Here is a 140272-nt window from a genome sequence, read left to right as displayed (position 1 = left end):
TGGGGCACGCAGTGGGCAGCAGGCAGAGGGCAGCAGGCAGGGGACAGGCAGCAGGCAGGGGAAAGCAGTCAGAGGGCAGCAGCAGGCAGGGAGCAGGCACCAGCAGGCAGCAGTAGGCAGAGGGCAGCAGTAGGCGGAGGGCAGCAGAGGGCAGCAGAGGGCAGCAGAGGGCAGCAGCAGGCAGCGCAGTCAGCGCAGGCAGCGCGGCCCCCCCCAGCGGCGGAGCGCAGCCGGGCCGGCCGCGGGCGGGGAAGGGCGGAGGAGGAGCCGCCCCTGGCACGGGTAGAGCTGCCGCGGCCCCGCCCCCCGGCCCTGCCCCCGCCCCCCGGCCCCGCCCAGCAGGGGGCGCCCCGTTATCCCCCGCCGCGGCGCAGCGCGCGGGAGCCGCCCCGCCCCCGGTGCCGGGGCAGCGCCTCCGCCAGCGCCCCCGGGGTCCCGGGCCGTGGCTGGCGAGCGCGCAGGGCAGGCTGGCAGCCGCGGCGGGGGGGCAGCCCGCCTGGCGTTTCTGCCGGCCGGAGGGTCCTTTGGTGGGCAGAGCCGGGCTGTGCCAGCCGACCCCCAAGGGGCTGGGGGCGCCGATGGGGGCTGGGGGAGCCCCCGGCAGGGAGGGAGGGAGGGCAGCACCGGGGGCCCCTCGGAGGAGAACGGCAGCTCTGCAGCCCGCTGGGATGTTCTTCAACCATCCCTTCAGGAAACGGCTGGAACGTTACCAGCCTCTGTCGCCCAGCGGCACGGCCCGCGCCCGGGCAGCGCAGGGGTTCCCGCGGGGTCCGGCCCTGAGTGCCGGCAGCCGGGCCGGGCCGGGCCGCTCCGCACCAGCCCCCTCGTCCCGTCTGCCGCGGGTGCAGAAGCTGCAGGCAGACGTTAAAGGATCCTTCAGGAAACGAGGGGGGAATTCCCGGTTCTCTGCTAGCGGTACCCAGGCGAGCCATCTCACTCGGGCCCCTTGGAGCATCTCGGAAAGAGGAAGACTGTACCGACAAGGTGAAGACGTTAACTTCAGTTGCTGCCTTGCACTAAGTGTTAAGGTGTCAGCTTCTCATTTCTGCCATCATAACATTTTCTCTAATCGTATAGATTAATCTCTTTAAAGCTAGTTTATGTACAACAGCAATGCAATTATCTTCTGCTAAGCACAGCAGCACCCTACCTGTGAACTCCTGCCCCTCGCACAGTGGGGGTGACCCCCCAGGGAGAGGTGCTTTCCACCCGTCCCACCAGCACAGCACCATCCGGACCCTGGGTGCAGGCGGCGGTTTTAAATGGAGCTGAGCTCACGGTCCAGTTTGCTAATGCTGGCATGGCCTGGGCCCAAGCAGGTGCTGCATTGCAGGGGACGGGTCGGAGGCAGGTGGCATCTCAGCTCTTGTGGTTCCCCTCCACCTCCTTCTTGGAGGGTGACGGCCAAAGCCCCTGTGCCTGCTGCCGTGCTTTGTATGCCTCGCACCACCACCATGGTGCACGTTTGCAGTGAGACGGGAAGGAGGGGAGCTAACTTTACTGTCACAAGTCAGAGGAACAATGTGGGACGCAACCTCACACTGCTAAGGTTTCCCCACACAAACTGCATGTTGACTTGGTAAGAAAAAAAAAAATACACTGGGAGTTATCACTGCAATTGCTCTGGCAGATAAGTACCCATCTCCCCTTGACCCTGCTCCAAAAGCTGCATACACAGCACCCTGGCAAAAGAAACAAGGTACAGGAGGATGCAATCCTCAGCTGGAGGAACTCTGTAAGGTCATGCCTCTTACAAAAATGTCCCCTTGCAGCACCGGGTGGAGCAACAGGCTGTCCTTCCCCAGGCATGCATGCTCCTGGGCTCCCCAGCACCACATTTTCAGGGTGCCAGCCCAAGGCTACAAAAAGCCCCTCCGGGCCAGTCCCTCCCGATACGCACCATGGCGGTGAGGCACTGCGACTCCCGCACCGTGGCGGCTGAGCTCAGCAGGGCGGCGAGGATCAGGGTCATGCTGAGGCAGATCCCAACGTAGAAAGCTGGAAGGAAGTTGGACATGGGAGCTGTGGTCAGACACCAAGACTTCAGGGCTAACAGAGGCCTGGTCTGATGTTTTCACCCAGACTGGGACCAAAAAGTGCATTTTGGGGAGCTGGTCCAAGAAGGCCAGGTTGCAGAACTGAAGTTGGTTTATAATTTATTCATTACTCCCCCTCTGTGTATGCTTGGCTGTAAGCCTCTGAGTGGTTCCCACGGCTCCAGCAGAGCAAAGCACTCAAAAAGGGTGACAGTCCACCTGGCAGACTGTAAGCTGTCAATTATTGCAGCAGTCTGATAAGGATCTCCCAGCGCTGGGGTGGGGGGAGCTGATGCACCGCAGCTGTCCCACGGCCCCTATCGCGACTTTGTGCGCTGCTAATCTGGTGCAACACTTGCCCTCTGGTTTCCTCCTGGCTGAGGCAGGGCCACAGCCAGCACCCTGGGGCAGGGCTCAGGGACCACAGCACTGCCAAGGGCCTTGCAGCCCTCGCTCGGGGCCAGCTGTGCAGGGTAAACGCTGGCGAACAAACAAAGTGGGAGCATCGCTGGAGGGGCAGCTGCCACCGGAGAGCCTGCAGGGCTTCGCAAAGGGCCAGTCTATAGAACCCCTGGGGTGTGCAGGAAAGGGGCAGGGCTGCACCCCAGCTTTGGACTAACGTGGCTTTTACATCTGCCTTGTTCAATTGAAATTCAGAACCAGGATTTAGACAGGGGTATGAGAGTGTTTAAGTCCAGAGAATACTCAGGAGAAGCAGCAGGGGCATGTGCAGCAGAGGCAAGCAGAGTATTTTAGTACCTGGGCTGTTCTCATCTCTTTGCTCTAGCTTTGTACCTGAAACTCAGTTTATATTTCTTCCTTGTGTAGGGAAAAAACCCCCACATTTCCTCCAGACCCAGGTATTTCCACACATTTTTCCCCCCAGCCTCAATTTTTGTGCTCTTCTTCAACTCCTGTAAATGTCCCTCTCCCCACGCTCCCAGGGCCCAGCCAGCCCCACGGTACTGTTAGGTCTGTCTGCGGCTGCGCCCCCCTGAGCTGTCACCACAGCGCAGGGAAAGGATGGAGAGACAGTGAACAGAGGGACAGGAATGAACACAGCAGTGCCTGAGCACCCAGTGCTCCCACAGCACCCTTCGGTGCCAGGCGCGTGGATCTGATAAAGAAATAAAGTGCCCGTGGGACTGTTAGTCCTAATCCATCCTCCAAAAACCAGACCCTGCCTCCTCCTGCATTACCTCTGCATTTTTTTCAGTTGCTTTAGGGGATTGTGCAGCTCCTGGGTTCACCAAAGGTCTCACTGGGCTGTGCCCATGACGTACCTGCATGGTGGATGGCCCTGTAGGAGTTACTGTCCAGGGAGATGTCGCTGATGATGGTGAAATGGAGCCCGTAGTGGGTGACTGTGCTCAGCGTGGCAACGGACAACCCCAGCAGCTGGAAAAGAAGCGTTTTAGGAAGGGATTTACCAGGCAGCAGCTCCTGCAGAGCACACACAGAGCTTTGAGGTGTGTGTGGGTATTCCTGAGCCCCACACACATGCACAGAGCATGATCATCTGAAGACCACTGCATGCACCCCAAAACACAAATGAAGGGACAAACCCCATACACTTAACCATACTAAGGATCTTTTTCTCCCTTCCATAATGAGCGCACGTGACACCACGCAGCCCATGGTCTCTTGGCCGATGTCCGTGGATGAAATTCCTACCATGTGAAGGAAACACGATGCAGCACACCCATGCAGCCCCACCCCCACTCTGCAGAGTACACACGTGCAGTTACGAGTGCAGCCCACTTCAGTAGTGGTTTTGGGCAGGGATGATGTTGTCTGCTTTGCTCTTTGCAAGGCTAGTCCCATTGCCGGCTGTTGGCTGTGTTTCCTATCGTGGAGTGCAAAGAGCTGAGTCTTGTACTACCCTTAAGTAATCCGTGCTGGCTTCTGTCTCTGCAACATGCTGCTGGGCCACCCGTGTTTCTGCCCCATCCCTGAGAGCACTGGTATGCCTAAGGCATGGGATGACTACCGACACGCTACCCTCCGTGCTGCCCAGAGCTAGTCCAGGCAGTGGAGTGGGAACATTCCCAAGGGCACCTGGCTCTAGGGCAGGGCTCCCTGCAGCATGGCCGGTGGCAGAGCTGGGATGGAGGCACCAACAGCGAGCGGGACAGTTAAAAACAGCTGCAGCTCCAGTGTAATGAACCTAGAAAATACAAGATGTGAGGCCAGTCCTAGCTCCTAAGGTAAGGTTTCATTATTTTATGCCGTTACAATATAGAAACACAAGGCAGTTATCCCTGTGTTAAATGTGACAGTCTGGTGTCAACATAATCCCCACTTCATGACATTTTCTAATAACTTTTGCTGGAGACTTACAGTTTTGGAGGCTAAATACATCCAAACTGGAGCATTTTCTCCTTATAAGTAACCTAATTCGTGGCAACTACTGATCCTTCATGCTGCCCATTACTGCGTATCTCGACCCACGCCCAGCAAAATGCCGTGTAACACCAGTTAGCTCTGATTTCTGAGAAACACCAGTCTAAAATCCTCCCAACAGCAATAACGTGATTCTAGCCACCCACAGCAGCTGTGCCTTAACACCTCCTCTAAAGATATTTGGTACCAATCCTCCTTTGATTTCCTCCAAACAATGTATATTTTTATTTGGAAGAGAGAACAACCGACAGCCACTACAGCCAATGGTCTTGAAATGTTGAAATTTGGACAAACTAAGTTTCACCTGCAGCTCAGAATAAGGGGTTACCTTTTAATTACACTCTTTCCAAGCCACCAACCCTCTTTGAACTAAATACAGATTATTATTATTTTTTAAGCTTGCAAGTTTTGGTAAAGTCAAAAGGCAACAGGCGCGTACAACTTGAAACCATCCAGGAGAAGCATTCCCCAGTTTCCACCATTTCACACTGTCTCTACCATCAGGTGCCAAGAAGCTCCCCTTGAATTTGCTTCAAAAGCCAGCACAAAGGATCCCTAGCATTGCTTTCACTTTGCAGTGCAGATCCACAGGCTCTGCTGTATGCTTCTGTCGAAGCCGTGTGGTTTCACGTCCTCACTGATCCCACCTGCCGCCGACCACCCCCGCAGCAACAAGCGTGGCTGCAGCAGGTCCCTCCTCTCTCTTTTGCTCCCGTAGATGGGAGCAACCATCTTTTTGCTGAAAACCACCCGCTCTGCCGCCGCAGCCTTTCTTTTCTCCTTCCAGGCGGCCACTGGGTTGTGAAAGAGCTGCATCAGCGTGAGAGCCCTGAGAAACCAGAAGTCTATCAGCAGCAGGGGGGCGATGCTGGCAGCCAGCGATAACCGCCCAGCATGCAATGATATCTCGGGCAGTTGGCTTTGCTTGCCCTCCACCCGCGAAAAACAACGTGGGAAAACCCGACCCTCTGCAAGCGGGGCCGGGAAAGGCAGCAGTTCACCACGATTCTGCAGAGATCCCCCCCCAAACCTGCCTGCTCACCATGACGCAGAGGCTGGTCACCAGCAGCTGGCACTTGGTGCTCCTCATCCCGCACCTCAGTCCCATGGCTGCTTGTCCCCAGAGAGAGCCGGCAGCTGGTCCTTCCAGCTCTTGATAAAGCCTGGGTTCCCACCAAAGGGAGGCATGGCCACAGCGGGGCCTCTCGGGAAGCCGAGTTCCCACCACGTGCCGTTGTACCTCCTCCTGCCCCGTTATTAAATCCTGTTTAGAGCAGCCGCCTTCTGCCCTGGTTCTTGGTGCGCTGCTGTCGGCTCCGACACACAGCCGGCTGGGGAAGGGGGAAACGCAGACAGAAAAAACAGCCTGTCACGGAGTTTGGAGCAAAGTTTTTTTTTTAAAAAAAAATTCAAACTATTCAGTCAAGAGTCAGTATCAAAATACTCTGGTTTTCGCTTTCACTGGGATGCAGTTTTGCTTGATGAACATTGTCACTAACCATTTTTTTTTTTAAGAACTGCATAAATAGTATCTTGGGGAAAAGTTTAGGAAAATGTGATTTAGAAAAAAATAACTTGTTGTTTAAAAGAGAGACCAACCCCCCCAAAAAACTCTGCATATGAGTCTTCCCTCCCCATTTAAAAACCACCCCATGGCAATAACCTTTGGCTGAGACTCTATAAAAACTTTCATTTTCAGAACAGGGAAAAAAAATCCCTTTGGCAATATTTTATTCAGGGAAAAGGTTATATGTAAATATAACCCCCTGCTCAGGAGACCCTCACTGTCCATGGACATTTTGACTCCATCCTTTCCCCTCCCCTAGCACTGAAGACCCCACAGACCCAAGGCTACAGAAGACTCAGGTGACTTCTGGTCTTCAAAACCAGCTGCCTGCTGGATGCATATTTCCCCAAAGTAAATCGCAAAGAAGCCTCAAGAAAAACCTGGCCAAAGGGAGACTGAGCGAGTGCCTTAATCATCCTTAGTTTCGGAGCTAGAGCAGTGGAAAAGAGGTGAAACAGAAGAATGGAAAATGGTTGCACTCCCCCCAGGTGGCAAAGAAAGGAGGGAAAAGTTGACACCATCCCATGCCAGTAACCAGCTACAGGAAAATGACAAAGGAGGAGGAGGAGGGGAGTGAAAAAAGGAAGGAAGATGCATTTTACAGAGCAAAGAGAAGCAAGAGAAAGTGAGTTGCACAAAGCCATGTGCATGTGAAAAAGCATGTCATGATTTTCTGGCTACATCGCTAGCTGTCTTGCAAGCTTTCTTGCAAAACGACTTGGTTGCAATCTCCGGAGGCACTAGTGGGAGCTGCCACAGCCATTTCTGGGAACAGGCATCCCCTGTGGCTGGTGGGTCCCTGATGCCCAGTGGGAGACACTGGTGTACCCACGGGCACACAGAGACCTTCCTGCTCCAGCCGCCAGCTGGAAACCACCCAAGGAAAACCAACGAGTGGGCAGCAGGGGAGGAGAGCCGTGAGGACTGCGCAGAGGGCAGCAGGCTGGCCAGACCACTGATGCCCAGCCCCCCCAGTCCAGCAGCTGGGCACCTGGGGACGGGCCAGGAGGGGAGAGTGCCCTGTAGACACGGCGCTGGGGCTCGGACGGCCCCAGGACGCGGAGCTGTTGGCTCCCATCGTTTCTTCTGGTGCTGTGGGACGGACGGACAGTTGTGTCCACTCCACTCCTGCGGGTTCAAGGTGGGTGCCCGCTGGTGTAAGGGCTGCAGGGCTGGTGCACAGGCGGAGTTACGGGCCACCTCTGCAAGGGTTGCAGGAGGGTCCGGGGCACGGCTCAGTGTGTAAACCGGCGGGGGGAGCCCGGCCGAGAGCGGCGGAGCGTTAGCAGCCGGGACACAGCCGTGTCACCTGCCCGGGGCACAGCCGTGTCACCTGCCCGGGGCACGCCTGGAGCCCGTTTCACAGCGGGGGCAAGAGAAGAGCCACGCAGCCCTTTCCCCTAGACCCCAGGTCGCCCCCAGCCCTACAGACGTGCCACCGAAGCGACCTGTGCGAAGGCAGAGCTCACGCTAGGGGTCCCCACAGGCCAGCGGAACCCCTTCCCCACGGGCCGCCCGGCGCCAGGGGCTTTCCGAAGGGAAGAGCTGGGCAGTGCCCTCCCAGCTCCACAAAGGTCTCCTCGGTCCCCGCAGGAGTCTCGCACCTTCCCACAGGACCACCTGAGAGGTCATCAGATCATCAGCTACACCCCTTGAAAGGCTTCCGAGCCGCTCCACAAAAGATGCTCTACCTCCTGGTGTCTCCTGCCCTAGAGAAGGGCACCTTCGCCGCCCCGCCGAGCCCCCACAGCAGCTCCGTAGCTTTGAACACCTGCACTTAATCCCGGGATTCCCCTGTCTGGCTGCGGGACGCCTGTTCCTGGGTAGTTTGCCCACGTCCTCTGATGCTTCTCCCGCCTCCAGTGCTCAGCACCCTGCGTCTGCACCAGCTCCCTCTGTGCTCGGCACTGCGCCGGGTTTGCAGGTGGAAGGGGTTTTTGCTGTTTCCCTTTCCTCTGTCTTACTCTTTATCCCACACAGGTATGGCTTGAAAGATTTCTGTCTGGGGCAGAACATACGTGAATTTCTAACATCAAAAAATAAGAGCAAAAGAAGTTACTCCACCCCCCCAAAAAGAGTCAATAGTAGGAGCATTGGTAGAATTTCTGATGTCAAAAAGTAATAAGAGCAAAATAAGTTACTCCACCCCGCAAAAAAAGTCTCTACTAGGAGTGTTAGTAGAGCTGGGACATGAAGAGGTTGGGCTTTGTTCGAGGGAGGCACATCTGGCACATCCAAGGGCGCTACGGAAGCGAGCGCAGGGGGAGCACGCACACCCATCTCACCTGTGGCCATCAGAAGGGTGGCTTCACAGCACCTCACCTCCTACGGGATTCAACCTCCTCTGGGCGCCCTGTCGCTGGCACACACCCGCCTCGGCAGCTCTCTGCCCAGGGAGCCCTGGCGAGCAGTAGGGTGTCTCCCCAGCCCCATCCCAGCGGGAAGAGAGGCAAGGCTGGCGGTGGGCTGGGCAGCAGCATGGCATTTCTGGTGTGACTCGGCCTCCTGCCCGCCCTGCCAGGTTTTATCAGTTGGTCCCCTTTGCAAGAGCACAACTTATCGCTCGCAAACGTGGTGCAAAAACCACAGGTGACCACAGCTGCTGCCTGTGGCTTCCTCCCTTATCTCTGGTTATCAGCCAGAGCATGGAAAGAGGGTAGGGAGGCTGAAAATAACCCGGGGAGCCCGGGTGCCCTCTTCCTCTAGCCTTGTGGCAGCTTGCAGCTTTCTATTAGGCTGTGAAAATACATACCAGCATCCCCAGCTGCATGGGTGTCGGAAGGATGTGCCACCTCATCCAGAAGGAAAAGATTGGTTTGAAAAAGGGAACAAAGCCAGATCATGTGTTTTTGCAGAGCTAAAAACCTCCAGCCCTCTTCCGATCTGGAGGGAAATGCTGCCCATACTGCCAGATGGATGTCCTAAAAGCTGGGGGATTTGATGTGTTAATGCAGCATGGGGGGAACTTGGGAGGCTAAATATAAATGGAGGAGAAGATGCTGAATTCATGCAAGTGTTTTCTTGCTGACCACTTTTCTGGCTCTTGCTCCATCGGTGCAGCTTCCAACGATGCCACAGCAGCACCGCAGCCCCAGCGGCTTCAGCTCTGGCCAGGCAGCAGGTAAGAGAGACCTCCTCCTCAGCTTTGCTGCGCTGCTACTCACACTCCCCCGAAAGGATGGGCTGGAGGCCAGGAAAGATGACATTGCCCTGGGAGGCAAAACTACACCCACCATCCAGGCAGGACACATCCGTGCCAGGTGCCTGCCACCTCTCGGGAGCCTCCTCCTTTGCCAGCCCACACCATGGTTAGGGAAAATACCTCTCCTCCACGGTAGAAAATAGCTCCAAATGTGTCAGATTTACAAGTGTCACTGGCTGAGCCCACTCGGTCCCTCAGCCCGTAACACGGCTATATTCCCTCCAGAGCTTGCTCGTAAATAAAACATGCCCGTATCAAACTGCACTGAAGCTGTAGGAATGACGGGAAGCCAGGGAAACCTCACAGCCTGCGCCTGCCTTCCGGGGCGCATCACTAGGATGCATTGTAAAGGCTGCTTAGCATTCATATAGCACATACGCACCATCAAAGCTAAAAATCAACTTTTAAACCCAGGGCTGTCTCTTTTCAAGAAGGGAAGGAGAGGAGAAAAGGGGGAGGTGCTGGGCTTTGCCAGGCTTCAGATGCTCCATACAGCTCCACTGTGAATGGAAACAAGGCTGGCCGGAGGCTGCCTTGGAAGAAACAAAACTGGAGAGAAATCATAAGGTCTCCAAAGGACTCTGTTATTCACTATTATTTCCAAAGTGTGTCTCAGAAATCCTCCAGTGATTCCCACACATTTTGAAATTAATTATAGGTGAGCAAATAAAAGTCAGAACTGAGTCATTAAAAAAGGTTCATCAAGCTCAAGGAAGACTACATTTGAAAAGAGTGTAAGCTGAAGACAGGGAGTTTCCTTCAAAGAATAAACTCAAATAAACATCTTTCCCCCCAGAAAGCGAAACAACTGTACTCCTAGCTCTAAAGCATGCGCGCACACACACACCCACCCTTAAATTCTTTTTTCTTTTCCCCATGGTATCTAATGGCAAACCATAACTCGCTGGGTGCTAGCTGTGCAAGCAAGGGACCTAAGACACAGCTCCAGCCCTGCTCCCTCTTGCCTGCTCCACACAAAAGCTGTGCAAGCAGAGCCCAGCCCGGCAAACGGGGATTCACAAGCTCGCCAGGAACAGGGCTGCTCAACTGCCCATCGCTGTTTATTTCTGCATTCGCCCTCCCGAGCCTTATTGCAACGGGACCTCTATTGCTTTCCACTGAGCTCCAGAAAGTTTTGGCAAAAGATTTTAAAGAGCTCCCGTCGGCCCCCTGTGACACATGGGTGATGGTGGGACTGACCCAGCACCTCGCCTGCCACGTTCCCGCTGACACACGTGCCGGAGCAGGTGGCACCGTTTTGCTCTCACCTTTGGCAGATGCAAGAAATAACGTATAGCGTCGGGGCTGGGGGCCCTTCAGCGTAGAGCTCCCCTCTCTCCAAGCAGAGTTCGCCCACCTTGCACCACACTGGCCAAAGCCAGGCAGGGCTGCGAGGTGCCCATGCCAACCACGCACTTACCGCTTTTGCCTTACCTGTGCCAGGAGAGAAGAATTTCTTCTCCCCACCCCCTGGGGACGGGTAGCACATCGCTGGATGCTCACTCTCCCCAGATTACGATCAGGAAGTTGGTTGTGAACACAGAATGTGTTTAATGATGTCTTGTTCTACTGGATCTTACATAGGCATGAACTTTACAAAGAGATTTCAAATAAGATTACATTTCTCAGAGTACGAGGTATACCTGCCTTCCTTCAGACCATCGGGAAGCCAGCTGCGTGGTTAAGGAAGCGTAAGTAGTTGCTTTGTGCCGTGCTCAGGCCTGGCCTGGACGGTCACATCTGGCTGGAAACACGCGTCGCGACCAGCAGCCCGGCAGCCAACCTGGACAAGTCAAGCTGGTCCCTGAGCTGAGTGTGCAACCACTGGGTCTGGAGGCTGCACGCTCTCCCTCGAGACTGGATTTACTGGTGTTTGAACTGTGGGTTACTAATGACAAAAAAATCCCTGTCGTTATTTTTGTACAATAAGAATCCAGTTATTACTCTTGAGCATGGCTCTTCGATATGGGAGGTTTTCTCTTGAAAAGCTTCAAAGACGGCAGCTTCCTCTTTCCTGTGAGAAAGGCTTGCACCAGAAATTAAAGATGGGGTAATAAAAGAACATCGGTATTACTCTGTTGCAGTCATGCCCTTTCTGCCTAAGCCACTGTGAGGGTGACGATGAGGGAAGCCCCCCGTGCCAGCCTCGCCGGTGCTGGACAGGTGCCAGCATTGCATGGCTTGTGCCGAGCGAGCCGCCTGTGCCGGCCGGCACACGCCAGTGTGTGGTACGTGCCAGCAGCTCCCTGCACTTCCCAGGAACCCACCGGGAACGCCACGCGCCTCGAGCCGCTCCTCTTGGGCCCAGCCCTTCAGGGGCTACTCACTGTTTTCACCCCAGGCCTACGCCACAGTCAAGAGAGTCTCCAAACTGCTGAATTTGGGCACTGAGCCTGATGCATGCCTGAGTGGGATTGCCAGACCTGCAGAGTGCTCGCAGGCTCCTTCCCATCACTTCCAGGAATTCCAGCCTGGCTGCCTGTGATGTTGCGGTGGTCTTGCTCTTTCAACCTGCTGCTGTTGCAACCCATTGCTGGGAAAAACATTTCTCTTCTGAAGCCTTGCTGCTCCCTAAAAGACCCTGTGCGAGTAGAAAAAAACCTCTGCCATGTCACATCTAGAACTTGCAGACGGCTCTTTGTGTCATTACTTTTGGCTTAGGTAACACCCTGGGAGCAGCACCAGAGCAGCTCAGGGGAGCCAAGGGGATGCAGATCCTTACTCAGAGACCCAAACCGTGCCGCAGAGCCTTGCTGGCACCCGTGCGGTGCCGGCTCTGCCGAACCTGTCCCTGCCATTGAGTTGCTGCCAGAGGCACCAGCTTTGAGCATCCTCCTAAGAAGGGGTTGTGTTCCCTGCCCACAAATGGGGCTCCGTAACTGAGCTGCCTCAAACCCCTCTGCCCGCGCACCTCTGGGTGAGGGCAGAGCCCGCAGAAGGCAATTAGCACTTCTGTAATTAACAGCTGCTGCAAACCTTCAGGTGGGCAAGCGGCCTCCACCACCTTCTGACAGTGACACCGAGGGGCCACAGGGGCACCAGCTGGGAAGGTGGCACGGGGGGGCAAGGCGGCAAGGACCTGAGCCGACCGAGGCAGTGAAAGGGCCTGGCAGAGATGTTTTAGTATCACACTGGGGTTTTGGAGGGGTTGTTGTTTTGCTGGGGTTTTTATTGGCTGGGCAGGAGCAAAGCCCCAGGGACAGCACACCTTGCAAGCCGTGCTGAAGCCAAGAGGGCACCACAGCCCTGGGCGGTGGGTGTATGTCGCACCCCCCCGCATCCCCCCTGTTTAATTAGCAAAACACAGCGGGAGCTGTTTCTCATCCCAAGCGCCCGAGGTACCGAGCAGCAGCTCCTGAAAGCACCTTCCCGCGCCGCTGCCCCCGCCCAACGGGATGCCAGGCCTGCCGAGGGGACCCCGAGAGGCACGGCTGGGACCCCCGAGAGGCACGGCTGGCGACGGCGCAGGCGACCCCGGGTGCAGCCCGCAGCCACACACATTTTGCGTTCTCCTTCTCTCGGCGCCGTTACCCTCGGCACTCGCCTTTATACCCGCAGCCGCCCTGACAGCGTGGACCCCGCTGCCGTGCACTTTGGGTACCAGGGGGTTTGCGCACCCCGCCCCGCACCGCTTCGCTCAGGTCCGCCCCGCACCCCGCTCCGCGCCCCGCACCGCGCCTCGCACCACTCCGGCCCGCACCGCACCGCACCGCAGCGCCCCGCCACGGGCCGGGGCTGCCCCCCCGCCGGCAAAGCCCGCGGGCCCGCGCCGCTCCTGCCGGCCGCCCCCACGGGGTGCCCGGGCCGGGCCGGGGGCTGGCACAGCGCCGCTGGGCGGGGGCGGGGCCGGAGGGCGGCCCCTCCCCCCGCTAATAATGAAAATTAAATTAAAATTAAAAATTAAGCCCAGAGAAGGAGAAGCGGGGGTTTCAGGACAAAAGTTGCGAGGGGCGGCCGGGCAGCGGGGCCGCTCCCGGGGAGGAGGGGGGGGGGGGGGGGGCTGGAAAAGGGGGGCGCGAGGGGGGGTTGTTTGGCTGCGCCACGCGCCGGGCGCGCGCGGGGGCGGGGGCGCGCGCGGGGGCGGGGGGGGTTTGCGCGCGTGGCGCGGCGTGCGCGGCGCGTGCTGCCGGCGGGGGCTCGCGCGCGGCGCGTTGATAAGGGCCGGGCGGCGGCGGCGGCGGGCGCAGAGCGGCGGCGGGCGGCGGGCGGGAGGGCGAGCGACCGGCTGACTGAGCGCCCCCGCGCTGCTCGCCCCCCTCCCCCCCCCCCCTTTTTTTTTTACTCTCCCCGCGTTAAGTTCAGTTTTCCTAAAATTGTTTTAAATTCTTTTTGGTTTTAGAAAAGCCTTACTGTTTTTGCGCGCGCTCTCCACCCGCCGCCGTGGCCGCCCGGCGATGAACGGCGGGGCCCTGCCGCCGCTGCCCCCCGCCGCCCCCCGCGGCCGCCGGCGGCCCGCCTCCCCCGAGCTGCTGCGCTGCAAGCGCCGCCTGGCCCTGGCCGCCCTGCCCGGCACCGGCGCGGCGGCGGCGGCCGTGGCCCGGCGGAACGAGCGGGAGCGCAACCGCGTGCGGCTGGTGAACCTGGGCTTCGCGGCGCTGCGGCAGCACGTCCCGCACGGCGCCGCCAGCAAGAAGCTGAGCAAGGTGGAGACCCTCCGCTCCGCCGTCGAGTACATCCGCGCCCTGCAACGGCTCCTCGACGAGCACGACGCCGCCTTCCCCGACGGCCGCGGGCGGGCTGCCGGCGGGGAAGGCGGCGGCGGCGGCGGCTACTCCTCGGCGTCGCCCTCCTTCGCCTCCTCCGTGCCCGGCTCGCCGTGCTCCTCCGAGGAGAGCGGCTACGACGCGGCGCTCAGCCCCGAGGAGCGGGAGCTGCTGGACTTCACCAGCTGGCTCGGGAGCATCTGACCCGGCGGGAGGTGAGGGGGCTGCGGGGGTGGGGGCGGGGGGTGGGCACCGCTCCCCCCGTGCCCCTGCGCTGGGGGAGCGGGCACGGACCCACCGGCGCTCTCCGCATCTCTCCGCAGCCGTCACCATCCCCCCGCAAAAAAAAACCCGAACACCCTCCTGCCCCCCCGCTGGCCACTTGGCTCGCCGGGCTCGCCCGCCGGCGGGGAAGCGATGGGTGCCCGGTGGGTGATGGGTGCCCGAGCGGAGGGGACCCGGCCCGGGCGCCTGGGGGAAGAAGAGAGAGTCCAACCACCTGATGCTTCCTTGTTTCTGGAGGGGGAGGGGCTTTTTTATCGTGCCGGATTCTATTTTATATGTAACTTGAACTGACTACAGGAACACTGGTGTATGAAGACTTATTTTTGTACAAGAAACCTTAGAGAAAGGGGTGAGGAGACGGTTCTATTTTTAGCAAGCCCGGTTCCCCCGCTCCCCGACGCTGCCAGCACGTTTGGGGAACATACTCTGTTTAGATAAACAGGTGGGGTTTTATCCTCTCCAAACACTTTAGTAAAAGACTGTAAAGTTCTGTTGTGTCTTAACGTGGTGTCTGAGTTTGCCTGGTGTGAAGGTCCACTTCTCTGAAAACTGAAGTTTTCTTTTTTAAAAAAAATGTATTGAAGGCATTTTTGTATGCACTTGCTAGGATTTCTTAAGTTGTACATATGCAGTTTTTAAAAGAGTATCATATTTTATGTAAATTGACTTTATAAATAAAAATCTATTTATAAATGGCTTCAGAGCTGTAAGATGCATGTGTTTGCCAGAAGCGCCCAAGGTAACTTCTGCCTGAGGGAGTGGGAAAGGGGAGCAAGGAGTGAAATGAGCCGAGAGGCAGCTCTCCTGGAGCAGGTTTTATATGTGGAAGGGAATAAGGAACAGCACGGCGTAACCTCCAGGCTTGCTTTTTCTTCTCCCCATTCAAGTTCTGTGAACTCAAGCACTTGGTACAAAGACTGCAGAGATGATGTATGGAGGGGTGCAGATGTGTATAGGAGAGGAGGCAGGTTCAGTGCCGATAACTCCTTTCCTGGCCATGCAGAAGGTGCTGCAGGCTGTGCCACCTCTGCCTGCAGCGATGGGAGAGCCATGGAAAGGTAAGGAGGGAGTGGGTATCTGAAGTTTGTTTGTCCTGGCAGCTACTCTCAGGAGTTAGGTTGGGGTGCCTTTATTCAGCGGAGCAGCATCTCTGAGAACAGTGTTGTCATTCAAAAACCACACGTGACCAACAGCATCCCACTCTGACCTACTCTAACTTCAGCTGCACATACATACACTTTACCTAAAGGCAATAAGCAAAGGTGAGTTGCACCTTAGAAACTGTTGCCACTGCTACAGACTCTTAAGCTCCGTCCGTTACCTTTGGGCTCACGCTGAAAGACCTGCTTCAGTGGAGGTGAGCCAGAGGTAAGCAGATCACTGTGAAACAAAACACAGTGATGATGGCCTGGGGAGAGTACAGCAGAGGCTGTTAGCTTCCCTTACACAGCGCTAGTGACTGTTAGCAGTTAACAGAGCAAAATGGGCTGGCCTATAGAATATGCTGAGTGAACACAAAGCAGAAAGGGTTATTAAAATTGACCTACTTTACAAGGGCTGTGTGTATAATCTCTCTGCCGCGTTAGTACAGGAGATGTAGAAGTCTTCAGGAGTATGATCACTCGGCAGTCCCAAATTCAGTAACTGCAGTTGGTGCTCTGTCATCCAGATCTATACGAGTATTCCACATAGGTGGCTCCGTGTGAAGAGCAAAAAAATTGACCCATGGGAAAATGCAAGCTCTAACAGCAAGCAGCAATGAGGAGCCTGCAAGAAAGAACAATAGTTACTGTGCTTCAAGTTCATTCCCTAAACAAAGTTGCTCTAATAAACAGTCCCTTTGAGAGGCCCTGGAAATTCAAGTGCTTAATAAATTGTTTGCAAAGGTTTTGTCCTGTATGGCTCTTCAGCAGCCCCACAGGTATGAGTGTGAGTTGTGGGCTGACCTGGCTGTCAAGTGACCTGCTTGGCAGCAGCAGACAGGGCTGGGGTGTGTGTGTGCATGTATGACACGGTACTTTTCCCCAGTGGGGGTTTAGGGTCTTCATCCTCACAGATGACCTCCAAAAATTTAGTCGGGCATAAACCCGTGCTGACTCCCACATACTTATCCTCAGCCTGAAACAGCGTGCCACCTTTTCCAAGCAATTTAGAAATCAGGACTGCCACGTTTATCTGTGCAAGTGTCCATTATGGCAGAATGCATTTGTTTAGAGAGTTTTACTACTGCTTGGCAGGGTGTTTGTTTTCCTTCCTTAGCAGTGCTGATCATTTTTGTATTTCCAAAAACAGTATCTGGCTCTCAGTCAAGTAACTCCCAGTATTGTTACTAGGTTCATCAGATCACCCAAGATACTGTTGCAGCAACATCAAAGCAGCATCAACTGTAACTGTATTGGCAAGAAGTGAGCTGTGAACAGTTTTCACTTAAGCAATATTAATATTAGGAAGAAAAAAAAAGAGCTTAGCATCACAAGTTATATTAGTGCTGTCAGCTAGTGTTCCAGGAGAAACTAAAAAGGGGGAAATCAGGAATGTACAATTTACTTAACCCCCCCCCCCCCCAAGGTGGTCATGACCCTTGCAAACACCTGAGGGGAAAAAAGGTGCAGGGAGAAGGAAATATGCTTGGTTTAGAAACACAAGATGGACAGAGGGACTTCTTTCCCCAACCATGATGACCACAAGTCATTAGCAGATTCTCAGATCAAGATGCTAAAGAGGCTACACCAGCGAGAAGGGTATTGAATCGTTCTGCTCTTTTAAGCAAGCGTTAAGAAGGACGCAAGGTAGGTTCTTTGGCAGTTGTAGAGGCAGCAGGTACCTTCAGGCAGCCACTTTGGAGATTGGACTGTGTTGAGAAGACTCCCAACTCTCAGTGCTCACACCTAGACCTCTTTGCTCCATTTGTGCAAAATAGTGCCAGGGCAAAGACTTGGAGATGAAAGCCCTGAGACCGTGAGTGTCACTTGTAAGCAGCAGGAGTAACAACAGCTCTGCCTTCTCACCCACATGCTTACCCTGCCTGGAGGGGGTACCTCCACGTGATGGTGAGACTGTGAATGTCTGGGTTAGCTATCACCAGCCAAGGGCTACCACAGGGGCTTCCAGGAAGCCCAGGTACCTGCCTAAACTGCTGCCCAAAATACTTGTGGCAGGGCTGGGGAAAGTCTGACGAGCCCATCGTTTCTCTTTAGATGTGTAAGTGGAAATGCAGTGCCAAAAATGGAAACCCCGGCTCTCCAGGAGGACACAAACCCAGCCCCAAGGTACAGGGCTGCAGGGCAGTCAGATTCAGGCAGAAGAAATATGCCAAGGAATTCTGAGAATTAAGGACAAAAAAAGAAAAAGAAAAGAAGAAAAAAAGAGGCAGTAGCGAGCTGAGGGTACCAGGAGGCACAGGCCTGTCAACATGCTGCTATGAAACACACTTCTGTAAACCTCTCATATCTGCATCCACCGACAGGTTCCCGTTTTCCTGAGCAGCATTTTAGAGGTCACAGACATCTCTAATGAAGCAGAAACAAGTTGCAGGGTGGCGTCAGGATTAGCTGACCCCCTCCGTGGGCTGAAAGAACCCAAGAGTTTTCAACTGTGGTCCCTTTCTTTGGCGTGTTGAATGGCTCAGGCTGAAACTTTTCTTGTTACCCAAAGCACACAAAGCCCAGCACATGGTAAAAATAGTTCCTTGCAATGAACCACGTGTTATTGCACTGGAGTGTCTACATGATGCTGTCACCCCTCATGGGCAACCTCAGGTTCAGCTCCATGGCTACACTCATTCCAAATTTCTTCACGTTATTATTAAAACAGAGTAATTTTGTAGGAAGGGGCTACGCAGCCTGCCTCAAGGCTTACACACCGTGAGAAGCGCTAGGAAGCGGGCACACGGGTGCCCTGCAGCATCTCCAGGGCAGGACAGCATCGCTGGTCCTCCTTGCAGGGTCAGCGGCTGCAGCAGAGCCCCAGCACTGCAGGGATCCCCAGGAGAGCACTGCCTCGGAGCACAGCAAGAGTCCGAGGGAAGAGGGCTTTCTTCCGTTCCTACCGCCACACGGTATCACCAGCAAACATCAGCTTTACCACAGATCCTCCTGCAGAGAACAGCCAGCGGTTGGTTTTAATTTATAACAACTCACTTTTACGTTAACACCTCGTAAAAGATCTTGTTACAGACTGAGCGCAGCAGGCAGCAAGGTGAGTGTCTGCGTATCAGCTTCCTGCTGCCTGCCCTCCCATCCCTGGGGAGCAGCCGCCAGGAAGATGCTTGTCCTGCCAGGCTTTGCTGGGCGTACCAAGGCTCTGCACTGCCACGGGTTGTGGGCAGACGGCTGTGTGCTAAGACTAGTCCTGAGGTCATTTCGCTCTTCTCATGCAGGGCGCAGAAGAGCCGGCTAACAGTAACAATTTTCAGTCATTTCTTATCTGGATTGGATGTGGGCCAGGAGCCCAGGAGCGTGCGTAGTTCAGAGAGAGGCAGCCCTTGTGCCGTCAGCGGCAGCAGAGCTGGCCTGGCTTTGCCCAGCTTGGGCATCGGCCAGCCAGGGTTCGGCTTTCGTCCCAGAAACTACCATCAACAGGGCGTTACCTGTGATATATACCTGGGAGTAGTGGGGCTAGCAGTATTAAAGCAGCACCAGCCGTAATGACGAGTTAGTGTTGCACCCTTAAGAGGTTATCAGGCAGCCTAGTGAATGACTTAAAAACCTGGGGACACCATGAAGCCCTGGCTCCTTCTGAGCTCTGTGCGTGCCCTGGCAGACACGAGCAGAGGGAGCTCTGCCAGGTGCTTTCAGAGCATCCCTTGGAGCCTCACCACAGGTCTTCTCAAGCCGGTCCCTGGGGCTTGCTCTTTGGAGAAAGGAGCAGATGCTCCTGTAGCTGAGTGAGGACACGGAGAGGTTTTACACTTACTAGTACTTGGTCTTTTTACTATATCCAAGTAATTTCTTTCATCTGTTTTTTTCCCGTAATAAAATCAACCAAGAAGGAGGCTAAAGCTAGCACAGGAATGGGAGAAGTAGCGTAGCCAAGGCACTTGCCAGGGAGAGTGGCTGTTTTGCACCTCTGCCATCACCGTCATCAAGAGGGGAATATCAGCACCTTCAGCTTAGGGAAAGCATGGCAAAACCATCAGAGACTGGGATTTCTGCTGTATTTTAAATGGAGATTCTCCCCTGTTCTTGAGAGCCTACAATTGGACAGACATCACTGTTCAGATTGATTAAGTTCTCGTTTTCTGCAGAGTGCTGCCTGCCCCCTCACTCCTGCTGACACCTTTTTTTTTTTTTTTTGTCCCAGGGCACAACAAGGTGGCAAAAGAATAAGTGAAGTGACCCACAGAAGTCCTAACGTGGCTGTGCTACATACAGGTGAGGCCAGAGAGATGCTCCGAGAAATCCCAGCCAGCCAGCAGACTCCAACACCAGCAGCCACACACGATGAGCAGGAAAAACCCAAGACAAGACGGACGTTTAGTATCTGCCCAAGCTATCGGTGTTGTTTTACAATAGAGGAGAAATAAACAGTCATGTAGGGCAACATGGAAATGAAAAGTGCAAGAAAGTGGTCAGCAGTGGAAGGCATAGTGCATTAACTCAGAGCAAGCAGCACAGACAAATGACTTCAACTATTGGGCTGTGACACCCTCCCTCACCTCAACTGTATACATGGTTCCCTTTATGGGTAGATGTTAGTGAGATCAGAGGTATAAACAGCAGAAGGGGAGAAACTTCTGGTAAGGGAGACTGTTTGGCTGCAGGAACTAGGGCGGCTCTTCAAGCTTTGACCTACGAGCATCCACCTTGCTCCTGGAGAAGACTCAGTTCTCTTGCCTCTTGATCTTCTTTCATCTCCTGGCCTCAGCCCCACCATTTAAAGCCTGCAGTACACTCACAATCGAGTCACCAGACCCAGTAAATTGTGCTTGCTTTTTAAGTTGTTTGTTTTTGGTTTTTTTAAAAGGGGAAGAAAAGCCAACAGAGAGAGGCATGGTAGCCCCAAGGGGATTTTTCTGTTAAAGTCACTGCCAAAAGAATGACCAATTTGTAAGTGAAATGTTGACACTTCTATAACATAGCAAATATCTTTCCCTTGAGTGAAGCACTTCAAGATATATAAAGAAAAGATGGATTTTGACAGGATATTAAATACTAGGAGGAAGTGTTGCAATACTGTAACACATTTCCCTTTCTCTGTGTTTCCCACTTTCACACACACAATTCCTTCAAGGCTCCACAAGAGCCACAGTCCCTCAAGCAGAACCATACAGAGAGAGAAAGCAGGTGAAACCCACTGGGTAAACTAAAATCTAGTTTAGAATATTAGTAAATACCATCACCCTCTTACCAGAGCAGTACCTGCAAAAAAAAACCCCAAACCCTCACAGGCTGCCAGCCAGCCCTCAGCACGGGTTTACTTATAGCGAGGGGGAGCCAGTTGGTGTCAGTGGAAGCAGCTGCTCGCCTTGGTGAAGCACGTGCACGCAATTCCCTGCCCAGGGGACTCTGTGCCAGCCGGCCCCCACCACTGCTTCTCCTAACCCAGGAGGCACCTGGCACTAGAGCAAACTGGGCAACAAAGAGGGTGAAACGTGCTTTAAGCAGCTTGAAGTCGCGGTGCGCACTGTATTGGGTCTGGTTTAACGGCAGTGAGGATGGGGAGCAGGGCTGGGTGCACCCCGGCACAGCTCGGCACCGTCTCCTTGCCTGACTCCCCCCAGTCCCCCTCCAGCAGCACGTGTGACTGTCCCACAGGCTGTGTCCCGTGGGCTGCACAGACCTGGGATGCTGCTGAGATAGTTTATACCCTTCAGTCTTTGGTCAGTAAAGAGGGGTGAGAGCAGAGAGGCTTTTGAAGTGGGGAGACCACAGAGCTCATTTAGGATGCACACACCACCAAAAAAACCCCAACCACCAGACAGTAATGACTTCAAACCAGTGATGACTAGAGTTGAAAACAGTGATGTACTGGCAGAAGCACTAGTGCCTAAGCCAAGTTCAAATGTGGTGTGAGCTGAATTTAACTCTGTTTATGACGCTGAAGAGAGCTAATAGTTGCCAGCAGGCAAGTCTTGCCATTAAAGAGAAGCACACAAGTTGTTCAAGGGACCTCTGAGCACTCTGTCAGGCCCAGCAGAAATCTTAAACAAGGCCCTCCCTGCCGTGAAACCTGCTGGAGAAAGCAAAGGCAGTGTCCGTGTCTTGCACATGCCATGGCAGGCTGGGCCTGAGCTACATGGACAGGACCCTTGGTGGGAGCTGTTGTTTAGGACAGGGGCTGTGCTTGGCGTGTGCGTGGCAGAAATCCCCCAGGGAAGGAGCAGAGCGCTGGACGGGGAGCTGCAGAAGGGGGCTTGTCGGGCTGCTGGGGACACAGACTGGGGCGGGAGGTGTCTGCAAGCTGTTTGCTTCTGCTGCGTTTGGAGGGACAGGACTGGACACCACTCCTTGTGGGTGAACCGAACAGCCACCTACATTGTGCTGCCGCCTCCCCATCCCAGCTTCTCACCAGCGTCAGCCTTGGCATCACCATCGCATCGGTGCGCCATGCACCACTGCATCCCTGTACAGGCTACCGTAACCCGGCCTGGCGGCTGCTCTCTCCAGCCACCGCGGAGGGCACTCGGTACGGAGGCAGCGAGGAGCAGCTCAGGTGTCACGTAGCCTACTTCATCCTGCTAGAAAGCCACATGGCACGGCTGGATTAGCCCTGGCCCCAGAGCGAGCTTCCCTGCAGCTGAGCAGGGGTCACAATGCACGCCTGCTTGAACGCAAGCAATCTGAACAGCTGTGTAGCTCCTTTCTAGCAAATTGTCCTAAGCCAGAAGAGTTGAGATAAGGGCAAAGTAAATTTCTTGTGCTAATTTATTTGCACCCGTTTGGATTTGTTTTGTTCGATTTTAATAAGTGAGTTGAGACTTCCGTTAGAGAGTTAAAATAATTCACTTCAAGCATTGCTTGTTAGCGTGCAACAAAGCAAGTAATGAACTTCCAACTAAGTTCTGAGCTGAGCATTATGGAAGCTGTTATTTTGCCACAGCGAGGATATTCGTTGAAAATAAACTAAGTGGAGAATTTGTTGCTGCTTTCTTTCCCCTGATAATGTATTGTCTGAATGGAGACTTTTTCCATATAGCTTTTTTTCTTCAGTAAAAAAGCAGATGCAGTGAGTAAGAAGGATTTTAGAAGTGCAGCAGTTGGGTTACAAAATGGTTCATTTCAGGAGCTGTTTAACGGGATGACTTTAAATTCCAAGATGTTAAATGCTTGATTGAAATCCCCAAAGTTCTGCATGGTCAAAATGTGCAACAGATCATTTACTGAAGCAAGGACTTTGCTTTGGGTCATGTCAAAATGTCAAAATTTCAGTTTTCTGGAGATTGTGAAGCACCTCTGTGTTACAGCATCAAAGTACAGCAATGACACTTGAGCTATCTCAAAAATCCTGGGCTGTGTCTCGGTCTTAAAGTGCCAGCAAAAGTGTTAGAAAAAGTCAGGTGGCCAGCTGAAAAATAGCACATGATGGGGTTTTGATTTTGTTTGCTCCCCTTGTGTCTTGACTTGAGGCAGTAGGACTTTGGATCTCCTTCCTTGCTGAGGGGCTGGAAACACAGAGGAGATTCAAGCGAGGCGTGAGCCCAGGCAGGTGGGGGGCAATGCCCAGGCTGCAGCCACCCCAGTGGCAAGAAATTATCCCCAGCAAACCCTGTAAGAGCAGCTGGGGGCATTTGTAGAGGTGTGGATGTGTGGGACAGCTTGTCCCCAGACTCCTCCAGCCATGGGGGAAGAATTGATGCTCCAGCTTTATGCTCCTAAAGCACCTCAGAGGGCAGGGGTCTGCATGGCGTAACAGCCCCCAGCGCTCTCTGCCCAGGAGTCAGCCCTCCATAGGATTTGCAGCGCACAGCTTGCCCTGGGGACAAAAAACCCCACCCCATGCTGAAACGCAGACGTCATGGCTTGTGTGTATGGAGGGGATGTCCCCGAGCCCGTTTTTCTCCACCTCTACTTAAAATTAACTTTGCGTCGTATATCACCCCTCTTTCTCAGCACCTTCACTGCAGGAGAAAGCTGGAAGCGGGAGGTGGAGTAGGGAGAGTGAAAGAAAAGAAGAAAATGGGAAAAATGGAAGAAAGTGAGAGGCTGAGGATGGAGGGGAGGAGGGGGAAGGAAGGGCTTGAAAGGGCTGGTGGGGGACAGTGTCAGGCTGGCCTGGCCGCCCTGCATTGTGCCCAGCTCTATCCATCTAAATAAAGGGACCATCCTGACTTGTGTCCCAGCTGGGAGAGGTTTTGTTGCCTTTCAGGTCTTGGTGTCATCCCCTCCCACTATTTACTCCCCCTCACCATGCTTTCATCCAGACTGCATCAAAGTGCCCCTGTCTCCACGGGCCTTTCCGTCCCCTCCCTGGAGGCACAATGTCCCCTTTTGTGGCCACCACCCAGGTGACCTTTTCTACCTCCTTACTCCCATTTATTCCTGCACCCCCAGTAAATAAACCCTGGAGCAAGGGGAGGATGGAAGCTGGGAAGGAGAGTGCTGGCCCTGGGGCAGATCCTCCCTTTTGCACCCCCACTGACCCCCAGAGGCAGGGCCAGGAGCATGGGCTGGGTACTGGGGGGTGGCATGTGCCCAGGGGTGGATCGACCTGCCCAGCACCCCGCGGTAAGTGCTGCAGAGAGCTTTTGCAGATTTACCCCCACAGGACGTCCCCTTTTCCACCTTACACAAATGCCCATGGGAGGGGGTGGCTGAGGGGACTCACTCGTGGGCATTTTGGCATTTGAGGAGCGAATATCCAGCTACAGCCTGCACCAGGGGTGTTGGCTGGGGGAGGAAAAAATTTGTCCAGCCCATTTGCTGGACTGGGCATAGCAAAAGCCTGCCCACAGCTCAGCCTGTTGTGCCTGTGGGCTGCACGTTTCCCTCCTGGCTTTTCTCCCCCTGGCATTTGTTTCCCTTTGGTTCCTGGTGGTTTATCAATCTTTATTAGCCTCTGCTTGCTTTGGGAGAGCTCAGACACGTCCCAGGGCTGTGGCCCTGTGTGGGGTCTTCGCTATTGCTGGTGCGATGGGGGTCCCTTCAGCAAGCACCACAAACAGCCCCACCACTCCTCTTTTTCTTCCTCAGGTCACCTGAGAAGAACCTCCATGTCCTTCCAGCCCCTTGCTTCCCCACGGGCAGGCAGGCAGTGAGGCACTGCGGGGCACCTTGCCCTCCCACTTACCAGGCTGGGATGCATCTGCCCACGGGAGGCTGAACCCACTGGTGGGACCGGTGGCATGGCATTGGACGTGGTGAGGAAGGTGGTCTTGTTCACGAGTGTTTGCCATGTTTGCTTATTTTTCTCCCTGAAAGCAAGCATCTCTCATGCTGCGCTCTCCTTGCATGTCATTTTTAACGCTGGTGAAGGTATTTAGGAATGATGCCCTGTGCCTGGTGTAGCTGTGCTGGAGGAGCGAGGCACATGGCTCTGATCAGCCAGAGGCAGGGCCGTGCCAAAGCTCTGCCTTAAATGCAGTCAGCCTTCTTCTCCAGGGTACGTAGCAGACACCAGGTCCTCTAAGAGATGGATAAACACCTGTACCCTGAAATTTTTACACTGAGTATTTTCTCTTAGAAAACCATGAGCAGCTTTCTGCTGTGAATCCTGTATTTCCCAGCCCCCCCTGCCCCACGCCTGGCGTGTGTCCCTGAGCAATCACAAACAGGCGGAGGCATGACACAGTGCTCCAGCTATGAGATCCCAGTCACAGCCCTTATTCTGCATATTTGATGCTTTCAGGCCTTGACATTCGAGTAGCTGCACCTCTGCTGAGCTCTGCTCCAGCTCTGCACACGGGCTGCCTTGGAGAGGCAGGGCTGGGGTGGGCGCAAGGACACCCCCCGTAGATGAGGACACCAGAGTGGGCTCGGGGCAGCTCACTCCAGCTACACATCTGGCCCGTGTTCCTTCACTGTCTTTATTTGTAAAAGGCAGAGCTCAGACCCTCACGGTGCTCCAGGTTGTCCGAAACAGAGAACTCTCCACCCCAAAGTCCTTGTCTCTGTGTGTTTCAGATCCTATTTTGGCTGCCCAAGGTGATACAGTCAGATCCTAAATTAGCCTCTTATAATCTAAATTGAATTTAGACCCAGAAAATCCCCAGCTTTCAGATGTTTCTGGTTACACAATAACCCTGGCTCTCCTTCTCAGAGGAGTGAAATGGCAGGATTTTGAAATTCCTTGTTGGTTCATGTTTGCATATAAATGCTGATTTTATCTTTTCTGTACACAAAGTAAACACAAAGCTGTTTTACAATAATGTTGCCGTTGAAACATGCACCCAGGATGGCAAAACAACCCTGACTTAGAGACGTTTCCAGGCCCAAGGACCATGCCTCCCTTCACACAAAGAAGCCGCCCGCCCCAAGATGCCCAGCCCACCTTCATCCCTGTTGATGCAGTTCAACAGGCAGATTTCTTAAGGCAGGAGTAAGATCCAGAAGCAAAAGTGAGGGGGTGATGGTATATCGATTCACCCAGGCTGCCCAAGCCAGTGAGCAAGCCTAAGCGCAGGTTCCCAATGAAGCTGAATTTTCCCGTAGACCCCCAAGAGCCGTGGAGCACGCTGGAAGTGCCCAGGCCCCCCATTACCCAACTGGGCAATGATGGCACTCACTTCAACAAGGACTTGTAGCTCTTGCCCCTTTTTAATGCTGGTCTACACAGGGAATGTAATTCAGTTTAAAACAGGGGGTTAAGGTAAGGTAGCTATTGATGATTAACTCTCTGGGGGAAAAGTGTTACGCTAAAAGATGCTCTTTGTGGAAGAACTAAATGCAGTTATGGCCAGGAGCCAACAGAAAGGAAGAAGTACTGCTGGGAGGAGATAACTGATGTAAAGTAAGTTAATTCAGCATAATTCCTGAATTACAGAGCCTTACCTGGGGATCAGAGATGGCTATACTTAAAAAAGACTATGTCCACAAGCCTGACAGCCTTAGTTGTGGAAAGAGTATCGTAAAATCAAAGAAAACCACATATTCTGACGATTTCTTCTCTGTCAATGGATGTTGCAGAAACTCCATTTGAAAGTCAACAGCCTCTAGTGCAAGAGGTGCTCTTGGGTGCTGCAATGGGAGAGGATAAAAATCCAGCCTAAATATCTCCCTTCGGCCATCTCAGAGCGTGGTGTCTAAGTTAGTCATTTGACTAGTCATCTACTTTAATAGCTGACGAAGACAGAGGCATTTTCTGAGAGCAATTAATTCTGCTCGCTGTAGGATGACTATTTGACATGGGACCAACCGCCCCTGGGGGATGCCTGTCCCTCCTGATGCCTGTAGGTGGGTTCTACAGCTGGTGAGTGGATGCATCAGTCGCGTGGTCATGGGTAGATGAGTTGCCTCCTGCCCTATGTGCCTGAGTGCTCATGGAGGCTGAAGAACTTCCCCCATCCAAATAGTCATCTTTAAAATAACACGTCTTTACCGCAAAGTTCACTGAAGTCCAGGTTCTGGAGCTTCAGTCCCGCAGCTTCCAGCGGCCTTTCCATCACGTCTGTACTATCTGAGGCAGTATCAGAAACGGACCCTGCTTTATTGCTGGTGGTCTCCATACACAATCTACAACACGGGTCTGATTGAAAAAGCCCCCAGCCTCATCCGCTGGCCATCAAGCCTTCATCTTTAAATGACACTAAATGCATCCAGCAGAAGCTGGGTAATATGTTTTTCATGTCCTAGCAGGCACCTGGGATTCAAATGCTACTGCCTTTGACATTGCAAGAACAAAATCTGAAAATGTCACACAGCTGTTTAATGCGAAACAATTTTAAAAAGTGAACGTGCAAGATGTTTTGATTAGAAACCACACTTTCCTTCTTGTTGCTTTGGACAAGAGGCTTAGAAGAAGGCCGGGTGTGCCCATACGTTCCTGAGGCACCAACTCCTGTGGCCAGCACAAGGGACATCAAGGGGTGGGATGAAGAAGACAACTGCGAAATGTCAGATCATTTAGCAACATGAGTTGCTCTGCAGCCTCTGTCAGAAGCAATTGCAGGAGGGCAAGCAGATCATCCCAAGTCCCCCGGCACAGCTGCCTGAGCGCGGCTTATACCTCTGCAGTGGAAAGCACGGCTCGCTTCCATGGGGCAGCAGGTTCCGCTGCAGCGTGGTGAGCCCTGCTGCAAGTATCATCTGCAGCAAGTAGTGAACACTGATGCAGATTTCATTAGAGGCAGAGCCTCGGCGTGACTAGAAACATGAGCATCAGCTAGGACCAGTATGAAAGAAAAAGTATATTAAATTGTCAGGAGTGGTAGAATACGCACATGCTGCTACCCTGTTTCTAAATGGAGTCATTTGCCCACATGAGCTCCTCATCCAACCTCACTTGGGTGGCTTTTACTGCCTTCATTTTTCCTATGAAAACTTCACATGGATTTCAGTCCATAAAGAAGATGGAAACTCTATTAATTGTCTTAGGGCTGCGAGACAAGCCCACCCCTGCCTTGCCCTGAGCCAGATCCTTGCCAGAATCTCAAATCCTTACGCCCCACTGGAAGCCACAGGCAATTTCAAAGGGCTGGAGAGACCTTCTGTGCTCTGCCTCCACTTCTGCCCTTTGCATTGCAGGAGGGCACACATGCGCAACGCAGCAAGCGAAGGGACAGATACACTTCTCTGCCTTTAAGGAAGCCCTGTCGTATATATTTTCTGTAGGTGAGCAGATGTGGCAGCTGTATGTCCCCTAACCTACAGGAGCTGGGTGTCTCTGCTCCCGGCCTGGCACCCTTCCCCTGTCCTCGCAGCCCCCCTGGTGCTCCTGCCTTACCTCCAGCCTCTCCGGGCAGTGATTAATGGTGCCCATCAATCAGGCACCACTGCGATGAATGCGGCAGGCAGTTTGCGATTAACCTTGGGGAACCTTGTCCCCTGCTCCCCCTGGCCATCCCCCCTCTGGAGCCCCCCGCTGAGGTTATCGGGTGAAATGAGGCGGGATGTGTATGTAGGGGCAGCTCTGTGTGTGTGTGCTGGAGAACAGGTCTCCTCGTCTTTTCGTATTGAAATGGCAAGGTCTCAGTCGCTCCTTTGAATTTTTTTCTGCAGGGGTGACAAAACCCCCAAACCCCAGTGTTTTCCTTCAATAATGCAGGAGGGAACCAGGATCGGGACAGCTGGGGTTAGCAGCATCAGCGGTGCTGACAGGAGTTGGCTTGCCTGCCTTGTGCAAGAAGAGGAAGTGTAAAACCATGGGGTGATTGTCTCAGGCACGGAGTGTCACTTGGCCTCTCCCTCCTGTCTGGGTAGCACCAGGCAGCCCCGGCTCTGCTAGTGTGGTACCAACACTGCATGAAATACAGCCCTCGCTCTCAAGAAGCGATAGCCATGAGTTCATAGTGTATTACAACATCATTTCATGGCTTCAGCCGGAGTTGTTCAGCCCTGCCACCGGAGCGGTATGGAAAGGGAAGGTGTTCCTATTTCTGCCTATGCCAAGTGCTTATATCCAGGGTTTCTCAGCTGAACCCAGACCGATGTCCTTGCCGGCATCAGCGCAGCTTGCCCCGATGGGGCACGGTGCACTGTGCGTGCCACTGGGAAAGAAGTGCCGTACCTATATGAAACCAAGTCTCCTGTGATGTTTTTCGGGTTTCTGGTTAACATGGAGCCGCTGCCCTGCGCCCGGCCCAGCCTCGGCAGGGTGCGTGGGGCTCCCAGGCGCTGCGGTTTGGCACGCTGAGGCAGGCTGAGGAGGAAAAGCCGACGAGACCGTTTGAACTACACCGGCACTTCACACCCGGCATTTTGCTGCCACGCTCTGTGTTAATGCAGGGTATTTTCTACTTGAAGGTGTTCAAGGCCAAAGTTTATACCCCTGGGTGAGAGGGCTTGCTCGCCTGCCTGCCTGCGTGGCGGTGGCTCATTGCTGGGGTTGGCGTTTCTCAGGCAGGCAAGGCTGTTGGTCTGGGCGAGCATCCGATGGGTCACACACCGGCTGTGGCACCAGGGGAGCGTGTGAGACAGCCAGCACCCTCGGTAGGGACCAGCCCAGGGCTTGTCACCCCAGAAGGGAAGCTCTGGTGGGACAGGTTATGCTCCAGCAGGTGGGATGCGCTTGTCCTTTCCCTCCTCCAACAGTCCTTAAGCACTGCCTCATTTGCTTATAATCACTAAGAGGCTTTGTTGGTAAGAAATAAAGCTGCACATGCTCCCATTAGAGGCCCATGGAGCCCTTTTTGGTCTTGTCCTTTGCTGATAAGTATGCAAATTAACAAACGAACTGCAATTAATAGCCAAATCCCTTTCAAGAAACAGCCTTACACTCGAGCATTTCTGAACGGGGTTTTACCCAATATTTGTCTCTTATTTGAATGGGCATTATGAACATTTTGAGCTGTGTTGTTCATACGTGTATATACACACGCAGACACGTGCAGTCCTGCGTGCATGCAAATGTTTGTGTGTCCAGTCGGTGTTTTCAAGCTCAGGAGGAGGAAAGCTCGCTTTGCTCATCGATTTTGGGGTAGCCCCTTGGCTTAGCATCAGTTCGGGGGTCGGCCTCCAGCGTTAGCCTGTTTCATCATCTTCTCTGGCTACCCCATCCCTCCTCACCCTGGATGGTGGGTGGGTGCTTGAAGGGTGCACGGGGCACCCCCTTACAGGTGAGTGCTGGGGGGGAGTGGGCTGACTTGCCGCCCAAGGAGCCTGCCAAAGAGGCTGCAAAAACGAGGCCGAGCTTTGCCAAGGCACCCGGGGAGGTGGGGCGAGGCGGGGAGGGTGCACGGCTATTAAGATCTCTCTTCAAATGTTATTAAATAATATTTTGCTGCTGCAGCACGACAGGTGTGGAGGCGCAGGCAGGTAAACACAGCCTGGAGCAGGGCAGCTCGCCAAGTCTGTTTCCTTACATAAATCTCTCCACTTCAAGGTATGCAATTAATCCCGGCTCCAGCCTCCGTTCGCCACAGACCTTCTTTGTACACATGATGTATTAATCACCAGAAAGGACTTTTGCACCTCTGCGATCATTCCCGCTTTGCAGGCTGCTGCAAGGAACTTTGAGGACTCGCAGAGACCTAGGGATGTGGTGGCAGAGGTGGGCTGGTGATGGCATGTCACCCCAGACAGCCAGAGGACAAACGTGTGCGTGGGTACACACACGTGTGGGTGTGTGTACTTCTCTGCCATACTATGGTGTGCTGCAGCCCATATGACACTGATTTTGCTAGCAGATCCCCTGTTCCACTTTCCCTGGAGACAAGAGACGTTAATAAGTAACAGCTCCCCACCCTGAGTTTTACAGGGGCGATTACAAGAAGTTCTCATTAAAAAACCCAGGAGGACAGCAGATCCCCATCAGGAAGCCTGAGCCTGCAAGAGCCTGCATGTACATCTGCATCCCTGGTGTACCCAGGCAGCCGGGCAAGCCACAGCCCTATCGGCTGCATCTCAGTGGAGTGAGACGGCACGGCTGGCGGACCGGTGGAGCCTGCCCACACCACACTGGTCCGCAGCACCCCCAGCATGGGCCCATTTTGGCAAGCCCAAACCCTTCATGTTGCCCAGGGTGAGCTCTGGAGCCAATACAGTGTCCAGCTTGGACTGAGAGCCCATCGCAGCCAGGCAGCTCAGCTGTCAAGACCCCTCTGTTTTCCCTTACATTCCCCATGTTGCCCTCTACAACGCAAACAACTGCCCATGTTTTACAGCCCTTTTTGAACAGGCAGCAGCACGACCCTGAGAGCTGCACCCTGGTCCAGAGCCTGGTGCCAGCTCTGATGGTCCCTCCGGTCCCTGCTTCCCCAACAGCCCCACGGCAGAGCAGGGCATTTCTTGGAGGTGCAGAGCACCAGGGTGATGGCAGACTGAGGCCAAGCAGGAGACACCCGAGCGATGGCCTCCTCACCCGTTTCTCCTGCCACCCTTTCAGCCGTGGATGCTGCCTGGGCTCCCAGCACGGCTGTCCCTCTGCTCTCCTCCCCTTTGTTGCTTCCTTCCTAATTGCCTTTGGAAGGAGCCTGGGACCTTGAATTTACCTGGCTCTCTGTCGGCAGGTACAGCCCTATAAATCTTCACTGTGACGGTGATGGCTGCAGCTTGGATTGGGTCAGCGGGGAGGGATTTGGGGGGAAAGCAGAGGGAGAGGGGAGCAGATGGCTGGCGAGGTTTTGCATGTACCCAGACTGCTCCTATCTCCAAGGCCTCGTAAAGATTACAGATGCACTTCTTCAAAGCGGCAGAGACTGGAGCACGGGGCAGGCGAATGCCTGGCTTGCTCATGCCGGGGCCATGCAAGCCCACGGGAATGCCTTCCCACCCCATCTGCCTGTGAGGGGTCAAGGGCTGAGCCTTCAGCCCCCCGATAAGTGGGGTGGGAGGGAGCCACGAGCAAGGCTGGAGCTCGCTGCCTGCTTCCAGCTGCCTTAGCTTGGCGCTCAGTGTGGCCAGCGCCATGTCCCTGGCTGGGAACACATTTGCACAGGGTGACAGGGTGGCAGGTCTTGCTCCAGGGACTTTAGCTAAGCGCTGCTCAGCACCCCTCAGAAAACGGGCTGCCGCCTCAGGGTGAGGGGTGAGGACTCAACACCTATTGCCTGTGGCTCCCCACCTACACCTGAAGTTTTTTTGGACTCCCTGGTTTATGCTGGGGACATTCTGCAGCCCACAGGTAACCACCCCAGTTCCTGAACCTGCAGTGCCCCCCTGCAGCAGCCCCCCACAGCGCCGTGCTCCTTAGGGGAATTACATTTGGCACAGAAACATGTCCCTTGCTCCAGGGGACTGCCAGCTTCTGACTTTAAAACATGCGTTAGTCTACGACCCTCTTTTGAAGCCTGCTCACCCAAAAGCTTTCCACTTCTTGTTTTTCTTTGGCTCTAATGTTTGTCCCTGGATGTACTCAGCCTCTATTCCCAGCAAGGGCAAGATAGCTACCAGGTTGCTATTTCCCTTGCTGCAGCCTTTCTCCCAGGTGGGAGGCAGCCTGCAAAATGCTGGTTTAAAGTCATTCGGTAGGAGCTGGAGCGCAAAGGACCCATTCCCGTTTGCATGGTGAAGCCTTGCCCGCCCCAGCCACAGAGGGCAAGGCAGGGCGCGAAGGCAGAGCACCAACAAAGTAGCCACTCATCCCAAGATAAAGCTGCTGAAGAATGATGTTAATTAAACGAGGAGAATGTTTTTGTTTCGGCATGCTTATTAATTATTATTATGACTTTTCACAGTTTATATTGCAGTAATGCCTCCAGGGCTGAATCGGCAGCGTGGAGTCACTGCGCTGCCCGGTGAGCAAGCACCCAGGCAGGCAGGGTCCCTGCCCCGAGGAGCTTACCCACAAAAACACTGTGAGCTCGGCTCAGCTTCTCAGCCCAGATCCTGACAAAAAACTTCTTTGAACGTTGGGGTGCACCCAAACCGCCCTGATTTAAGCAGCGGGAACAGAAGTATGTCGGTGGATCTCATCCTGAGGACCACACTGGACCACTTCTGCCACGGGCCACCAGTGGGGACCCAGGGCGGGGGAGACCTGCAGAGCTCATGGAGTGGCTGGGAACCAGGTCCAGAAAGGACACTGAGTTACCACTTTGCCTATTTTTGCCAGAGTAATTCGTAGCGAAGGTTGGTCTCCTCAATGCAATGTTTTCTCCCCTTAGGCGATTTTTCACTGAGTTGTGATGCAGAGGCCATAGAGAGGGAGAAGCAGGAAGAAAACAAAAGAAGAAAAAGGAAAAACTAAAGAGGCATAACCTTCTAGGTCCTGCAAGCACTGCAAAGTTTGGGACCCATTTCTCTCACACCAAGGGAGCCTTTTCTCTTTCCAAACAGGATCGAGATGGGAGCAGAAAGTGGGAGCAAGATGCGAGCGCATCATGGCAGTGTGGGCACGGTCCTCTGCAGCACCCCAGCACCGCTGGTCCCCATGCAGTCGGGGTGACAGGGGCACCTTATGGCTGAGGGAGTGGCAACGTGTCTCCCTTGCAGGGCAGGAGGCAGAGCAGCCCCACAGCCTCTGGCTTGTAGCCCTGGGCAGTGGCAATGAGTGATGGCTCCTGCAGCCTCTGGGGCTTGAAATAGTGATCCCAGAGCTTGGGAGATGGCAGAGGCCACAGAGCGCCTGCTGCCCTCTGATTTTCTGGGCATCACTAATTAAATAGGGGGTGCTTCCTCCAGCTACCGCCCATCACCGCTGCAGAGGAAGGCAAGCCCTTGCCTGGCACCCTTGAGCAGTGATGGAGCATTGCTGCTGGATTGCAAAGCTGCATTTCTGACCACCTCTTCCCCTGACTCCCAGCTTTCCAGTGAGCTGCCACTACTTAAACAGCAGGCGACAGCCTTTGAGGTGTGCCCAGGACGGCAGAGGGACCCGGAGGGTGCCGGCCATTCTCAGCACTGGGGCTGTGCAGGCACCTGCAAGTCCTGCCACTGCCCTCCCCGGGGGGGTGCCCGGATGCTCCCCACCTTCTCCCTCTCTCCCAGGGCGAGCCCTCCTGTCTCAGGACCTCTCTGTCCCATAAAGTCCCTCCACTCACTTCGGCTGACTCTTCAAATCAGAGCAGGGAGGAGAATGTTACCAGCCTGTACCTTGAGTTCCTCCAGAAAAAATAGCCAGCAAGCCTCAAGCAACTGTCTAGTGAGGCTATCTTGAAAAAAAAGCTTGAAAATGGGAATTTTCCTGGGTTTTGGTGTTTTTTATTCCATTTAAGACTAGGAAGGAGAACACAGCCATCCCTGTGCCCTGGCTTTTGGACGACATCCTTGCAACTGGGGCACTGCTGAGGAAGGATGGGGAGCGGATGCTGTGGAGGATGAGGTCAAGGGAGGACCCCCCCAGGTCCCCTGGGCACAGAGCTGCCAGGCAGCTCTGTCCTCATTCATCACACATCTCTGCATCCCCAGGTGCTCCAGGGGGACAGAACTGATCTCAGCGAGGGGGGCACCCACCGGGTCCTAGGCGATAGCTAGGGACCTCAGCAGCAAGTGGAGGAGAAGTATGCCTGCCCTCTCATCTGCCTCCCTTTGTCATGCTAATGAAGAATTTCGATTTTTCTTTTGAAGTCTCTCTCCTCCAGCCTCAAACAATCTGCCTCCTCATCTTGTCCCCCCTCTCCCACCACCTGAGCTTTTCAAGCTTGGCTTCTTGAACCATGCCCAGCTCTGCACCACCAGCCGGGAGCTGGCAGATCCCTCCTGCTGCCTCCTTTGCACTGCTATCAGGATCAACCTGTTCAATTAGTGGTGCCCCAGGCACTGCGGGTTCCAGCTTTCTCTTTCTGCTTCATTTAATTTGAACACACGCACCTCTCCTCCCTCCTCCTCCCTGCTCGCTCTGAGGCCCCGGGCTCTGCACTGTGAAAGGTGCAAGGCAGGGCATCACTTACACACCTGGAATATGTTACAACAAGCCCAACAGCCTTTTACAAGGAAGTCTCAGGCCCAGCCGATGAGTTAGAAAGTCCTTTGCAAAGCCGCCTTTCTTGGGTAAAGAAAATGCGCAGCTACAACCCAACCACTGCTTTCCATTGCTCCTTGGGGGATTGGTTTTCTGCCCTGCTTTCTTCTTTTTTTGGTGGGGTTTAACATTCCCCCGTGCACACGTGGCGAGCCAGCCAGCCATGCATGTACACAAACAACATACGCGCCGAAGGACGGATTAACTGAAACTGCTCACTGGCTTTTTTCCTGGTTTCCAAAGGAAGCTGCTATTGAAACACCAGTTGCTTGCCTGGTTGTGGAGAACCTTCTAGTGGGCACCTCTCTTGCCCCATCCTGGCACTGGCATGGAGATGCCTGAAGAAGATGCAGGATGGCTACTCAAAAGTGTGAGTCCAGCTTGGCCAACTGTCCTACCGCAGGGTTAAAGCCTCTGCCTGTGGGGTGCAGCCCGGGGGAGGCCTATGGTCCTGCTGAAGGTGGAGGGAGCTCCCTGAAAAGCTGCACAACATCAACAGCTTCTCCTCACAGAAAACACCTGCCCCTGACAGCCGTGCAAAGACGCAAACAGGCAGATACACGCACTGTGTATATGTAATGTACCTCCCCTGGCATCGCTGGGCAGAGCAGCAGACCCCATGCTGTAGGCATGGTCCCTGTCCCCGTCGCACAAGGCTACAGCAGCGGCTGGGTCTCGCCGTTTCCCCCTGTGTGTTTGCATGGGCAGCACTACCAGGGCTGACACAGCTTCTCCTCTGCCCTGCTGTGACCAGCCGAGGATGTGGGAGCTGTGACATGGCAGCTGCCTGCCTTGTTGCTCTCTCCTCCAGCTGTTACAGCTGCCTTCCTCAATGAGAACCAACATCTTGGTCTGAAAATGAACCTATCTGCTGAGCAGAAAATATTTCTGCATTGCAACTGGCCTGTTTCGAAGCTCAGCTCTCTGCAAAAAGAGGGTGAGGATTGCAGGAGTAAGGCTACATAAATGACGGGCAGGCACCGCTAGTTCTGGCGCGAGGAGGGATGCTGTGGCTACGCGCAGTGTGCTGGAGCCGTGCTGCTCTCACTGGGGGCGATCTGGTGGTAGCGGGGGAAGCACCGTGTGCTTTGCAGGAGCAACGCAACCTGACAAGCAGCACGCTGCTGCCAGGGGCTCCGCTCTGCCATGGGGTGTTCAGAGGCACCGGGCTGAAGCGGGTGACTGAGCATCTGAGCCGGGCGGTAATTCCCCAGAAAGGCACAGCCCGTGGTGCTTTGGGACGAGTACGAAATGAAACTCAGAGCTAAAAATAAAAACAGTCCGATCCATGAAATTGCACGTCCAGGCGCTGCCCGGTGTTGGCAGGCGGAACGGCGGCTCCAGGGAGCTGCTGGTGGCCGGGGAGCCCCTTCCCTGCCTGCGAGCCCAGCCAGCGCCTCGGCCGAGCGGAGCAGCCTCTCGCAGCTTGCCGGGGCTCTGCCGCCTGCCTTACCTGCTGGCCGGCTGCCCAGGGGCTCGTGGGCGTTTGCCCTCATGGCCTGGCTGGTTGGAATATTTCTGCCATGATAAACCTGCCAGAGATGTTGAACCCAGTTCAGCCGGGTAAATGGGACAAAACACTACCAAAATCAACACGGCTAGACCTATTTTCACGTCAGCTGCTGGGCCAGGACCAACAGCAGCAGCGACAACAACGTGACCATAACAAAGTGACAGAAAGTCACTGGGCCTGTCATTTCCAGGTGAAGATTTAAACATCTCTCTTGCTAAAGACCTGGCTGGAAATACTATACCAGTCTGTGTAAATCTCTTCTCTTCACTGCTGCTACACCCAGCTATTCTGCTCACGTGAGGGCTGTACGTTGCAAAGCATAAAAGCTTGCGTGTCTCATTTTGTGCTGGCCAGTTTCTCCCCATGGTTTCTTAATGCCTTGGGATTTTATTCTGTGATGTGCCATATTTTCCTACCAATCAACCCAAATGGTTGTTTACTTATTTTACAGGCAGAGACATACTTAGCTGAGCTATACTGCTGCAGCAGTTTATCCAGAGCATCCTTCTTTTTTTTACCAGAATTCAGCGACTGAGTGGAACCAGAGTTCAACCCGGTGATGGCTGCTTCGGAGCCCAAAGGAGGAGCTGAGTGGATGCATATGCTGTTCAAGGTCACCTTCTCCCTCTGAGGGGGTGTTAGGGATGCTTGCTCAGCATTTTGCGACAGACTCCCTCAGACTGGGAGCTGCTGGGAGCCCCCCTCTGCACTGTAGGGAGGAGCACGGGCTGCTGCTGAGCAGAGTCATAGCCAGCATGTCAGGTAAAAATTTGGTGGGGATGAAGTCAATGGGAATTTTTACGACAGATTTCAGTGCCGCCAACAACTTCTTTCCTTTTCTTTTTTTTTTTTAAAAAAAGTAAATGCACTGTTGCCTTTTGTCTCAATCTTTTGCAACCTTCAAATGCCGCCTCAAACCTGTTTCGGCTGCTTTCTGTTTTGAAATGGCGAGAAGACAACCATAAAGCTCCCTATAATCTGTCTGTCTCACCTGAGTGACTCACTCCGAAATGCCACGGGCCCGCGACGTCCCCGAGGGGCTCAGAGCGAGGGCCAGGAGGGGTGCTCCCAAAACCTCACCCTATCTGCCTGGCACCTGGTGGGACCATGGGTAGAAATGTGAATCCGAGTGAGAGGATTTGAAAGGTAATAAAAGATTTTAATGCATGGACTTGGGTGATACTTTTATTTTATTTTATTTTATTTTTTTAATCCCTGGTTTTGCTATACATACCTCTCAGGAAGGTGACACAGTAAAATGACACTTTTCATGCATTTTACCATTAAAAGACATGCTTTTAAGAGAGTTTGAAGAAAAGAGGCTGTGCTTATTCCATTGACCCCGTGCTACGTCTTTATAAACACTGCTGAAAGATTTCTGTGGCCAAGGTGGGTAACAAAGGCAAGCACAGGGCTGTGCAGAGCCATAGCTGGGATTTTTCATGCTCCAGGGAGACATGAGCACCTCGCATCCCCCCCAAGAGCTTTGCTTGGAGCTGCCCCCCTTGTTCTCATCTCCTTCCCCCCTCTTTCACCCAGGACAACCTGCACTGATGCTCCCCGAGCTGGAGGAGGAAGGGGAGAGGAGGGAGGGCAGAGGGATGAGGAGCAGGCAGGCAGCCTGAATGCAGAGAGAGGGAGAGGAGAAGGGCAAGGAGGGGGTCCAGCGGGCGAGGAGGGGGTCTTGGCAGGGCTAGGGGGCTGCCCCTTTCACATGAAAGCACCTTTTCAGATGGAAATGGTGGGGTCAGCAGCAGCCCTTGGACAATGGCCCCTTTGGCTTCGCTCCCCACGGCCACAAAGAACCAGGGGGATGCTGCTGGCGGAGCCCCTCTCTGCTCTGCCCCGGGCTGGGGTAGGCCAAGGGGCCAAGCCCCAGCAGGGCTGCCCACCACTCCGCAGGCTGGAGCTGGGCTTGTTGCCCAGGGCCTGCGGGGCACGAAAACGGGCTGGAAGAATGCTAACAAGACAGGGGGAGGGAAACGGGAGGGGAAGAAAAAGAGGGAGAGAAAAGCCGAAAGATTTCAACACAAATAATCTTCAAGGAGTGTACTGTAAACAAAACAGAGGGCATTGCGCCAGGAGCACCTGCCTCTCCGCATTGACATTAATTGTTTGGGGAAGGAGAAGAAAAAAGAAAAATCCCTCTGGCCGCGTGTGCGGCTGTGTGCCTGTGCCCCGGCAGTCGGGGCAGGAGGGGATGCGCTTGTGCGAGCCAGGCCAGGGTGCTGCGGCAAAGCCAGCCCTTGCACCCCAACCTGCCGGGTGCCAGCCCCGTGTCCGCTCTGCCTTCCTTCTACCGCTTCGTTCCTGGGTGACGCATGAGGACCTGCATGCTTTCTAAAGCTCTTGGCGGTTTAAACCTCTTAGTGTCTTGTATCACTCTTGGTTCCTGCTATTGTTTTCTCTCCGTGTACCATGTGTAATCCCTTGCTGGGTGCTGCCAGGCTCCTGACCTTGCGGTTCTCCTGCATCGCCGAGTTCCTCAGGCGCAAGTTTTGTCCTGTTCTGGGGCTGGGTATAAAGGAGCTGGAAGGCTCCTGCACCCACACAAGCCGTGGAAAAGGATTAGACTGTGCATGAACAAGTCCCTAATCATATGGTTTGGCAACCTCCTGGCAAGCCACCTCACCCCTCCTGGCGCAGAGCTGCTCTTTGCATCTCAAGTGCATGGCAGCTCTGGTGAGCAGCACCAGCGCTTGCAGGGGCTCAGGGGCAGATGATGCTGTGGCAGGTCTGGTGCCATTCCCCTCCCTGCTTTCCAGCCTGGCATCTGTGCCAGCCTCAGCCAAAGAGCTCCCTGCCTCTCGTGAGTGTGGCCTCAAGGACACAAAGCATCGACACACCAGTGCACACATTTTAGGTTGAGACCCTAAGGGCACCAGTTACGCACAGCATCTCCAAGCAACAATAACCCAGGAGCTGCATCTTCCTTTTTAGCCATGAGGGATGTCAAGGCACACAGGGTTATGTGACAGCAGCAGGGATGCGGGTGGGCTGGGCACCATGCAAATGCAGATGGAACATGAGGCTGAATCCTCCACTGGTACTTGCAGTGTAACCAAGGCTGCCAGAGCCGCCCCCGGGGCACCTCCTGTCTCCCTGCTTAAACAAATAGCTCTTGCCTGAGGCACACAGCAGGCCCAAGCAAAGCAATCAAGAAATCATCCGCTGGTGCTGATGGATTTGTTAGCTGGTGTAAAGGCTATACTGGTTTCATCTGAACACTGTGGGGCTCATTACAGCTTGCTAAAGAGCTTTCCTGGCTGTTATATTCAAAGATCTTCCTACAGATGCAGCTCATACCAGTGAAGGGCTGGCTGCTAACTCTTGTTTGCTGCTCTACCTTGGAGCTGGACTGCACGACCAAATGTTGTGGGCATTGCTCAATTGCCACGAAACAGCACATCACAGCCACTGCATTTGCTCGCCTTATGCAATGTAGAAGTCTGGGTGGCCGCTGTTGCTGGAGGTGGCTAACTGTCCAAAAAGTCTGGTTTGGCAACACAAGCTGAAAACTGACCAGCCAAGGCCCTGCGGTGCGGAGCAGTCCTTGTAGTGCTTCCTCAGTGGAGGGAAATCTGCAGCAAAATTTATTCATGGTGGCATCACCCACCTTCAGCTAGGGTTATGTGGGTGCAGCAGAGGGCAGGGAACAGCGCAGTGCTCTGCTGGTGTTGCCTTAGTCCGAGGTTTTGGCATTGATGAGGTCTCCAAAGCTGCATGAAAGCACTGCTGAAGTCAAATGTCTCCTGTCCTTTGCTTCAAATGAAGGTTTTGTTATTTTATGCCCAAACTTTTGGTTTTCTACCTCCAACTTTCTCCTCCTGATTGTCACCCATCCTTACTTGGGACACTCAGACCTCACTTTCTTGGCCTGCTCCTCGGTCTGCCTGGACTTTTTCGCCTCCTGCCTAATGTCCTCTGCACATCCTAAAAGCACCTCCCCCTGTGCAATCGCTCCTCTTTCACTAGAAGCTCCCCAAAGACTTGCACATCCCCAAGCAGTCACAAACCACTCTTGGGGCCCAGACCAACAGCGGGATCCATGAAAGTTAGGGAAACCTGCAGATTTGCGGGAGGGGGAAAAAAAAAAAAAGGCTGCCTGTGGCCAATGCCTCTTTCCCCCATCCTGCCCGCTCCCAGTTTAACCATTAACAGGCTGGCTGGCCCCGCCGAGACAATGGTCTGTTTGTTTAGCACCGAGGGAGCTCGTATGGGGGGGGGGGGGGGCTGGCAGATTTATCAAAGCGGAGTGATTAGCTCTATTAGAGAAGGGATTTGTGTAAACAAAAAGACAGGTGCAAAGAGACGATTCCAGCTGGCAAAGGCTTCACAGAGCATGAAGCATTTCAGTGGCAATAAAACTTCTTCCAGGAAACCCGAGTCAGACCTGGGAGATCGTGTGGGTTTTTAACTTATTTGGCTGGCCCTCCTGACCACTCGTCCTCCCTGGCCCAGGCAAGGGGGACATGGCCTTTGGTGGCCCCACATCCCTCAGCACATCCCCGAGATGGCAGGTGTCTCCAGGCTTCATAGGTCCCCTCCATCACGGGTGGGAGGAGGGTGGGTTGCAATGTTGCTGCATGGTAGCTTAAGCTTTCCCTTGGGGGCATGCCACTTGTCACCCCTGAGCCATGTGACGGACTCCATTCTGTAGTGGGAGGGCTAAACCCCATCCCAGTGGTCTTCCTTCCTTCAGCTGTGCCCTGCCAGGCTGATACTGGACCACCACGGTCCCATCAATCCTCAGCAAAGATGTCTTTTCATTCGCTTCACCTGTGCAATGTGGCTTGTTGCAATCCTGGTGCCAGCCTCTGTGAGAAGGGATGAAGGCTGAACCCCCAAAATGCCTGAACCCCCAAAATGCCCAGACCTTAGCCTACCTACCTTGCAAGATTTCTTTGGAAACAAGGGGAAAGCCCTACTGACAACACGAACACTGTAAGCCACTCATTCAAAACACCTCCTTCCACTGCATTTACAAATCTACCATAATAGCTGCTCTGTGAAATTATTATTCAGTTTAGAGTACACCGAGCCCAGAACAAGCATGCTTTTCATCCCTGTTGCCAAAGTGGATAAAGCTTACTCATGAGAAGCACTTCAAAGCAGAGCACGCAGCTCTCGCAGGCCAGCTCGTCAGAGCATTGCTGAGCAGCAGCTGAAGTTTGGGTTGTGGAAAGCTGTGTGAGCCAAGTGAATTGAAGAAACAGGAGAAACTTCACCATAGGCTGAGCTTCTGCTTCTCGGATTTGAGATCTCGGCAAACGTGGCCCAGGAATGACTCAGAGAAGAGAAATTTGTCACCCCGGCTGCAGCTCATTGTCAAGGCATAATCTTTCCTGTATTAACAGATACGTTTTCTGCTTCCCATGTTACCTGTGTCCTTAAAGGATCTATTCAAAGGAGCTATACTGATGCTGTAACGTTTTACTGAGTGTAACATGGATGGAAATGTTATATTGGCTAAATCCATATTAGCAATGCTGACCAAGGGCTGGGGTAACTACCTGATTCAGGCCACACAGCAGCTGAGCAGCTACAGAGCTTTTTAGAAGCCTGCTGGGTTATAATCTACCTGTAGGTATTGACTTGTCTGTGTCTTCAGGCACCCAAATCAACACTTCAGCCCTTAAACCTCTTTTGAATGCTCCAAAGGCTTCTAGAAGCTTTGTTGTGTGTGTGTGCATATGTATAAAGTTTCTTATATGACTCAGTTTTATAATTTTAAGAAGTCCTTTAAAACAATCTCCCTCCAATTAACCCCCCAGCCCAGGCAATTTCCCATTGCACGTGCATCCTGCTGGGCTCAGAGAGGCGGGTGCATCCTGCCTGGGCGCAGCTCCAGTCCCGCTCCTTCCCTGCAGGGACCTGAGGCACCTGAGGAAAGGGCTCAGCAGCTTGGTGGGGCTGGTGCCCTTCGGTGGGTGAAACCTCGGCCGCAGGGATGGGGAGGAGCTGGTTAGAGCCCTGCTCAAGCCCTCCCAGTGGGAGAGTTTCAGAAAGATCCCTGTACTTGCTCTGGTGCTGCACTGGTTTTGGCTGGGGTAGAGTTTCTTCACAGTAGCTATTATGGGGCTGTGCCTGGGATTTGGGCTGGAGACAGCGTTGATGATACAGGGATGTTTTGGTTATCGCTGAGCAGCGCTTACACAGAGCCAAGGGCTTTTCTGCTGCTCATCCCACCCCACCAGTGAGCAGGCTGTGGGGCACGAGGAGCTGGGATGCAGCCGGGACAGCTGATCCAATGGATATCCCATACTATAGGGATACTAGGGGGAAGGTCGGCAGGGGGGCCACTGCTTGGGGACCAGCTGGGCATCGGTCAGGCAGTTGTGAGCAATTATTTTCATTTGCATGATTTGTCTTTATTGTGTTTTATTTCTCTCTCTTTGTAATTTTCATTACTATTATTATTATTTTATTTCCATTATTAGAATATTCTTATCTCAACCCATGAATTTTCTCACTTTCGTCCTTCTAATTCTCTCCCCCCACAGTCCTGCTGGTAGGGGGAGTGCGCAGGTGGCTGTGCAGAGTGCAGTTGCCAGCTAAGGTTAAACCACGCCAGGTACCCAGTGAAAACCCCAGCCCTAACGCCTGGCTCCTGAGACCGCTTTGGCGCACGGGTCGCTGGCGTACCAAAGGTCTGCAGCCAAGGTGCCACACTGCACACAGATTTACTGCATGACCTCTGGGATTTCACCTCACCTTCCCCTGCCTTGGCTTTTTTTTATACCAACAGAGATGATGGGGTTGATCTCTGTTTGCAAAGTATGAAAGACTTCATGAGCTATCGCTCCGCTCGCAGCTGGCCACGCTTGTAGCTGCATTCTTCGGCTGGTTGGAGGTAGTGTTTATCACTGAAGGCAGCTATAAAATAAAGCCCTGGGGCTACGTTTTCAAAAACAGGTGCCCCAAATGCCGGCACAAAGTATGCACATCCCAAAAGAGAGCTGTGCAGCAGGCCCTGGGCCCTGCGCACACACTACCCACGTTGCCCAAACAGTCCAGGTTTCAACTGCCCGAGGTCTGGTGCCACTTGAAGTCACCCCTCGAAGTCCAGCTTCGTACAGTTTGGCTGCATGTTACTTCAATAAGCCATCCAATGACACTCTCACTGCTTCTGTGTCTCTGTGGCACTTGCTGTGCGTTTGGGTCCCTGGATGAGGATGATCATCATGTCCTGCTGCATTTCCCCCCCGCAGTGGTGCCCTGCTAACATCCTGCTCCACGCTGTCTCTCTGTTTACGGGACACGGGGGGCTAATAATGGCACGGATGCTAAAGACAACTCTCTAAGCCTAAACAGGTCCCAGCATGTGATTTCCCTCCACCAGGTCTGAAGTGGTGCCTTTTGTACCTTCCTTCATGCTAATACTGGTTCACCACCCACGAGTGTGTATGTCCTCTCTTCTTCTCCCTTCCTTTCTTGCTGCTTTATGACCATTTGTTGTTTTTCATCTCAGCTGAAAACAAAACAGAGAGAAAAGATGTGTGCGTGGGAAATCAGAGGTTTAGGCAGAGAGAGCAGAGCTGGTGTCAAGCCAAAGCAGGACCTAAGCAGAGCCATGATGCTCAAACACTGCACCCTATTTCTCATATTCATGTTTTCCACCCAGCCAAGAAGCCTCTTTCCCGCTTGTAGCTAAAAACATTCTCGTGGAAGTGTTTCTGTTTTACCAGCATTGCACCATTTTCATCGAGGGTCAGTTCCACTTTGTCTTGGCATTGTGTAGCTGTTGAAAGCAGAAAGCTCAGGGGCTCTGCTCTCGCATCAGTCTTCAAGGAACAGAGCATATTTCACCCCATTAAGGTGAAAGCATCAGTCCTCTTCTGCATTCAAATGGCAAAATAGATCCGTCAGCATGACAGAACTAGCTGAGGGATCCTCATTTATGCCTTTCCCCCAAGATTCATATAGTGCGAGAATGGAAAGAAAGCTGGGCTCATCAAAATGTATGCAATTATTTCTTGGCAAGTTGTCGCTACCATTTTACTTTTGAGTCAGGAGATTTTGAGTCTGCCCAAATGCTGGTGGCTGGGCAGAGACCCTGCGAACCTGGGCTGCCAGCTGCCTTGCACACCCCTCCGAGGAGTCTGAGTACAACACACGGCGATGCAGAAATGGCCTGGATGGTAAACCTGTGATTTCCCCTGGTCTGCACTCCTTCTGGGCTGTGCTTTGCCAAAGGGATCTTGCGTTGCACCACCAGACAACCCTTACTTTGCACAAAGGCAGGAAGTAAACGGAAGGAGAAGGCAAATGAGATGTTCTCTCAATGGTTCCTCAACAGAAAGGCTCGAGTCTGCTCTGCCACATAGTCAAATCCATGCAAATGCTGGGCGTCAGCTATGTCTAATGGTGGCTGGCTCATAGGCCAAGTGCTGTTTGCTGAAACGTGCAACCACACCTGTATGTTATAACCTATGGATGACCCACTAGCAACCCCAAGAATCGCAAGGCATGTGCAGGAGGTGCACTTTGCATTGCTTGGATGTCCCAGATGAGAGCGCTTTGAGGCAAGGACAGTGGGAATCCTGCGTGCAGCCCTGGAGGTCAGCCATGGCCGACATCACTCTGGGTGGACCTGGGCTAGCTGAGAAGATGCCAGCAGCCCCATGCAGCCTGGGCTTGACACCCAGTAATTTAACATACAGCTTGGTCATGTCTTATTCCCAATGCAGCTCACAATGCTGCTTTCATCTTCCTGTTCCCTCAGGAGATACATTTTTGGCAGCCTGTGGGTGCAAGCGAGCTGCCAGCCTGCACTCACACAGGGTGAGAGATGGGACTAGGGCACACGCTGGTCTCTCACTGCACTCAGAGGGCTGCCAGCCTAGGATTCCCCTTGATCTAGGGCATCCCTGCTGCAATGCATTACACATTTCACCCTCCCCATGCCAGGCACCGACAAAGCAGGGATTTACACTGTTTCTAAGAACGGAGCAGTGCGAACCTGCAGACGCCTTATTTCTGGGCACCCTATTTGTATTTTCTCCCTCCTTAGGCAAGAGCAAACAACAAAGCGGAGGCTGAGCCTGGTGCAGCCTGTCTCCTTGAAAGCCATCCCAGTGCTTTCCGGCAGCACAGGAAGGCAGTGAGGCTCCCAGAGCCCTGCACACCTCTCGTCAGGAATATATACTTGTGTGGAGAGGTACAAGTGCTTCCTGTCTGGTAAGTGCTCTTAAGGGCTCATTAGAGCAGCAGAAATCCCTGGGAGGATGGAAACGGAGCCACCACCCAAACCCCTGCTTCCTGGGATTAATTCGTGCTCTGTGGCATGTTTCCCTGCCGGAGCAGCAGCAGCCCTGGGGATCCATCCTGCGCTCCTTCACCCGGTGGCTGAGCCCAGCCACACTCCTCCTGCAGGCAGGGCAGCAGAAGGACCTGCCCTTGGTGGCTCCATGGCCCCCAGTCCTGGGTTTCCATCAGAAAGGATCAGCTGTGATGTGTGGGCTGCAGGGGCAACACAGCTAATTAATACCCTTCTCTTCACTGGCTTGGAGGGGTGAGTGTTTCCCAGCATCCTAGTGGTGCCATCAGGATTTGCTGTAAGAAAACAGACCTAACAATACCAACAGCAACAAGACCCAGTGCATGCCTAAGGGAGAACTGACAACATGATTCATGTGCCATAGCAGGCTGTGAGAGCCCTTCAAAGACACCCCTAGACCTCAGCCACCCCTGGGGACATACGTGGTCCTCCTCCTGGGAGGATGGCCTGGGTCCCAAAGGGTACCAGCACCGCAGCTGTGTGATAGAGGGGGGTTGGGCTGCTCTGGGACCCTCTTGCCAGGCACTTGGCACGTTGAGGGGCCATGTGAAGACCTGCTCAAGCCATGATGATTGGGAAGAAGGGCTTTAAAAATAATATTTGAGTATGTGGGAAGACACAGAAGGTATAAAAGCAAGAAAGGGTTCCCTAACTATCTTTTGTGAGCTAGCTTATGAGTCTGAGTTGGCTGTCCGGATGGTTTGTGGGGGTAAGATCCATGATGCAATGGCCTCTGCTGGTCTAGATAAAACACTGGCTTTAGATCATGAATCTCTAGCCTTGCCAAGGCTTTCCTTTCCTTTTCTTTGTCTTGCTTATTAGGGATACTCAAGCAGCTTTGCTTTACTCTGACATACCTGCAGCCAACCTACAGAGAAAGATGTAAGATGGGAGGTTGCAGCCTGGTGAAGCAAGCTGCGATGAAGGGGTAATACTCCTCATGCCAGAGCGCAGCAGCAAGCCTGCTGGTGCTGCAGAGCACGGCTTCTATTCAGAGACGGGACGTTCCTGAGTTCCTCTTCTGTGCTGCAAGATCACACTCACACTCATTGCTCGGTGCAGATGTTGGACTGGAGAGCCAAAGCTACTACATGGAGGCAGCAGCTCTGAGGCTGAAGGCCACCAGGGAAGAGGATGGCAGGGTCCTGCCGTGCAACAGTGATGGGGACAGTGGCAACACAGCTCTGCCTCCATGGATGTAAAGGTGTCTGGGTGAAGTGGTGGCTCATGCCAAGGCAGCAGCCAGCCTCTCCTTGCTGCAGCATGAGTGCTTGGCCAGCTTCCTCATCCTCAGCAACCCAGAAGCCCCCGCAGACCCTTCCACCTTCATCCCTCCACGAGCGGCTGCGAGCCCTTCCCATATACACCTGCTATTGGATTACTGGCCTTTTTTGGTTTATTATTTTATCGTATTCCAGGCAGCTCCCCCTATGGTTTGGCAGCATCTGAAGTGAACCCTGGTCCATTCCAGGGCTAGGGGGTCCCATCTGGTGAGGACTTTGCCAGGGACCAGCTCCACCCTGCCGGTGGAGCATTCTTCATCCACCCTTTCCACAGAGGCGTGCATGCCTTTTGTTACCTGCCAGGGAAGCGGAGGAACAGGATTGCTCAATTAACATATATGTACCTTGGCAGGGCACCAGCCCGAATCGATGGCTCCACCCTGCCTTCCCTCCCCTGTAGCCATATCACTTCCCCCCTCCTTCTTTGACATACCATTCCTCCTTGCTATCTAGGCTAATCTTCATCAGTCATTGCCCTGATGCTCTCCTGCTCTGACACGCTCTGAGTTTCAGTACAATTCCTGCAGCAGGTTGTGTCACGTCCTCTCACGCCGGCTGCCTTACATGGATCCCCGCCGAGGCACCGCACAGCCTTGAGCAAGACTTCTTCTGCTCGCAGTAATTTAGGGCGTCTTTCTTTATTGCTGGCTGTTCAGCTCCCTGGGAGGAGGAGCTGGAGCTTTCAGTTTGCTTTGGAGAGCTGGCTAAAACGCAGCGCAGGGCAGAAACCATCCAGCGTGTTCCAGCTTGAGCTCCTGCCTGTGTGATTTAGACACTGAGGGATGCAGATTTGTTATTTCTGGAATGTCAGAGAGTTTCACTTGGGGTGGTTTTTTGTTTGTTTTCTAGAAGGGCCCAAGTGATACCCAGTTTATGGCTAGCACACTGTGCTTTTTTGAGGGGTCTGATTCTGCAGTGCTCTCTGCCACATCTCCGCTGCTGCAGGAGGTGCAGCACTTCCCTCACCAGCCCATGTATGCAGAAGCAGCGATCGAGGGTCTAGCAAGGGAAGGAGTGGGTCTGCACCATTCATTCCTCCCTGTACTTCCTATCCTGCCTGCCCTGTGCTCCCCTGCCCCCCTCAACTACCACGGTCCTCCGTCCCTCCAGGCCACACCACCCCCTCTTCTTATCCCTTGCTTGCACTCTCTATTTCCATGCCTCCTTCCCTGTTTGCTTCGTGTCTTTGCTGGGTTGTGCTTTATCATTAGACGACGCTTTGCCTTGTCACCTTGCAACTCAGTTGTGCAGCCCTCAGCATGGCATACAAAGAGGTGCCACCTGTTTTTTGGCAAGAGCTCTGTGAAGATCTGCCCCCCATCCCCTCGAGCCATGCAGACGTGAGTTTTGCAGAGAACCGAACAATGCATGGCACCGAGGGATGGGTGATGGGGAAAACCTTGGCAGTTTTGATTGTGTGGGTGAAGTACCTGATCTAGTATAAGGATAAGCCTCCCAGGTCTGGAGGACACAGGGGTGAAACATCTCCCAGTACGGGCTGCGGGAGCTAGTTAGGAGCTCACTGAAGCCGAGCCCGTGTGCCCATGTCCATGATTGCCCTGGCTGCTTGGCCAACATGCAAAAGAGATGGTGCTGCCTTTGTGTTTACATCTGGTATTGCTTCCCAAGGCAAGCCACGGGGCTGGGCAATGCCTGGTGGCGCAGCCCATAATATGTGGTCTTTGTGCTTTGTTATACAGTGGTTGCATGAGCTGACATTGCAGGGTGCTTCGACTACTAACACCATGTTTCACGTTATCTTTTACCCTAAGCAGTTGCAATGGACCTGACAGATGAGATGTGGGGAGAGGAGGCTGCCCCAGAGAGAGGACACACTGCGAGGGGAGGGGTGCAGCCATGGAGATTGGGACCTATCCTTACCCTTTGGTAAGTTTCCAAAGGAAATTTGGAGCCAAGCTGAGAAATATAATCAAACCATGTTATAAATATACCGAAGTATAGCAATACCACTTTAAATTTCCCAGTACTTCTCTCTTGGTAGTATTACTGCTGCTGGGTAGCAGATAAACTGTGGTCACCAGAAATCCTCTTTCATGAAGGGCTTGGAGATTCCCAAATCTGCTTGGTCTCTCACCTGGAGCTGTTCTCCCTGTGATCCTTTTAGCTCAGCTGAAAGCCTCCACGTTTACGCTCTTCGGGGTTATACCTTGCCAATGACATGTAAAACTCCAACCTCAAACTGAGGAAGGTGGAGCCACCCTGAGCCCTGGGGTACCCAGCTGTCTCACCGGCTCCATCAGGGAGAGGAGCAGAGCAAGGAGGGAGAGGACCCCCTGCTCTGATGGGACATACTTTCTTCCACCACCGCCACCCCCCTTATTTTTCCCCGGCAGCCAGCAGTTGCTATTATTTTAATTAACAATAAATAAGGAAGAAGGAAGATCTGGATCCAGGCATATGAAAATGCTTGGCCAAAAAGCAGAAAACAGAGAGAAATGAGTTCGAGGAACTGATTTCCTTTCACGGTGACAGTTTTATCTATCCCCTCCTGAAGAGAAAAGGGCAAGAGCAAAACATGCTTGGTGCAACCACTAAAAAGGCCAACAAAAATCAGTTGCTTAACAGCTGGTCTTCAAATAAAGGTGGAACAGAGCCGTGCTTGTTGCAGGCTGGGTCCCCTATCTTTGCTCCTGATGACTAAGCCGTTTATCACCGCTAACCCCAGAGCAAGCGACTGCTGGCCACGAGCAGCGATGCCCTGGCCTGGAGGTGCCCTGCAGCGCTCCTCAGCAGCACCCGATGGAGCTGCTTAGCTGAGCCTCCCCCAACGGCCCTGAAGACCTTTTGGGACCTGCATCCAGCGCCGGCTGCAATCCCGCTGCCAAGGGACCTGCTGCATCCCACTCCCCTGGTACCTGCTGGAGCTTTGGCCGAGCCCGGGCAGCCTGGCTCTGCCCCGGCCCCCTGCTCCCCTTCCCTGTGCCACCGCCTGAGACCATGGGGAGGAGGAGGGCATTAGGCAAATAGCCCCAGCTTCTTAAGATTCCTGCTTAATGAGCACATTTGCTCAGTACCACCTTGCCCCGTATCAGTAATCTTATCAGGCTGAGCCTGCCTCTGCCACCTGCAAGCAGGAATATCAGAGGGGGGGACCATAAACCAGTTTGTTTTAAGTTCTTAGGCGCTAAAGTAACAACTTTCAAAGTGAACTTATCATTTTATTTTTGTCATAAAAAAAAAAATTAAAAGGGATAAAACACGACCGGCTTGCTTTATGATTCACTGATTGCAGATGTTTCCTGCTGGGTGACTGGGGTGCGCGACTTTCTGTTTGCCACTACCGAAAGGCGAAGGTGCTTGGCACCGTTTCGGGCACGTGTTGAGCCACCGAGCCTTGTATGCCATCAACCTAGGAGGTGCCAAGTCCTACGGCTTCACCCCTCTACGTGCCTGCATGTGCGCAGAGACTTTTGTGTCTGTACTCAGGCTAAAACCATGTTTCAGAAAGGAGTCATAGGGACTCGCAGAAGAAAAAAAGGTGTGGTAACATATAATTGCCAGCTGCCACTTCAAGTGGGATTTTTAGATGTTTTCTGGCCAGCTGCTCAGACATCTTACTCATACCAGGTTCAGGACAGGTCCTGAGCAGCAAATGGGCAGAGGACTACACCTGACCTCACCTGTGAGCTCACCACGTCCTGCAGCCTGGCAGCCCGGGCATCATCCTGGGGTTCAGGGCTGGCCCACTCCCGGCAGCATCCGTCTTTGAGCCTGACACAAGCTTTATCACATCCAGGCACAAACTGATATGCTGGCATTATCGTCATTGTTAAAGAACAGAACAAAACATAAATCCCTAATTTCTACAAATACATTACAAATATGTAGGACCTCGAGTAGCTGAAAGTAATCTTGACCAATTCTGTTATGCCTTAAACAGACAAAATCTTTTATTTGGGGGGGGGGGGAAGTTTTGAAGCCACATCCTTTTCTGAATGGTAAGTTGCATCAAACGTCTCAGAGATCTGGAGTGACAGCAATCCCAGAGAAGACATGTGCCAGACACAACACTGGTGCCATGAAAAATTTAATTTATCTCTCTTTTGACTGTTTATCTTGTGGATATCAACAGCACCACAACAGCACTGCCCATCTCCCTCATTAAATAAGTGTAGATACAGGCTGTACAGAAACAGCACGTGTTGTTTGCTGAGCAGCAAAGCTCAGCATCCTCTAGCAAAGCAACACAGCGTGGGTATGCGCCTGGTGTGTCACCACCAAGGGCATCTTAGTCTGCATGAACACAAACCCTCATGCCCTTTAAGCTCTTTAGTGGGGTCTGCCTGAGGATGAGCGTGGCAGGGGCATGCAAAGCCAGACAATGAAGCAAGGAGGGGATTTTCGGGACCCAGCCCTAATTGCTGGCCCATGTCTCTGTCGAGGCAGGTATGCTGGTGCAGAGCATCTGGGCTGCAGGTACCCTTGCAACCCCATGGCTTTGCCCGCAGAAGTTGCCAACACGAGTCAGGATGAGAGATGCCAGCCTGATTTTGGAGATAGGGAGGGAGGCTTTTCATCTCAGGGATTGCTGTGGACAGCTTTCACACATGAGCTCAGGTCTGGGAACAAACCCTCCAGGTGAACATGCTGCTGAACACATCACTGTGTTGCCCTCAGAGCCGAGACCTGCATCCAAACGCCAGCTCACTGCTGTTTTTGAAGAGGGGAAAAAAACCTAAACTCTGAGACGGAAAAATGTGGAGCTCTAAGGGCTGTTTTCCCCCCTCTGTCTCCCTTGTTGAGCCAGGAGGACGCGGGGTAGCTGGAGGCATAGCTTGCTCAGGATCTGTCAGCTCCCCAGCCCTACCCTGCGCTTTAAACAGGACAAACAGGTTATGACATTAAAGTTTCAAAACCTGGGGGGGTTCCTTACACGGGAGAGGTTAACACAGGGGCACTCCACGCCCCTGGAGAAGGGGAGGGGATGCTTTCAGGTTTGAAATGCAGACGCAACTTTTCCAAAATCAGAGCTGGCTCAGAAGGAAACCAAACTGCTCTCCCTACCCGCCTCTCTCCTCTGGCAGCTCTGTGAAGCACTGTACCTCGGCAGGTGGAGGCTCGAAAATGCATCGCCCTGGGCAAGACGGTATCTCACCCTGATCCGAACAGCCCTGGCGGCTGGGGCAGCCACCTCCAGCCCGGGGCCAGGCTTCATGCACCCGGCTGGGGAATGCTTGAGCATCCAGCCGCCAGGGAAAACTGTGCTCCCCTCCCTAAGCATCATCCAAAACAGCCCGGCCATACCCAGAGATGGGCAGCCTGAAACCCAGAGCCTGCAGAGATGCTGCGGGTCGGGCCTCTGTGCCATTCCCACCACTACAGTGGAAGCGATGCTGGAAGCTAACGGGCACAAGCAGGTCTTGGTTTTATTGCTCCAGCTGGTGTGTTGGTGTTGGAGGGCTGTGGGCAACCCACGGCGCTGTGAGATGAGGGGTTTTGATGGGCTCCAGAGGAGAGCATGTGCCCTGGGAAGCAGGGAGGAAAGCTCTGGCCCCTGGGCAAAAGATCTCTTCCCTGGCATGCCTCAACTTCCTTGCACAACCAGCAGTTTATGGAGGGTGAGAGGAAGGAAAACTGCTTTTTGGCTGCCCCATGGCCTGGGAAACCCCTCAGCTTGTGCTCTTGCCTCCTTGCATGGGGGCTGGCGCACAGGAGGGGCACCCCGAAATACAGGCTGCCCCCACGGCCCCAGGGCAGCACCCACCACCGCAGTACAGAGCATCGCTGTGCCTGCTCTGGCAACCTGGAGCAATCTGCAAAAGCAGCACATTCTTGCTAAAAGATGAGGAAAGCCTTGGAGAACTTGAAAAGTTGCTTGCGAGATGTTAACTGAACCACAGATTGGGCAACATACCTAAAAGTTGCTGTAATGGGAAGGGCCTCTGGGGTCCAAAACACCCTCTAAGAGACGCCCCGGGAACAGCAGTATCCAAGCATCCAGCTGGTGTTAGCACATGCCAGCAGCTCGGGAACTGCCGGTGCTGCCTGTGAGTGAGGGAGAGGGGAAAAAGCAGCATTTTGGGACAAGAGTAACCACTAAGCATATGCATTTTGCAGGCTGCAAGAACTACTTGTCATACTCTAGCAGCATCTGCACTGTACATTGTTTCCTTAAAACTTCTAGGAGCCTTCCCGTGGGATTTAACATACAATTTTACAAGAGAACACTATCTTTCCACTGGTTTACAGTGCTAAGATGCATGGCATCAGGAAAGTAACTGGTGTGCCTGGTCCCAGGGCTGTTTGGTGCTCAGGGCACAGGGTGTAGAGTGGGAAACCCTCAGGGACTGCCAATGGGAGCCCCAGTGGCTGGCCATGGATCTGAACTCCCTCCCAGCTCAGACACAACTTCAGGAGGTCCCCTCCTATGCTCGGTGGCAAAACAGCATTACTTAGACAAGAGACGGTGTGGTGGGGAGGGAAGTGCTGTGTGCGGGCATCCCTTAGCTCAGCTCGGCCACCCCTGGGTGCGGGATGCTGTGCATGTACCAGCTGAGCATCCCCAGTGGCCCCAGCTGCTCTTGGACCACAGTGGTGGAAAGAGCAAGCAGAGAGAAAGCTGCCCCCCTGCTCCAGCTCCCCCCGCTGCCCATGCCCCCCTGGCAGATGGGTCCCCAGACCCCGGGAGGATAACACCCTGACATTTTCCCTTCTCCTTCAGTCTCCAAGTGTCACTTTTCAGCACAGCCAAGGAACCGCCAAGCTCCCTGTCCCCCACAGTGCTTCAGAGGGCACCTGCCACAGCCACTGCCCAGCCGGAGGGAGGGAGAGAAACGAGGGCAGAGCAGGGGGGTGGGGTGGAGATGACAGTGCCTGGGAACCCCCCCATCTGCAAGTGGATCAGGCTTTCACTCCCAGCCATTGTGGGAACTTCCTAGTGGATCTATATATTTACATTTTAAAAAATTTATTTCTTCTAGCTTCTGAAGCCCTCCAGTGCTAAGCTGTCATTTTGCTCTTTTAATCGTATTTTGTGCCTGTGCTGCTCTCTAGGCAAGTCTGCAAGCTGCTTCCAAGCTCTCTCAACACTTAACCATTTACAGCCTGAAAGACACGCTGCTGTGTTTTTCTCCTGGCTGGAGGGTGGATCCTTCCCCCCTTTCACCTCCCTTTCAGAGGCTGCTGGAGCTGGTGCTGCAGTTGCAGTTTATTTGCGGCAAGATCCCTGCGCAGGAGCAGGGAGAGAACTTGGAGAAGAAAAGAAAGGCAGTCCTCAAGGAAACCCCCTTGCAACTCCTGGTTTAGCTCAGATCCAGGTCCAAGGGAAGGAATAGTCTCAAATCTTTGCTGTTCTCCGCAGCTCTCCCAAGGGGGACAAAGGGGTGAAACGGTGGCGTAGCAGAAAGCTAAAATGGGTTCAGTAACATGCATTTATTTGTTTGGCAGGTAGCAGCTACCAGAAGCCCCAAGAACAGGGACTCAGCTCCTGGCATCCCTGTGCTCCTTCAGCTGGGTTTGCTCTGGTGCAAGCTGTACATTACCAGCAGAAATTCTTGAAGCCCAAAGGTCTTCCAGATCACCTGGAAGCAAGAGCCCTTCCCAACAAACCTAGGGGCAAGGAGACAGAGTCCTATTTTAACCTACAGGATGCTTTTATGCACAGCATCTGCTTGAGCAACCTCCAGAAGTGGCACTCAGCTGCCCTGGCAAATTTGCCAGGGCCAGGGAATTCCTACCAAAGAGGTATTTTTAAATGCTGGAAGAAGATGGAAAGCAGGCAAGGAGGTGGCCCTGCTGCCCTAGCCTCTTGTGCAAGGAAGCAGCTGGCAGGGCAGCAGAGGACACCCCTCCACGCACACACTTTGTATATCCACAGGGATCCTTGTTGCTGGATGGAAGCAGGGGAAGCACACCTAAAGCTAAAGATGGGAAGCAGAACAACCCACACCAGTGATGCCCATGCTTAACCCGTTTATATGCTGCAGAAAAGGGGCTCCCAGGGACTTCAAGGGAGCTGCTACAGGGCCTAGGAAGGATTTGGTGGGATTTGTACCTCCCTCACCTTTACCCTGCTCTCACCCTCCCCTTTGTTCAGCTACAGCTCATCTCTGCAGAGAGGTCTCTGTGAAGGGGTGCCTCTGAAACAAGAGGTCTTCTGTGTCTGCTGCCGAAGTCCCATCCACTGGCTGTAGCAGCAGAGATATTTAATGCTCCCCAGCCCTGCAAAGGGAACACCTTTGGGTTTCAACCCATTGCATGGATCAGCCAGTGGGTTTATATTACCATCAGCAGGGGCAGATGGTGAGGATGCTTCCTCTGGTATAAACAGTGGCAGAAGGTGATGAGAAAGGTGGTGTACCAGTGCTGCGGGAGACCTGCTGCAGGCAATTACCTGTAAAAAACCCCTGTGAGATCCAGGATGAGTTTGCAGGGTTGGTAGGTAGATTAATAATGTTCTCCCTCACAGGACAGGAATTTGCCCCATGGCAGATCCCAGCCTTTAGCTCTGCAAGATGCATATGCGTCTGGCTACTCAAAATGTAGCAGGATTGCACCCTTGCTTGGAGTGGCAGCAGGGCTGGGACACATGCCTGGACCCCCAAACCTGCACAAGCTCCCCCACCGTGCAGCATTGCTGCAGCCCCTGCTGCCTTCCCACTTCTTTTAGTTGTGCCCCACATTCTTCTCTGTGAACCTGAAAACTTTGCCAGCCCCTCTGACTCTAAAGAGAACAGGTCCTGTTTACTCTTCATTATAATAATTAATGCTATTACTTTTATTACAGGGCTACCTAAAATCTGCCTTCGAGGGATATATTAGGGGAGATGATGGCTAAACACACAGGACAGGACAGGCTCTGCCCTGCAGACTTGATAGCCAGTGGTGCACATCTTCCTTGACTTGGAAATGTGCTGGTCCCACTCCTGATTGATTGCAGGTGCCAATTCGGTAAAACACACTTGTTGAATGCAACTTTATGAACACGTTCCTCCTTTTGCATTCTGTTTCCCACTTCCTTGAGTGAATCACAGATAAGACCTTGTCAATGCTTGCCTGAGAGTTTCCAAGCCTGTTTACTCTGGTCTTGTTCTGGCCATCCAAAGAAAGCGCTGCTGGGATGGAGACACTCTATATGCAAATACGTAAAGCAAGAGCAGAGCGAGAGCAACGGCTATCTTTGGACCGCAGCCTTTTCCTTTCCAGTGCCTGAGCTCTCTGCTCTCCCCTAGAGAAGGTAAAACAAAGAAGCATGTGCTGGGGGCAGGGGAATCCGGGGTGACGATGCGGCGGGGACCCCCATCCACCGCTCCCCGAGGAGATGCACATTCATCAGCTGGAGTTGATGCTATGGGGTGACTGTTTGTCCCCTCTCCTGGGTGTCTGACAAGGGACCTGCATGCTCCCCAGCAAGTCCTCTGCTCAGCAGAAAAGACCGTGACACCATCGCATTTGCAGCAAACTTGACATAGTTTTTCCTTTCCTGATTCCCCTCCTCCCCTCCTACCTGGCCTCCCTGCAAGTTGCATCTCATGGAACGGGCTGTGCTCCCCCCATAGCTCCAGCAGAAGAAATATAGAGATGCAAAGAAAGCAGCCTGCATCTGCCACAGCCCTGCGAATCTGTCTGTCTGCCAGAAGCAATGGTGATGGCGGGGTTTCCTACAACCCTCCAAGCACTTGGGCTGAGACTGGACGATGCTGCAGCCAGTGAGGGACAGGGGTACGTGGCGCAATAGCAGGGGCTGAGAAATGCATCAGTGAGTAAGAAGTGCTTGAATCCTGCAGTGGTAACAGCAGCGTGGGACAGACTGGGTGCATGGTTAGACCTGGCTGCTGGGTTGAAATCCAAACCCTTAAAACAGCCTTGAAAACTTTGAAGCGTCTTTAAAAACCCCAGAACTTTGAAGCTAATAGCAGCCCTGGCACCTCTGCCAGCATCCTGGCAGGAAAATGTACCCTGCCAGGTGGATGCGTCTGCCCAACGCATTTCCAAAGCACTGGCCAGTCCCACTGTGCTGGCAGAGGGAGCTGCGGCAGCTACATAGCCCCAAAGAGAGCAGAAACCGGCAATATTCATGTTCCAGGCACAGGCTGCTTTTTCTTGGGGTTCAGAGGGTAGAAGAGTGGGGTGCAAAGGGCCGGGAGCATCGAGAGAGGACAGGTAGCACCAGGCATGGCTCTTGGCTGTCCCTGAAGTGTCCTTTGGGGATGTGCCCAGGTTGGGACTGCTCTCCTGCAGCTGGCAGCTGGCCTCATCGGGGCAGTGCTAGACCAGTGTTGAAACACCAGTGACAGCCTTACACGGGGGACTCCGCTGTGACAGCCAACAGGAAGGGACCAAGGCGGGTGTGAGACGTAGACATGGGTGCCCATCTCCTAAGAGCCTGAACTGGCTGTCACGGCCCAGGCCCTCAAAGCCACCTGCCCCGAGGGGGGGCAGGGAGCCAGGCTGTTGTGATGGGAGCCATTCGGTGCCAAAACACCCCCCTTCCGTTTCAGGGCTAACGGAGGTGTCACCTGGCATCCAGGGGAGGGACTGCTATAAATCATCACCTTCTTGAACAACTCGTCACCTGTGTGCCACCCATCTCTCCACAAGTCCCTAGTCATCAGACAGAATGGGAGCCCAGCAAGGGCATGGGGTGCCTGGGGAGCGGGAAGAGCGGAAGGAGCAGGCGGAATTTTGCAGGAATTTTGGTTAAACTGAATTCAGATCAAATTCCTCAGAGACATTAAGGCAGGTTATCACAAACTGGAGATCACTGTCAACCTCAGGGGACTGCCACAGGATTACCAATACCTTGTATTATATTTCAGAAGTCTGTCACTCTTCAAGTGAGAAACTCCGTCCTGGGGTGGTTTTCCCTGGGAAAAGCATCCTGCGCTGCGCCCTGGGGCGTCCACAGCATGTGAATTCAAAGGGAAAAAGCACCGTCTTTCCGTCTGGAAGTAAACCGTGAGGTGCTGCGGTGTGGGCCTGGAGGGGGGCTTGTCCTCACCGCAGCGACGGCAGCTGCAGCCCCCAGACAGCGGCACCCAGGTGGTGTCACCCGCGCCTGTCCCCAGCTCCGGCACGGGGCGCTGCTCTCTGCAGAGGCTCCTCCTCTGTCATTAGCAAGTCATTAGCGAGGCTGGGTGCGGGGGCACGGCTCGGCAGAGCTCTGCCGCCGCTACCGCCCCCCCCGCAGCGACCCGCAGCGGCCCGGAGCGCGGGGGAGGGGCCGGGGCCGCCAGCGGGGCCGCAGCGCCGCCCGCTGCGCCGTGCCCGAACTGCGCCCGGACTGCGCCCGTGCTGCGCCAGAACTGCGCCCGTGCTGCGCCAGAACTGCGCTGGTGCTGTGCCAGTGCTGCACCCGAACTGCACCAGTGATGCACCCAAACTGTGCCCGTGCTGCACCGGTGCTGTGCCAGTGCTGTGCCTGAACTGCGCCCGTGCTGTGTCCGAACTGTGCCCATGCTGTACCCAAACTGCATTGGTGCTGCGCCTGAACTGTGCCAGTGCTGCACCCGAACTGTGCCTGAACTGTGCCAGTGCTCTGCTTATGCTGCACCCGTGCTGCATCCGAACTGCACCCATGCTGCATCCGAACTGTGCCAGTGCTGTGCCCGTGCTGCACCGCTGCTGTACCAGTGCTGTGCCCAAACTGTGCCACTGTTGTAGTGGTGCTGCACCTGATCTGCACCCATGCTGTGCCAGTGCTGTGTCCAAACTGCACCGGTTCTGCACTGGCACCGCACCTGAACTGCGCCCATGCTGTGCCACTGCTGTGCTGGTGCTGTGCCTGAACTGCACCGGTGCTGCGCCCATGCTGTGCCTGAGCTGCACCACTGCTGCACCTGAATTGTGCCCGTGCTGCGCACAAATTGTGCCCATGCTGCACCAGTGCAGCAGCGGTGCAGCACCCGAACTGTGCTGGTGCTGCACCCGAACAGCATGCTGTGCCTGTACTGCACCCATACAGAGTGCTGCAGCCGTACTGCACCCGTGCTGTGTCCGCTCTGCCCAGCTCGGCCCCAGCAGGCCCCGCCGGGTGGGTGCCCCCTGGGACCACATATCCTGTAACTCTGGTCCCCTCCTGCTTCACAGGGTCCTCCCTGCCACGGGGATTCCATTTGCACCTCGAGTCCTGCCTTCAGGTTTGGCCCCTCACTGCAAGAGGGACATTGAGGTGCTGAAGCGTGTCCAGAGATGGGCGATGGAGCTGGGGAAGGCGCTGGAGCACCAGCCTGATGGGTGAGCGGCGGGGGGATCTGGGGGTGTTCATCCTGGAGGAGGCTCAGGGGGACCTTCTCGCTCTCTACAACTGCCCAAAAACAGGTTGTAGTGAGGTGGGTTCAGTGTCTTCTCCCAAGCAACAAGCAATAGGATGAGAAGAAAGCAAGTTGTGCCAGGGGAGATTTCTAATTTCTAATCCAATGCCAGATTGAATATTAGAAAAATTTCTTCATGGGAAAGGTGGTCAAGCACTGGCTGCCCAGAGAGGGGGTGGAATCACCATCCCTGGAAGCATTTAAAAAATGTGTAGATACGATGCTCAGGGACATGATTCAGTGCAGGTTTGGCAATGCTGGGTTAATGGTTGGACTCGATGATCTTAAACGTCTTTTCCAACCTAAATGTTTCTGTCATTGTGTGGTACTGAGGCACACAGGACACAGCTCAGCAGCCCTGAGGGGTGGCACTGAGTCATCCTAATGTCCAGTGCCTTGTGGAGGCCACAAGATGATGACCTCTCCCCTTTGTGCCCCAGCACATCCCTCCTGCCTGTGCCCTGCCTGGCACAAACGTTCCTCTGCCTTTGTCCATCTCCACCTGGACAGAGCATGTGAGGTCCCAGTGCTGGCAGCATTGCCCTGAAGCAGTGCACAGATCGCTCGCACAGCAGCCTTGGCCTTGCAACAGGCTGGGGATGCCGGCCAAGGCAAGTAGCCCACAGGAGCAGCAGGATTTTAGCTAAGGTCTCACTGCTGGGATGGCACCTTCAAAAACCGGCTCCTTCCCCTGCACCTCACAGTGCCTCAGGGTGTTCCTCATTCATCATGGCCAAAGTCCTCCTGATAGCCTCAGGCACACAGAGATCACCCCTATCTTGCAAGGGTCATCCATTTAAGCTGTTTTCCATCTTAAACCACACTGTGCAGAAAACTACAGATCTCTTGGTATTCACTGCACCACCCATTCATTCCCTGTCTGCAAAGTTTACCAGCCATCACAATTTTCTTTCAGACCACTGGTTAAGATATCAAACAGCATCGGCCAGAGAGGATGCCGACCTCTCTTTTACCAAGTGTGCTTTGCTTTGGGCTAGTTCTCCATGGCTAGTGTATGGCAAAGCTGCCTCCTCTTTGCATTTTAACTCCTCATCTCCCTAAAGAGAAAAGCTTTCAGGCTGTCATTTGGGTTCCTTGAATGAAGAGGACGTTACCTGAAAGGGATTTGTTGTGGGACTGTCCCAAACCAGCTCGGCTGTACCGCCCCCCACAAGGCGGTGGTCCCATGGAAACCTGCCCTTGCACTGGGGTGGCAGCCCTGTCTTTTTGCCACAGAGGGATCACGCCTTCCCATTTTCCTGCGCCTCCCCATTCCAGCTGCCTCCCGTGTCACTGCGAAGCGCAGCCACCGATCCATACTGCTTCAACACCCCGCGCATGGCCCAGCCGAGGGCTGATCGCAGAGGCAGACCACTTGAGCTAGATCGATAGACCTGCCTGGGTTTGATGGCAGGTGTCTCGCGGAGTGAGGCGCTGTCTAAACCCTCAATTACCTTCCCTCGCCTCCTGACAGCCGCAGTGGTTAAGCCCTCTCCAGCATCTGGAAGTGGATTGCTGCCTAATAAAAGGCTGCAAAATGCCAGCACATCCCTGAGCCACTTCAGGCAGTCACTGTTTAATGCTGAAAAGAAATGCGGTGGGGGGGGACTGCCCCATGCCTCCAGCTAAAAGGAAAATAGGGACAACAGGGAAGGAAGGAGGGAAAAAGCAGGTTTTAAAAAATACATTAAGAGGAACAGGAGGGTTAAGACCTTCTAGAAACAATTTCGGGTGATGTCTGCGACCCCATTTTTCACAGCAGACAGATAATTTTTCGGAAGTTACCTAAGTGTCCAGCTTTTCCAAAAATCATCCCCAGCTCAGTCACTTCAGTATAGATGTCGTAGCTGAAGCCTTTTTGGGTGGCCTGGATTTTGACCATGGAGAAAGGGAGCGCAGGGGCTGCAAGCTCTTTCCTGGCAGGGGGCACACTTGGCTTTGGAGCTGTTCCCTGTCTGCTGCCATAACACATCCCGGGGCTGCAAGTGGGGCTGATGGGGAGGGAGAGGCAGACACCCATCCACAGACTTTACCCGCAGTCACCCTGAAGGGAAGCAGGATTCAAATGAAAGGGTAAAAACAAGGGAGAAAGAGGCTGAGCAAACACGCTGTCATGAGCAGACAAGGGGCAGGAGGCTTCTGTGGGCTGGAGCTGCATGTCCAGCTGGAGTCGGCATGCTTGGCTTCCTGGAAATTCAGCAGCGGAGTAAGATCTCAGGCTCCCTCGTGCCCATCTCCACCCATTAAATAAATGAGTGTTTACTGAAAGGAGGAGAGATGTTCCAAGCCCCTCTTGTTTCAGGAAACCACTTCTTCCTTGCAGACATCTCCCAGTAGAAGAGGCTGTCGGTGGAGAGGAGCTGAGGAGCAGACCTGAGAGCTGCTGAGGTTTTGCAATCCTCCTTCGACATGTCCTCCCACCAGGAAGAGCTTGCCTGGCGTGAGGATCCATGGGAACAGCTCCGGTTTTCTGCCTCCCAGTTCAACTCCTGGCTGACCACCAGCAACCCACACTGGGGCAAGGCTTCAGAAGAAGGCTATGGAGAGACTTGCAACACCAGGCACATTGATGATGAATTCATTTGGTGGACAATGAGTCATAGTGGAGAAGGGATCTGAAAGGATGGTTTAGATTTCTTCCCAGCCGTGGCGCTGGTTATAATTCTTTGAGACCTAGCAGGGTTTTGATATCACTGACCAAAAGGCAGGATGGAGATGGCTATGGGGCTTTATATCTGCTTTGCATACAAAATAGGCACAGAAGGTTTCTAGACCAGCTCTAGCTCCTATTTTAAGGTGAGTTGGCCCTCAGAAGGAGGTTTCAGGTTCAGAACCATCTTGCCGACATCTCCAGGCCTCCACTACTCAAGGAGACACAAGAATGGAGTTCCTTTCAGCCATGGATGTGGGGATGTGAGCAGAAATGAAACATTTCTAGTGTCCTGCACAGCTGTGGGATCTGGGAGAAGGGGATCTGCTTTTCAGGTTTTGCTTGCAAGAATAGAAGCCCAGAGGCTGACCTACCCATGGTCAATCCTACCACCTACAGTGAGATGGGAGAATAACAGAGAAAGGCACCGGCAGGAAACACAACCTGTTTTGCTTATGGTGTATCAGAGGTTTGATGGGGTAACCGTTATGGGCGGCAGGGAAGGGAGCAGCATGTGGTGTCAGAGTCACGGAAGAGCCTTAGAAAAGACATAAATATCACCTTTCATGTTACTATTGAACAGAAATGCAGCATCTTCTGCTGTAGGACCTCCAAAGCACCTTGCAGAGATGGACAAATATCAGCCATCATCTGGAGAGGCTCTGGAAGGAGAAGGGGAGTCTTCTCCAGAGATAGCATCAGCCACACGAGCCACCGTTTCTCCTGGTCTGCCTGTGCCAGCAGTGGCTGGAGGATGAAGGGGGGTGGCTCCCAGGCCATGACTCAGCGTGGGACCCAGCCTGGAGCACTGAGTCACTCTGTGGCACTGCCAGCAGAGATGACAGGCCATCAGGCATGTCACAAGCAGCAGCCGGTTGCCTGTTCCTGTGCTCACTCGGCCCCACCATCACTCTGACCCTCCAGCTCACGGCTGCCCGCAGGCAGCAGGGACCTGGTGGCACCGGGGAAGGAGCCCTGCAGTTTATCTGTGGCAACTCCAATGTGTCATGGCGATTAGGAGAAGGCATAAAGTGGTCCTTATGTAAAAATTTTCCCAGCAAACTGATCAGTTAACAGCTGGAAAGAGACACTCCTTTTTCTTTCTTTTTCTTTTTCTTTTTCTTTTTTTTCTTTTTCTTTTTCTTTTTCTTTTTCTTTTTCTTTTTCTTTTTCTTTTTCTTTTTCTTTTTCTTTTTCTTTTTCTTTTTCATTTTGGAGGTGTTTCAGGTGGCTCAGGCAGAGCAGCTGCATGGGGCTGAGTCCACCAGGACCCCAGGGGCTTCCATTGCAAAGCTACTTTTCAGCCAGTTGGCCTCCAGTATGTACTGTGCATGGGATTGCTCTTCTACAGGGGCAGGACTTCCCGTCACTGAGGGGTCACTGCGAGATGGAGATGGAGACCAGGTTTTCTACCCATCTGAGGTCTGGTGCGACTGTATTGCCCCTGCCCTGGATGATGTCCCTGAGACCATGGGCTGCCAGATGAGGAAGGTCTGGTACTGGGAGGGGGGATGATGGGGGTGGGATGGTGACCCTAAACACACAGCAGGGCCACACCAGCTCTGCATCATTTGCTCATTTAAGGTATCCAGAGGTGCTGGCCTGCCCTAGCAGGGATGCAAGTCCAAACAGCGCTGGCTCTGATTAAACAGGGGCTTAACGGAGACCTTCTCCAGGCACTGCTGGGGCTGAAAAGCAGCCCTGCGTCACAAGGCGTGGGGAACAACAGGCAGCTGTCTCTGCACCTGCCCTGCGCTGCTTATCGGCAGGGCAGCGGGAGCATCTCCATTTAGGGATGTGTTTGCTTTGCCTGACTGCGGCAGTGCGATAGGGGCTGCAGCAAGCCATGGGGGCCCCCGCCATCCTCCGCTGCCAATGTCAGTGCTACGGATGCCTGTGAGCACAGGCAGACCCTTGCTCCCGTTCCAAACCTTCACCAAGTCCAGCCCATGTCCATGCGTCCATCTTCTCCATGCTTTCAAATGTGTCTGCACTGCTTAAATTTGTGCAGCCCATCCCACTTTAGTCTCCACCACCGGACATGGGAAAGCCCCCTTACCACCTCCTAACCTTTCCATCTCTTTGAATAACAGAGAGAAGTGCTCAGATTTTGCTCAGTTTGCAAAATCCCAGCACCAGGGTGAGAAGCTGGTCCTGCACGAGGTGCAAGTATTGCATCCCAGCCTCAGTCCCCTCAGCTCCCCACCTGGGCTCCCCCTCACCCCATCCTCAGCAATTTCTTGGCCAATTTCAGGAATAAGCGGCTGGCTAGTGGCAGGGCACTGGAAGGGCTGATCTGGCTCAGCGCACGCTGTAATGACAGGTTATCAGGCACACTGATCCCACTCCCATTTCTGAGTGCTGATGAGGAGGCTACAGCATCCTGCAGCCCCCAGAGACCGAGCTCCATGGCAGCCTCCCAGAGCCTGTGTGCCCCAGGAATGCCCTGAGGCATCCTTCGGGGCACGAAGGGCTCGCTGGGGATGACCCAAGACTTGGGGCTGGATGTCTCTTTTGTGTTGTCACGAGCTGACTTTCTGCAGTTTGGACGCCCTTTTGAAGCACTGCACTGGGGGGTCTGGTGGGGTATTTGTTGCCATGCTGTCCCTCACCTGCCAGGTAGTTTCTGAACTGATGGAGAGCTTTGATTAGTTCATGTTCTCCCCTAGTGCTCTGCACTTCTGTCTCTCGGGAATGAAAAAATGTCCTGATCTTTCTTTAAAGTTCCTTTTTGGAAATACTTCTCAGCATCCCTACAAAATGAAACCTATTTTAGTATACGGAAAACTACTGTGAGATGGAATACTTAAGGACCTGGAGGGATAAGTCAGGTGCAGTTGGGCTGAAGCAAATGGAGTAAGTCCTTTTACACCCAAAGCCGTAAATTTTCCAGTATGCTAAAGCTTGTGCTGAAGAAAAAGTTGGAAAAGATGACAATCCAGGGAAAGATCCTTCTGTTTTTTATCATGGGAGCCTTTGTTCACCCTAGTCATGCCAAACAAGTGATTTGGGAAGTGAAGATTTGGTTACAGTCCTGAAGAGCGCTGGATCTGTAACAGCCAAACAAACCATAGGAAAGTGTTAAACTAACCTTCTGCCATCCCATTATCAAAAAGAAAAGAATAAAAAAGGAGATAATCCTTGTTTAAATATCACAAGCAGCAGCTGAGTCAGTGGGAGCTTTAGGCTGGAAATGTCAGGGAGGAATTTAGATTTTCAGAGCAGTTGCTGCTCTGCAATTATCATAAGGCACTTACAAGGACCCCTTGTCTCTCGTTGCCCTCAACCACGCATCTGCAGGGAGGGGGAGTGGAGACAAAACACATGGCCCTACTGGGGACAGATAAGGGAAAAGAACGCCATCCCACTAAAGGCACAAGGCAAATCCCTTCAGGCTACGGCCAGGCTCCTTGCTGTGCTCAGACGTAGGTGGGGAGGAAAGGGACGGGAGCTGGGGGAAGGCAAACCCACGGGAGAGGCAGGGGAGCAATATGAGAAAGAGGAGATTGCTGGAGAAAATCACGTACTGGCTCCCCCCTCCCGCCCCAGGAAAAAAAAAAAAAAAAAAAAAAAAAAGCATTTATTTGCTTCTGGCGATGTTTTGGGGGTAGGAGTGAGAAGGGAGATAGAACACTGAAGATCTGGGGAGCTTTTAGCCTCTTCTCTGTGGTGCTTTTCCTCCAGTACCAGCAGGCCTTGTTGCCGTCTAGCACGTCCCTGTTTAAATTAAATAAGTGAAAGTACTATTAACTCCCCTGAGGCAGGCACTGCCTGCACCAGCAGGGGAAGGGGGAAGGGTGAGCACTCAAAACATACAATTTCACCACCCTAAATGATGCAAAGACACACATTTTCCCAGCTGGTACACATGGGAAGGCTAAAGACTTCCTCTGCAGGGATGTTTTCCCTTACTTGTCTTGCCTCATTAACCGTGTGAGGTTTCCAAACCGATCTTGGCTGGGTGCGAGGTAGAAGGACTTCAGCCACGCTGTGCTGCCGGGAGTTGGTAGGGGTCTACGCTGCCTCCCTGGCTGGGGACAGTCGGTGTCCCTGCTCCAGCTTTGTGCTTTGTGGTAATGGGTTACTACAGCCATATCTCCACCTGCACAGCACATGGGCTGGGCCATCCCCACTGGTCTTACCCTGCCCAGTGTCTGTGTCCGATGGACACAATCGCTCCGTGAGGCACCTGTTCCTGTTAGGACACTTGAAGCAAAGGGGAATGTGGTTTCCCAGTGCCCGTTGGGCTTGCTCACCGTCACTACTAAAAAAGTATGTCCTACTGCTGACTCGAACATTTCTTCTTTGCCTAACTTTCAGCTCCTGATCTTTCTGTTCTCTCTCCACTAGACTGAAGGACCTGTATGTGTAGAGGCAAGTCCTGTGACTGGGAGGACAGGAAGTGCAACCACGTAGACCCTGCTATTCCATCATGTCATCCCAGTAGCTTAATGTCAGGATTACTGGAGTTCTGCATATCGTACCAGTATAGAACTCAGGTTCTTTTCTTGCTTTTCTTTCCATGACTGTGGATCAATAAAACGTTGTTGATACACCTTGAAGATCCAGAAGAGAAGCACAGGGCTTTGATGAGTCATCCTCTTAAGCCTGCTGGGTGGAATGAACCTTGCCATGGGTGATACATTTACATTCATCCTCTAAAAAGGAGAGGAAAATATTTTCTCATGCTCTTTCCCATGTATTTACTTGATGACTACCTGTTAGGAATAACAGATGAGATCCTGAGCCGATGTGAATCAGTAAGAAAGCATTGACTTCACTATGAAATGCTGATGTCAATTTCCAGTTCAGAATTGGTTCTGTCTCCATAATAGATCTCATGCATTCGATGCTGAATGCAAAACACCTTTCTGCCTGTAAACAGAATGATGAATAAACATTTGTATGAAGTCAATATGGTGACATTTTCATAGGTCTGAGACCCTTTGTGTGACTCCTAATGCTAAAATCACATCAGACCTTTTGTTTGACAGGCGGATGTTTTTTATCTTCCAGTGCCTGAGGAGAGGAGGAACCGAGTGGGTGAGAAGTTGGTGATTTTCTGTTCACACAGAAGCAACACTGAGCTGCGTTTCGCTGGTCCACCTTGCTGACCTGCAGCTGCTGTTGTGGAAGGTGACAAAGCAGGTAAAATAAGGAGGAAATAGATGTATCTATGTCACAGAAGTGACATGTTCATGGAAGAGGAGAGTGGTGGGCAAACACTGGCAAAGCAGTGATGGAAAATCCTTGGCTGCTTCTAGTGTCATTTGCTTCCGTGGCTAGAGCAGTGAGGGGTGGGTGGCCGGGAAACTGAGGAGAAAACAACACGCAGGGGAATGACCCAAGAGCAGCTGTGGGGTCTAGACCTGTCCTAGTCACACCGTGCAGCCTTGCAGTGCAGGTCCTAACAGTCACAGGGGACTGGTCAAAGTCCCTTCTGGTCCCATGTCATAAGCTTTGGCCATGCTAAGACCACACCAACGCACAGTGAAGTGTTTCCAGTCTTACTGAAAGGGTCACGGGAACTTGCTTTTTGTCCCTCACCACAGCTTGTTTTTCTCCGTCCTGATGCCACTGTGAGTTAGATAAATTATGGCTCACTCCATGGCATGGGTGGATGAGCAAGAGGGTTAAACACATTAGGCCAGACACCATGGTCACTAGCAGTGAAGAGACTAAGTGCCCCAAAGCCCACTTTCAGGAATGACTTTATACAGTAGGACTGGGACTTAATGAACTTGGCAATAAAACGGGGACACGCCCTCAACTTTCTTTTTACATCTACAGGAAGAATTGGAAGATCCAGGTCACTGCGAACCTCTTACAGCTGGGACTTCCAAGGGTCTGGAGAAAAAATAAACAGTAGCACGAGTCCCTTTTCCACATGTATTCAGCAATGCAGAGGCCTGATGGGCAATCAGACTACAGGCAGGAGGACTGAAAGGATGCAAGAGTCAAATATTTCCATCAATTTCTGCATCTATTGCCCGCTATTAATTGGGGTTTTGAGCTAAAGGTTACAGCAATTACCAGCCTTGAGACAGAAGGCAGGAAACAAAGACAGTGGATGAAACAACTTGCCCACGGCCATGCGGTGAGCAGTCAGAAAAGCAGCCCTGTGTTTTCTGTGCTGGTTGTTGTCAATAGGATTAGTGCCAGACATTTGATTTTTCTTGTCATAATGTTTCTGATGTTTTCAGGCAGTGTAACTATTTTTTTTTTTTTTTCCCTAGAAAAGCAAATTCGCTGTTGAACTCGACATTCAAAAATACTGTGCCAGACCTCCATATGATAATTATTGTTTCTGCAGGGTTTCTCCACCTCTCTGGGAGTTTCTAGACTCCTCTTCAGTCTTTTCTCCCTTCTCAAGAGGGCTGCATTTAATTCATACAATTTTTTAAAGAAAGCTGACTCCAGGAGCTGAGAGTAAAATATTGGGTATCACAGACATAAATCTAAATCACAAGGACTGGTAGTGAGGAGGAGGAGGAGGCTCGTTACAATACATGTAGGCTACTTTTTGCATAAAGGTGACATTCCCTTATGACTTTCTTAAAGATGTCTACAAGTTGAAATACAGTGGGCCAGAGGTGTCAGCAATGAATATTACAACCCTGCAGGATGCCATGCTCCAAGAGATGGTGCATTTTATTCCGCCACCCGCTCCTGACTGTCTGCTTGCTGCCCACACTTCCAAACAGAAAATTGCTTGTAAGTGCTTCCCCATTGATCCAAGACAAGATGGTTATTTTGGATTCTGCAGCAGCAGGTTAATCATCAATACAATATCTCTGCATTTTCACTTGCCTGTTCCAGGTCCAATTCCTGAAGGAGAGAGGGCTTGCTGCTGGTTTTGCTTCTGAAACCTCAGGGCTAAATTCTCAGTTCCTGGGGAGATGCTGAGCTTTTTCCTCTCTTCCTTCTGAAAATCCTTTCCACAAACCATTCGCTATTTTGCTGGAAAACAGGTTATTTTCCTTTGAAAATTTGATTGCTGTAAAAACTTCCCAGAATTTTATTTTCATTGCTGACCAACAAGAGGAGTTTCAATGGATTTTGAGGCAAAATTTGAGCAGCATGAGTACAAAATTTTGTATCTGAATGCAGAGATGAAAACACAGTTGTGAGACCAATTGACCCCATGCTTCAAAACTGGGGATGGGAGGGCATTTTTGGGAGTTAATAGGAATATTCTCAGATTTAAGTAAAGAGTAATCTGGCCTTCTGAAATGTGAAATCGTGGACACAGAGGTTTGCATTTAGCTGCTGAGGGTATTGGCCTTGACCCTTAAGTCATTGGTTTGCATCCTTGAAACAGATCTATCCTGTACACTACCCTGTGAAAACATACTGGCACATACCAAGCCAAAAGGCAGTGGAGGGGGTTGCACAGCCCAACTCCATCTTCTCTAGGAAAGTGTATCTTCTGCCTTTTCTTTTCTTTTCTTTTCTTTTTTCTTTTCTTTTCTTTTCTTTTCTTTTCTTTTCTTTTCTTTTCTTTTCTTTTCTTTTCTTTTCTTTTCTTTTCTTTTCTTTTCTTTTCTTTTCTTTTCTTTTCTTTTCTTTTCTTTTCTTTTCTTTTCTTTTCTTTTCTTTTCTTTTCTTTTCTTTTCACATATTGGCTTTTTTGATTTTGCCTTTGAATTTACCTACTGGCTGGAAGAACAACCCCTGCACCAGGGCTCTTCATGTCCCAGTGGCTGCCTCTGCAGTGGGGGAAATGGAGGGCCAGGACCGCCTGATCTGGCAGAGCTTTTCTCCCAGGGTGGCAGAAAGCATCTCGCTGCCCATCTCTGCTAGCAGCACATCTCGCAGCCCCCCTTCCCCCAGGCTTGTCAGTTGAGAGAGAGCGTGAGTGTGAAAGTCAGTGTTTTCTAGATAATAGGAGGCTGCAAAGTTAAGAGAGAGATGAGGATTTTAATTATCTTTTTTTTTTTTTTTTTTTTTTTTTAATCCCCTCCTGCCACTGCCCTAGTACCAGGGAGGCTGCAATGACGTGTAGACCTGAGGTGTCATTATGGGTTATTAAACTCCTTTGTGGCACTCGGGGATGTTGAAAGGAACCGTGAAGGGAGAAGCGAAATAACCCATCTCTTGATGGAGCTGGCAACCCCCCCCCCACAATTGCTGCATGTGGCAGACTGTAATTATTCACGCTGTGGACGGGAAGAGGGAGGCAGAGTGGGTGGGTGGGACAAAGAGCAACAAGGGGACCTGGACACCCCACACGGCCATCAGGGTTGCCTTGGTGGTGATAGGGGATGGCAGCTCACCCTCACATCAGTGTACACCATCCTTTCCTGTGGCCCTTGGTGGGGCACTCTCACGTGCAAACCCTGTCCCTGCAGTTCCCTGAGCCGCCAGAGAGACCCTCACCCTCGCCAGGCTGGGCTCTGAGTGCCTTTGTTCCTGATTCACCCTGGGACTTGTATCAAGACCACAGGCTGTTGTATGGGGATCTCTCCAACTCCCACGCTGAAGGACAGTGGTTTGGTACCTGGGGCTTTCCTCTTGGTCCCCATACCTGAAGTGCTCAGTAATGGTGATTATTGCAACCAGTGCTCGAGGATGCACAAAATGACCACATGGATACAGCCAAGGAAGACAATATCTTATTCTTCTTGCTGCACCGCCCATCCTGCATCCACTGGCAGGTGACATGAGCCTCCTGAGGACCAGCAGCACTGCACATTAGTGCAATTTCTGGATTCTTTTGGGGTCTGCCTCTGAGGGAGGCACAGTCAGAGCTGCCCAGTTTATGGGCTTTTCTGTCTGAGGACTACTGCAGCAAAGCATCATCCAACACTGTTTGTTGTTTCTGCTTTATGTCAGATTAATGCCTTAAAACACACAGCTGGATACACATGGCACCCACACACATCCAAGGGTGGTTCTGTGGCTGGAGTGTGAGAAACAAAGCAGTGATGAAGACCCATCCATCTTTTGTATTTCCTTCATAAAGCTTCCTAAAGGCTCCTCTTCCTCATTAGCAGATCTGATAGTTAGTCAAACATGACAAAAGCTGAGACAAGCCCGGCTGGGTTTAACTGAACAGGCTCACACTCTCCAGAAGTCCTGTCTGATAGCAGCAGGACTTAAGCATGGAGCCAAACAGGCGGTTTATAGAGATGTAGACAGACAAAGAGATGGAAATGTCCAAGCTGTGGGTGGTCTCCAAAAAGGTGGGACTTTGCCTGGGAAGGAGCTGGAAAATGTGTCAAGGAGCTTTACACTGGACCAGCCTGTCCTCTCCTGCCCCAAAGGAGAACCTGCTGCCACATGGGTTCTCCAAGCTCACCTCTTCTGTCAGCTCCTCCAGGATGGGAGAACCAACCTGATTTCTTCACTCTTACCAGAGGGAGAAAGTCTAAACATCACTTGTGGCAATCTGGAAGTTTTGCCCTCGGTTGCACGGAAAGCAGGCCTTCACTTCGGCTACGTGGGTGGAGAGCACTTCCATAACATGCCGGACTCTCGGCACCAGACAGGGATGGGGGTGTGATGGATTAGCAGGGCTTAAAGAAGAAAAGAGTTGTATGCCTAATTTGTCATCCGTATAAAGAAGAGGGATTAACAATCAAGAGCTTTGGGATGAGATAACTAAGCAGAAGAGCTGATGAGCTTAAATAAAGTACTGGATTTCACAAGGAGGGGTACAATATGTAATGAGACAAAAAGAAACAGAAAATATATTCGAAGAAATTCCATCTATTCGTGCAACAGTTCTGAAAACTTGTCGGATGTTATCGACACCTTTTAAAGTTACTGTGTGCCAGCGGAGCCTTCATATGTGATCTCTGAATATGTTGCAGCCTGCAGGAAGGCTGAGCAACTTGTTCTGTTCCTGTATTTATTAAAGTGCCTTACCAATTTTCACAATTCTTGACATGAACTGACATTTTAAGGCTATCCTTTCAGCAAATTGATTACAAATTTGAATAACTGGAACTTGCTTTGATGGCTGATTCCAGGTTTATCGTCCCTGGCAAATGCCATTGTAGAAAGACCGTTAAACTAGAGTCGGTTACCAAAAATCAAAGGTCTAGCAAAATGGTTTCTCTTTCTGATTTTAAGGTAAGGAACCAGTGTGAAGGAAAATAGATTAAATTTGTTACATAAATTGAAATTTGTCTTTGTACTAAAATTGAACTGAAAATCTCAAACAAAAAATGCCGAAATTCCATATTCTGCATACTGTTTTAAAGGTAGTACAATCGAGAAGAGTTCATGCAGAATTAGAAGTTTCTTTGATAAAAATATTCCAATGCAATTCTTTTAACTCTTCTCCTACCCAAGTCCCTTTTACCTTCTCCAATGAAATCCTGGTGGAGCTGGCCCAGCCTCAGCAAGGCCTTCCACTGACACATTGTAACAGTGTCACACTAGCAAAGTCTCTGAATAGTTTTAGTTAAACATCTCTTGTTTCTTGAGTACTCAGCCTAAGTATGGCTTTCTTAACGCCTTTGCAGCTTCTCCGTAGACTAACATCACCGTTGCATGAAATGGCCTTGCGTGGCTGCATGGCTGCACGAGACAACTTCAGCAAAGCAAACAGGCAATGGCTGCAAGAGGGACCTTCTTTGCTTTCCTTATGTTTCCTTTACTGGCACTAATAGAGTTACGGAATCCTCAGTGAGGGCTCTTCATTATGTGTATGATGAATAATGTGTAAGTTTTATTTTTGTGTCCTCTTTTGGAGTTGGTTCATTTTCCCACCAGTCTTCATAGACTGTCTTCAGATTACCGATAGTTTGCTTTTAACTCATGTATTTCGGTATGAGATCTACTTTCTTATACTAGGAAGCACTAACGGCAGAGTGGATTCAAGCTTCCTAAGGGAAGACACGGGTGCAACCTAGGACAGACTCCTGCTTGTTTGAAGGAGCTGTTTCTGACAGTCTACTGACTTGCTACTTGCCTTTAATTCCCCCTATATCAGAAAGGGTACAGAAAATAAACTTAAACCCCCACAAAAATCCAGGAATTTCCTCCCTTGTTCTCTGGAGAGGAACAGATTCCTTGCAGGGTAAAAATCAGGATGAATTGCTGTGGTTGATTGACTTCTGCTGGATTACCTGGGATGGGCATCCCTCTTCACACTCTGTGGCTGTGAGTGGAGTAAGACAGAAATGTTCCAGCAGGGGAATGAGCATCAAATTGCTTGAAAGTCCTGTTTGTGAGATCCTTCAGAAAAACCTTGCTTCAGAAATTCAGGACAGAATGTAGAAACATGAGACAGTATGGGTGGCAATCTGCATGAGATCCTAATCTTCTTAAGTTTCATGGAAAGCTTAACTTAAGCAGGAGCTGGGCTGTCTTTCAAATCAGTGCTGCCCCACAGTCATCCCCAAACTCCTTTGTTCCCTTAGCCAGGAGGCAATCCATTCCGGAGCAGGTCAGCAAGCCTGGCCACTGAAGGCAGCCCATCACTCCTTAGGTGGCAGCGGTCTCGGTGGCAGCACAAAGCAATGCTGAAGATCTTCTGTCCTGTGCACCTGCTGGAAAAAATGGGCTGAGCCGGGATGCCGCGATAAGGCAGCGGCGTGGGGGTGAGCTCCGGTATGAGCAGTGTTCCCCACACCCCAGCTTGTCCGGTTGCCATTGTCCACCTCAGCCAGTGGCACAAAAAAATCAACCGTAGGGTTGTGCTAATTTGTATGCCCCAGTGAGGGGGTCCCCAGGGCCACCCCAGTAGCTAGGAGGTGACTCAGCCTGAAACACTGCTCCTTGCCCAGCCGCTGGGCAGCAGGGGTGACTTGGGACCTGCTCCCAAAATGTTTTCTGAGAAGCTTCTGCAACACCAGGCAGCATTACCCTCCATCAGTTTCGTGGGGTTTTATCTTTTGTTTTGAGCATCCAGGGTTTAGCACAGGGCAAACAGAAGGTTTATGAGACTCAGAGGGGATTAGAGATGAAATTAAAGCAAAAGCAAGGGCTGCTCTCAGCATGTGAGGTGATACCACACCTGAGGACGCAGAGGCTGGGGACAGAGGAGCCCTGGTGGCCGCTTAACTCCTTCTGGTTTCCACTGTACTGAAGAGCAGCGTGTCTGCGGCACCTGTGATGAGAAGCTGCTCTACCTGACTTAAAATTAATTTTAGCTTACTACTGGACCAAATCTTTAGCTGCTGCCAACTGCTTACTTCAGCTTCAACTTCGACCAGTCTCCAGCCAGCTAGGGCTTCCCGAGCTGCCTCGGTGGGGCTGGCAGCGCTGATTGTGCTGTCTGCTCCCTGGTGTTTGCAGGAGATGGCAAACATGGAGAGCTTTGCAGCCTCGATGAGGTCAATGGGATGTTGATCCTCCAGGGCTTCAGGCACTGCAAAAATCATCAGCACACTGTCATGAACTCAGCTGTCCCGCCACGGGAAGGATGAGCCACCAACCCTAACCAGGTGTCCAGCAGACGTCTTCCAAAGCAGCGCTGTGGTGGGCAGGGGTGCAGGCGAGCTTTCTGGCAGCCACCCGGTGAAACGCCACCGGCTGCCCTGCCGCAGCGATTTGTGCCAGCCCCGGCATGGTGGTGGCTCACATGCAGCAGCACTGTGCCTTCCCGCAGCGCTTGTTTGGGGTGGCAGAGCTGCTACAAATCCCCCAGGAGGAAAAGCTCACTTTCACTCACAGCAAAACAGAGTCCTGGACAGATCCTGAGCTGCTACCTGCTGCCACAGCCTCAGCTGTCCTGGGGTGTTTGGTCTCTTAGGAATTACTGCAGGAGGAGCAAAGCCTTTTGGAAGGCAAAGGGGTGTTCCAGGTTATTTTCTCTAAAGCCCTTTTCATCTCTGAGGACTCAAGGGGTCTGATTCTGCCATTCTGCTGTCAGCATTACACGGCCAAGCCAAGCCATGAGGTGGTGGGAGAGCAAAGAAATGCACAGCGTTCGCAGGAGCATTGGGAGGTGCACACGTGAGAACAGCATCCAGTCGCACGGCTGCCTTGGGGGAATCAGTGTTATTTTCCTATTACTTTACTGCCTTGATGACAAGGCGAACAAGGGGAAAAACGGGCCAGAGAGGGGTGAATCTCTTCCTTTTATTTCATCCTCTCATAGATCAAAATCCTTTCATGTAACTACCAAGCTGGGAAAGCAAATGCGTTGGACTGAAACACGGCATGAGAATAAACTTCATCAAGAAGAAAGGGGAGAAAAAAAAAAGAGTAGCAATCTTTTGGGCACAGGCAAACAGGTGGGGGAAGCGTCTGGTCTGCGAAGGCAGGGCGTCTGCAATCTTTGTAGCGATTAGATTTAATGGGACAGAAACGTTTCTGTCATTCACATCCCCTCCTCCTCTCAGCCTGAGGGGGAGAAAGGAGGGAGGTGGTGATGGGGAGGTGGCGGGGGGAGAGGAAGATTTGAAAGAGTCTTTGACGTCAGCCCTGCCCTATAAAAAGCTGGCAAGGAGCTGGAAAGCGGAGAGCAGAGCTTGTGGAAGAGCAAAGATGCCAACCCCGAACATCTCCACCTCTGCAGCCAAAGGCTTCCGCAGGGCGGTGTCGGAGCTGGACTCCAAGCAAGCCGAGGCCATCATGGTAAGACAACCCTACCCCACTTCTTTCCCTCCCCCTCTGAAAACCACAGTCTCTTCCATAGCTATAGGCAGAAGCAGGCAGGGATAGATGGACCAACACTGCCTCTGTGGGAGTTTCCCCCACATGGGCACCCGGGGGCTCCCGGCTGGCAAAGGGCAATACCCGGACAGTTCTCTTTACGTACTGGTACATGTGAAATTCAAACATTTAGGGGGATGAACACTCCAACTAATGCAACCGCCCCAACCAAAAGCAAGGTAAATAACCCAGAGATCTCAGGCAGGAAGAACAAGGAATCCCCAGCATGAAAGCCAATTCGAAGATCTTAATGCTCCCTTGGTTTCAAAGCAATAAACTGCAGAGATTTCACCTGTTCTAGCATAATGAAAAAGTGTGGCTGTTATTTCAGACAACACACGAGGCACAGGCAATTTAATCAGTTTGTTCGCTGCTGCTGTGTCTGCAGTTTCGCTCTCTCCCAGCACATCCTTCCCCAATTCTGTTCCCAGCCCTCCCTGATGTGGTCTCAGCCCTGGGTTCAGCCCAGGGATTGCTTCTGCACACACCGGATTTGTAGGTGTCGGCGAAAGGAGAGGAAAACGTCCTGCTGAGCTGTCAAGTGCCTTTAGAAAGCCAAGTCTGGCCAACCCCTTGGACTAGCTGTAGGGACAGGGACACTTCACCTCCTAACCCAAATGCCAGGGCAGGCAAGAGGAGCCCAGAGACTCCCAGCACAGGACAGTCCTGTAGGTCAGAGATGTGGCCAGGCTGTGGGTGACCCTGGAGGAGCCAGAACAGCCGGTGGCAGCGGGTACACCAGGAGAGGACCCCCTCGGGGTGCTCAGCAGGAGGAAACACAGGCTGGGTTAGGGAGCAGATGTGTTTGGCAGACAACTGCAGGGTGACTCCAGCAGGTCAGCTGCAGAGCTCCCCATTTCCCTCCCCTTTGCCCATTGCCTTTTTCACCCGTTCACCTCTTAACCCTGTGTGATGCTCTGACTCGATAAAATCAGCCACTACATCGACAGCAAGAGGTGTTTTGAAGAGTGGAGTGTGCTGGAAAGGAAGGGAAACACTTAGAAAACAAGGAGGTAAGCTTGCTTTCTCTAATGAATGGAAATCAGGGAAGGCTTCCCTCTCACACAACCATTTTCATTTTGGCAAAATAATGAACACTTAAGTGGTTCTTGAAAACCTGGTATTTTGCAGGCTGCTCATCATATTTGAGATACTCATTGCTGTCTGGAGAAGGGGAGAGTGTTTGGTTATTAAACACTCTGGGGTGCTGCTTCCATTGGATGGGAATGGGGCCACGGAACAAAGGGGCCAGAGGAATTCGGGCTCACCAGGTGTGCTGTCAGGAGCGCGGCAGCCTGCTTGGGTGAGTGGCTCCTCCAGCCGGAAGCAGACAGGCGCCTTTGCATCCCTTCTTTGAATGGAAATTCTCAGAAAAATAAAAAAACAATTACAACTTAGTCCTGTGAGGATCCCTTTGAAAGTGGGCTGCCTGAAAATCTTTTCTCTCACTTAGTACAGGAGATCTCCACATCCCTGTCACTTAGTTTGCTGGCTTCTACCAGGTAAGAGGCATGACTCTGCATTTGTATGAGACAACACGTGCCCCTGGCCCTCCCTGGCATGACCATGGCCGATCAGCCACCCAGCCCCTGCCCACCACCACGCCAGCTCCAGCAGGTTTGAAGTGTTCCCTTGCCAGGGACCAGCACCCTGCTGCAAGGGAAGTTGCAGCTGTGCAAACTAGGGGGAAAGAAAAAAGACCTTTGCAATCCCAGAACTCATCTACACTGGCAGGTATTTTACATATTGGCTGGGCCAGCCAAACATCAAACTCCCACGGCAAAAAAAAATCTTTTGTTATGTATTTAGTTTTTTCTGCTGCTAATGGTTTTTACAAGGTACCCTGGGACTGTGGCTGGAGCAGGATTTGGTCACAGAGCACACAAGCAGAGCCAGGCAGGAGACAGAAGCTGGAAGCAAACCAGCAGGAAGAAGCACCCAGAGAAGCAGGGGTGGGATGTTATTGTCCCCACACTGCAGTGAAGGAAACAGTCTTTACAATCCTTCCTGCTTGCTGCAAGTAATGAGCCAGGAAAAAAAAGCCAAAGGACTTTAACTCCAAACACAGTATTTTTAATGACACTGCTCAGGCTGGGCGCTCTGAGTTGCAAAATTCAAAGACGGAAAGATGTACTAACCCTTCGTAAGAGGTGCAAACTAACCCTTCATAAGAGGTGAATGGCCGTATCAGACTCAGACCCCAGTTAGTCAAATAAATGCTTGCAAAATCAAATTAAAGCTTTCACTGTAGCTAGCTAGGCACTCAGGGAGCTAGTCTGCAAGGCAGTTTGGAAATACCATGTAACGGCACCTTCCAAAGAAAGGAAGGTATTTATCGTGAGAGGTCAGTGTGGTTAGTTTGTATGCCAGATCCCTAATTTCCAACAAAAGTAGGTAATACCCCAATGAGCATAAATGTGAAGGGCAGAGGAGAGGAGGATGAGAAGGGGAGCACGCAGCCAGGCAGCCCCTACCCAGCAGAGGAGGCAGCAGCCAGACTCCTGCCAGCCTCCTCTCCCAAGCAAAATTCAGCCTTTTTCTTTTTTTCCTTTTTAAATTATTTTTTAATTTACCCACCCAAAACATGCCAGCATGGAGCTAAGCAGCTTCCAGGACCCCTCGACAGGGACCAACCCCCCCTACTCCTGCTGCCAGGGGCCACCCGGTCCCAACACATGGGACTGACTGGTCGACACTGCCTCTCCCAGCGCAGCTTTCCAGTCACACAGATCTTCTCGTTATTTAAACTCCTCCCAGATGGGTTTTAACCTTATTTACAGCCTAAACATGAGGGTCTAATTTCCCTCCTCCCCCGGGCTCCAACCCCGAAGTAAAATCCTGCTGCAGCTCTGCGCATTGGGGCGCAGGGTGACAAACCACCCTTAGCTAAAGCGCTGCCTGGCTGGGGGCCACCGCAGAGCCCCGTTACAGCAGCCAGCACAGAGCTGTCTGCCCTGCTCACTGCAGGCACCTTCAAGTAAACACCGACTTAGCTTCAAAGACGGTGGCGATACAAAACACACATTTAAGCTGAGCACACACTCACAAGACTTCAAAAGTTATGGCTGAGGATACTTGTTAGATGTCTTCTCTCCCTGGGCGTGAACACCATCGATTCAGACGAGCAGCAATATGTGCTGATTTGTTAGAAGGTGTTTTTCTATGCCACAAGGAATGAAGGCGTTGAGGATCAGCAAATATCATTTCAGAGGGGTATCTTTATTAAAAAAGGACTGGGTAGAAGCATGTGGGCTGGTGCCTGGAAGTGCTGCATTTTTCAGGCTGTGTTTAAAATGTCAGCTTTACACAGCTAAAGCATCCCAAGAGGATCTTCACAAGGAACATTAGTAACTGACGGTGGGGCTTTGAAAAGCAGGGGAGAAAATGGGCTTAGTAATTGAGCAGGTTGCTTTTTTAAAAAAGAAACACTTCCCAAACTTTCACAAGGTAGAGCAGGCGCTGCTTGGTTAGCATCTATCTCTTTTTGAGATATTTTCAATGTAATCAGAGAGAAAACAGCAACCGGTCCTGCTCTATATGCAGGTGTTGGATGGCTTTATGTGCTGTTCCTTCTTCCGTCTTGTCCCAGGGTTTCTTTTAACCGGTTCTGAGGGTTTGTCATCTATTTTGAGTATTGAGCACAGAAAATTGGAATCACCTGAGCTGCCTTTAAATGGAAAACTGGTTGTAAAAAGACCAAGAGCAAACAAGTTAGTATATGAGCTATTTGTCTGACACAAGAAACAGCAGTGAGTGAAATAGTTTGTAGCTCACTATAAATATAAATGAGTGACCTAACATGACCCCCAGCACTGAGTTGCAGCATTTTAGGTGCAATTCCAAGTAGAAATCTGCAGGAGCTTGTTGGGACAAAACAAATCTATAGATCAGTGGGAGGAATTTATTTTCTGGGTTATGTCGTTGTGGTTCCAATTACACTTCAGTGGGCAAACATCCACTTAATGTCAGAAAGAAGCCTTGTGTTGGATCCTGGGAGCAGTTTAGCTAAGCTGCCCTTGTTAATGCACCTGCAAACAGTTCACATTTTCTGGCCAGACGGCAGCTGTGGGTTTCAGCTGTCCCTCATAGTGAATCTTTTCTCAGATGACTTCACTTTTTATAATGTCTCTCCACTTGAGTTCATCAGACACTGAAAACTGCATAAGATTGTTTCTGATTTTTATTTTTTGAAGGATGTTGAAAACTGTTGCTAGGGAAGGTGAGAGGGCAAGCCCACTCTCCTCCAGTCATGCTACAAGGATACTTTACACAGACTTTTCCTAAAGCTCCACATTGCCAAAAGTTCAGTTCTAAAACCTCAGCTCTCATCACCAGATCTTCCTCTACAAAGCCAGGCAAGTCAGTCCAACTTTTTGCCTTCTTCCTGTGCTGACACACATTAGTCAAACCTCATCCAGCTATCAGGGATGCCTCTGATCTCTCCTACAACTCTATCACTAGTGATATTTATTTCTGTTCTTGCCTTCAGTCTCCGCGGTTCATTGGTAGACGTCAAAGCCTTATTGAAGATGCCAGGAAGGAAAGAGAGGCTGCGGCTGCAGCCACTGATGCGGCAGAGTCTACAGAGACCATCGTGTTCGAGGAGAAGGATGGAAGAGCCATGTTGAACCTCTTCTTCATGCTCAAGGGAGCGAAGACATCACCACTGTCCCGTGCACTTAAGGTATTTGAGGTGAGTACTTAACCTGTTGTATGGGAATCAAGGAACACACTACAGGTTTCATGACTGTTCTGTGAGAAATATCACCTGAGTCTACTGAAGAAAACTCAGACCAAGTCTGCCTACTGCAAGTTATCAGCTAATTGTCTGATGTACCCACAGTCATGCTTTGCTCATGCCCCAGCGTGCCCTCACTTTCCATCACTAGAAATGAGCTGTACCTCTGTCTGGTAGTGCTGTTAAGCTCTGGGTTTAGCTTTGTTTTGTTACTGGATCCAACCACACAGTTTCACACCTACAATCCACACCCTTCTGGTTTGTAGCATACTTTGACAGTCCCCTCCAACTTCATGCGCAGGGCTCCGATGCCGTGTTCAAAGCAATCTGTGCACCCTGAATGGCTACAAGCCAAACCTGCCTTACTTGTGGGTCAAGGCTTTGGTAGACTCTGAATGGCCTTGCCACATTGGTCTTTGGTCAAAGAGTTACAGAAACAACTTCACCCTGGGTGTAAAACTGGAATATTAATTTCAAAATTACCTCCCTGCTTCATGGATGAATTTAATCCACATATTAAAGGTTCTGTTGGTTCCCCCTGAGACATGCCCTGTATATGGATTTAATACCAAGGAAAACTGGTAACTAATTGAGCTTTCTCCCCCTAGCCAGCAATATAATGTTGCATTATCTAGGATCTCAGTGCCATGAATGGAAAAACTGAGATAAATGGTGCCTGTTTAAACAGTAATCAAAACATGACAACTTGCATTTATATAGAACATTTTCATCCAGAATGATTAAAAAAGTGTTTTGCAAACTGAGGTTCTGAGATATGTTTTATCTATAGTGGTTTAATTTCATTGACTTCAGCAGTGAAAGGAGAGGACAATTTGTTCCTGTTAATCAGTCATGTGGGTTTTAAGGGGCCTCCGGAGGTCTCTAGTCCAACCGCCTGCTCAGAGCAGGTCCAGTCACAGCCGGTTGCTCAGGGCTGTGCTTGACACATTTTGAATATCACCAAGGTAGAGATCCACAGTCTCCTTGGACCCCTTGAGCAATGTTCGACTGCCCTCATGGTAAAAAGATTTTTCGCTTTTATTTTTCTTTTCAATGTCCTTGCTTCCAGCTTATGCCTGATGCCTCTTGTCCTCCCACTGTCTACTTTTCAGATGAGTCTAGCTCTGTCTTCTTTATATCCTCCCACCAAGTACTAGTAGACAGTGAACTGATCTCCTCTGCTCCTTCACTTCTTAAGGTGGAACAAATCCAGTTCCCTCAGTCTTTATTCATACAGCATTGTGCTCCAGTCCCCTGAACATCTTGGCAGCCTTCCACTATACCTGCTACAGCATATCAATGTATTTTTTTTCTATGGGACATGGTATTCCAGATGTGGTCTCCTCATCCCAGATAGAGATCACTTCCTTTGACCTGTTGTCTACAGTCTTGCTACTACAATTCAGTCCATGGTTGGCCTTTCTCATCACAAGGGCATGCTGCTAGCTCACATATTAGTACACATAACAATTATATAGCATCTTCTTCCCCATGAAATGCAACCACTTCTGGGGTAAAACCAGATCAACAGCAACACTATACAGCAAACCCACTACCTAACAGCCCATGCAGTACTGTCTCTGATAATCTTATGAAAAGTGTTTAAGATCTTCAGCAATCACAAAACATCTTGCATCTCCTTTAAGAGGACTGTTGCAAGAAAAGCTGTTTTCTGGGCAACATATGTTTCTGTTCTTGTCTCAAGACTGAAAGAATCTCTTAAGACAAGCTCATCAGACAAAAGCCTTGGTGTTGCCACGATTGGCATCTCCTTCCTAGAAGCACACAGTGCCAGATAAGGCATGAAAAGATCCATCAGTGTAACATTTCAAATACAACACACTGCTTAGCAGGTATGGAATATAGAAGGGTAGGCTCTTGTACTTGGTAGATTTTATGTTATGCTGCATCTAAAGTCTATAATGTAAACAATTTTTAAAACACCAAGCAAGAAACAGGTGCAGCTTATGTTCAAATGTTGTCTGTTTCTTCCTGGAGCAATTTACTTGCTGCATCAAGAGCTTTCCTAGTTATAAAGATCTTTGAGCGTGGCACAGATAGAGATTTAAATATAATAAAAAGACAGGCATGTCAAGCCACAACAGAGGAAGATTCATTTCCCAGATCCCTCTGGCAATGCAGGTACAACAAGATATGAAAGCAGACGGGCATAATGACATTTGCCTCATCATGAACCAGGCTTCAGGGAATCTGATTTCACCCTTCTGTATGTGTTACATGCAGCCAAAGCATAGGTAATGCAATCATGGCTGTCAGATTAATGCAAAGGTATTGATTGTTGAGGGGACAATGTAATAGTGAAGGTGGTAGGTACATTAAAACATATGGTCCTAAATTTAATTTACTTGTGGCATCACATCTGTTCCTTCTCATCTTTCTGCCTCTGATTAACAAAAGAAATCTTGTCCCTTCCTCTACCAAAGGTCTTGAAGAAACTTTGCAAAGGTTGGGTCATTGCCCAGGGACTCGGGCTCGTTACTGCCAGTTTTCACCGGGCTAAAGAAAATACCCACAAATCTAGCAGGGCCCTGGGAAGGCTGCAGGCTCCGTTTGGGGGTGTGTGTGTGGGGGGATGTCGGTTCTGATGACGAGCCCCAGCGGGGTCGCTGCTGGCGGTGGGCCCGCACGGTGCCGGCTCCGGCCCGGAGCGCCGCGCCAAGGCCGCCGCAGCGGGGCCGGTTCAGCACCACGGCCAGCGCAGCGCGCCGGCAGCCCCGCCCCCCCGCCCCTCCCCCGCAGCCCCGCGGGGAGCCTCGGGGGGAGGGGGGGTGAAAGGAGAGGGGGGTCCGAGGGGGCGGCGTTTTGCCACAAGGGTTTCCCCGCCTGAAACGATCTTCTTTGTCCCTGTGGAGTCTGCGGGTAGCTCCTGACTGGCTGCACCAGCCGTCCGGGAGGAACTGCGGGACTCAGGGGTGAGTGTGTGTGTCCCGGGGCAGGGGGGGGAGAAAGACCAGAGGGAATCTTTCCCAAATGTATCCATATGGACGTCTTTGGGAAGTACCAGGAGGTGTTTCAAGCGTTGCTTCATGTTTTTGTTCTCCTTTTCCGTGTCCCAAAAGACATTTGAAGCCAAAATTCACCACCTGGAGACCAGGCTTAGCCGGAAGCCCCGTGAAGGGACTGCTGAACTGGAGTACTTCGTGCGTTGTGAAGTCCACAGCTCTGACCTCAATACCTTCATTAGTTCCATCAAGAGGGTCGCAGAAGATGTGAGGACCACTAAGGAAGACAAATGTAAGGAATTTATAAACTGTTTCGCTATGGCAGAGAGGCTGAGTTGTAGAAACGGGGGAGATTGTTATTCCCAGGAAAGGGGAACAGCTGAATTTGAGCAAAGCGGAAAAGGATGCTGCTGGGACACCCGGGTCCTGAAAGCCACTTCCCTCCTTGTCCATTTCTCAACAGACTCCAGAGACCATCCTTCTGGTGCCAGATTGAAAAAAAATAGAAATGGGAGATGGACTTTCATGCTTTTCTCACACCTCTCCTACAGAGTTCTCCATTCCCACTCCAGTGTGTTATATTATAGATGCAAAGCAGTTTCCTGCCTATGTGTCAAGAACTCTATACAGATCCAACACTGAACTACAACACGTTCCCTCTGCCACCCTGTTCTGAAAACAGAGTGATTCTTATTGTAAAATAACCTTAGAGATCTGCAGTGGTTGCTCTGCAACCAGATGGCTCTCTGGATTTGTTTTTAATGTGAAGTCTAGAATCTTCAAGTAAAACCTGATTTTCAGCTTCTTGTTTACTTCTGTCACAAAATACTCTGCTGAGGGATGGGCAGGGAAGTCATGACATGCAGATCATGGTACAAGAGCATTGAGAGTGTAGGACTACTGCCTGGAGGGCACAGCTGTGTCCTGTTCTGTTTGGTGTGTGTGTGCATTTGGTACCCCAGGTCAGATGTATCTTATTCAGCCTCACAACCCCTTCTCAGCAGGGGATGCTCTGTCTTCACTTCCACAGCTGTTTTTTCTCTTTCTCTCTCCCCACAGTTCACTGGTTTCCCAGAAGGATCTGTGAATTGGACAAGTGCCACCATTTGGTCACGAAGTTTGACCCTGACTTGGATCTGGATCACCCGGTGAGTTAGTCTGAGGGGGCACATCCTCACACCGGAGTCCTGAGCCTTCCCTCGGAAGCAGGGAGCTGGAGAACACCTGTTAGTGCAGCTGCTCAGGGGACTGTAGTGCAAGCAGCACCATGACAGAGGTTTCTCCAGCCAGTGATGAATTCTGTTGGGTAAGAAATTTTGGTAAACGATTAAAAATCCTGTCTCTGTTCCTATTTGTCATCACAGGGCTACTCTGACCAAGTATACCGCCAGAGAAGGAAATCAATAGCAGAAATTGCTTTTCACTATAAGCAGTAAGTCTCTTTCATAACATCCATGCAGGGATAATGACATGGTAATGCAACTTGTTGGGAAGTCATTGTGCTACCTGTATGAGATCTCTTTTTTTATGTTTTGTCTCCTCATTCAGCCTTGACATTTCTTTTTGTGTCCCTTCTCTCTATGCATTCCAGTCTCTTTTCAATTAAAAAATGTCTGTGACCATTAATTCATACACTGATAAAGCCAGATTAGACCTCCTGCATAACAAAAGCCACGTATAATTCCACCAGACATCAAACTTCATTTTGAAATGTGACATCTCTTTTAGAATGACATCTAGTTTTGACATGGATGTTTCAATGACTGAAAAAGCTACCATGTGCCCAGAAAACTTGTTCCAATGGTTCATTATCCTGGCTGTGAAAAAATGTGGGGTTTATTTCTAAACTGAGTTTTGATAGCTTTAGCTTTCACCCAATGGATCATACATGTCTTTCATCTGCCAGATTGAATTCTGCTATCAGATTATTATTTTTTGCTATGAAGGTATTTATAGACTAAATGGTTCACCTCCTAACTCTGTCTGATAAATTAAGTAGATTCCAGTAATGGTCTCATCATTGTCTTATATAGATTTAAGACTGTCTCTTGTAGTCCTACTTAATACTCCTGTTCTGATATATGCAGTGATAGCACTCAGCCTCTTCACTCCAACATCAAACAGAGCTCTAATATTCAGCTGGGTTTGTAAAATACTCCATAGACCCTATTCAGTAACACTGCCTTCTACCATAGCAACTCCATCTCTGAGGACTTTAAATGTAGATTTCTGTAGTGAGGTGTGCTGAAAGCAGACTATGGAAATTACATGGGTCACCTTCTTGAGCTATCCCTGCAACCAGTGTGATCCTGGCATGGCTTTCTGTCCTGTTAGGCTTCATGTTCTTTGCTGATTTGAAGCCCAGAATATTGACATTGATGTTTTTATCCTATACTAATACTAAATGCACAGAAAGTCACCGTGCCAACAAGAGAGTCCCAAGGGACACAGGAACAAATGTTGTCCCGAGATGATGCACCCATTTAAGATGTCTTCTCTCATACCTCACCTGCAGGGTAGCATTTATGAGCCACTGTGTAGCATCCCTTCAGGCTGTTAATGGAAAAGGAACTATGTTTTTTTTCTGTAAATTCTGAATATCTCATTTGTTCAAATACAGAACAGAAGGATTTAGGAAATACAGTTGCTAACTATGATGGAGAAAAGGCAAAAGTGTCAGTCTTCCTTAGTTCCTACTTAAATCAATGTTAAGGTTTTATTTTCCTGCAGTCCTTAATCTTACTGTTAACGTATTTTTCTGCAATTCAAATGCATTTAGTTTTCCTTATTAGCTGCTTTTATTTCCCGGCCACTGATTCATTCTTGGAACCATCAGCCCCCTGAAGTGCAGGCACATGAAATTAATTTATTTTCACACAAAGTTTCCTTTTTTTCCAGTGAAAACCATTTCCCCCCCTCCCCTGGAAAATGTGCCTGCTAAGCTTTTGCTCATCCGTTGTTCATTTATAAGCTCTGGCTAGACTAATGCTTTCCTCTGCGTCTATTTGCGGCACCTGTACACATGGCCAAGTACTAAGGCTTTGTCTTTCCTGCCACCCCCGTGTTTGATTTAAGGATTGATCAACACCCTGCAGAGCTTCTCCAAAGTGCTTCCTTCTCAAAGAGGAGAGGAGCCTGGCTTGTGCTCTGCTGCTGTCAGTAACAGTGTGTTTGCCTTGCAGTGGGGACCCGATACCTCACGTGGAGTACACGGCAGAGGAGACAGCTACCTGGTGAGCGCTGATTTTGTCTGTGACCTTTACTGGCTTCACCACTAGAAGCTGGGAGTCAAAACGTGAACAGTTAGAGGGTGACCTATTGAAAAGTGTATCAGGAGTGCAAGCACCCTACTTAACGGCTTGTTATAAAAACCAGTAACTCATTGCATGGTGGTTTATGGTAGGGACTGCATTTGGGAGAGCAAGCTACCTCTGAAACAGTGCTGCTCTGTCTCCTGCTCTCTTGTGGCGGCACTGAGAGCACTTTCATGCTTCAGCCCCCAGGATTTTCCTCCAGAGGAGCCTCTCCAGAGATTGAGGCAGATGATCCAGAGTTCAGCTTCCCTCAGGGGACCTGCTTTATAGCAGCCTCCAAAAAAAAAAGGGCAGTTATCATAGCTGCAGAAAGATGTATGAGGCCCGTGGTGAATATCCGCATGGTACCTCACTAGCCTCCACTTAGGAAAATGCTTCCTTTGGACCTGGTTATTTCCAGGAGTGCCACTGAGGAGTGTTTCTGGAAACAAGACCAGGTCATAGGAGCTGAGTACACAGGCTCCTGACAAGGCATCTCCTGGTTATATTGACTGTCTCCATAGTGCAACTTCAGGAGCTAACCTACAGGGAATATTTTAATTCCAGTTAATACATTTTGCACAGTCTTCTGACCTTCAAGGTTGGAAATAGGTCTGTGGAGATACAACCACCGACTTTGCAGGGTCATTTGAATATGTGTCTGTATGTTTACACACCCCTGTCAGTGCACACATAGACACAGACTTAGCGGTGGAGAGAGGCAAAAGGGCAAGAAACCTAGAGGAGCGAGTCCTTAAAAGCGCGTAACCAGAGGACAGGAGAGGACTAGGCACATCAAGCCACTGAATGTCTGCCACCTCTTGTCCTGAAGGAAAGAGGTGTACAGCACCCTGAAGAGCCTGTACCCCACCCATGCCTGCAAGGAGTACCTTGAAGCCTTCAATCTACTGGAGAAATTCTGTGGCTACAATGAGAACAACATCCCTCAGCTGGAGGAGGTCTCCCGCTTCCTGAAAGGTGGGTATGAGTCTGGGGGATCCAGGTCCAGCACGTGCTGGGGCTCCACCACTGTGGTGGCAGCTGCAGCTGGGAAATGCAAACCCAGAGGAGGAAGGTGTGAGCTGAGATTTGGGGGGAGAGCTGGTGGAGGCTTGTGCACTGCCCAGAAAAGACAGGGGTAGAGCCCAGGCAGGGGGGACTGCAGCTAAATACAGTGCAATGGAAGGTCAAGCCCGTCAATGATCCCACTGCAGCACCTAAAGAGCAGATGTTGCTCCCTAATAGCAAAAAGAGCAGATGTTGCTCCCTAATAGCAAAAAGAGCAAAAAGATTCGACTTGGCACAGCAGAAGCCCTTTAGTTTCCAGCACTGATGCTTTTGCTGTCTGTGCCGGGAACGTGGGATGCTGGCACAGCCTGTGGGCCATGCACCCCTGCGGAGACGGTCTGTGCTGTTTCAGAGAGGACTGGCTTCCAGCTCCGGCCGGTGGCTGGCTTGCTGTCGGCACGGGACTTCCTCGCCAGCCTGGCCTTCCGCGTCTTCCAGTGCACGCAGTACATTCGCCACGCTTCCTCACCCATGCACTCCCCTGAGCCGTGAGTATCACCCAGTCCCCATGGCCTCCCTTGCCCGTACATCCTACCTGGCCAGCAATTATTTTTTCTCTCTAATGGACAAACTCTGTCTGCTGCTGACTGTGTTTTCCTCCTTTTCCCCTGGGCCTCGGCAGGGATTGCTGTCACGAGCTGCTGGGGCATGTCCCGATGCTGGCTGACAAGACGTTTGCCCAGTTCTCTCAGGTAAGGGGATTCTCTGTGCACTTGCCCCTGAGAGGGCAGGGCATGAGGTGGGAACCCAAACCGACCCCAGTGTCACCACCTAAACCCTTCTTGTTCTAGGATTTATTTGTATTAAACACAATGTTCAGGAGCCCTAGTGATGGAACAAAAACCCTAAAACAGAGTCAAAACATCAGACTCTGCAACAAAGCATTTTTAGCATGAGCACGGTGCAGCCCCAGCAGGTGCATGGCAATGCAGGGCAACAGAACCTGTTGTCTCAAGGCAACAAAGCAGAGCGACCCGCACAGCGGGCCTCGGACCCAACCTGTCCTGACGCTCACCCCTCTTCTCTTCCCAGGACATTGGGCTGGCATCTCTGGGAGCAACTGATGAAGAAATTGAGAAACTTGCTACAGTAAGTTTTCCTCTTTGCTGGATGGGGGCCCTGAGCCCTCCAGCAGCCCTTCTGCAGTAGCAGAGAGACTGGTCCAGCCTGACCACCGCAGATCTGCAGCCCCAGAGCCCCTGCCTGAGCTGCCCCAGCCCTGCCCTTTTACAATGATCACGCAGAGCAGAGATCAGTTAAAGAGCAGAGCTCACTTGCACGTTAACCCAGTTTTCTTGGGCACCAGAATATCATCGAGCATCGTATTTCTAACAGCAGCACTGCTGGGAGTCTTTGGGATAGGATTAAATGACATCTGCTTGCTTTGGCTCTCCCTCAACAAGGTGACCTGTCCTGCTCCAAGGGCACCGAAGGGCAGCACCACACTGCAGCTGGGCACGCAGGGCACCAGCCCAGGGACACTGTTCCCATCTGTCACGGCGTGGCAGCAGCTTAGTTTCACAGTTTGCTCTGGCAAATGGGTGCAGGGTGAGGAGAGGGGACAAAGTGCCAGATGCCCCTTCATTTAAACAACCTCAGACCCCAGCCACAACACAAGGGCTCAGAAGTGACAGTGAGACAAAGATGAAGAGCTGTGTTTCTATGCATTTTTCTTTCTCCTTTCACAGCTTTACTGGTTTACAGTGGAGTTTGGGCTCTGCAGACAGAACGGGATAGTCAAAGCCTATGGAGCCGGGCTCCTGTCTTCCTACGGGGAGCTCATAGTAAGTCTCAGCACAACTTGCCTCTCTGCTCTGGACCCTACACAGCAAAACCCCTTCTTCCTCTGCACAGCTCCAATGACCTTACCTGATTCATTCTCACCTCTGTCTATCACATATGTGCTCTTTGAATCCCTGAATTTCATGCTGGCATTTTTCTGCCGTGTCCATAGCACTCCTTGTCAGATGAACCGGAGGTCCGGGACTTCGACCCTGATGCTGCTGCTGTTCAGCCCTACCAGGACCAGAACTACCAGCCCGTATATTTTGTGTCCGAGAGCTTCAGTGATGCCAAAAGTAAACTGAGGTAGGACTGGGCAGTGAGAGAGATCCTAACAGAAGGAAATGAAGCTATAATATATTGAAACAGGGCTTGACACCGTGGCTGCTTTCAGTTCAAGGTCTCAGAAGTATTCTGGAAACTGTTGTCAGGTCTTTCATAGTGAAGTGATTCTCCAGTTCTTACAGGGCCCAAATTTGGTCCCTTGGATTTGCCTAGGAGCCCCCCAAAATATGCTGAACTCAGTGGTGTGGGTGTGGAGGAGTGGGTTGGGGTGGGAGGCACTCTTGGAGCAAGACTCCGGGAGTGAGAGCAGGGACAAATCTAGCCTGTCTGCCCAGTTCTCCCAGGACGGAGTTACAGACTGTCTCCCACTAGTTCCTAGGGGAAGCCAAGCAACATAGCAGAGGGCTGGCGGTCCAGAAATTGGAGAACCAAGCCACCTACCAGCACCCCCTCTGCTTCCTTGTTGCAAAAGGGCCAACTGATACAGGTCAGGTACTGGCTGTCCTTCACGGCAGCATCTCACCAGCTCATGTCCTGAAACACAAGCTTCTTCATCACGTAAAGGTTTGCTCTGTGGGTGAAAGTTTTAGGAGAGGGGTGAAGAGCTGCTCAAAACGGTGCCAGTCTCTGCATTTAGGATGCAGAAAGATGTTTGTCTTTCTGAGAGCTGCTGGGCAGCTTACCCATTTATCATTCAACCAGCAAAGGAACCCTGAGACATTGTTAGTAGCTTGTACACAAACAAAAAAGATTTGCTTGATGTGGATAGATTTATCCATGGAAAAAAAGGAACTTTTGCCTCCTAGACTGGTTAACGTGAATTAGCAGACCCCAGACAGCATCCCACTGATGCAACTGGGTTTCCCCACCCCATGGGACTGCATACAGGATGGAGAGGGGCATCTCTACCCATGGACTATTTTCAGAAGAGTATTTTCTTGGTCATGCTCAGAGTTGCCCACAAGAGGAAAGCTCAGTCCTTTAACATTTTACTGACAGGAAAACTTTGCCTGTACTATTTCATCTTGGATTAGGAAAGGGACAGAATGAGGCAAAGTATTACACAACATACATGACTTTGCAGTTCCTGCAAGTGGGGTATATTGGGTACATAATGTAGCACGTACTGCTATATTTCATCTTCTGCTTTTATTACTCTCACTTGCCCTGTTCATACAACCTGGAGTCCAACTGCTCAAAAGCAAGAACCTGGGGAGCCCATCCTCTCACACACTAGGCTGCTTTAAAAAACCCCACTGTTGCCTAATGACTCATTTCCTTGCATTTAAAAAGGAAAAATACACCACATAGACAGCCAAGATTAGGCTAGAGAATTCTGACAGCAATGAGCGCTATAAATGATGCTCTTTAAAGAGCTCAGAGACTGCACAGATGTTACTCTATGAGGAGAAAACACTAAAACATCTATATTTTTTGCATTGCTAGCAGCTGCCACCACAGACCTGATTGTCAGCGTTATCCCTCAAAAACAGCTTCTCTCCCAGAAAGAAAACTTCCTACCAGTTTTCCAGGGTGAACACGCCCACTCAGTGCCCTTCTCAGACACCCATGTTGTACTTGTTTGCCTCAATAAGGTGTCCAGTGAACACCCCTGTGCTGGAGGGCAAGTTTCCAACCCTTAGCAGCTGTGCTGGGAGCCACCCCTGTGGCTGACGGTGTTAATAAGCGAGGTGAGGGGGCCTGACCGGGCAGAGCTGAGACAAGCCGCATCCTTTAGGAGGCTGCTCATGTGAGTGTGCAGCCAGCCCCCCGCCCCCCGCCCCCTCTCCCCGGTCGCGCTCGGGTTTGTGTCCCGGCAGGCAGGTAACTCCCCTGTTTGGCTGTGTCTGGTGGTTCCTCCGGACCCTGGCGGCTCGGGGCTGGGCTGCCCCGCCGCCGGCGGTACCAGCCAGGGCAGCATCGGCCCGGGAACGGGATGCGCTTCCCGCTGGATGCAGCGGCAGCCCCGCGGCAGCCACAAGAGGGTACCCTAAGCCAAGCGATTCAGGAGCGAAAGGGTGCAGCCTCAGCGGAGGCGAGGAGCAGGTCTGTCGCTAGTGCTGTTTGTCCCCTCGCTGTCCCAGCATGAGATTGTAGCCTTGAATACCGAAACGTAGAGTCCCAGCTCCACACTTACACCGCCGCTAAAGAAAACAAAGAACCCTGCCTTGCCAAGCGTACAAATCTTACTGTTGGAGGTGAACAAGAGCAGCTTTGGGGAAGCCTTACCCTCTGTTCATTGTCACTTGACCATGCACTTCTCCATCAGAAAGGTAGCAACAAGGTCTTGTTCTTGGGAGGCATCAGGTAAGGTCAGCTCCTCGCTGAGGTCTAGGCTCCAGCTGGCTTTGGGTACAGTACTGCAGCTTCGTTCCAGCTCATGGTGATGCTATTCCTATCCTCTTGGCCAGGCCTGAGCCACTGTCTGTCAAATCTACCCTTAAGACGGCTCGCAGCTAATTCCCCCCTCCCCAAGCAGAGATTAGTCAATAAATGAATGTCAGAAAGGATTTGAGAATATAATACTATAGTACCATGGGCTTTCCCTGTAATTAGCTTCTAAATCTCCTTGGCATTTTTGGAGGGGAAAAAAAAAAAAAAGTATTGAAGCAGAGGTTGCCTGGCATGGAAGTGACCAGTTCAGCGTACCCTCCGGTTTGGTGCAAGCTCACGTGTTCAGCCCACAGAAACCTGCAGCCAGACTCATGGTGTTTCTTGTTGAACAGGAGGGGCCTCAACTACTGCCATGGCCCTGCAGAGCTGGAAAGGTGTGAAACCAGAACTTTTGTGCCAGCTTAGAGACTCTGCCTAAAGGACGTATTAACCTGTTGTGATCTGGGTAAATGGTGATGGGTACGAGGGAGGCTCAGGCCCCATCTCTTGTACCAAGCCCTCTACACCCTTTCCTTGCAGGAGCTATGCGGCACACATCAAGCGGCCCTTCTCGGTTAAATATGAGCCCTACACCCACAGCATCGAGCTCCTGGACAGCCCTCAGACCATCTCTCACTCCCTGGAAAGCGTAAGGGATGAGCTTCACTCGCTGATTAATGCGCTCAATGTTATCAGTTAATACAAGAACTGGGCTCTTTCCTTCCCCTCTTCCCTTGCAGCCCCAAAACTGCCTGCTCTGCCCTTGCCTAGTTCCCAGCTGATAACGCCTACCTGTCTTCTCCAAACATTTGCACCGCTGCCTGTCACCATGTGACCCCAACAGCTTTTCACTTCTGTACGTAGGGCCAGCTCAGAGGGGGGCGGAGGGATGGACCCAAAGCCTGCTGGCTTTTTGGGTAGCTTTTCTATTGACTGCTGAAAGAGGCTTAGCGCAGACCAAAAGCGTGGCCAAGCTACAAAGTTGAAGTCAAGAGCTGTGTGCTAGGCTCCTGGGTGCAAGAAACAGGAGAAAGGCTTCTTTATTAAAAAAAAAAAAAAAAAAAAGAGAGAGAGAGAATCTATTTTTTGCAGTTTGAGAGAATAAATTCATCTGCTTTTTTAGCCCCAAAGCAACTCCTATGGCAACTTGATGAAGGACCCTCAGTCCCCACCGTCTCCCGGCTTTTGCAGCCTCATACATTTGAGAAATGCAGAGCTGCCCTAGAAGCTTTGCTGCCTGAACCAACCCAAAGAGGTTTGAAATTTCACCTTCTCGTGCAAGGGGATGCTTAGGCACAAACCCCTGAGCTGCACCACCCTGCCAGGCTGCGATAACCATTGTTGACAACCCCTGAACATCTAAATTGGCCTAAGCCAGGCATAGAACAGCCCTGATCTACCTGCACCCTCCCCAGCACAAGCACCAGGGAGCAAGCCCTGGCCACCCCAGACCAGAGCCTGGGCACCCCCTTCAGGCCCTCTTTTAAAAGCTCCCACAGCAGCTCAAGAGCCCAGCTGTCATCCTTCACAGCAAACTGCAGTTACAGCTATTGATGTTCCTGTGTGCTGGTGATCCTGGGCACCCTTGGTGGTCTCTTGGTTTTATTGAGTGTATTGGTTATTGCAGACTGGGTGGGGCCACTGGTGTCCCAAGTTTGCCAGTCCTTGGGAGGATTTCACATGCTTTCACTTTCTCAGTCTACTACACAGGTACAGCATCATCTTGTTCTTAGATATCCCAATATCACTGTCACCCGATGTAGCTCAGGTGTGTGATTAATGCTATTGCTGGCCATTTCTGAGGAAGGTAACATATGGTTAGGATGCTCAAACCCAGTTTCATCCAGCTTTCACTGCAGATATTAATGGCTTGATCTGACCCAAAGTTCTCAGTTTTCCTCCCCCTGCTTTTGCCCTTCTTATCTTCTTGCAGGCTGTCTCATAACTTAGCGGTTTGCTCAGAACTTTGGCCCAAGGTTATGCAGCTGTGCAGTATCAGAGCTGGGCTTGGGATGCGTGGAGGCAGCTAAACAACTGTGGGGGACAGCGAAGGGGAGAATTACGCATAGTTGTTTGCATGATCAGTTATAACATTTCTGTATAGACTTTTACCATCCTTATCCCCTATATATGAGTTTTATAATTTCCTCTTCAAAGAAACGCAAGTCTTAGCAGTTAATTTTTTGGCTATTGGGTGTAAGTATCTTCCAATACTTATATACCATCATTCTCCAGTGTTACTTCTACTGTGGCTCAGTCATAATAGTTTACAATCCATTTTGCTTTATCCCATTTCAGACCTTGACATACATACCGCGAACCCCCAGCTCGTTCAAATTTTAACTACTTAGCTACTGACAGCACTTAGTTTCCCACCTGCTTCAGTCCTTCCTTTCTCTTTCCTTTCTTATTTGACCCCCCCCCCTAAATTCCTCCTCAACTGCTTAAAAGGCCATCCCTGATATCAGCAGTTCAACGCTAGGGCTTGCCGCTTCTCCTCAAGTTGTTCCTCCTCCTTGGATTGTCCCATAAATGAATAGAACTACTGAGTTCATTCAGTTACTGTAATTTTAAAGCACTTTTTTCAAAGCTTCAGCTATGATTTCCCAACCTGGGTGGATCCAGATCTCGAGCTGCAACTCTCAAGGCTCTCTTAAGAGCTGTAACAATTTTTAATTTGGAGTCTTAAGTTATTACTATTAGATTAAGTAGCTGGAGCAAGCTATGCAAGACTCGGGCAGGTTAGGTCATAGGATAGCAATCTAGCCATGAAAATCATATTGGTGACTCCAGTAAAACAGACTAAAATAAAGAAAATAAAGCTCCAAACAGGCAAGATGTTACAATGAAGCCTGTAGAGTTAATGCACAGCTTATGACCTTGTTAGCAATAGTGGGGCCACATTATTGGCCTGTGGGTTGCTGTTCTCCCTCTCCTTTGGTAGTCTCCAGCTCCTGGATTGCTGCCTGCGAGTGCCAAAGGATGCTGCAAACCCTGCAGTGATACCAGGCTCCTGATCAGAACTGAGCAGAGAGTCTTGTGGAGGTGTTCGCTTTCTGGTCCAGCCTCAAAACCCGTAAAGGTCCGAAGGTTGTCGCCTCTAGCTCTCCAAAGCACTTCATAGTCATTATCTGCCTTGCTAAGTGTCTAAAATTAATGCAATTTATAAAAAGAACCAAAGCCATTATTATGGACTGAAAAGCCAAGTTAAAAATCCTTGCAACTGCAGGAGCCCTCAGCTCCTCCGCCTTGCCTCGGAGTCTGCATCACTGCTCCGTGACTCCGTCAGCTGTTGCTTCTTCAAGGAGACGTAGTAAAATCTGTTGCCCCACAAAAATAGAAAATAAGCGAAACTTGAAGCATAAACCAGCCCCGTTAGTAGGCAAGCATATAAACAGATCTACTGCAGCCACGTGGGAGGTAACCACCACGCGGGCTGCACCTCTTGCTTCCGAGCACTGCAGTTGTGCAGGGGCACGGGTGAGTGCGGGAGGCTCCGGCTGAACGGGCGCCGGAGGCTCCTCTTTGCACGGTTTTCTGTGTCTCTGTTCTTGGCAAATTCATGACAGATTCCAGAATTTTTTTGGCCCCTTAGGGGGACATCTGAGAAACATGAACCCATTTTTAATTACCATTGCCCTCATCTATTTAATAGCTCAGAGGATTTATCCTATTAGTAACATAATAGGTCCCCTTCCATTTTGTCTCTAAGACTCGTTCCTTCTTATCTGATTTCAAATACATTACGTAGCCCCTTATTTCATAAACCATATATGAATTGGATTCCTCCTTTGTAATTTTACCTATTTTTCTCATGTTGCTTCTTTGACCTGAGCCTTGTTTTCTTCTTTATCCTGCCATAATATTTTACGGTCCTGGACAGAGGGCCAAGGAACAGGCTATCCAAACAAAATATGGTAGGGTTATAAACCAGTCCCTAATCTGTCACTGCTTCTTAAAGCTACTAATATTGAGGTTAACTTTTCAGCCCATCATTTTGGGTATTGTCCTACAATTTTCTTCAGTCTATTTTTAATAGACTGACTCATTTCTTTCTACCAGTTTGGAGGACTGCAGGCAGCCGGGTACATGCAGCCCTTGCTTAATCCTTAGGTTACTTATTAAGGTTCAAGTTACTTCACTTATAACCCCCCTGCTCCTCATCTCATCCTATCTCAGCTGCTGTTCCGTATCTATGGACAATTTTCTTTAAAAGCATTTTTACAGTTCCAGCAGCTATATTCTGTTTAGGTGAAAGAGCCTCAACCCATCCTGGAAAGATATTCACAGTGACAAAGAGATACTGATACCTTTCTTTAGACTGTGACAGTTTATCTGGATGATCCCTTTGCAGTATTTGCCAAGGTCCTTGGTTTAGCCAAGGCAGTAGAGTTGGCAGCTTGCTTTTACCAGTCCACTTCTGCATTATTGTACACCTCGTGCAGTTTTCATTTATGTCATCTATTTCTTGCTTCATTTGGGGTTAAACATAAATTCTGTGTGCTCTTTTCAGAGTACCCTGTACTCCTTTACATAACTTACTATGACAACCTAAGATAACTTGCTCTCATTCAGCCAGCCACGGTATCCATCCCATCTTCTCTTTTAGCTGATTCCTGGTGGGGTTGCAGTAAACAGAGTCAATTTATCTACTTGCTCACTAAATTGTTTCTCAGTATTGCTTTCAGTCTTCCCATGTACTTTACCATCCTTTACATATATTTTATTTCCACTCTCCCTCTAAGCTTGTAAAATAAGCCTCCTGTTTTCTTCATGGGTGTCCTGTTATGTGCTTGCCATTGCCTTTCTCTCTATCATGCATCCAGTATTCCATTCCATTATCAGCATAGCAGCTATCTATAGAGATATTTTGTGTAGAAGGGTTTTCTTTTACTGACAGCCTGTAAGCTCCTTGGCATGATCCTTTCTCTAGTTTCCCCTCTGTTTGTCCCCTCATTCCACTAACAGCAGTATCTTGGTTTATTTTTCCTTCTTGTTCAAATTTAGCACCCCCATGAGTGCACAATTCCTTTGGTTTATTACTGGTTTCCTTTCCTTTCCACATTAATATCCATTTCTTCCCTTTGTGCTTGAAAGTACGGTAGACTGGGGTATAACTGGACCATTAAAGGGGAAAGCCTTGAAGACCACTACAGCCCAGACTACCTCTAACCAGGCTTTCTCATGGCCAGGGAGATTTTGGTCCAGCCCTTGGAGGGGCAAGGGCTCATATGCTACTGGTACCCATTTTCCTTCATTATTTTTCTGTAACAGTACTGCTCCCACAGAATCAGCTCATGTTGAAATTCTTACAACGAATAATTTTCCTTTGACTGGCAATTTTAGTGCAGGAGCTTTTCAAGCAGCTTCTTTCACTTTGGATAAAGCACAGTCTTGCTCTTTGCTCCATCTCTCTTCCTAATTCTTTTTCTGTCATTTCCATAACACTTTGCAAGTACTAGCAAAGATGGATACGCTGCCATAAGATACTAGCACAGTTATGGACACACTGCCATAAGAAAAGAAATCCTCCCAGCACTCTTCAGAGTTGGGACTGATTAGTGGGAGTCTTTATTTCACAGAAAGCTTAACCTTTCTAGCATCTATCCATCTTCTCGTTTCACCAATTTCAATTCCTGAGCAGTTAACCTGGGGTTGCGTTAATTGTGCCGTATTCAAATTGCCTTTAAATTCCACTTGGTCTATTAATTTTAAAACCCAGATACTTCTCTTTTGTACCCCTTCTTCTGCAGCTGCGGTCCCTCAAATATCATCCGCATAAGACAATTTCTTTTCTTTGTCCCCCAGATACCATCATTCAAGCACTTTCCTAATGCAAGCATGTGCAGCAGGGCAGGTGCTCGGCCCTGTGGGATGCACGTAAAAGTATATTGTTTTTCTCTTAATGTGAAAGCAGCCCTGTAAATTGCTTCTTCCCCTGCATTTTGCCATGTGGGAGTTTGCTGTGAGTCGTGGGGGTGCATCTGTGCTGCTAGCTCTCCTAATTCATCTGCTGTCCGAGGAGCCTGCCTCAGCCCCGTGGCTGCCAGGGGCAATGGAGATACCTGTGCTCTGCTGGGAGTGTGTGGGTGGTACACGGTGTCATTCGTGTCCTGCTGACATTCAAGCAGCTCATTAGTTCATTAAAGACTCTCCATCTTCCCCAAGTGTACAGACTGATGCTAATGCTGCTAGTTGCACCGTTGCCTTACCATTCTGCTGGGCAATTTGATTAAATGCCTGTGATGGCATGATTAAATGTTCATCAAGGAGGTGCCCAATGTGCAAGGAATAAAAGCTGGTGGAGCACAGCTCTGATCAACTTACTGCTTAATCCCCCTTCAATTCAAAATTTGAAGCGGCTTCTCTAAGTCCTCTGCTCCACTCTACTGTTGTGCTTTCTTTCAGTGCTTCATATCTGCAGCTACCTGCCTTGGGGTCACTTTTTAAAAAATTTTAACAGCTACAGTAGCTTGGTCCGCTGTACCTGTCTGCCCCGGGACGGCACTTGTAGTCTTTGTGCATTATGCTGCTATTCTCAACTTCTCTTTCTTTTCCCATTTGCCTGTATCATCCTTGAAATCATCTTCCTCTGATGGCTCCCGATCCAGTTCTCTCCACCACTTCCAGCAGCTACAGCAGTTATTTTTAATTTTTGCATCCCAATCTGCTTTTGCAAGTGTCTAATTTTAGCTTTGCATTTACTACGATCAGGTCCCTTTTGAGCTCTCCCTTGCTCCAGGGTGAATCACTGCACTATATATGTTAATTCCTCTCCTTATTTCTGCAGTTTTTCCTTCTCATTTTCCTAAATTCATCTGTTTCTCTAATTGCTGTTGCACCTCCTTATTGCCTTTTTGGGCCACTAGATGGTATTCCTTTTCTAAAGACAAACTTACTTGAAGCCACTTGATAGAGTCGTTTAAAACACAATTTTCCCATTGAAGCAGCAGATATTCTGATGTTGCCTTGGCTCGGTCGGCACGGATTATTGCTGCTTCCCATACCAGTCCCGCTAATAGAGACAGTGTATCCTCAAGTCTCCCTTCATCCGCTCTCCCGTATCGGAGAACATTTGGTCTCTATCACCCATCGACTTCCTGTGGGCTGGAGAGGCGCCCGCAGCCCCCGCTGTAATCTCTGATATTGTTGGGATTTCCTGTAGCCCTCCACTATTCCTGTTTTTAGGCTTTTTCCTGAGTCGTCCTAGATTTTTCCCATGCTTTCAATTTTGTCTTAAGTATCCCTTAAGTATTGTGCACAAGGCTGGTCAGATTTGTGGAGTAGCCTTGAATGAGATCGCTCAGAGGAAAAGACTTGAGGATCTACCCGGTCACACCCTCCACCAAAAGATGTTATAAATTCCCTTTTCCTGACAATGGAGCAGATCTGTAGGATTATGTGGCTGCTTAGAGCTAAGCACGAGCTCATGCCCTTTGGGTGGGTCATGGGAACAGCCATTTCTTCAGACCTCACCAAAGGTAGTTGCAAGCTCTATGAAAAGTGACCTGGAGAAAGCCAAGGTGATGGGTCAGCCCAGGTTAAACGCTCCCGTAGACAGAGCATGGGCTGGTGAGGGAGGAAGAAAGGAGAAGAGCCTTCCTCGGAGCCGGGCCCCACTGCACCCCCGGTATCTGCGTGTCCCGTGCCTCGCTGAGCAGCCCCTCGCTGTTGTCGCTGCTGCTGCTGTGGGTGGATCTGTCTGTCTGTCTTGCTGCATAAAGAAATATGAAACAGAATTATTTTTCATTTTGGAATCATGCTGCTGCTGACATGTTATTAAGAATAAAAACAATCTATTTCTGGTCTAGCATCCTGAGTCTGGCTCTTGCATCCTTCCACTACCCAGATTCAAGCCGGCCGCCTTGCCTGCAGGCAGTACACAGAATCCAGCCGAGGGCCCGATGTGGCAGGAGAGCCATAACTTGAGCTCACGCAAAATGTTAACTTGGAAGTGGAAAATGGTCCCTTGTTTGCAGATGAGCTGATCCAAGCCTTTCTTTGCCAGGATATTGCCAATTGCACAATTATGCATGGAACAGTAGTTTGGAGGTCTCTTCTAAATAGTAACACGCCAGGGGGCTTGCCTGCGCTACCTGCTTTCTCTCCCAGTGTTTCTCACTATTTCTGTTCAGTTCCAGTAGTGCTGGCCACGTGGGAACACCAGCGTGTGCACTGTGCCTGGTAATACTCTCTGAGGCTTATGTGTAACCGGGCTATGCAACCCCAATCCTAAATGTGTTGAACACCCTTGTAAGAGTAATCAGGGGTGGATTCTGTTTGCTTAAGGGTAGGGACTATTTCAGATGACCTAAGGCATCTGCTGCATCCACGTGGGAGTGGTGGATGGGATACAGGATGCCCAGGAACTGGAATACACCCCTAGAGATCAGGAAAGATGACCAAGGCAACCTACGTGTTTCCTACTCCAGAGTTATCCTTATGTTTAAGGATACTAACTCCAGTCCCTGCTGCACGCTTGGCTTTTACGTGAAAGCCAGGCTTTTACTCTGGTTAAAACCCTTCCAGAATCATGGATGCAGGTGGATTCATGTATTGTCAGCACTGGTCTGGACCACGCATCCAGGCACCCCAGCACTCTCTGAGAGGGAGTTTCCTAATTTAGGACTTGTAACGATACTCTGTATCTTCACAGTGCTCGTTAAAGTGTTACAGCTGTAATGAATTCATCTTCATTACACGCTTGGGAGGTAGAGGAGTACTCTTGTCCCTGTAAAAGGCTGACAGATAAAAGGAGACAGAGAATCAGAGAGGCTCAGACCAGAGCCTGAAAAGTAATTACATGCCTAAACAGCTTTGGGAAGAGGCATCTAAGTGGCAGATCTGGGGCTTGAACCTCTGTCAGCCCCCTCAGGACCAAATCTTTCTTCTTGTGCTGTGATGGTACGGATCGGAAGAACTCAATTATTTACAAATTCTATAGCTGCAGGTATGTGCACACACACGTGCCACCCCCCCCCAGAGAGGGGAATTGATTCGGGTAAGGCTGCGGCTGACCTGAGCTGTCATTTGTACTGCTAATCCAGCTCAAAACAGACTTGTTTTTTTCCCCAGGGACCAGAAAAGGTACTGCACTTTCCACTGCAAGGAATTTGTTTTCAGTTTTTCTACACTTGTTCATTCCAGTGTTTGGGAAAACACTGGGTTTTCTAGGGAAAAGACGATTTTTTGAAAATTTTCTGGCATGGCTGAGAGTGGAAAGTAGCTGAACTGTCTTGAAAACTAACCAGGAGGTGGTGGTTGTTGTTGTGTTTTGTTTTTTGAACTCAATAGAGAGGTTTGCAAAGATTAGGTAGGGGATTTAAAAGCCTGTGTGACTGCACCCCAGATGCGCTACCCTAGCCGTGCAGCACTCTGCAGCTGGTAGGGCTGGCGGTGGCAGGTGAATGAAGCGAGCGTTTGGAGATTAAACACTCTTCAGACTTGCAAGTGCTGTGCTTCAAATGAACGAGGCTCTCTTCATGTCTCTGTTTATGAATTCACTTCAGCCATCTCATACGCAGCGTTTATGATGCAGGAGCAGCTGGAGCCCGTGCACATGTTGACTCCTGTACCGCAAGCCTCCCAAAACCGTGTATGCCCCAACAGGGACGGGACCTACCCAGGCTCCTTGTGCATCCCCGAATCCTCTCCCCTGGTACTGCAGAGGGTATGGGTCCCAATCTTAATTAACCCAAATCCAAAATACTCCCTCCAGCCCCAGCAGCCATTACCACATCTTTCTGTATGTGATGTTCAGAGGTTTAGCTTGGGGTGGAGTAACTGGTTTTGAAACTTATCTGAAACACGGGTTTGAATTAGACTCGATTTACTGTCCCAGCGATGCAAGACCGGACAGGCTGGGTGGTAAGCATCAGCGCCTGATGGGGTCAAGGCCCATCCTCACTCATTTTCCTGGAGGGATAATGATGCAAAATCCATTTTTGCACTCCTGACATTAGTTCTACTTGGTCTCTTAGCAATTATTTTCTCTGGGCACAGCAGGGTGCATTGATCTACAAAATATTTTTAGGGATGGTGAAGGATTAAGTATCTCACACAGACAGTTCAATGCAACAGTTGTTACCCGGGACTGCGGAGAGAAAAACAGGGTGGGGTAAGGGAGTTGTTCATTTTCCTTCCACTGAGGTCAGCCTTAAATAACTCTCCCACCTCCCTTGGAGGCTGAGACAAGATAATAAGGACAAAAATGTCAGAGCAAAGCATGGGGCCCCTCTATTTACAGCAAAGGCCAAATCGCTAACCAGCAGATCGGAGCTTGCTTTCTAAACACCGATAAGCGGCAACTTTGAATTAACAGCCCCAGTTCCTCTGCTGCTGTAAATCAGCCTGACCCCGACTGCCCGCAGCACCCCAGCGCCTGCCCCCGGCCAGGGGCTCCCTGGCAAGAGGAGGGGGCTGCAGCAGCGGGCTCACCCCTCCCAGCCCCCAGAGATCCCTGTGCCTGGCACCAAACCCCCCCTGCCTCCCCCTCCCCAGCCCCCTAACACTAACAAGCCTTATCAGTAGGATTTACACCTCCTTGTCTAGCAACCCATAGGCAAGCCTACGGAGCGGTTACCAGTGTGCATCCAAATCCCTAAAGCAGTTCTAAGTGCTCAAAACAATCCACTTACCCAGTGATAATTAATGATATCAGACCCGGGAGGCCACGTGCCCTGGCAGGGGAGATCAGAGCGCTCTGCAGCGGGGTCTGGCAGACCGCGAGCAGGGAGGGCTCAGAGGACCCCTCTGCAGGTCCGTGGCAGCCCCCAGCCCTGGCAGACTATCCCGGGAGCGAGGGGCAGCCGGCGATCGTGCCAGGGAGATGGATGTCTGGGAGCAGCTGCTGCTTGCAAGAGCAATGGTGGGTTGGGTTTGTTTGCTGCCACGTGCCACGTTAGGAAAGGCCCTTCGGCACAGAGCTGGGCCAGTCGGTGAAACACCAGTTCCCGCAGTGCTGACGCTGTGGGCGTGAGGGGAAAGGAGGAAGAAATCACGGCTCCTGTCTCAGGTCTGGAGGTAGCTGGAGTGCTCAAGCCTGGAGCATGCGGTGAAGGTGAAGGAACGAGTGGCACCTGCAGGTGGCAAGCCACATGTCCTGGAGAAAAGTGGGGCATCAGGGCAGCGTTAGCCGAAATCTCCAAGACCACTCTAACAGCAAAACAGGGGCTTTAAAAGTAAAGTTTATTCTTGAAGACGGGGTCTCAAAGCTTCATATTTAAACTCAGCAGAAAGTGCAGTGCAAGGATGAGTTGTCCTCAACGACCTCCTATAACATCGCTTGCAGCCCCCAATTTTATCGTCAGGGAAACCACGGTAGATGTCCGTGGTGCGCCCACAGCTGTGGAGATAAGCGGTGGCAGAAAGCACAGGAGCATGTGACATGATCCTTTATTTTCAATCCATGAGACCACTTTGCAGTAGGGGACAAATCCAGTCTGAGCCAGCAAAAAACATGCATTCATTTTTTGGCATTTCTCTCTCTACTCCCTTGCTGCCTTGGCTGGTTACTACACCCATCACTTTCTGCTATGTCTGCTGCTCTCTGGTGGCCTGCCCGTGCTTTCCACCGCCAAGGACTAGGTCGTTTTCTTCTCTATTTTACCGAAGGCTTCTCCAGGTCATCCATGCCTTTGCTTTCCAAGTGGAGCCTGTGATGCCACCTGCTGCGGAAGCCATGGTGGTGGCACCATGAAACTTTAGTGCCTACAGTTGTGCACACCGGAGAAAACTCCCTGATGGACTCCATGGCCCCTCTCACGGTTGTTTGCTGAGGATCAGGTCAAGATACTCTTTGGTTGTTCTCATGGACTTCCACGACACGAAGAAGGACAGATGTGGCATCAGTGTGTATTTTTGGATTGGTGCTGATCAGGCTGCTTTTCCAGCGCTTCTCCACTCTGGAAGTTATTTGTTACTTTTGTTGTTCATTACTTGCCCTCTAGCAGAGTGTCGTCACCTCTTCTAATGTTTCTCTAGCTACGCCAAGGATTACTTTTGGGCCATTAATAGCCACAGATTTAATCTTCTGCTCATTGATAAACAAACTAATTTGTTCGGCTACATCTGCTAATAGCTGTGTTTAGGAACTATTAGCAGCTCTTAGGTGCTATTTTCTCCTCTACCTTCTCAAAAATATGTGGCCAGTAATATTTTAATGGGGTTAAAAGGAGCATACCTGTTTTTTCCATCTATATTTATAACCTTGCTATGCTTTTCCCAAGGCGGATGGGAAAGATTTTTGGGAGTTTTACTCTGGAGATCATTAAATTTGGTCTATTTTGCTTGGGTAGCTGTACTTGTGTAGAGGCTTGAGCCTGCAGAGGCCAGGGGGGCCTGAGTAAGGTGCAGGCAAACCACTTTGCTGGTTCCACAGTCCCTGGTGAGCTGGGCTGGCCAAGGGTCAGCATTTCCCTATCAAGAGACACAATGTGCTGAGGAGGGGTGGCCAGAGGGTTTGGGTTGCGGGCGGCCATTCTCAGAGCTACAGCACTCCTGGGAAACTCCCTTGTGCTCTGATGAAAGCCAGTGGCTCTTCAGAGTTGCTCACTGGAGCATCTTCTACCAGTGAGCTGCATCTCCAGAGGTGTGGACATCCTCCCAACCTTCCCCACTGTTAGCAGCTAACACAGTGGTGGCGGAAACCTATGGACCAGACCTGGCTGGTTACACTGGGCTTTGGGTTACACCCTCCATTTTATGAATCAACACTGTGCTCAAAGTGGCAAGAAAATGTCCTGGGCTTGGAAAAGCCTGGAAAATTGTGAAATCTGCAGGTGACTCCCCTGGGCCTGGTGGCCAGCAGTGTGATGGGAACGGCTCACATGCCCTGCACCCGGGCGGCTGCCTGGATTAGTTTATAGAAGCACCAGAGATTACTCGTATCCCAGTGAGTGGCCCCTTCTCTGCTTGCACAATGCCCCTTTTGAAGCGGGGGCATTTCTCATTGTGTGGCTCCAGATAAGCCACAGAGCCTCACCCTTCGCTACAGCAGCCCCCTCTCCTCGCTGAGCCCTTGGCGGCTGTCCCACCTGCCACGCATCTCTGCTAGCATTGCAGGATTTGGTTGCAAGCATTCTCATGGCGAAGCACCATCCTTGGTGCCAGGCTCACCTTCACCCTGCCCGCTGGTGGGGCAGTGGCACGCTGCTGCTCCACGGGTGCTTGGACACACCAACGGGAGCACAGCTGCTGGAAACCACATGGAAACAAGGAGCACCGAGGATGCTGGCTTCCCCTTTTCATGCCATGCCGCCGGCTACTGCTGCACCCCACGTGGGGAGTGGGGCAAAACCTAGGGTGGCAACCACTGTGCCCCACAGGGGTCCCCATTTCCTCATCCTGAGCGAAAAGCTACAACTCTGTAGCTCAAATGGCCCATGTGATTGAATGCATTGTCCCATCTACACATCCCCAGCTACCAGTGACCATACTGGGGCACCTCCCAGGGCTGGGCCACCCCCAAAAGCTGCTCTTGGGGGTGCAGACCCCCACGGGTGCCTCAGCGCTGTGTTTTGGCAGGCTGCTGGCACAGCAGAGGGGTGCATTGGCAGACGCCGTCTCCTCCGGGGCTGTTTGTTTCACAAGGCACCAAATTCACCCTGTGGGGAAAAGGAGGCACCGGTCACCGCTCGCTGCTCCGCTTCTGGGGCAATGCTCAGTTGGGGCAGGCAGAGCAGCCCCAGCGGTGGCTCTGAGGCTGAAGAGCAGTGGCGGGGATGCGGGTGGCATTTTGGGGTCCCTCGGTGCTCTCCGAGAACTCACTCGCCTCCAGACCTGACCTTTGCTGTCAGTAAAACTTGCACAAACTTGTAATTGTTAACTGGTTCCCCTGTAGTGGGCTTGTGATTTTTTCAGGACAGGGTTCGAAAATGCTAGACATCTACAGTAGTAAAGATTTTATTGTGCTGGCAACGGACTGTAAAACTTGATTACATGACACCGAGGATTGCCTAAACCTCATTCCCACTGATGCAACTGCTTGGGGCTGGAGGGATGTGAGTGAGGGAGGTGGCTTCAAGTCACGTCCGGAGGTGGCTTAGCACGAAGGGCAGGAGCCAGGGGCAGCCCACTCCCACCCAGCCACTCCCACCCTTTGACACCCTCAACATGGAGCTGAGGATCTGGTGGGGTCACGGGAGGCACGCATAGCTGAAAGGATAGATGAGTGTTTGGGCCGTCGCTGCCTAATCACATGAAAATCATGGGGAAGCCCAACCTGGAAGGAGTGAGATGAGATTCTTCTGTGGAAAAAGCTTTTCTGTTGAGAAGCAGGCTCCCCCGTTGGCCCCTTCTCTCAGTTTACTGCTGACATGGGAGTTTTCCCCCTAAGACAAAACTTTCCACAGTTTATATCCATTTTATACCCATTTATATCACTGTTAGTATTTTTCAAATTCCAAAGGACCATTTATGGTAAGAAAATAGAGTTTCCAATAAATAATCAAAGTGATCATATTTTGGAAGCGGGGAAAAAAATCATAGTAGGAAACTGTTGCAAAAAATGTTGGTCTATGCTGAACTTTGAGCCGGTGTGATATCTTTTTTCCTTCCAATAAATCTTCTGGCTTATTTCTGCACACAGACTACGGCGAGCCAAGAGGGATTCCTGAACGCTTGGGTACAGTCAGCCCTTCCCCTGCTGGGGCATGCTGCTGAAATGCCTTGAGGAGCTTTTAGAAGCTACATCCAGGATTTGATTAGCCAAAAGTAAGACAATCAACAGGCTAATAATGTAGCACTTCCGACACAAAATAAAAAAGCTTTTTTTTTGCTGCATCTGTGGGATAAGCCCTGGGGAAGGGGGAAGCCCAGCATGGAAGCTACCCAGAAGGGAGACAGTAGATGGAGGAGCTTCCTTACAAAGTCCCACCATCGATAAAACGTGAGTTTGGGTGAGCTCAGGTGACATTCAAAAGCGCAAGAAGGAAAACCCTAAATGGCAGATCTCAGTGTGTGATCAGCCTGGGGAACACCCTGCACCGGAGCCGTTCCAAGGTGACCACTGGACTGAGGTCCACCAGCCCTCAGGCAGTTGGTGACCTCGGGACAAACACCTGCTAAGGGGAGCTGCAGGGTAATTCTGCAAGGCGATCCCCTCATGTGAGATGCTGGCCGGCGGTCCCTGCTCTGGAGGAAACGTGGGTGGCACAAGGCGGGCTGCTCCTGGCTTTGACGACCTACTTCAGCTGGGGTAAAATGCCAGGTTTTATCCTGTGTAGCTGCTAGTTCCCCATCTGCTCCAGTAGAAAGAAGGTCTGAGTAAATGAATTCCTCATACTCATATTTTGCTGAAAACTGAGACTATCTTCTCGGGTACACCACTAGGTCATTGAAGTACACCCAATATCGGTTTTGAGGGGGAGGGAGACAGAGATAGTGTTACGCATTGTGCAGAAATGCTATTAACTGTAGTTGAGCATCACAACTTGGATTTATTAGCAGGAGACCGAAAGGGGTACATGGCAGGGGATGTAACTGATAACCTTGTCTCGCATCAACGTGAGCGACTCCGTCCCCTCCCCGCACCCTCAGCAGAGCTTTAGCATTTCTCAGTGAGCCTTTTTGCAATCACTGTCATTTAGCAAACATGTAATTTACACTCGGGGTATATGGGACTTCCTACCTCCTACATGCTGATGGGGAGAAATTGCTTTGGCTACTCAAAAAAACAAGGGTCTGGTGCGAGTCTCCAGGCATTCTGCTGATTTCGGTGAACTTCCTTCTGATTTATACTGTGCATGGGGAATTGGGCTTGTTCCACATTAAACAAGCAGCAGAGTTCAAACAGATGAAAGTGTCTCCTTCTCGGTGGTGCTGAGCACTTGTAGTCTCAACATTTAGAGTGATGAGAAGTTGGAAGATCATCTCATCCCCAGCACTTAAAATGGCCTTTTTCAGACGGGAGAAAAAAGAAAAAAGTATACTTTAAGCAGAGAAAGGTACAAACATGCTGTTGGTGGCAGAAAAGCTGAACATGGAAGTGTCCAAAAAATGGGGTAATGTTGTGAAAGAGGGTGAGCTGGATCTGATGCCAAACGCAGTCCCATGAACACTAGTGGACCACCCTGGGCTATCATCTCCTATTAAAAGTGAAATTCCCAGTCAGGATGGAGAAAATCAGCTATGTCCTGGTTTTCAGTGGGATTTACTGGAAACATTTCTCAGTGTCAAAGACAAAATTTTGGGCAGAGCCCCAGAGAGAAGAGCTGAGGTGTTCAGAGCTCTCACTTGCAAATGGCAGAGGCTGAGTCTCTGCTTAGTCCCACCCAGGAATTCCAAGGGGCACCTGGCAGACAGAGGAGGAGACCTGCCTTTCAGTGGGCGAAGGGGCAAGGCTAGTTTTTTCCCCTACAAAATTTCTAATACTCTGCTCCCGTGCTGAGCTAAAACGACCACCCAAGGTCTCCTGCAAAATGCAGATGTTGTTCCTCCCGCAGGCCAAGCTGCGGATGCGTGTGTCTTGCCGTGTGCCGCGTGGCCGGCGAGTGGGGCTGCAGGTAGCCTCAGCGCAATAATGTGTTTTCCTCCCTCTGCCACCTGACAGTAGCATGGTCTCACCGACAACTTGGTCCCATGGCTGCATACTTTCCAAGGTGATGTTAATCAAACAGATTAACATGTTTGCCTTTAATTTTACATTTTAGAAACAGCTGAGCCACCTCAATGCCAGCAGTGCCTATTGCCAGCATTAGTGTCAATAGTAATCATTGCAGCTGTAATAGCACCATTATCTCCTGCTAAAAGGGTCACTGATGGCTTCAGGGAAGCAAAAACAGGTAAGATGAAATGAGACGGAAACTGCAAACTGATGCTTCTATCTTAACTTGCACAAAGACCCGCTGGTGCTACGTAGAGGGAAATTAATGTGCACAAGCAGCAAAAATTTTGGCTGGAGTGTCATCAAGGAGGTGGGGCTCGCACTAGCCCTTGTGTCACTTGGGCTAATGTAAAGCATATAAATAAGGGAAAGAGAGAATGGCGATATTGCTACCAACCTAACAGTCTTCATCTCTCAGAGCAAACTTCTCTCCATCTCTTGCTGCCACTTCTCGGTAAGTCTGACTGTCACCCTTTTAGCTTCCACCTGTTTTGCAGAGCTGTTTCCTTAGGTTGATGTAGCTGGTGGTGACAAATGCTGGCTTGCTAGTCTGTGAAAATGAGGGTTCCTCAGGTCTTTGAGCACATTGTGCTGTTTTGGGACCATCACCATATGTAACAGCCCCTTTTGACTTGGCAGAGAGGGTTTTTCCTCTGGAGGTGTCTGCTGATCTCGGCTCTGCTGGGTGGTATGCTACAGGGCTCGGTGGAATGGCTTTTCCAGTCTAGTTTGACCCTTTGGGGGAAGTCAGCAGGGAGGCCAGGACTGATGTGAAGATGTGGGTGGAGATGGACTTCTGGTTATAGTAATTTGTCATTTACTGTGACTCGTAAAACCTGATGCAGGAAGCTCTCCTTCCCTCCCAAGCTAGGGCATCTTTAGAAGGTCCATCTGCTACTTTGGTCCCATTCTCATGCCAAAGGAGCCGAAGGACATAAGGTGCTTGGTGACAACATATTTCTCTTTCCTAGACCTCCCTGTGTTTCCTCTACCTCTTAATCCCAGGTCTCACCCTGCTCACCATGGCTCTCTGGATCCGATCGCTGCCTCTCCTGGCCCTTCTCGCTCTTTCTGGCCCTGGGACCAGCCATGCGGCTGCCACCCAGCACCTCTGTGGCTCCCACTTGGTGGAGGCTCTCTACCTGGTGTGTGGAGAGAGGGGTTTCTTCTACTCCCCCAAAGCCCGCCGGGATGTTGAGCAGCCTCTAGGTAAGTAAGGCTGACTGCTATGTGATGTGACACGTAGCAACCGCCTATCTTTGACAGTGACACCAGGAATGTCCTTGATGGGGAATGCCGGGAATACCTTTAACATACCAACAGCACCACATTGCCAATGAAAAGATCTTCAGGTTAAAAAGCCAGATGGGAGGGCAGGCAGGAAAGAGAATTTATGAGGCAAAAGGAATTGTGCCTGAAAGCTCAAACCTGTCTATTTCTTTGTGTGGCCGTTACACCAGCCAGGGAGTACTCATAGAAAACAAAGGTGGAAGGAACCCAAGAGGTCTCCTTCTGCCCCAAGACAGGATTAGTTGCCCCCATCCTATTCCCGACCCATGCTTATCTGGTACATTCATAAAAAACCTCCAGTGAGAAAGCTTCTTCTGCCTTCTGAAACTGCCTGTTCCCGTGCTTAACTGACCTTCTTTTTGAGTGTTTCTTCCTGATATCTAACCTGGACATCCCTTGCTATAAATTATCTCTTGTCTTCTCCTTAGTGGATGCAGGCAAAAGTCTACTCCTTTCTTCTTTATGGCTACTTTTCAAAATATTTGAAGCCTGTTCTCATGCCTAATTTTAACCTGTTCTCAGCTAAATCCCCTCTACACCCTGCCACTACATTCTTAGGTCATATTTTCTAGATGTCTGTCCACGCAAATTGTTCTGTACTTGGTCCATATCCTTACTGCTGATGCCTGGAGACGCACACAGGACCCCAGCTGAGGCCTTGCCGGTGCCAAGTAGAGCGAGCAAACTGGAAGAACGATATTGCGTGTTTTTCACACCATGTTCCTGTCTTCCCAGGCGGTTTGCCTTTTTCAAAGCAGCACTTCACTGTTTATTGATAGCCATCACTGTCTCCCTTGGATGTCTTGACCCTTCCTTGGGTGGATCAGCTGTCCTTAAAGGAGTGCTGCTGCAGTCAAACCCTCACCCTGGATGTGCAACACAGTCTTCCTGCCTGCCTTTAGCATCTTTCCCATTTTTTACTGTACAGCCTCCCATCTTTTCAGTATTTGTATAGTTTCAAAGGTAATTTTTAGTAGTAACGTTGCCCTTCAAGGGGTTCACAGCCCCCACAGCTTTATATCACCTCTTATTTCATGGTGGTGAAATGCTGGTGGAGCTATCTTGGTTCCCCTTCTTAGGATTCCTGGACCATTGAGAAGCGTAGGAGCCAGGAGGCAGAAGGAGGTGGCAGTCCTGCCCGCACACCCTGTGGTGCTGTGCCACTGCCCCGGTCCGGCACTGTGCGCCTGCATGGCAGTGCAGGTGGGATGACAGTCCAGAGAGCTGCCCTTCAGCACTGTGTTTGTATCTAGATGGGGCCAGGACCTGTAATGCAGGGACAATGTCTCTCCTGGATGCGGGGACCTGCAGCTCCTCTCAGCTTTGGCTCCTCCATGAACCCAATGAGCACACGCCCTCTTCTGTCTTCCAAGCTACTAATGGAGACTGAATAGGTGCCAAAGAGACCCCAGCCAAATCCCAGTCATTTCAACCCTCTTGTTTCAAGACAGACCATTACTTAACCTCCCCTGACTACAATACACCTCTCCCATCATTTCTCTTTCCATCACACACTGGTTTCATGTGTATCCGATTCCTTCTCCTGCATATGTAACCAGCCTTAGAGGTCTTCAGAAGGTGAAACAAGGTGATGCCATAGCAGAGGGCTGGCCATGATTTGTTTTGGATGGCCAGCTGGGCTGGTAGTCACTCCATTCTCTGACTATTTGTTTCTGAAGACCACCATGAATGCGTTGGAAGTTTTGTTATCCAAATTCCTTAAATGCTGTATGGAGTATTTAATTAGGGCCAACCAGTTTGAAAGTATCTAAGGACTTTTCACCTCTTTATCCAGGACTTTTGCCGGAGCCACCACTTTGTCACACAAACTTGTTGTGTTTACAGTCTGCTTACAGCTGGCTTGAAGAATGAAGACAAGTAAATCACAAAACATTGACTAGCTATTTCCTCTTCTACTTAATGTTGGACTAAATCTTTCCTAAATTTTCTTCCTAGCACACTAGCGTAATGATTTCTTGTTACTCCTGTGCCTCGTTCATTGCATCACACTTTGGGGGCTTGGGGATTTTGCATCTTGTACTGTACTTTCATATTGCCCTAGAAACCACATCTCATTCTTGCTTTCCAGGCATTTTCTTTTTGTTGTTAAGGGCTCTCTTCTCCCTACAGGAAAAATCACTGTTTTATTTGCCATTTTCTATGTTTTCGTTGGGCAACTAAAACCTAACAGTTCTGTCCACAAGTTTTTAAGTTCCCACCAGTGAATGAGACATTCTGTTGAGTTTTGCCTGTGTCCAAATACCCCAGTTTATTGTTCTTCCTAAAAACTTGTCCCCAGCTGTGAACACGGACACATATGAACATTTTTGCCATCAGCTCGAGGCTACATCCAGGCAGCCAACAGGAGCAGGGTTTTCAGGACCGGCTGGGAGATGCATCCAGCCCCAGGACCAGATCATCCTTGCAATTCCATGGACGTCCCAGTTGTGTGCCCAGGCTTCCAGAAGAGTGGGTAACTGCCCGAGGGGGGCTGCAGTCCCAAGCAATTCATCTCTCTGGAGCAAACCAGCCCATTTTATCATCTTTCTTACTAGCTGCTCACCCCAGGGAGCATGCAGGGTTTCTTTTCTCCACACACCTTCTGTAATAAAGCCCCTGTATCGCTTTGTCCCTCATACTGCTGATGTCCACTCGGCTTGGCTCCTTCTGAGTACCACAGGATTATTTTGGGAGAGGAAATACAGAGCCTGAAGGTACTACAAGCAGCATCAGCCCGGGGAACCCTTTGCAACTCCCTCCCCATTTCCCAGCCAACTCTGGCTTAAAAATCTGGTGTCTGAAAAGGGGGTGTCTGCAGGGCTCAGCAGCCAGGGCCGTTGCTGTGTGATGTCCCATGGCTTACCTTTTTCTTCCCTGGCAGTGAGCAGTCCCTTGCATGGTGAGGCCGGAGAGCTGCCCTTCCAGCAGGAGGAGTTTGAGAAGGTGAAGCGAGGGATCGTTGAGCAATGCTGCCACAACACGTGCTCCCTCTACCAACTGGAAAACTACTGCAACTAGCAGCAAGACCAGTGGCAGGGAGCTCGTGGGCCAGGAGTAGAAACACGCACTTACACTACTGCACCTTCAAAGTGATTGAATAAATGTTGTGGATCTATTCAAAGGACTGTGTCCGGTCATGTGTCCACATCTTGGGGAAGGGGCAGTGATGTGTGCTTTAGGGTGTCCTTCTCCATGCTTGGGTAAGGTGGTTTTGAAAGGTCCTGGAGCCATCCATCACTTCATACTATCCTTCTGCAATCCAAATGAAGTCCCTGGGAGGGAGGGAGGGAAAGAGGGAAGGAGGAGGATGGCACAGCACCAGAGTGGGTACGCAGAGCAGCCGGTACCCCCAGTGTCCGGGGCAGGAGGAGGAGAGGGCAGGGAGGACTGAATGAGATTTCTCTTTTCAGGGAAACATTACAGGGGAATATCTGTGGCAATGTCATGCTAATCAACTTCCTGCAGCTCACAGCCCAAATATAGCCAGGCAGCTGGGAGACCAAACTTCCTCAGCTGCGTAATGGAAACAGTTCAGATTAAGCAAAGAATTAAGTCACCTATTAATTGTGCCCAGAAAAATCGTGGATGACCGCCACGACCAATTTAGAAAGTGTGTCCAGTTCCCCCTTCTGCTTGTGGAGGCCCAGGCAGAGTCCCTGCTGTGGGATGTGCTTGTCGTTCACATGTATTTGACAAGTCACGGGCAGAAAGTGGATTTGATCCAAAAGGAGTTTTGAGTGTATTGGCCATGAGCTGGGCATCTCAGGGCAGCATCCCCGCTCCTGTTGCTGCAAACCTCTTCCAAATATCTGTCCCCAAAACTGCCGCTTTCTGGGAGGAAAAGGTGCCACCGCAATGCCAGCTGGCTGGGTTGGCAGCGCGTGAAGGGAAGGCTCATGTCCCCTCTGCTGAGGGACTCCCGTGCCGGTGTGGTAGAAACGGTTCAGGAGGTCCCCATGGGGACTGTACTTTGCTGTTGGCAGTTTTTGAAAGCTGGTCTGAGAGGAGGCTGTGGTTTTAACAGCCTCTTTTCCCAAACCAGAACCGACTGCCTCCAGCGGAGCCGTGCAGATGAAAGCTGCCATCTCATCCCTGCCAGGATGCATTGGGCCTGCTCCGGTCATGAGCACAAAACTGGCAAAACCGACGCAGACTGAAGGGCTGGGAAAAGCAGCTGGAGGAGCTGCTGAGGAGACACAGCCATCAAATAGGAAATCAGGAAGCACCAGCGATTCCCCACAGTGACCTCCCCACGGGGTCCTTTGATGCATCCAAGAGCCTGTGACAGGGGCCCCCTCCTGCAGTTGCCACACCAGTGTCGCCCTGCTGGTGTTGCTCCCCGCAACCACCCTTCCATCCCTCTCCATCAGCCCTTCCTCTGGGCCCTGCTGAATATTCCCAGCAGCAGCAGAGCTTGCAACTGTGACAGGCAGTCTTGGGCCAAAACCCTGTAGTTATGAAAGCATGGCAAGAGGTTTGCTGTTTCTGAGCTACTTGGCTCCTACCAAACCTCACAGCACATAGCCCCGGTGGTTTCTAAAGGGGAGTCCCTAGAAACAATTCTTCTGCCTGTCCTGGTGCCCCATGAGATCAGCACTGATGTTACTGCAGTGAAAATAGTAGATCTGTTGCTCATGGTAAGGCCACTGTCATATTCAGGCATGCAATGAAGTTCCAACAATCCCTCACATCCATTCGCTCCAAGGAAATGCCACCCTGATCCCAAAAGTAGAGTGCTGGGTCTGCTTGCATGGTCTGGAGGGAAAGCTCATCCAAGAGAAGTGCTGCCCTCCACAGCCAAAAACCCAAGACTTGTTGGAGTCACCTGGACTTGTCCTGCATCACCTAGGACCAAGATCTTGCACTCATCGTCAGGGGTCCACAGAAAGCAGGTGAGCAGAGGGGTCCTTCTGAGACAAGACGGAGACTTTCTAGTACAAATCTGAGATTTCCATCTGTAGCTACCTGACCAAATTGTACAGGTCCGCTGATGGGAAACGTTGGAAGTACGACTACTGGAAGAGAAAGAGGTGGTGTAGGAGGAGCCTTGAGTAACTGAGTAACTTACTGCCAGCCTGGTGCTAGCGCTTCTCCAAGTGATGCCGAGTGGTGACGGAAACAGCTGGAAGAAAAGGGACATAGCCACATCTGTGGAGATACCTCCGGCTTCTCCAGGAATGGGGCACATGTGTCATGCCAAGGACAGGCACAGACTGGAGCAGTCTAGAGCCATCATTTGTAATATCAGAGCTTCACCTTGCCTTGCAGAGAGAGCCTGCGTGTGTTCAGCACCAAAAGGACCAGCAGCCACTTGCTGTAACAGGGTGCGGTTCCTGCATCCCCCCCCAGGACTGTTTATCTGCTGGCACTCCAGCCCCAGCAGCAATGCTCAGGCAAGGACAGCTCTTCAGAGATGCCCAGCTCGTTTCCTGCTCTCTGCCATTGTTTGGTTTGCTCGTTTGTTTGTTTGCTTTTTCTGAATGCTCTCAATTAGGACTGGTTGGGAAATTCCAAATGCCACGTTTTTTGCTGGAAAATGTTGATTCATCGAAATCAGCACTTCCCACAGGACCAGACTGGTTTTAGCAAGGCAGGATTCGAAGGGAAGAAGGGATGCAGGAGGTTCAGGTGCCACTCTGCAATCATCAGAGCAGTGATCTCATCCTCTGCACCCGATTGCCCAAGACCACACACTAACTGCCAGGCTCTGGGCTATCCCGGGGTGGACTCTTCTCCTTCTGCTGAAAAATTCCAGGAGGTTTCAGTAAATGCGGAGTAGGAATTGTTTTGAAATCTTAAGATGGGGCAGGACCATCCTCTTGTACCCAGCTCAAGATGCAGTCCAGTATTTCCTTGGTAGGTTTGGATACTTGGTGAGGTGGGGGTCTGGATGCACCAGGGGCCCAGCTAGTGATTACCCAGGGCTTGAGCAGAAGAGAGAAGTGTGAGGAGCAGAAAGGGGCCATGATGGACATTCCCCACCATTCCACTGCCTTTGTGCCCCCTGGGAAAAGGCATCAGCAGGTCCCTTGGTGGAGAAGGGGAGGGGCTGGTGACCACCTAGGGTCGGGGAGGAAGAGATGGCCTCATGTCCCCTTTGGGGATGCTGGCAGTCTGAGTGCTCTACAGAAAACATGCAGCTGCCATTGCTCCCTTCCTCCCCAAAGCTAGAGCTGTCCTGGAGGTGTAAGGCATACCACGAGCTACACCGCTCCCCAGGAGGTGCAGGAGAAAATACCACATCAATTTAAAACCTGTAGAAAACCTTTACAAGAAAAGTCCTTATGAATACGCTTTGCTTTCCAGAACTGAAAATAACATAAAGGGCCAGCTCTTCACTTTTTAAAAGCTGCAGCAAGGTGAAGGCCAAAGGAGAACAAAGGTTCTTTTCCCCCTTTTTTCTGGGACTCCAGGGAAGGAAGCCTGAAGGCAACCCTACGCACTTTCCACACTAGAGCACGCAGCTCCTCAGCTTGCAAACGTGATGCTGCTGGCTCGCTGACCCTGCACTGCGGCAGGGCAGGCAGCTTTAGACCCCTACCCCACCCAAACCTGAGGATGGGCAACAGCCCAGGGTGTCCTTAACTGTGGTCCAGGATGAGATTTCTTTACAAAGTCTCCCTCAAATCCCTGTGCCCTTGTCCAGGCCATGCCTTGCTCTCAGAAGTGCTTGGGAGATGCTAGATCTTGTGAATTCCTGCAAGAGAAGTGACTCAGGGACAGGGAATGCTACATCCATTGACCTCCCTCCCCACTCCTCCTCCTGCCGGGCTTTGCATTGTGATCGTTGGGAAGGAAATTCATCCAGCCCCCTTTATTCTGACTCAGCAGTTGCTTTGAAGTGATTTTTGCGGTAGCGGTGGGGCATCATGCCCAGCTAAAATATCTTGGCTCTGCTACTCTTGCAACAAACTTCCAAAGGTCTCATGCTAGCGGTGGAGGGCAATTTGAAGAGAATGCAAATAAAGGCTTCGGTTCATTCATGCTGCTTGAATAGAGAATTGAAAGCTGAGCCACAGAGGGGATTGCAAGACAAATTCTTTGGGCTGCTGAGTTGTTGACACTGACTAGAAAAAGAAGGACCAAAGTTGCCCCTGTACCCTGTGTGCGTCATCCCTTACCCGACAGAGTTCTGCCCCGGCTCCGAGGGAAGGGGAGCGATGTGCTCCAGAACGGGAATGGAGGGGAGCCACTGCAGGCACTGACTGCTGGGCTGCCTGGTGGCCTGGTGACAGACCGTGTCCTCTGGGTTGCTGGATGGGCTGTGCTGCCCTGGCTTATCTGGAGAGGAAGGGAAGGCTGCCACTTTCCAGGAGCTAATCCCACTGTATTATTTCCTTTTCCAGGAAGCCACAGATAGAAGAATGCTGTCTATTACCCCTGGGACCTCATAGATTCACTTTATATAAGAAATAGCCAGACTATACCTTGGGATTTATTTCTTTTTTTAAACCGTCTTATCAGCTTTTTAGGAAATTTTAAACCTGCATACAGCCTCTCTCTTTATCTGCAGTTTGATTCCTTAATAACTGGCTTGCAATGATGACTCGAGTTGGAAAGCACGCACTGAGCAGATTCAGTGTTAACACCTCAAATTCCCTCTGATGTAGACTGACCTCACCAAAGACACCTATTCTGAACAAAAAATAGCCTTTCTTCCTTCTCCTTTCACCCCGGGCAGGAAGAAAGCTTTAGGTCAGGCTATAAATTGATCTGGAAAGCCATTGCCAGCACATTGCCTCTGGGTGAATTATTCCTGCATGCCACCGGGAGGAAGGAGGATGTTTTTTTCCAATGCCAGGCTGGTTCTCGCATCCCCCCCGGGTCCTGTTGGGAAGAGCAAGGAGAAGCAGATCCGGGACAGTAACGGGAAGCAAGGCAAGCCCGTAGGAGCGCACAAGGAAATTATCCGAGCCTTAATCCCTTCCCTCCATCTTCAGCCATCTTCAGGAGTGGCAGCAGGAGGTGGATGAACCATTTGGGCTCCTCCAGCCTCCTTTCTGTTGCTGGAAGAGCCAGCCAAAATATGGCACTTTTTTCCTGTCTGGCAAATGCCAGGATTTCCAGGATGCACGTGGTTGCCTACGCCAAAATTGCCCATGACATGTTTTCAGATTTCGAAAGAAAATGGATAACAGAAACAAATTTAGCTTTTGATTTCCAGGTTGTCGCCATTTGTGCTTTGTAACACTGGATTTTGGGTGGGTGCCAACTTCTGAAATGTAACTTTTCTGTCAGAAAATAACGCAGCTTCCTCTTTTCCAATCAGAAAATGGAAAATAAAATAAAAATGACACCACCCACCCTACATTGACAATAAACCATTCTGTGAAAGTTTCAATGGAAACGATTTCTACCCTTTTTTCCACTTATCAGAAACTTCCTCCGCTTTGGAGGCTGGGACCCAGCAGGGTCCTGGCTCTGCAGACATGCCTGCCAGCAGATCTTGCACACCCGAGTTTCCAGCTTTTCCTACTTGGTATGGGAACGTTTGGGGGGAGTTTTAAAACTTCTCCCCAGTATATGCTGTCTTGGACCCTGGGCTTCCGCTGATTTCAGTGGTGAGAGAGAAATCACAGTGAAACAGCTTGAGACCTGACCCACGCCTGGGAAAAGCATGCCCAGGGTGCAAACCACAGTGCGCTTCTCTCCCGCTTCTGAAATTGTTTTTTCAGTCGCTTTTTAAATGTCTGCAACCTAAAACCGGCCACATTTTTCCGAAAGCTGACACCTTGTCCTGAAATGGTGAATTTCAACCCCAAATGAGGAAAAAAGCCTGACCCCACGACATTTTGATGAAATGCAGGCAGGTTATTTTTCAGCCCTAGTGCCGGTGCAGGTGTTACGAGGCAGGTGTCCCGCACCCACGTGCATTCTGGCTGAGCAAAGCAGCCGTGCTTCTTGGTGGTGAGAAGATTGCGGCGGGAGGGGATGAGGTCTCCCTCTGGCTCATGCAGCCGGGGTAGGGAGGGGGCACCTGGCCCAGCCTGGCTTACACCAAGGAGGTGGGAGGACTGCCAAAGGCCAACCCCCTCCCTCAGAAAATGCTCCACCGGCAGCTCCTTTGCTCCTGCAAGATCGCTGACCTCACCCTGGGGATGCCGAGCGGCACCAAGCACTGACGTCATGCCCGTTTTTCCTTTATGGTTTTGACTACAGAGCCCCGATGTCATTCTCGAGATGCTTGCCCTTAATCTTTACCCCGCAGAGCTGTTGCTTTGACTGCCCCGTTTCGCTGTGCATCCCATTTAAGAACATAGGACTGGGAGCGACTTTCAAGCCATTCGCCTTGGCCCTTGCTAACCTTGAATCGCTGTGCCTTCTTCATCTCCAAAAAGGTTTTTTACATCCCAATTTCTTCCTTTGGCCTGTGTGTAGTTTTAGTTTCTGGAACCTTTCCTGAGGAATTCATCCTCTCCTGTTGGGCTTCACAGTCCTCACAACCTGGAAAAGATCCTGAGGTTTCACATATCTGTTCAGAGCAAGGCAATTATCTGTGGCTCTGTCACCAAAATAGGGCACCACAAAAATGCTGGGAATCTGTTAAAGCCAGATTCCTGCGACGGCCTTCCCGTCCAGGGGATGGAGTGCAGGGTACCCACAGCTGGACCCGGCGCCCCTGCCTGCAGCTGCCTGACAGCATCCTGGGGCAGGGCAAGGTGGCCTGGGCACCAGGGACCCCCCAGGTCAGGGAGGGGGAAGGGCGATAAATGCAGGCTGTGCAGGGTGTTGGAGAAAAGCTCACTGGAGATGTGATGCTGGAGTAAGACTGTGCGCCAAGGCCATGGGACACGCGGAGCCGGGGCAGTGGGGAGATGGCTGCAGCAATGCAAGCAAAGTGCCCACCAGCCCCCCGGCAGCTCCCGACGGGGATGCCAGCCCTCACTGGCATGGCCAGTGGCCTGAAGTGATGACGAGTGGGTTGCTGCTGCTCTTGCTCTGGTCTTTGTTTAAAGGTGGCATTGCTCCAAGGACAGTTTTGGTTGCCTTTCTGCTCCTCTGGGCTCTTGAAGCTGGGACCACCAGCCCAGCTCTCCCACCCCAGGGCACCCTCACCCTCCCACCCTGCCGTGCACCTCGCTGCTGTATGCTCTGGGGAAACTTTACCTGCCCGATATTTCCTCTGATGCAGCATGTACCTGTGGAGTGTTTTGGGTCAGACAGACGTATTTTCAAGTCAGAAGTCCTCTTCTGAGCAGACCTAGGTTTCAGTCCACAGTAACCTCCTGGCCCAAAGAGCCTGTGCTATGCAACAAAACCCTGGGCTCTCCCAGATCGCCCTGGCACTGAAGAATGGCCATATATATCCTGAATATATAAATATCAAGGTTTCAAACAAAGCTGGGATGTCTTCCCATCCAGCATTACCATCGGGCTGGTGCTGAAACCCTCGTTCCTGCCTGGCTCACAAGGCATTTCATGGGAACACGGTCCTCCTTAGCCGTGACACAGCTTTGATCAGCTATTCTGCTGTTGGGGATACCCATTGCCCCAGCTGGCATCTCTTCCCAGCAGGGATGAGGCCCTCACGAGCGGTTATGAAATGATATTGTAGCCAGCAGAGGGAGCGGAGGGTTCAGAGCTTCAGCCACGCACCACCAGGGCTTGGGAAGTGCTGGGGAAATGTATGAAAGCCTGGCGGGAGCGACAGGGCACAGGAACAAAAAAGGTTGGCCCTGGCTCAGCCACCAGCCTGGTGATGCTCAGCTGTGAGAGGATGGGGGAATGGATCTGCCACGAACCCTCCTGCAGATCTCAGGTTCTGGGTGAGCCAGAGATGAGGATGCCCAGTGAGGGACACGCTTGAGCCTCTGAGAACCGGGTCATTTTGCAGTGCCTGCTCCAAGCTGTCAAGCGAAATCCCCCTATTAATTCAGTCTGGCTTTGAGCTCTTACAATTGCTTTCCGACCGAAGTCATTGCGGCAACTCAATTATTAAGGAATCACTCCTGTAGCATTTTATTTCCAAAGCAATTTGTACCTCCATCCCAACATCAGCTCAGTCCTTGTGCCTCACGTCGGTGCTGGACCCGGGAGAGACTTGGTGGGCTGGGAGCGTGGGAAGCTTGGGCTTGGCTCTGCCCACCAGCTGAGGGTTTTAGGCAGAGCTTTGTTTGAATTTAGGCCAAACGGAGCAACACACAGCTAATTTGTATTACGTTAGTGAATTAAAGACTTGACATCTGGTAGTATCTTGTAACAGCCTCTTATCTTAGGAAAAGGATCTAAATTATTCTCCATAAAATGCCTCAGTGGTGGGGGGACCTCTCCACTCACAGACAATAATAGAAATATAATTAGTTACCCAAATACACATAGGCAAAGACTCGTGCCCTGTCCCCTCCTAACTGTGTGGATCCCCCAGGTTTTTAAACGAAGGCTCTTCAAGCACCAATGGGCAATTTTGCAACTTGTCTTTAAGCAGATCAGCAACTGGAGAGAGTAATGTAACGAAGTCAGGTGTCCCTGGGATTGAGTTAGGACAAGCCCAAGAGGGAATCCTGATGTGGATCAGATAAATATGTCATTAAATCACTTGCAGAGTGAGGTTACACAGGGAAAGCGGAGCATTGGGTGTTGGGAAGATGTGTATGGTGAGCACAGCCACGGGCTGATTAACACCACTTGCAAAGCCTATTGCAAGCCTGATAAGAGACAATGGGCCACATTTTCACTGCAAAATGTATCAGGGATAAAAGGGAGCTGGGGAAAGAGGCAGAGAAGAGCAGAAGGAATGCCCTGCCCTGCCTGAAACCTGCCTTTCTACTGGAGATCGAGGAAGCTCACCCTACTAAACTGAAAAAGGGTTGAGAGAGACTTGGTCAGAACTGAGATGGTGGGTGTGAGAAGAATCCTCACGGTGCACAGTAGCCAAACACCTTAAGAGATTTAATGTCTGGAAGGTAAAGTTAAGTCTGGTCTGGGGTGGTGGTTGGTGAGCAAGAGGCAACTACTCAGCGGGATAGTTCAGCTGTCGACACAGGAGACTTGCATCACTTGAACCCGTGGAAGATGAAGCTTGTTCAATGGGACCTGGTTGCTCAGCTAACTGTCGAGTGCCTGCTCTGGGAGCAGCTGGGTGCCATTCTCTGGCCATGGCATGTAGAAAATCCCCTTTTCTCCACTCAAAACCTGTGTTTGAAGCTTCTCCTGTGCCTGATGCTCTCGCTGGTGCCTCAGACCCCTCTTTCTGCTCCCTCCCCTAAGAAGAAGGTGGGGGTGGCAGTAAGCATTTACACCCTACAAAGAGGGGGTGTGGGAGCCACCAGGGAGTGATGCTATTGCTGTGAGGGGCTCCTCTGCAGGGCCAAGCATACATGGATGAAGGCAGAGCCACGAGCAGGGAAGATCTCTGCTGGAAAACAACCCTGTTTTGCAGCTCACACAGCTGAGATGTGGCAGTGAACCCTGCCACCAGCCCAGGCAGCCTGCTGATGTTACTCTTCCCTTCACAAAGCCAGGATCAAATAAGGAGAATAAATCCCCGAGAAGGAGAAGTTCCCTCCTCCCTGCACTTGCTCTCCAATTCATCTTCCTCCCGGGTCAGGAGAGATCTCATGCAGCTCTGCAGCAGAAGACACTCTCTGCCTCTCCGACTATTTTGTGTGCCATTAGCTGGTTCCAGCTTTCAGGTGGTGATGCCTTGGCCCAAGACAGCCTGGTATTTCCAGTTTATAGCTGCTCAAAATAAAAACTGAGCAGAGAGCCATCATTTCCTTGCAATGTGGGTGACTCCTTCAAAGCCTGAGCCTACCTTACTCACGCAAACCGGGACCAGGAGGCCTTCAGGAAGATGGGATGGCAAAAGCTGTGATGGAATAGAAGAAAAAAAAATAATGCAAAATGGCTCAAGCAGTGATTTGTTTGGACTTCTGTTACGGTTAGCTCCAAATCAGTAAGCACAACCAAGCTGTCAGCAAACCCATTTTAGATATGAGCAGCTCTCTAAAATCAGCCTTAGTCTGTAATATTCTCCACATGTGCTGATATAAATTCCCTTTTTGACAGAACCCCATGCCCGGTACAGAAGCGGGAGAAGACTTCATCCCCCAGAGCAGTGGGAGCCCTGGGGCGATGCCTTTCCCCTTGGCTGCCACACCATGCCTCTGTAAACAAAACCTGTGCTACAAACCATTTTTATCTGACTATTTCTGATTGCCAAAGAGCGTATCCTCTGGGCAGTCCACAGAGACACGGTCACCAGTGCATGCACCCTGCTTGGGCACTCGCTGGGGCACAGTGAGCTTCAACGCACCAGCGAAGGTCCCCTGACTTCATCGCAGAGCTGTGATCAGCAGCACCAGCATCGCTGTGTTCAGCATCACTTTCTTTCCTTCCTGACAAAGTCACAAAGTCGCAGGCTGTGGCAGGGTGGCTGCAGAGCCTGGAATATCCCCTGGAAGGATGCCCCGGGGGGAAGTGGCTGTCAGAGAGCCCCACAGCAGCTCCTACTATAAAAACACCAGGCTGTGGTGGGGAGGCTGGCTCCTGTGGCAAAGCTGGAGCAGAGGCAGGTGAGAAAGTAGCCGCTGTTCGGGTAAATGTGTGGCAGCGCTGCTTTCCCAGCCAGGCACCGAACGCCGAAGCCAGCTGGAGCGTGGCCAGGTTAAACCGAGCGAAGTGCTCATACCCCACGGCCCCTTGTGTCTGGCCGGAGTAGCTCCTGCATCCTCCTGTCGGTACCCTCCACCTCCCACCCCACAGCCGTGGGAGCCCCATGCCTGGGGCATTGCTGGGTTTGGGATGCAGGGATGCTGCTGCCTGCAAGGGAGCTCCATCCTCCCTCTGGGCTTAAGAGCTCACAACGCTCTCACCCCGAGCAAGTGGTCTTTTAAAAGCATCACAGGATCGATCCTGGTGCGGGAAACCGGTGAGCAGAGAGAGGCAGGTCACAGGGGCTGGCATGTTTTGTAGCCGGAGGCCACCTGCCAGTGGCAGGGAGAAGAGCAGCCCAGAAGGTGGGAATCACTGCCAAACCCCTCCAAGCACGGTGGAAAACCCTTCCTCTGCCTCTGTGGTGGCCTTGTGCGACCAATGCAGCCCCTTTGCAGAGTAGCACCATTCTTCCCTGGCTCTTGAGGCTCCCCCTGCCCCCCCCCGCCCCCCTCCCCCCCCCCATGAGTTACCCATCAGCCGGGGCAGACCCTCCAAAGCAATTAGTGAAGCTCAAGAGCTGGTTGCCCATATTATTGTGGGGGTCTGGGGCTGTTTCCACTCTCAAGACCAGAACCTGGCTCCAGCTGTTGCTATCCTGGCAGAATTGTGCCCAGAAAATCTCGCTCAATTCAAAAGCCGACAACCCAGGGTGGTTGTTTAGACTAAATGAAAGGTTTTCAGAAAAAAAAAATATCAGTCTGACTTAAATTCCATCCCCCTTCCCTAGGAGATTGCTGCTCCCTATCTGGTTGCCTCCCAAAGGTGGGAGCAAGGGCTTTGCAGTGAGTCATCTTTTACTTTGTATATCCCGGCAATGCTATTACTGCTTTTCATGTGGGTCTTTGGGAACGGGAACGGCAAGGGCGGCGGTGGGTGGGAGAAAATGTCCACGAAACAGGCATCAGCCACCAGAGGGGTTTTGTGCCCCGACTGCATTACTGCGTGTGGGGGGACCAGCGTGGCATCCCCAGAAATACTCCCTCCCCAAGACGGTTCTGGCATGGGGCAGGGTGAGTGGGGTCTCACCAGGGGTTGGGTTGGGAGCTCTTGAAACGTGCCAGTGACTCGGGCAAATATGAGATGACACTCATGTAAGTTAATTAGGGAGCGAGGGCAGTACTCAGCCTGCCCGGATGAGCCTGGAGCCCCTGGACTGAGTCACTGCAAGCAGAGAGGGTCACCCAGAAACAAGTACCGAAGCAGCTTGTGAGAAGCAGTAGTTGCAGGTGCTCATCGCCTCCGACAACGTCCCCTGCCATGGGACCCAGCAGGTCTGGCCTGAAATAATTCCCCAGCTCCAACACTGAGGTGTCCTGGAGGGAAAGCAACTTCCCCCTGAAAGCCCCTTTTAGGGGATGCCTGCTATTCACTGCTTGATTTTTCTCTCTCCTTATTTCAAGCACAGAGACAAAGGAATTCATTCTATCTCTGGAAAGCATCTTTTTCTTTTTTTTCCCTTTGGATTAGGTTAGTGGAGAAGAGGTTGTTCCAGTCTGGCACCTCTTGTGGTTACTGTGCTTGTTTTGACTAAAAAACACCCGTGTGATCTGTACATATTTGAAATGGTTACCATTAATGCAAAAAAATCTAAACAAAAATCTACACAACTTCCAGGCAAACAAACAAACAAAAAAATCTTCTGCATGAAGAGCTACCTGGTGGACTGAGATGGCTCAGCGAGAGACCCATCTGGAAAAATAAAGGAGGAGTGGCAGGCAGATTTGAACCACGGATGCAATTTCCACTGCTGTAATTACACTCGCTCATCATTAATCATGTCCAGGTATTTGCGTAGCTACAGAGGCTCACTGCAGCCCCCTCTCATAACTAGGAATGCCCTAAATAGGGCCTGCTGAAGTCAAGAGCGTTATTTCCACCAATTTCTGTGTTGTCTTATCGAATGTTCGTTCACGCAGGTGTTTTAATGACTCTGGCTACTGTGGGGTGAGCAGCGTGCCCGGGCACTCGGCTCAGGGAACGGCAGGGATCCCTCGCGGGCTGAGGGAGGGCCATGCCTCGCACACAAGCAGTGCCACAGGGATGGAGGAGCCACCTGCAGCTCGCTGGGACAAGGCATTAGGGGGTTGCTTATAGGGGCTGCATCCCGCGGGCTGCATCCCACGCTGAAGGTTGGGAGCCTCGCACTATGGGAGGCGGCTGATGGCGCGCACATCCACGGCTGGATCACGCAGGGGAAGGTTCGTGGGGGGTCTCCCTTGGCCGTTGCGATATCTTGTGTTGCAGTTTTCTTTAAACTGTGGGGAAGTTGGATTAGGTGAGGAATTCCACAATTTCTTAGCTTTTCAAATAACATGTCTGTGATATCACCCAGCCTGACTCGTGCTCCCACCTGCCTTGGGAATTCGGTTAACCCTTTGCCCGTTGACTTCGGGGCTTGCAGCGGCATTTCATGGAGGGCCTTTGTGGAGCCTGTTACCTTCGGCTGATGAAGGGACGGGGACTCAACTGGGGTCCCCAGAAATAGGGGGTAGCATCTCGATCACCTGCTGTTTGGCTCTATCCACTTAGCTGAGCACTTGCTTCCCCCTCAGCACAGAAATACACGTGTGCACACACGCTCACGCCTGCACGTGCTATGCAAGCATACCACCTGCTGCTTTGAAAAGCTACATGCATTTTTTTTGGTGGGGCTTACCTCCCTAGTAATTAGTAATTACCTTAGCTAATTAAGGGTCCTACCAAGGATCCTACCAAGGGTCCTACCCCATGAGGTCTGCTGCTCCAGGAGCGCTGGGATCCCTACGAAACCACCCTTGCTTCTCCCACCAGAGCCTTTCTGGAGCATAACCAGCACCATAAAAAAAACTTGCCCTCCCATTACACAGGATTACATTATACCTATTTGCCATTTGCCCTGCAGTCCTCCTTGGAGATGCCAACCCCACCCATACACCTCTCCCTGGAGGTTAAATAGCCCCTAACGACTGACAGGAGGCTTCTGAGGGTGCATGATCCCAGGCAGAGCCACATTCAGGAAGCCCAAAGCCATCCCCGTGTACTTTCCCTGGTCCCCCCACCTGCTGTCCCCATGTGAGAGACCCTGGGAGCCTTGTGCCAGCACAAGCTGGTGACATCCCCAAGCCCATGCTGGCTGGGATCTGGCTCAGGGCACAATCCCCAGCTCGCTGCCTCTGCTCTGCCAGTGCTGTGCCACACTATCGCCGTGCTCGGTGGATTTTTCAGCAGTGGAGTATAAACATTTCTAGTGAAGCGTTCTTAGTGTAAGCTGCTTTGTCAAGTGTGGTTGCCTCCCCTCCTTCATTACGATTATGAGAGAATGTTTTGTTTAAGCGAGAAAACAAATTGCCCATACCTCCTACCTCCTCATGGGCTTCCATCACCCACAGGGAGGGCAGCGTGGTCTGGAGGGAATGCTGGCAGCACAAAGTGTCCCTGTGTCACCTGCTTCAGGGGTGGGAATGAGGGGAGGGTATGAGCAGTGGGAACCTTATTGAAAACTGCCAGCCAGCCCCCTACCAGTAGGTAGTCCCAGCTCCTAAAGGAACTAGGCAAAAGAGGACAGATTTATTCCCGCCCCAAGCTGATGGATGGGGATGCAAACCAGAGGGAAATTAAGTGACTTGCCCAAGGTGATGTGTGGATGCAGTGGCAGAGGACAGCTGTGCTCAGGGTGCAGAAGCCATGTGTGAGCACTGCTCTGCCCCTTCTCCCCACGTCCACAGCCACCCACCTGCGGGACCCCAGCCCCACATCCTCCTTTGGGGTCTTCACTGCTCAGCTCAGACCCGAGAGCACCGGTGGTTTGGCCTGGCAGCCCTGCCTGAAAAAGCCCCCAGCCTGAAGAGGTGATGGTGTGGCCCTGCCTGGGCTGGTAATTGGAGGTGGAGACAGGGATTCTTGATTAGGATGAAGCCCTGGCTGGGGGAGATGCTGCCCCCCAACCCTCTGCCCGAAGACAATGAGAGCTGCAAACAAAGACCTGCACTGAAGCACAGCAGCAATGCAAAAAGAAAAAGAAAAAAAACAACAGAGGAAGAAACGCCTGAAAGATACATAGCTGGGATTCCTGAACCCCTCAGAGGTATTTGGGCTTAGCCAACAGGCTCGGGTTTTTTTTTTCAAAGCCATTAATTACACAACAGAGATGTATCTGCACCACTCCACCTCTCTGTGGCAAGTAAGGGCCCCGTGTATATTCCCTAAAATGCATCACCCTTCATGCGCAGTGTCGTTGTCTCTCTCGGACACTTGGAAAAATAACCCATTGCAGGGTGCAATTTCCAGCTGGCTCTTGTGTCTGGCTTTCTGCAGAGTACTGAGCAGGCGCTCAAAGCGTGCACCTCCAAAGGGCACGCCTGAAACACGTGAGCTGCATCAGTAGTGAGCACCAAAGGGTTGGAAATGCTGCCCTTCTCACCTGGGCAGCTTTGCTGAGCAAGGTGACTGCACGACGAGGCCAAGGGGAAGCTCTGAAAGAAGCTGCACCAAGGAAAAATCAGTGCAAGGACTGAATCCGGCTCTGGCACGGCCCATTGCAGGCATTGCCACCGGCCTGCTCAGCGATGGCGGCTCTGTTGGAGCTGCTGGAGAGGATCTCAGCAACAACTGCTGTGTCTTTTTTTGAGGAAGAATTCGTTAAGAGCTTGAACCCAGCAACACGCAGCCAGACTGATCAGTCCATACTGATGCTCCCAGGAGCAGGATAAAACACTTCTAAGGGTGAACCCTGAGTTTTCCAAGTGAGGGCAGAACAAAGTGGTGGGTCTCAGGGTACCATGCTGAGGAGTGAGATACAGACACACTCAGAGGGCACGGTGTGCTCCTGCTCAAAGGTGGATGGCATCCCCGCAGCCCATCTTCCTGCTGCTCAGCTCCACAGGGACACAAGGATACCCACTACTAGTGCTGCCTTCCCAGAGCATCCTCACCAGCCCCCCCAGCAGGGACACAGCTATGGGGCGCAGGGTTTGCCCCAACGAGCTTCTTCTAGTCCAAAGGGTTCTCCACCGCCTCCCACAACATGTCCCTTGCAGGCTGTTCTGACCCAGAGCTTGCTCCACCAGAGACAGACCCATATTTGCACTGTACCATAAAGAGCCAACTTCATCCCCTGGTGCTTGGAAGAGCTAATTGTACCTGCTGGAGCTTAAATGCTGGAGCATTTAAGGACCAGGTCCTTAAATGAGCCTGAACTTCTTCCACATGATAATCCAGTGAGTATTTTCATAGAAATGCTTTAAAAAAAATGAATAGGGAAAACAGGAAATGGTGATGTGCTTAGCTGTTAATATAGGCACAGACCCATCTTCCTCCTCTGCTACCCTATTTGTTGTGCATTTTTGACACAATCAGACAAAACTTGGAGCTTTCCAGGCTCCCTCTGCAATGAAAGGAAGCTGGGGAGAGAGCAGGCATTTCTCCTTATCTACCCTATTCCACCCTTCTTGGAAATCCTTTTAGGAAGCTGTTAGTCGAGCTGGGGTCCACTTTGGCAGCCAAGGATGACCAAGAGATGTCTGCTGCTCCACAGATGGTGGAGAGAAAGGAGACACTTCTCTCCCTTTCTGGTATCGTCTGACCCACGGGACTCCTTGGCCTCCTTCTTTTGGGCTGCACTTTTTTGGGCATCCCAACAAACAGACCCACCGAGTTTCCCTCGCTGAACATCATTTGTACTTTTGCAATTCCTACCTTGCACTTGGCCACCATGACATCTCCCTACTCTGCGTTCTCCTTCCTGCAGCCTCTCGAGCCAAGTGAGGCTGCTCAGGATGGAGCTTTTCTGTAATTGCTGGGGACGTTGACTTTTAAAAGGTGCTACAGGAATACCAAGTCTGTCCAGCCCACAAAAAATGCATAGTTTGTCCTCTATATAAACAGGGGTGAGAACACTTGTGTCTTTTACTGCTGTCACAAATTCCTCTGGCACAGTGCAATAACTTATGTTGGAATAACTTCATTTTTGCTATGCTCAGCACCCTCCAGGTCCTCTGGACACACCTGCCAGTACCACTCCTGAACACCTAAGTCCAATGAGTGCTCCAAGGCATTGGTAGATCTGGGCAGGAGCTGGTACAGAAGTCCCTCTTCCTCTCTGAAAATGCAAAACCAAACCAAACCAAACCAAACCAAACCAAATGTCCTCTGCTGATGCCTAAGGGCATCCTGCTTTTCCCCTGCCCATATAACAATCCTGTAGCAGAAACCCTCTGGGCTGGGAGCACAGCCCAAAATGTTCTCCCCACCCAGGCGTGCCAGCAGCCCTGAGCAGACCTGCCTGGCCTCTGCTCTTGTTTGCTTTTTGTTGACCAGGGGCCCCAGGTGAATTATTTCTCCTACGCTTAGTTCTTTGACTTGAATTTCAGGTAGGGACCTTCCATATATCACATCCCCTTCCACTGATGAATCTCCCCTGTTCCAACAGTTTAGTGTGCCCCAGGATCAATATATTTTAGCAGCATCCAAGGACATGGTGTTATTGCCAGGTTCCTGGGTTGTGCAAAACAGAAGGTATCACTTTCTTAAAGCTACTGAAAAACACTCTGGGCCAAGTGCAATTATTCCTCTGTCATTAAGAAGCTGGGTATAGGACTCTGGCTAATCACTCTCCATTCTCACTGGGGATGACTTTTTCTCCTAGTCTTCAATGACAGGAGACCCAAACCCACGGCCCACCCTCCTTTTGCCTCGTCTTGGACATCTCAGCCTGCGGTGACCAGATCTTCTGGGCACATCGGTCAAGCAGTCTGATCTCTCCCAGTTGTCCTCACCCTTAGACGTATGGGATAGAAGATGCCTCACAAACTGGGGTACCTTTGTAATGCTGTAGGCACAGCACCTGAACCACGCACCTCAGATCCCCGTTCTGCTCACCTTGCTGCTTGTGGCATAAATGTGAAATAAGCCAAATGAGCATCACAGTGTGCTCTGGTTGAGCTGGGATTAGGTGACCTGTCCCCTGTTTGGATTACAGATGAGGAGGAAGGGAAAAGTCATGTAAACACCCCCTTCCCTGGAAGTATCGGCAGAGCTCAGCTCCCCAGAGCATCTCTAACATCCACCCCGGCCCATGAGAACCGCATTTCTGCAGCTATTTAAATTCCTCTGCCTTTGCTGAAGCTCGCATCCCTGCCTACAAAGGTCCAGGCTGGCCCAAGCTTCCCTGTTCTTCCCCTTTTCCTTGGAAAGCTTTTGGGCCCATCACCATGTGTTGGTGGCCACCCACAAGCCACTTTGATCAGCTCAGATGGGCAGCGCCGTCAGGGGGCTTTGCAGTCTGCCTGGCCGCTTCCACAGCCGCTGCAGCCGCAGAGGTTCCCCCCCGAGTCCCAGGCATCCCCTGGTCATTTCAGGGCACATTTCAGATGTTGCTTTTATTCCAGCTCCTGCTTCAGATTCCTGTAGTTTCAGCTCGCTTTGGCTGACGGCTTTGTGAACACTGTCCTTGCTTCTTTCGAATTTAACAGCAACCCGTAAGTGCGATCTCTCTCCTGAGCCGAGCCGATGACCACAGCAGTCAGAAAAACAAGATGCGGTGGGCTATTTTTATTGCATTTCCAATGGTTTTGGGTGATGCTTTGCTGCAGCCCCATCCACTTTCAAACCAACATGCTTCCAGGGATGCTGTCGTTTTGCAAGCCCCTTGGCAGTCAGTGCTGTGGTCCAGAGGCCTCCCTCTCTTTCTGCTGCCCCATCCTCAGGTTAGCCATGTCCTTGCCTTTACTAGTCCTCCTCCTGCTCTCCTCCACAAGCCCTCCTTGCAGGCAATGCCAGGGGCTGGAATTCGGGGTGGAGGCAGCTATTGTTCCAGCTATCTGCAGCCTAATGTTCCTTATGACTGTATTAAATGAAGGGCGGAGGTCACACAGCCCCAGTTTAAATTAGGTTTAGGCTGACCTTTAACAATATTACACTCGTGGATCCTCTCATAACTCACCGAATAAAGTCCCGGGGGGGTTTACCACCTCCCTCTTTTCTTCCTACTGTAAGGATGCCCGAGGCTTAATGTGCTTCTCTCCAATTTCACTTTGATTTCTAATCCTATCCCCTTCCCCCCCCCCCCCCCCCCCCCAATACAGATATATTCACTCCTTTAAAGGTGGGGGGAAAGAACATGTTCCTTTTCTCTTCTGGGCGACAGCTCTTTCTTTTGTGTCTCTTTCTTCCCTTCCCCGCCCCCCTCCTCTTTCTTGACACAATGCACTATTTATTTGCACTGAAGGATAACTAAGAAGCAATTAAAAGATCAAAAGGCACAAACACAAGTAGATCCAGTGGCAACTTGTGGGGTTTATTTTGCTGCTGCTGCTTCTGCTGAAGCTTCACCAAACTGCTGCCTTGTTTTTCCCCCAGTCAGAGGGACACCTCTCTTACTGGGTCGCCTCTTCCTCCAAGCAGACTTTTTTATGATCGCTATTTTTCACCCCCATTGTTTGCTATTGCAGTTGTTTACTGGAAAATCACTTGTTTTTCTCAGGGAGATTAACCCTCCAAGCTTTCTTTTGTCTACTCTCAGGAGGTCCTTGTGGTGAGCTGGGGGAAGGGAAGGGAGCTGGGCTCCTTCAGCTATTGACAGTAGCTTACAGCCCTGCTTGCCCCCTGCCAAGGTTGGGTCCTTTCCTTTGATGGGCTTTTGCTCGTGCAGCCAGGAAAGGTGGTTGCCCTTTGTTAGGGAGACCAGCTCTGCTGAGCGGTTTGGAGGGACCGGGGACTGGGATTTACCAAGCCCTGGGCATCGAGGAGAAACCCCTAAAGGCCAAGGCAAGCATCGATGGAGATGTCTCTTTTTAGGAGAAGTCTGGAGCCCTGACACATGCTGGCAGATGCTCAAGTCTCTCTGACAGCCAGACCACTTCTTTACATGCTTAAATATCAGCGCAAGGTCTGAGATTTGAAGGCTGTGTTCGAGTCTGGTGTGCACAGCACCTCTTCCTCAGCATCACCCCTCTCTCCCAGATGTGCCGATGTTTTGGCCGCAGCCCGCAGCCCCGACACCAGGTCTGTGGGGTGTGTCACACAGCGACACAGCTCAGAGAAGCACAGCCCAGAGGGCGGCTCGGAACGGAGGGATGCTGGGGAGGGAAGGATGGCCAAACCCTGCCGAGACAGGACAAGTCCTGCCCACATTCTCCTGGGCATGTTTAGGGCAACCCCGACTGTTTAGAGGTGCACCGAGCCCCCCACCCTTGAAAGGAAAAAGCACAAACTTGGGAAAAAAGAGAGGAAAAAAGTTCTTTATTGCACGCTGGGGTGAGGGCTGCTGCATCCTTGCCCTCGCATGCCATCACCTACGGCAAGCGCTGCCCGAGATAAACCAACCTGCCCTCCGCCCCCGGGCAGCTCTGCCCCAGGGAGGATGCGAGCCGGCGGGGCCAGCCGGGCTGGCGTGTCCCTGCAAGGGGGCACCCAGCGGGGCGCCCTGGGGCTGCGGGCACGCGTGGGGCTGCCTCTGCCTCTGCAGAAAGCGAGGGGGCCCCTTGCAGCGGGGCGGGCAGGGCTGTGGGAGCAGGCGAGCCGCACTGGGTGCAGCAGACGTGACGGCGGAGCGGCAGCGCCGGCGGGCAGGACCCGTGGGTGCGGGCACCGCTGCGGGCAGCGCTCCGCGGGTGCGGGCAGCGCTCCGCGGGGTGGGTGCGGGCGGGCACTGCTGCGGGCAGCGCACCGCGGGGTGCGGGCCCGAGCGGTGCTGCCCGGCGGCGGGGGGATGCGGGTCTCGCTTCTGCCGAGGCGGGGACTCGCCCGGGGCGAGTGAGGCGGTCCAGGACTGCGGAGCAGGCGGGCGAGCCGGGGGGCCCTGAGGAGCTGTGCGGGGCCGGTGCGGGGCCGGGCGGGCGGCGCGGACACCTGTGCCCCGGGCGCGCCTAATGACAGCCTGGAACGCGGGACGGGCTGGGCGACCCCCCGGGTCCCCCCCCCTCCCCAAGGGCTGGGGGCTCGCCTTCGGGCAGCTAGAGGCTCTCGGGGGTGTCCCCCCCCGGGTGCCCCCCCCCAGCATTGCGGGCAGGGGCTTGGGGCTTGGACCCCCCTCCTCCTCCCCTCACCTGCAGGGGATGCGCGCAGCCCCCCGCCGCCCCCCGGGGCAGGCCGCGGTGGGTCAGAGCCCCCACCCGGGAGCAGCCCGCGAAGGAACCGTGCGGCAGAAACTTTCTGTCCCTTCTTCCCTCCCCGAGCTGGACTCCGGAGGGTTACGAGGGAGAAGGAGGGAAGAAGGAAGGGAGGGAGGGAAGAGAGGGGGTTAGACCGCTCTGCAACATTATTGGCTGCGTGGCCGGGCTGGTGCTCGCCGGGGAAGTCAGAGCATGCCCACTGGGGGTGTATAAAAGGGGGGCAGCCGGAGCGCCCTGCCTGTCTCCGCGCTCGTGGGGCAGCCAGCCGGGAGCAGCGGGCAGCCAGGCAGCCGGCCCCGCGCCCCGGCCGGGGGGACGCAGTCAGTAAACACAAAAGTGAGCGCCACCCAAGGGGCAGCCAAAGCAGGAGGAGAAAGAGAAGGAAAAGAGCAGGGGGGGGGGGGAAAGGGGGGGGGGGTAAGAAAAGAAAAAAAAAAAAGGGGGGGGGGGGAAAGGAGGAGAAAAAAGAGAAGGAAAGCGCTCGCTCGCTCTCTAGAATAACAAAATACCTGATCGTAACAAAATAACATCCTTCAGACAAAATCCAGCAGGGACCTGACATACCAAAAAGGCAAGGCGAGGAGAGCGAGCCAGGGCGCGGGGAAGGCGAGCCGAGCCCGATCGCTGCCGGGGCAGGAGAGCAGCATGTCAAGCGCCGGGGCAGCCACGGATGAGCGCTGCCGGCAGCCGGCCTTCCTCCCCGGCCCGCCGCCGCCGCCACAAGTTGAGAGCAGCAGCGGCAGCGCCAAGGTAAGCGCCGCTCCGCGCTGCCCGCGGTGGCACAGCCCCAGGGCTCCGCGCCGCGCCGCGCCGGGCAGAGCCGTGCCGCGCCGTGCCGGGCAGAGCCGTGCCGCGCCGCGCCGTGCCGTGCCGCGCCGCGCCGGGCAGAGCCGCGCCGCGCCGTGCCGGGCAGAGCCGCGCCGTGCCGTGCCGTGCCGTGCCGCGCCGAGCCCGCTGCGCGCCGTTCCCACGCGTGTCGCTAGAGGGACCCCGAGAGCCGGCCCAGCGGCGGCCGGCGGGCTGGCGGGGCGGCCCCGCTGCCGGGGGGGTGCGTGGGGCAGCCCCGGGGGGGTGCGGGGGTGCGGAGGGTGCGCGGCTCCGAGTCCCGGCGGCGGGGGGTGCGGGGGTGCGGGGCTGGTGGGCGGCTGTGCGGGGCCGGGCGGCGCGGGGTCAGGCGGGGTGGCCGTGGGAGCGGGAGGGGACGGACGGGGCGCCAGCTGCGGACACCGGGCAGAGCATCCAACTCGCTTCTGCAAAACACTGCGGTGCGTTCGGTCTCGGAGGGATAGAAATACAGAGAGGAAAAACAAGAAAGCGAAGCCAAAATGGAGTGAGAGTTAATGGTTGGCACGCAGCCTTCGAGTTTGTGTGATTTTTTTTTTTTTTCTTCTTCTTCTTCCTTCCCAATTGCTTTTCCCTACAGTAATTGTTTTAAGAGCGCAACTTGGAAAGGTTTTGGCACTCTGTTGAGCAGTAGGGAATTGGGGCACATGAGGAAACGTGGATTTAGCGTAACTGTACCAGCAGATGTGGTTGCCTTGCCTGGAGCCAGTGGCACTGGAGCGGGTTTCTGATACGCCAGGTCTCACTCGGGCGGCGTGGAGCAATCGAGTGTGAAAACAACGTTTGTGTGGGCGGTTTTAAATAGACACCTCGGGAGAACCGCTGCTTTCAACCCGAGTCAAGGCTTCCCAGACAAAGTGTGTAGTTTTCTTCCAAATGCAGGGATGTGCCTGGGAGGCGAAGGCCTGGTTTTCTTCGGGTTTATTTGTTGTCGGGTTGCATCTGTGGGTGCGTGTGTGTGTGGTTTTTCCTTTTGCTGCGCAGGGTTCAGCGTGCTGGGATTTTTTATTCCTCCTCTTGCCTTGATTTAAAGTGGAGTTGAGGAGCCTGGGTGGTGGGGTTTTGTGAGGGTGACTTTGTGCTAAGGACATCTGGAGGAATAAAACCAGCTGACATTTCTGGTTTGAGCTTCACTGAGCTGTTTTGGACCCAACTTGACAATTTTGGTGGGGGTGAATGGGTCAGAGCTGTAAATCTTGCTCCATGTTGTTGACACCCACACAAGTTCACTCAGCCTTTCAAAGGGGCTATCCCAGCTCCTGTGAAAATTCATTAAGGGATAAAAGATTTGACACCGTGGGTCCCCTCCCACTGCTGCATGAAACTTGAGAGCTGAAATGTGTCTGCGTGTGTGTCCCAGTGCTTTTTCTGACAGGTGATCCTTTTTGCAGCCCGGCTGGAGGGCTGCTGCCTTGACCAGGCAACCCGGAGGTGTCAGTGCGTGTCTTCCCATTGATTCCTACAGGCTTTGGTGCAAGCCTGGCTTGCCTCGTGGACCACCAGAGAAAAGCATTTCTGTACTTTTCTTTATTTAAATAAAGCAAACACAGCAGGTGAGGTCTTATTTTTAGAGGGACCAAGGAGTTGGTGTGTTTCCAGCAGTGCGTATGAGCACTACGAGTGTCCCACACTCTCTCTCCCTGCTCGTGTCCTGGGACTGACCTTTCCAAACCTTCTTTGGATTGTCTTCGCTTTTAAAGGCTGCTGTGTGGCTTAGCGGGCCAAGGAGTCACCAGCCTCCCTCGGCCAGTTTGCGTGACAGATCAGGAGAGGTGGGGAGCACTGGGGGAAGAAATCTGCCTCAGGGCTGCAGCCTGGCTCTGAAAGGGTTAAAGCCACTCCGCCAAGACGTAAAGCAAGTTCAACGTGTTGTGGGAATATCACTTGCCAGTAGACTCCAGTCACCACAATTTCTGATTTAACAGCTTAACTTGCTGTTAACTTTCCCTGATACACTCTAGGTTTTGGATGGGAACACAGAAGGGAGAGAGGAACAATAAAGAGAGGAGTTAAGTGAGGCTACTAAAATGGACTTAAATCCCTTCGCTGGGTCCTGCCAGCTGTCTTTAGAAGAGTTAAGCAAGATTGCATTTCCTTTTTTTTATGCAATAAATCAAACGTTTCTGGGCTGCATACCAAAATTTGTGCAATACACCCTTACTCCCCAGTGGGGTGAGTAAATGGTACTGAATACCCCATTCACCTTTTTCAGCTTGATTTTCCACAGCTATGGTAGTTCTTGCTGTGGCACGTAGAGACGGGGGCGCGGGCAGCGCTCCCCAGCCCCTGTCCGCAGGCACAGGAGGCAGGTGTCTCTCCCTGCTCGCAGGGTGGGAGGCGGGAAGGTGACCCCCGGCATGGGGCAGAGTGGGCGATGGGGACCAGCAGTGAAGACAAAAAAGCGAGGGCTAAAAATAGCAGCAGCATTGACAACCTCAGCCATATGAATGTCATGCGAGCCAGGTGCCAGGAACCACGAGGGTTTTATCTTTTTCAAGCCTGAGCTAAACAGCAAAACCCCTGGTCCTGGGTCGCTTTTATTCGCCTGACAGCTCGGCAGTCGAAAGTTTTGTGTTTTGAAGCTTGCTTCTTCCAAGCCGTGGGCTGGAAATCTCCTCCTTTCTTTTTAAGATGAAAAGGGAGGCTCTTCTGCGGCACAGCACGCGGTGGCTCCTCTCCCTTCGGGTATCGCTGAGTGCCTCAGCCCTGCGCCTCTGCCCGAGGTGCAGCCCCTGGGTGGGTTTTGGCTGCCAAGGCACCTGCCTCTCCCTGCTGGCCCTGTGCTGCTTGGCACCTCGGGGCACGGTGGCCCGGTGCCCCACGCAAGGTTGCCCGTGGGCAGGGGTGGCATTCGCTCAGCACGTGTGAGGCTGGCACGCACCCATGTCCTGCCTCTCGGGAGAGCTGTGCTCCACACCGGGTCAGCTCCCCACACCACCGGGGCTGCCCACCGAGGAGTAACGCGGAGGGAGGGATGCTCAGTGTCTCTCACAGGCGATCACCGGAGCAGTGAAGCAGCAGCGTGCCCGCTTCTTTTTGGAGGGGCAGAGGGTGATGGAGGCTGGGATGTGCAAACTGGGGTTTTCCCCTCCTGTGCATGCCACTGGGTTTGGGCCAGTGAATTTTTGCCGTGCTCCCTTTCAAACGCTGCACTGCTCCACAAAGAAGCAAGTTTTTTGGTTTTTGTTTTTGTTTTTTTTTTCTTTTTGCTGTCCAAATCCAAATTTTGCAGACTGGGCCATCTGTCAATTCCCTCCTACGTTGTTCTGTTCGTATTAAATTGTAATGAAGGCCAGACTGAAGGAGGAATTAGGTCAGACAGGAGGTTTAGTCTCCATTTTTGGGGAGGTGTTTGTTGCCCAAGAGAGGCACTGTGGTTTCGTTGGGTCAGTGCAAGCCTGGATGCAAGGGATGCTTAAGCTGTCCTCTGAGGTTGGCAACTGGGCCTTGTAGCGCATTGTGGCCTCTTGGCCCCCAGCTCCCCGGCAGCTGGACAGAGATCTGCAGGAATCTGGATAGCTGATTCTGCAGGAAATCCTGAAAAAATTCCTATAATGGCCTCGGGTGGGAGGGTGGTTTCCCTGCAGACCTGCCTTCGGGCTGTCTCCGCAGCCACCCCGAGAGGACACCCTCTGCTGGTGCATCCCCACTGGCTGGGGGCTGCTGAGAGGGGTTTGGGTGTCCCCGGCCATGGGTGCAGCAGCACCTCCTGTGAGGTGGGGATACACAGGAGCCCCAGGGCAGCAGCAGCATCCCGCATGCAGCAAGCTGGCTCCAGCAGCAGCCTGGCTTTGCAGGGGGACCGGGGAAGTCAGGAGAGGTACACAAAGCATGGAGAGCAAAGCAGACTCTCTCCAGGCAAGGAAAGGCCAGCAGCAGGCTCTGATGGCTCCTCTGAGCCACTCCTGCACCCAGAAGGTTGCTCTCGGGGTGGATTATTCAGGGGAGATTCAGGTGCAATTCCCAGAATGGTACAGGGCACCTGTGCAACCGAGAAATTCCTCTTGCATCACCCTGGTGCACACTGCGTGGGGTCTGAGCCCTTGTTAGGAGGAATCTGGTGGTTGGGTTGTTGGGCACCTGGCACGTCTGGCGCTGCCGTTCCTACCAGCCCTGGTTACAGCAGCATCCCGAGGCATTCGGGCTCTCTGCAGGCACGTGAGGGGGAACAGCAGCCGGCATGGCTGATTCAACCTGCTTTGGCAAGAAGGAAACTTTGGTGGGCGTAGCGTCTCTCTTAGCAGAGATGGGATCTTGTCCTTTAGGAAAGCGCCTCACTTACCTCTTGCTGCCGTATCCCTCTGACATCTTGTGAGAGAGGCTTTCTAGTAAATACTGAACGTTCTTCCAGCTGTTGGTGTGAATTTACTCCTGTCTCACAGCTGAGGGGGCTGTCCCTGCCCTGATGCTTGGACTAGAAACCAAAAGCAGTGCTGTCCCACGTCTCCAGTGAAGGCTAGGAGCGGTTCCCAGGGCTTTGCCTCACGATGCTGAGCTGGCTTTGGCCATGACAACTGAAGCCATGTGCAACCTGTGCTTGTGCCGGGTCACGGGCTGTGGGTACCCAGCCACGCTGTGCCACCTCATTCCAGGGAGCAGCGCTGTCTCCGGCAGCTGCAGTGGGGCAGGTGTGAGCTCTCCTGCATGGGTGCTGCTCATCCCTGCTAAGGAGGACCAGGAGGGGGGAAGGATTGACTGAAAGGTCATCGGGATACACCGAGCTGGTGATGGCACCCTGGGAGCCTGTCTAGCCTTTGGGTGAAGCCTGGGGGCTTTTCTCTGCAAGTCAGTAGGGCCAAAGCAAGAGGGAAGGGCTTGTGGGGTTGGGTTGGGTTGCAGCTCCATCAAGCTGGAGAGGAACTGCTGCATCGGGTAGTAAATAAAGATGCTTTTTGCTTTGCTGCCTGGTTTCTCATTACATGGCTGCTGGAGGCAGTGAGGAGACACCAAGGTGACAGCGGTGAAAAGGGCCGGCACTTGATTCTTGGGCACAGGGGCACTTCATTGCATCGCGCACCTCCACGTTAGCCCAGCTCTGGTTGGCAGCATCAGGGCCGTCCCTGTCCTCGTGGCTTCAGGGGGGCTTCCTGGCCAGAGTTATGGGGTGTGTGGGCACCCTAAAATAGCTCTCAGTGGAGGTAGGGAAGGCTGCCGGAGGCTGCCTTGGGCTTGCGGCGCGGGTTGTGCAGGGGCAGGTATTTTCTGAGGAGCACAGGTTTTTTTCCACAGAAGGTATCAGTTCTCCCCAGCATCAGATATCGCCCCGCTGACAAAACTTCACTCTCCCTTTGCTTCAGAGCATCTCACCCCTTCCTTTAGACTGAATGTGGAGGAAAGACTGTGATTGTCACCCATGCCGCCAAGCAAGTCCCTTCTGGGGAGCTGGCTCTGGCTTGGGGGTGTTCAGCACACAGCCTGCTCATTAGCCACAGTGCTCACAGCCAGCATGAGCCTAATCAGGGACGGGGGATTATTTGGGTGTCCTGAAGTCCCGCGTCAGCAGCTTTGATGGCAGCGCCGGCTGGCACACATCTGCCACCCCGGCAATGAGCTGCTGGTGCTACCTGTGCCCATGGGACACCAGCAATCAGGAGCTGCATGTACAAAAAGATGAAAAGAGCCTGCGGGGGTGGGGAGGAAAGGGAGTGGGATCATTGTTCTCTCACCAGGTGGAGATCTGGCAGCTGATGCTGCTGCACCAGGGCCAGCAAGAATCAAGCAGCGAGGGTGATGCTGCAGTCATGCCAGGGGGGCCTGGAGAACACCCATTGGCCACTTGATAAAAAAAATCAAGGTGCAAAGGTGTCGGTGGCAAAACACTGCAGCCTGGCAGCACGGTGCAGTCATAACCCGGTGCTGACCTCCTGCTCCTAGTGTGATATAGACCAAAGCCATGCCGAAGGGACTGGTGCTACGGGAAAACCTGGTCCGGGTCCCATCACTTGCTGGTTTGAGCGCAGTTCGTTCCCAGGGCTGCTGCCTCTCTCTGTCCAGAGCTCTGGAGGGGTTTTGCCAGCCTTGGTGGTCTCTGCCAGCACAGACTGAGCAATAG

The 140272-nt window shown here is 51.8% G+C and overlaps 5 protein-coding genes across 13 annotated transcripts in view; 4 read left to right on the top strand and 1 right to left on the bottom strand.

Annotated features, from left to right (window-relative positions):
• The window catches only part of TSPAN32 (tetraspanin 32), a 41281-nt gene extending 28458 nt beyond the window's left edge, over positions 1-12823 (bottom strand). Inside the window, exons 1-3 of one of the 4 annotated variants that reach the window (XM_080405266.1) lie at positions 8292-12823; positions 5482-5770; positions 3320-3434 (exon numbers count right to left, since the gene is read on the bottom strand). In XM_080405266.1, the coding sequence (XP_080261392.1) occupies positions 3320-3434; positions 5482-5547 (181 nt within the window). In that variant the 5' untranslated portion in view covers positions 5548-5770; positions 8292-12823. The remainder of the gene's footprint in view (positions 1-3319; positions 3435-5481; positions 5771-8291) is intronic. The other 3 variants (XM_080405265.1, XM_080405264.1, XM_080405263.1) reach the window with 3 other exon arrangements.
• A 649-nt stretch (positions 12824-13472) lies between these two features.
• Positions 13473-23938, top strand: ASCL2 (achaete-scute family bHLH transcription factor 2). 2 transcript variants are annotated; one of them, XM_080405275.1, is made up of 2 exons: positions 13473-14126; positions 19498-23938. In XM_080405275.1, the coding sequence occupies exon 1, from the start codon at positions 13603-13605 to the stop codon at positions 14113-14115; it is 513 nt and encodes a 170-aa protein (XP_080261401.1). In that variant the 5' UTR covers positions 13473-13602; the 3' UTR covers positions 14116-14126; positions 19498-23938. The 2 variants fall into 2 exon arrangements, with proteins under 2 accessions (XP_080261401.1, XP_080261400.1); XM_080405274.1 differs by lacking the exon at positions 19498-23938 and adding an exon at positions 14235-14893.
• A 34672-nt stretch (positions 23939-58610) lies between these two features.
• TH (tyrosine hydroxylase) lies at positions 58611-106435 on the top strand. 4 transcript variants are annotated; one of them, XM_080403683.1, is made up of 13 exons: positions 58611-75160; positions 79728-79931; positions 83057-83231; positions 83999-84087; positions 84304-84371; positions 86122-86172; positions 87065-87210; positions 87653-87788; positions 87923-87992; positions 88333-88389; positions 88989-89084; positions 89255-89388; positions 106328-106435. In XM_080403683.1, the coding sequence occupies exons 1-13, from the start codon at positions 74744-74746 to the stop codon at positions 106353-106355; spliced, it is 1671 nt and encodes a 556-aa protein (XP_080259809.1). In that variant the 5' UTR covers positions 58611-74743; the 3' UTR covers positions 106356-106435. The 4 variants fall into 4 exon arrangements, with proteins under 4 accessions (XP_080259809.1, XP_080259808.1, XP_080259806.1 ...); XM_080403682.1 differs by lacking the exon at positions 106328-106435 and adding an exon at positions 92281-102534; XM_080403680.1 differs by having other exon boundaries at positions 88989-89388.
• Positions 106436-108720: 2285 nt separating this feature from the next.
• INS (insulin) lies at positions 108721-117835 on the top strand (the record flags this gene model as incomplete). The annotated part of the gene is given in 5 exon segments (XM_080403728.1): positions 108721-108741; positions 108745-108791; positions 108793-108797; positions 109349-109552; positions 112515-117835. Coding segments are annotated over 5 exon segments (414 nt in total). The 3' UTR covers positions 112652-117835.
• A 15527-nt stretch (positions 117836-133362) lies between these two features.
• Positions 133363-140272, top strand: part of IGF2 (insulin like growth factor 2) — a 17575-nt gene continuing 10665 nt past the window's right edge. The window contains exons 1-2 of one of the 2 annotated variants that reach the window (XM_080403724.1): positions 133363-133713; positions 133915-134127. In XM_080403724.1, the coding sequence (XP_080259850.1) occupies positions 134023-134127 (105 nt within the window). In that variant the 5' untranslated portion in view covers positions 133363-133713; positions 133915-134022. Of the gene's footprint in view, positions 133714-133801; positions 134128-140272 lie in introns of those variants that run through there. The other variant, XM_080403723.1, reaches the window with a different exon arrangement.

The sequence above is a fragment of the Falco punctatus genome, assembly GCF_963210335.1.
Source record: "Falco punctatus genome assembly, chromosome: 10".
In the NCBI taxonomy this organism is placed as follows: Eukaryota; Metazoa; Chordata; class Aves; order Falconiformes; family Falconidae; genus Falco; species Falco punctatus.
The sequence above is the reverse complement of the archived record's forward strand: the minus strand, read 5'-3'. Positions and strand labels throughout refer to the sequence as shown.

Excerpts from the sequence above, each read along its gene's own strand:
- ASCL2 (XM_080405275.1), top strand. The coding sequence starts at position 13,603 with ATGAACGGCGGGGCCCTGCCGCCGCTGCCCCCCGCCGCCCCCCGCGGC.
- TH (XM_080403680.1), top strand. The coding sequence starts at position 74,744 with ATGAGAATAAACTTCATCAAGAAGAAAGGGGAGAAAAAAAAAAGAGTA. Across the intron at positions 84,372-86,121 it reads ATTGCTTTTCACTATAAGCA|TGGGGACCCGATACCTCACG; the intron begins GTAAGTCTCTTT and ends TTTGCCTTGCAG. Across the intron at positions 88,390-88,988 it reads AAATTGAGAAACTTGCTACA|CTTTACTGGTTTACAGTGGA; the intron begins GTAAGTTTTCCT and ends CTCCTTTCACAG.